General features: G+C 44.6%; 2 protein-coding genes across 2 annotated transcripts; both read right to left on the bottom strand.

Annotated features, from left to right (window-relative positions):
* Positions 1-27144: 27144 nt before the first annotated feature.
* Positions 27145-127093, bottom strand: LOC147446478 (ATP-dependent zinc metalloprotease FTSH 8, mitochondrial-like). Its single transcript, XM_086525688.1, has 8 exons — positions 126965-127093; positions 31076-31352; positions 30897-30974; positions 30636-30766; positions 29899-30342; positions 29044-29811; positions 28735-28962; positions 27145-28667 (listed from the first exon to the last, which is right to left on the bottom strand). Exons 1-8 carry the CDS (start codon positions 127004-127006, stop codon positions 27855-27857), a joined length of 2781 nt encoding a protein of 926 aa, XP_086381814.1. The 5' UTR covers positions 127007-127093; the 3' UTR covers positions 27145-27854.
* LOC147446479 (uncharacterized) lies at positions 31873-38389 on the bottom strand. The gene has a single exon (XM_086525689.1). It carries the CDS (start codon positions 35979-35981, stop codon positions 35061-35063), a length of 921 nt encoding a protein of 306 aa, XP_086381815.1. The 5' UTR covers positions 35982-38389; the 3' UTR covers positions 31873-35060.
* Positions 127094-144179: the final 17086 nt, after the last annotated feature.

The following is a 144179-nucleotide window of genomic DNA, read 5'->3' as shown; positions in this document are numbered from 1 at the left end:
CAACTCCTAGTCTGCTTGGTGTGGATTCTCTAGGTTCATAATCTCTTCTTGGTACTAACAGTGGTGTCCTATTTGCTATGCGTTCATCAAGTCGATCTCGTGTAATAGTCGGAGGGATTCCAGTGTGTAAGTGATGTAAGGAGCAATATTGCCCCTATGCGTGTTCATGGAAGCCCTAGATGTTGTTGACCCTAAAGGTTCTATTTTTGGTACTTGTTCATGTCCATAAGAATCCTCCACCTTGGTTCTCAAGGGGCTCACGGGTACAATCTCAGGTCTGGTGTGAGTAGTCATGGTTTTTACCTCTTCCGGATTTACATAGTATTGGTGAAGTGGTCCTCCAAAATATGTATATCTCTCTAACTCCTTACAATCCATTGGAGAGTACTTTCGGCCTTACTTGTCCATTATGACCACCTGAATACTACGGCCCTCCGTGTACATGTAAGCATACAAGTTTTTTCGGTCTGTCAATTCTTTGATGCGGGGATCGTCACATCTGTAATAGAGTGTTTGTTCTCCATTATTGAACTTATTAGAATCTTTAGTCATGAGGCTGTATGATCTCTTAGACAAAGTGTCAGAGAAACTCTCCTCTAAAATGGGTTCCAAAGGTGGTAGTGGTCTCTGATTCACACTTTCTTCCGTCGAGTGATTACTCCCTTGATCAAAGATGCTGGGGCTCCTCTTCTGGTACAATCTTCCTGATCGCAAATTCATGAAGAATTGATAATACAAAATCCAAACCTAGTTACCTCATTAAATAGTCTGAATCTCCCGTTTGATCTTGTTTGTTGGGTAGTATCTTCTAGTACCTGCAACCTGTCAAGAATTTTCTTGATAGCTGTGAGCACCATTCTTGTTAGTTCTTGCTTCATTTGACAAAACTTAGCTGGGTTTTTTCAGTAGCACACAATTCCCTACACATCCCCAACAATTTGGGTCCAATTTCAATTTTGAAAGAAGCACCAAGTTGCTATGGACTAGCTCTTTGTATGGTAAGTTTCTATCTTTGTTCTGACTCAGAGGTACATGAATCGCGATCCATGTTGGGAAGCCAATTGAACTTTTGTTGCTATCATCAGGTTTAACATGATTAAGAGGTCTTATGGTACCAAAATTTTTAGAAATGAACCTATGGATTGGAGGCTAAGTTGAGTTTGTCACTTTGCCTAAGCTTCTGTCAGTTCTGAGCTGTTGGATGGTTTCTTGCACCCAAATTCAACTCTGGAAGGACCACTAGACTCTCTGTGATGCCCTCTAGCTATGGTACCAGTTTGGTATCAAATTGTGTCAGCGGAACATGGATCGCGATCCATGTTCCTTTGTGTCAAAATACATTGAAATTTGTCCCACAGCTAGTCCTTGGCCTAGTGATGTTGGCTATATGGTTTTTGAATGTCTTAAAGCTTTTTGTACAAATGTCAGTTTTAGGGTTTATTTCAGTGCTTTCCCCCTTGATCTGATTTTTGCCCTCTTTTTGAAATTTTCTGATAAGGGTCCTTTGGGAGAAAGTGCTTCAATTGTTATCACTTCCCTGCTTGCCTATTATCATCTCAAAATTCCAAAAAGGTACATGGATCGCGATCCATGTTTGGCAAGATTTTGGACTGACACTTTGTGAGCTGATCACACAAGGTATGATGATGTTATTCCCCAAGTCTTTTTGGATTTGATCAATTTTTTCCAAGTGAAAAGCAAGATTATGTATCTATTTTCTGATTTTTTGCAAACAGATTTTCTGGTATTTTGACCAGATTTTTTTCACTTTTTGTCTATGGCTCCTTTTGGAAAAGTTGCTCAACTAGTAATCAGGAGTACACTAATCAAATCTTACTGTCAGATGTCTACCTAGAACATGGATCACGATCCATGTTGAGAAGCATCTATACATGAAATTTGGTTCTGTTGATTCCCTGCTTCTAGTTGATCCCAATTCTCATCCGTTTTTGAATTTGGACAAGTAAAAGTTTAGTTTTTTCTGGTTTTTTCCCTTTTTTCAAGGTTTTGCTCCGTTTACCCCAATCTTTTGATTTTTTTGATCTTTTAGCATTCTATTTCTGACCAAACTCAAGGTTCTGATGCCTAAGAACATGTTCTAAGCAAAGAAAATAGTTTTAGCACATTTTGCCAAAAAGGTACATGGATCACGATCCATGTTGGACAGAAAATTTGAAAGTTTTTAGCACAGTCTTTTTCAGCAAGTGTTTTTATCCCCTTCTTGAAAGTTTTGCTGGATTTAGTCCTGTTTTGAAGCTCTGACCATCACTTCTTCAACTTTTCAGAGTTATGGTCTTCAACACCAAAATAAGGTTTTTGACAGTTTTTCCCTCGATCCTTATGGCCCCAAATGATGGTGTAATTTGTTTCCTAACCTACTCCTATAAACTGAAATGAATCTACAAACATAATTGAACTTAACAGTACAAAAATAACAACAAGGTGGAACAACCCTTTCCAAGCATGTGAAAAATCAAAGAACGAAATACTATCTTGTACTTCACTAACAGCTTTCTTTGCTCTTAAGGAATAGCACTAGCTCACGGACTCCAGTCTCTACCAAGCACTAAACCTATATCTAGCTGCTTCACTGCCTATGTGTAAGCGGAATGGGTATCAAAAGCTTGAAGGGAGATTTTTGTTTTTGTACACTAAGTCACTCACCACCTAAGGATCGATTTCCCCGGCAGCGGTGCCAATGTTAGTGGGTCACCGTGACGGACGTCTGCAGCATAACTCTTTTGTACTAACATAATGTCATATGTAAGGAAGCGACTCGGGATGGGGCACGGAGACTTAATGAGAGTGTCAATGTCACCAAAATGAACTCAGGGGCTACTCGTTTTACGACAAAAGCAAATCAACCACTTCCTAGTTAGACAATCAGTATGCGTCCAATCTCACCACTCTAGGTCATCACGCCTTTTCCGCATCCAAACGAATCCAGAACGCCACGAAACATAAAGAGAGGTATTACAACACTTAAGGGCTCAATCCTACCAAGTTCTGTCACCATCTGGGAAGGTACATAAATCATGATTCATCACAAAAAATGTGGAAAAAACTGAAACAGAATTACTTGGAAAGGTCTTCCCTAAGCATAGAAACACTTATCCATGGTCAAAACATCAAAAAACAACCATTTTAACCTCCAAATCAATGCATTTAGCTCACAAACAATGCGTCGTGAACCACAACATAATTGGAAATGATCGCACTTAGATTGTAGAGCAAGAGACAAGGAACGCAATGTGCTATTCGGAAACGAATTCTAATTACCAGTTCAGGAGAAAAGAAGATTACAAGGTGTAGTAGTAAGAGGCCTCCACAGTGCACATTTTTAATTCTTCAATCTAATGATAAATCTCCCCTCAAAACTAAGGGTTTTGACTTTAAAAGTTAAGGGGGCTTTCCCACGACCATTCGGCCTCTTACAAGGGTGTAGACTCAGAGAAGTAAAGAGGGTATTGTCTAATTACATCATGGTTACAACTCATCCTAGGCTGAATTACATGGCTTTCTTCAAAAAAATAGAGTGTTTACAGGGTTTGGTGTGCACATGCCTGTATATGCATGTATCCACCAAACACATGGTTTTCGTATGTCTCAAGTAGGTACAGTCATATCCCCAATCTTGAACCATTTTCAGTTGTCGCATGAATGGTCTTCCTAGAATGATGTCATAGTTGTTCTTCTTGCCAAAGTCAACAATAGCAAAGGTTTTCTCATATTCAATTCCACAAGAAGTAACAACTACTTTTTCTAGCATTCATATGGGCCTTTCCCTGTGTCTGTCTGCAAGATGCAGTTTCATCCTAGTAGCCCTCATTGCTGGTTTTTTCCTTTTTTTCCAGACTTCTTTTGTTGCAATGGCAACACCCACTCCGCTATCAAGGATTTCCATGGTTTTTACACCTTGAAATTCCACAGGAAGAGTGTTCACATCTTCTCCCTCATAATACTCTATGACCTTGTTTAACGACACTGGTCTAGTGTTTAGCTGAGGCATTTCAAGCTCTCTAATCCCTTCCTCGATCTGATTCATTGGCTTTTTAAAACCAAATTTTCCTAGACATTTTTCCACATTAGCCGACATGTTTCGTTGTATTTTTCGGGTAACGTTATTCTACAGGTGATTGGGGTAGATAGAATATCTATCAGCCCTTTTGAATCTATGACCTTGTTGGGAGAGACAGTCTCTGTGATGGGATTGGAACAACCTTTGACTTGGCCTTGTACTCTCCTGTATAGGATGGTAGTGTTCTTAGTGAATGGGGTTGACTGTCCATAGACTGTAAAAATTCTTTGTCTTTCCAATACAATTCCACTTCTAAGTTCATTTGAGAATCATCCTCAAATTCCTCTATTGGTGGAAGAGACACTTCTCTTCCATCATCCGTTTGGTTTACGTGTCTACTTGCTTCATTGGCCTCTGACTTGTTTCCACAATTCATCAAGACCATCTATTTCTTTACAGTTGTCAGGTATAACTACGTGAAATCCCTCGAAAGAGTTATCCATGGTATTCAACACTATTCTTGGCTCTAATGCAGAGTCCTTGAGCTTTTGTCCGTGCTCGTGACTATAATTTGGCTCTTTTTATTCTTGGTTTGGTGGGATTACTAGTGTAGGTGGGAGAGGGATCACTTCTTCAGGTTTTCCAACTTGTGGTTCTAGTAAGGCTTGGGCTGTTTGAATCATTTTCGTTCACATTTCAAGCCTGTCCTTTTGTAGTTCCTTGTATAGATATGTCATCCACCTCTATTCTTGGGTTTGGTTGTTTTTGAGCCGTGTTTTATAGGATTTTAGGAGGGCTTCTAATGGCTCACTAACCTTCTCGACCAATATTGATCCTCCGGAACTAGCACTTCTTGGCTCACTTTCTATTGATAGTTTTTTTGGAGGTTGAGATGCCTCCATAAGAGAAGGTGCAACCATTTCCTCATCTAGTCTTATCTTCTTCTCACCTTGGGTAAGCTTCTTAGCCATGGATTTTTTCTCTCGTTCCCTACGTGCCTTCATGCTATCCTTTCTAGCTTTCCAACTATTTCATTTGCTCTTGGTTTTTTGACTAGGTGCGCTAGTCTTTGATTCACCCGTCTCTAGACTCACATCCATTTCCATTTTCTCTATCTCTAGGTTCTTAGAAGCTTCCTTTTGAGCTTGCACTCTTGTAACTACCTGAACTGGTACAACGTTTTCATTTTTTGAGCTACTGGGTAGCTGAACAATTCCTAAGACATTTGTTGTGATCTTTCTACCTAGATTTGGATTTTTTGGACAGTCGAGGATCAAGTGAATGACACCACACTCAAGACAACAAGCATTCACTTGTGTGATCTCCGTCTGAGGACATTGTTTGACCAAGTGGTTGTCACGGCTTTTGTGACACTCTATCTCTCATTGAGGAGCTTCTTCTTCCGATTCCTCTAGGCTATAAGCTGGCTCTGATCTAGCTAATCCTCTATTCACAATGAACCGCAATGTCCTTTCGTCCATCTCGTACCTTCTTTCTCTAGGTCCAAATACAAGAGGTGGGGGTTTTACCGGCCTCATCACTCCATTTTTTTCTATCATCTTCTATCGCTTTGAAGGGTAGTATCCACTTTGGTTGTTATAATACATTTGTAGCTGGTACTAGTGCTTGTTTGTTAGATGCTTCCATCATCGATGTGTATCTCATGTCTACAGGCATCCTAGCACCTGGCAGTAGAGGTTGTAGTCCTAAGACAAATTATGGTCTTGAAACTTCTACTGGTCTTGGTGCATTTCCAATAGCGTATCTAGGTGGAGTAGGTGCTATTGGAATAGGTTGTACATACTTCTCCCTAGCATATTCCATGCCATAGTAACACTCTTCTCTTGTATCATTTTTCAATTTTCTCTCAATTTTGCACCATTTAAGCTTCCTTGGATCAACATTTACAAGAGGAGCTAACCTCTTCACCATTTTGTCGATAAACTTTTCTTGATTGATAGGTGCCGTTGGTTTTGCAATGGACTCACCCGTCTCTAAATCACTGTGCTGAGAGGATAAGTCATCCTCTTGACTCTTACAATCGTTTTTTGCATATTTCTTACAGCTATCCACCAGATAAAGAGCTTCTTTGATCAATTCGTTTAGCGTCAGGCTCCTTATCATGTGCAGATCCTTTTGAAGACCTGCATGTCTCATCCCTTGGATAAAGATCAACATTAACCCTGCTTGCGTAGAAAGTTCCGCTCTTAGACACAACTTGACATCTCTCTCGAGACGTAATGGCGATTTGCGTACTGATTCACCTTCTTTTTTCTTGAATCTGTGAATTTGCAAGACCTATTGTGAGTTATGCCTTTTTGCGAGAATTCTTTGATGAATTCTTCAAACAGCTCGTCTAGAGTCTCAAAATCGCGTCTTCTCACTAAGTTGAACCATGTAGCCGCGTCATCTTCCAGATTAAGTCCAAATCCCGCAAAGTGTGTTGCAAAATCTAAAACTTCCTCTACTCTAATTACTCTTTTGAAAGCCGCTACGCGATCTCTCGGATCTTTCTCCGATATATTTCTTATTTACCCATTTCTGGATCCGGGATGGTCTAACTCGCCAATTGTCTACAAGTCTAACCATAGACTCTCCCAATCCTTCTCTCATTTCAAGTCTTCTACCATGCCTAGGATCTTCTTCGAAGGGATTAGTCATTCTGTTGGAGGTTGGTCCTTGAGAAGGCATGTCTCTCCTCTTTGTGATCACCTCATCTCTCATCATCGCTCTAGAAGGGAATCCAAGTGGCTCCCTTTTTGGAATTCTTGTGTTTAGTGGAGGTTTCTGTGGTCCTTCATTGACCAAATAACCACCTCTATAAAAGTCACATTCTATGGTTGCATCTGGGTATATCCATGGTGGCAATGTAGCTGGGCTTATGTCAAAACGTGGATAGATTGTAATTTCAGCACTTCTAACTTGGCTTGCCATACCTCTGGTCATATCTACAAAAGTATTGGTAAATTTTCTTTCCATCCTGATGATTTTAGCTTTCTTAATCTAAGGCCCACTCAATACTCTCAAGAAACTAGTTCTAGGTACCCTAAAAGTTTGGATTTAGGAAACTTGGGAAAATTCTGCTCTAAAACTTGGGATTTAGGAAATTTGGAAAGATTATGGGTCCTATCACCCGCAAGATTCTCTCTTGGCTATACCTGACTCAATTTGAAGTTGTTTATCAAAAGTTAGAGCAGTTTTGGTGAATTGCACTTGAAACAGCACTCAAAACAGTTTCAGGATCAAGGATTTTTGCTTGTATCTTGACAAAATGTGACCCAAATTTGTTGAAACTTGGTCACTAGGCTTACTTTACAGTGCTTAACCCTTCTAGAAGCTCAATGTGAGTTTTCACCTCCATACGCGTATGATGTCTATTGTGGCCAAATCAAGTGATTTTTACTCCAGAGGATATTTATCACTTAGGCAACTCTCAACAACTTCTAGAAGTCAATTTTGACATTTTTTGGGCAAGTTATGATCAATACATGCATGAATCTCTCTAGTTCTGTCTTCTGGCCTTTACAAGCTCAAATGCACTCCAAACTCAATGAAATTTTGGTTAGGAACTTCTTTTATGCTCTAGGACAGTGAGGTATACTCAAATGTCTATTTTGACCAAGATCTAGCATATGAGACATCATACGCGTATGATGTCTTTTGGCTCAGATTCCATAGATACTTTTACCCAAGGTACTCCTTGATGCATACAGCAAGAATATGTGTTCACATCAAATTTTGGATGTCAAAATTGCTCAAAATCACCACTTTTTCACCTTTACCTTCTTGTATCTACAAAAATCTCTTTTAGGTGCAAAAGTATGTGTTCAAATGAGATGAAATTTTGCAAGCAAGCTTAAAACATCATTTCCTAACCCCCTATGTGGTCAAAAGTAAAATTTGACTTTCACATCTGGCCTTGAGACATCATACACATATGATGTCTATGTGGTCAGAATTGGACAAAATTTGGTATGTAGGCTTGTCTTATGGTGCTTAACACCCTGGTAAGCTCATATTTAAATTTTGGTCTCTAAAAGTGCCCTTTAGACATCATACGCATATGATGTCTAGCTAATCAGAATGAAGTGAATTTCACTCCAGAGGTTCCTGTCTATACTGACAACTCACAACAAGTTTCAAAACTGAACTTTGACACTTTTTGAACAAGTTATGGCCAATACAAGCGTTCACTTGCCCAGATGAGTCTTATGGTCTTTGAAAGCTCAAAATTGCTTCAAATTGGATGAAATTTGGCCTATATGCTTCCTAAATGTTGTAGATCACAAGGGTGTACTCAGATGTAACTTTTGACCTCAGATTTGGCCTCTAAGACATCATACGTGTATGATGTCTATGTGCTCATATTTTAGTTATGTTTCTACCAAAGGTGCCCCTTAATGTGTACAACAAGAATATGTGCTCACAACAAATTTTGGATGTCAAAAATGCACAAAATCATCACTTTTTGCAAGGAAATCCCCGAAAGAGTAAAATCCCCTTAACTCTCAGTCGATAAGTCCAAATGATATGAAATTTGGTGGGTGTTCTCAAAACAACAAGTAGAAGATGGGCATAATGTCAAAAGTTCAGATTTCTTGTCAGAATCACCCCTCAGACGTCATACGCATATGATGTCTACCGATGATTTTTGGACAGAATTCATATACAAGCATCCCCAAGTCTCTAGCACTGGCTTTCAAGCACTTCTACCAATTTTCATACAAAAATGTGCTCAAAATCTCAAGTTTCTCTTTTTCTCGTTTCAGACACTCCGTCTTTTGTCTTTTGTGTGTCAAGAGTTGGTCAAAACTCTAGTTTCAATGTGTACTTGGGGTAAAACCCCCTTCTGAACACTCTAGTGTAGTTGGATTTTTCAAATTTGGTCTCCAGATGCCCCTTGAGACTTTATACACGTATAAAGTCTAAGTTTACATAATTATAGTTTTTCAGCACAGAATCCTTGCACATGCCTCTTATATGCTCAACATCAGTCATGCAAGATGGTTAATAGAAAGGTGTTTATTGCATTTTTTTCTCAAAAATAGACTTTTTGTGATTTCAAATGCAAACAAGCACTTTAGCATATAAATCAATGATGGATAGCTCTAGATCATAATCAGATCACTTACCTAAAGCTACTCCTACAAATCATATGGGGTTTTGCATCTATGAGTAGAAAAACGCTTCAATGCCACAACAGACTAGCAAACCCTTTTAACACCTCACAAATCACTCGACCACCAACAACTTATCTAATCTACAAATTTTAACTAAATCTACCAAGTTGGAGACCCTCGGCAAGACACACGCTTCCTGGCTATCCACTTGATCTCAGAATAACCTCTTCCAGATCCACTTAAGAAAAATGCTTTCTTTAGCCAAAACTAAAGCAAGCAACCATCACACGAGTGTTAGTAGGAATATCTACCTAAGTCCTTGTATCTCCGGCAGTGGTGCCAATGTTGCTGGAGTGAATCACACCACCCATAAACTGCATGCAACACAACCTAGATCAACATAATGTCAATCGAGGACACAGATGACACTATAGGCACATAGAGGAAATCTATTTTGCTTGTCAGGCTGAGACCATCCTACACATACAACACTCTGGAAGGCCAACTAAACCACAATCTAGAGTCTCATTGCTCTCAACTACACCGCCTACCCACATACACACAAACAAAAGAAAACCCATCAAATCAAGTCAGAATCGTTCGAAACTCAAGGAACAACATCCCCTCACTACACCTGTCCCAAAGCCTCTACACTCAAAACCCTCACTCTAGACCCATCTGCAAAAAATGCGTATAAAGACAGAGCTGGATTTTGGAAGTGCTTGAAATTGAAATCTATGAGTACCTATGCGTAGCTTATGTCGCTACAATGGTAACGACTACTTGTAGGCAAAAAACAGACATCATTAGATACACTTATGGCTGCAAATAGCTCGTAGATATGTGAGTGCATTTGCTCCCTTCCGTGAGGAATGCTTGGCATTGTCACGTAGCTCTTGCCAAGGCTATCGTGATGGTGCAGTCGAATCTCCAATGTGATGAACGAGCGGGGCATAGCATAAGGATGAAGCTCACGCTCGCTCTCTTTCTCTCTCACACATAGTAGACGGTAGCACTAAACTTTATTATGATTAATTTGTTGTTAGAAAAATAACCTAGGTACCTTATATACTAAGGCTACCTTAGGTTAACCAAAAATAGAGTTCAAGGGGTTAAATGGCTTTGTATTTACAATTTGGAAGTGTCATTGCACCCCGGCCTCTGCAACTAGATTAGCTACTTATTACAAATGATGTTTATGGCCATAACCGCAGCATTTCATAACTCTCAGAAGATAAGACTTTGGTACAGAAATTGAGTTATGTCATGTTGTTGACCCACCGTTCAACAATATGGCAAGCCACTCTAAAATCAGCAAGAACTTCATCAACATCTTCTTCTAAATTCCCAAAGAAGATTGGAATATCCTCAAAGGTATAGCGTGTCATAGTAGTCTCTTAATACTAAAACCACACAAAGGTTAGTTCCAAACAATCATTTTTTCTCATGACATGCAATTATCCACACAAGATCTTGAAAGGACTTCCAACATCACTCTTCTAAATAAAAGAGGTTACTCTTCTAAATACAAATTACTCGTTGAAATTGTAATTTAGTGCTAACAATAAATATGCACCTTTTGCCTTGCAATGAAAATACAGAGGTCATACAAATATTTGTGATTCATGCAACCTATTGTCTATGCTAAAGGCTACACATGTACAACATAAAACGACACCATACATAAAGTCCTCCTCAATGGGGGCACCAAAATTGAAGCGGTTCCGAACGGGCAACAAGAGAGGCGAACTTTAAACACCCCATAAAGCTCCCATGCTGCTCAATTGGGGCTAGGGCTACCACAAACAAGAGTAACAACAAAAAACCCATAGCCAGCAACAAGTGAAGGAGCACAACCTAGATATATAGTAAACTAGGATGCAATAGCGGAGAATCCCTGAGCAATACAAGCAAGAAGTAAGGGTACACTATCACTAAAATCAATGCTACAACCACACACACACACACACACACACACACACAGATAGATTGAATTATCATCCGCAGAGGTCAGATCTGACCCATGGGACCGAAATCAAAACATTATAAAGGGGTTCTTCTAAACGAGAGGATCATGAGATAAATCTCAGTCAAGGACTGAGGGTCCAAAGAGGTGTCAAAAAGAAAAGCTAAAATGAACAAAACTAAGAAGGGGAAGGTGAGACAAGAACCAGCTTGGGAGTTTGAAACTCCTGAATAATGGCTTTACCTCCTCAATAGACTGTCCATTTCCCTATTGTGCGTGCTTCTTGCATCTTCTGGAGTTCTGCCTTCTTTTGTTTAAGTTGGGAGGATGTGAGATCTTTTGCAAACCAAATTTTAGTTTTCTTGAGAATCCTTGATTGCTCAAGGAGTTTGATTCGATCAACCTTGGTCTTGAAAGTGAGGATTGCCTGATTGGTGCGATGCTCATGTGTAAGAGAGGTGATTGTTGCTGGATCCCATTGTACTAGGTGGGTTATACCTTGGATATGGGAAAAACACTCATGAAACTTGAGATCCCCCTCCCCTTTCCAGTCACTTGGGAGCATGCCGATGTAGACATGGAGGGAGATGTCCTCTTGTTGTTTTTGCTTGCGTAGCATAGATGACACACGGTCTTCGACCTTGCAAAATATTACCTCTGTGCAAGGATTTAGCTTCAATTTTAATGATTGACGAGGGTGAATAAACAGTTTGGACGAGAGTCAAGAGACACAATTAAGCTTGATGATGTTGCAATCTACACATTATCTTAGGGTTATGGGAACCCTCTCACCATAAAAAAATGGTGAAGAGGATGAGAGAAAACCATGGAAGTTGCAGGTTTGAGTGAGGAATAGAGAGAAATGAGTGTGTGTGTGTGTGTGTGTGTGTGTGTGTGTGTGTGTGTGTGTGTGTGTGTGTGTGTGTGTGTGTGTGTGTGTGGAAGTAGGAAAGGAGGTGAGAGAAGACTATAGGTTACTTGTGAGAAACGTGGGCAGACTGGGGTCTACCAAAAAAATATTATCTCACCGAAGGTAGTCCAAAAAGTTATCAAAATTATTGAGGTGATTATTCAGCTCTTGATCCACATTTTGTCTTTTATTCACGGCTTCAAATTTGGAGTGGAGATAAATATAAAAAATCCCACCAAAATGCCTATTTTTCTTCACAAAAAAAGTCTTCAATGGCTCCCCTTTTCTTGAATTTTCCAAAGGTCCAAAGGTGAGCCCCTCCTTTCATGAGATCATGACCTAATAGATTCTTAGGGGTTTGAAAATATGTGTGGCTATGGATTATGCATAATATAATATATGGATATGCTGGAAAAAAACAGTTTAGTATATATAAACAATTCATGGAATTTAGAATAGTGTTAGCTATATATATATATGAAAATACATGAAATCAAATGAGGAGGTCCCTCATTTGTTTTTGTTGAATGTATCTTCATTTACAAGAGGTAAGAAAGAATACTTGTAGGAAATAGGAATTTAGTGAAAGGCAATGACTGATGGTGAAAGGTTTTTTTTTTAGGTTTTTTCTTGGAGTGGATTCACAAAAAAAATAGGAGAAGCTTGCATGAAATGACTTTTTATAGAATACATAGTAAGAAAGATCATGGTAATGGTGAGTAAATGTACATAGCATACTTACGCAAACAACACACTTAGATAAAAATATTTAAATAAGTACCAAAAGAATTATCATAGAAATTCTCTATATTTAGACCCTATATACAATGAAATATTTACACACAAATGGGTCATAATATATTTTTATTTTTCATTTATTTATTTATTTGACTCAACTAGCCCAGTGACTAATTAACTGAGGGTTTTAAGACGGTATGGGGAAAGTCCACTAACTCACACACACCTATGTACAATGAAATGGTAGGGATAGCCATAGTGTTTGGGTGATTTTTCTTGGGTCAAGTGGCTCACTATGGAAAATACGGAGCCGAAAAACAGTTATCATTGCTTTGGCAATTCAAAACCTTAGTTACCACTCCTCTTAGCCTTTGAAAATTGGTACTTAAGTATGTACACCCACGGCTCAAATTGATTAATTATAGAGAGTAGTGGAGTGGGTCTAATATTGCAGAGTTGCTTAGGGCTAGCTCCTTTCGGACTTCTTATGGCTCAATAATGGTAGATCCATAGGCAAGTCTGAAAAGACCCCATTATTAAGTCCAAGGCTCCCGAGGTGTGCACCATATTGCACATAGTGGGCTCAACAAAACCGATAATAGATCCCAGTCCCACTTACCTAATATAATTAACAAAATCAACCATTTATAGTCTATGTAAGGACCTCTCTTATTAAGCAAGAAAAGAGAAACCAAATGCTTTGATACCAATGTAATGGAAATGGCCTATTAACTTTGAGAGTAGCTGAAATTAGAGAAAGTACTTTTGTGGAGTTACTTTGAGAGCATAGCGGGTGAACTTAGTTGATGGTAGCAACAAAAACATAGCATTTAGTTAACTTGGCATGAACAATACTTTTGCAAGAGAGAGATTTTAGAGAACATGACATAGTTGAGAATCGGATTTATGTGGAGCCCGGTCCCCCCTCCAATAGGAATTTGTATTATAGTTTCTCCCATCAAGAGAGACTTTTTATAATACTATCTTTGTGTGTCTTGTGACCTAGGTGATGCAATGAAGATGGAAAGCTTTATGCATCACGAGCATAGCATAAACTTTGTGGAAAGCATTAACTATCCCAAGCCTCAGTCCCAAGACCTCAAACACCTTTGAAGGTGGAGAGAGCTAGCAGGGAATGAGGATAGGGAGGAGGAGGAAGAAACATTTCATAGGAGAAAGAACTAGTTTCTCACTTATCATCACTCTTCTTGATATCATACATAATAGCATAGTAATGAAGATGGAGAAGATGGAAAACTTAAGCATTGAAGCATGGCTCTTGACTGGATTTGTGTTCCATAGCCAAGAGTGTTGGTGAGGGTTCTCTACTTGCTTGGAGAAGGAGATGGAGCTCTTGCACTTTGCACTTCACACAATGAGAGAGTGTGTGAGTGTGTGTGGGAGAGTATACCCCCCAAGCATGCCCCTAGCTTCCTTGGTCTACCCCCCCCCTTGTAGCTCAAGCTTCAAGCTCATTATATCCCTGCAAAACTCGCCAATCACATGCAGGATGCCTTACAAGCAACAAGGGTAGTCTTGGGACAAGTGTCCCCCTTTGCCCTTTGAGAGAGAGGACTTGATAAATGCAAAATCAATTAATTAATTCTACTAAATTATCATTGGACCCCTTGGGTGGCCAACCAATAGGTTTTAGGTACACTGTGAGGGCCACATGAGGAGGAACTTGACAAGTGTCCTAAATGGTTTCTTTGCACCAATCTTACCTTGTGTGAGGGTGTGTGTGTTCTCTCTCTAACCCCCCTCTTGTAGGGCTTGCCCCCTCCTTGTAGGGATAAACTTTGACTTTTGCACACCTTACCTCAAGCATCTTAGTCAACAAGCATGACAAAGAATCTCAAGCTTGGGTGGTGTTCCCACAAGAACCTCAAGATCTCTAGTCAACAAGCACAACAAGCACCTCAAGCATCTTGGTCATCAAGCACGACAAGCACCTCAAGCACCTTAGTCATCAAGCACGACAAGCACCTTAGGCTTGGGCCGGGTTCCCACCTGAAGCTCAGCCCTAGCTTATCTAAGTTCAAGGACTTTTTAACACTAAACTTTGTGAAAGGTCTTTAATGAAGCTAGCCCTAAGTTCTTTAAGCTCCATTAGCTAGCCTTGCCCTCTGATAGACCACCTCTCATTTGGACCCCTTTACCATTAGCCCCATGGTGACATAGATCTGTAAGCACATGTGAATAGTCTAACCCTTGTTCCCATTAATTCTCCCACATTAAATGATCAATTTAATATGAGAAAATCATTGGGTTGGTTCGATATTAGATTTTATGACAACAAGACTCTGTTGTTCTTGCTTGTAACATTGGCGATTACACCTTCAAAGCTTTGAGAGATCAATAACTCCAAAGTAAAGTTGGCAATGAAAGCTATTGTTTTTTTCTCATGCTTAATTATGCTACCATCTCTTGTCTCTTCTTCATTTAGGATCCTTTTCAAATGTTTCTATACTATCATACTCTTATTTACTTAAATCTAGTTGGAATCAACTCATATCATACCTATACTATGATAATTTCTCTACATTACACACTATGGAGTAATGATGGACTTATTGCTTAATTCCACAACCTCTTTTGTATGACCATATGTTCAAATTGTTGTCATGTAATCTAGATTCTTGCAAAATTAACTAATATTTTTCAAAATTTCTGGTTTAACTAAAGGTATGGAAGTGCAGCAAGAAATTGACGTAAGCTAAGCTGGCACTTGCGAAGAAGAGGCTGTGTCTTGCTTTTCTTGAGGTGTCTCTAGCTCTACCTGAGTGGGCTTTAGTGGTGAGCATAGCCCCAAAAAGGACCCATGTTAATGAGACACACTTTGATCAGGTTGCCACCAGTTACGAAGCTCATAAGGGAAGAAGAATTGCAATGAAAGATGTGCCATCAAACTCGCCAAGCACCCTTCCCCTATAGATAGGGCTAGGAAACCAATCTAATGGCTTAGATTTGAATTAACTTATGATGAGATTCTGTCCATTGGAATTGAATCTATCTTGACTATGTTCCTTTTTTCAAATTTCAACAATTAGGGCCTAGTTACATGTCAGGTATTGTCTAATTGCCGAGTGGTTATAGTGACAGGGTGGAGACCACACAGACAGAGCGATGAAGACAGGAACATGCCCCATGCACAATGGACTAAGGGTGGGAGTGGCTAGTATGTTAGGGTAGGGACATGAAGATTCTTTTAAAGGAAAAAATGTGAGAGAGATTCTTTAGGTTCTTTACTTGAGTGTTGATACCAAACATTGCCAAAGAGCTTTGATACCAAGGTAATGTGTAGGTTGTAGCGGAAGTAATTGATGGTGAATGCTAAGGATGAGTCCTAAGTGCATACTCAAGGTTTCTTTACTAAATAATAGAGCTCCTTTTACTTCATGAGAGATGTGCGAAGACTAGAGAGAGAAGAGAGAATGATGCTATTAATGAAAGTTTTGTGAGTGATCGAGGAGAGAGAGAGAGGAGAAGACTAACACCATATGGGGTCCCAACCCCTCTAAGGGTGCTCCTCTTTGTTGCCAGATAGGTATTTTCTTTAGATTTCACAAATGTTGATACAATGGTCCTAGACGATGAGATGTTGAAGGGATCTTTTGCACAAAAGGATGAAATTGCTTGTGCAATCAACTTGTAGTGGAAACAGAGGCTGAAATGAGCCCTAATGAAAAATTTGAACAGACCAAGCTCAAGAAGCTTTAATGACGCTTACCAAAGCTCAATGAAGTCTCAGAAAGGGAGCAAGCATGTTCTGGCAATGATGGCGACTAAGCCCTGGAGGACGCAACCTTCTCTAATAACAATTGTTGGAAATATAATTGCAAGGAAATACACATAGCTCGGAGAAGATGAAGGAAGCTCAAGGCACACAACAGAGAGTGTATTACTTACTGTGCAATGGAAAGATGAGTTAGCCCTAGAGTGATGGGTGTATTTACAACAGGAAGCCAATATATGCGAAGAGGATTGTAGATCATGCACGAAGAGGACACAAGCAACAAAGGACATGTTTCTATCAAGTGCTAAAATACCTCTTTATGATGGTGCACAATACTCGGTGCTCCAATAATCATTGGAAGTTCTCAACTTGCAAGAAAAATTTTGTTGGAGCAATGCTAGTGTAGATGCACTCCTCAAGTAGGTTCTATTTCAACTTTTTGTTTTTTTCACTATCTTCTTAGTTGCACTATGGATTTGTATTGATTATGTGTTTGTAAATTGATAGGCAAAATGATTCCTAGAGATCATCACATGCCTTCAGATAATCAATGAGCGAGATCATATGTCTTCAGATTGTCAACGAGCGAGATCATATGTCACTACACTTGGCATGGAGTATGAGTGCATCCATGCATGCATCAATGATTGTATAATTTATTGCAAACAAACATGTACATGTCACTTTCCTATCCCATGTGCGAGGAACCACACTACAAGACCGGGATGATCAGGGTTCACTTACCCCATAAGGTATTGATGAATTTTCTAGTTATTCCTCAGATTCAACACATGTTTAAAAGAAGGTCTACATTGGAACTTCTCACATGGCACGCCAACCACCTCTCAAATGATGGACTTATGTGTATCCCTATTGATTCACCTGCATGGAGGTACCTCAGAGGTACATCAAGACTCAGTGGCTAGAGTATATGCTAGAGCCTCAGTACTTGAGGCTTGGGTGGGCAAGTGACAATGTCAATCCCTTTGGCACCAAGTTTACATCATGGAGCAATTGGCCAGTTGTGATCATCAACTACAATATTCCACCATGGGAAACAACCGAAAAGAAAAATATACTTCTTTTTTTGCTTATTCCAAGGAAGTACAAAGTGGTGAATATTGATGTGTACCTCTAGCCCTCATCAAGGAGCTAGAGGAGTGAGGGATATCGTTATGTGGACTATGCACTATTATTCTAACCTTCGAGAGATTTTTGGTACGTTTTTTTAATTCTTATTGCTCTTCATTATTCAAATTCTTAAGCTTTTCTCTAATGATATGAGTGCAGTGTTGTCCACATCACGCCACAATGCTTGTCCTACTTGCGGGCAATTATTAGTGATGGAGCGGCAAGATGCTTTGCACAAGGTAATCTATCCAAACAACCATTGTCTCCTATCCCAAATTCATAGCAAATACAAGGCTCCAACAAATGGAAAGACCCCTCTAAAGTGCTCAATGGAAGATTGGGCAAGCATTTGGGAAGAGCACCGGTAGTTGTCCACCCCCATCTACTCCACCAAAAAGTATGTCACGATACTCTATATTTATAAGGCTTCCATATTGGAAGGACTTAAAAATTCATCAACACCTCTAGGATCTCATGCACATATTCAAGAATGTTGCTCACTTTCTTTGGGACCACATTAGAGGCAAAAGGGACTCATTGGTCATGAGGGAGGATTTGAGGGTGTTGAAACGTCTCCTCACATCCACCACTCCATGTCGAGGCCCCAATGGAAAGATTGTGCTTCATAAAACCCCATGGACTATAACCAAAGATGAGATTGATCAAGTGAAAGATTTCATTGTCTCTATTTGCATACCAATAGGATACATGAGATCACTAAAGAGAGACTTCACAAAGGCAAAGAAAGGTGAAAGCGTTCAATTGTATTAGTTGAAGTCTTACGATTGGCACAAGATATTATAGATCATTCTTAAATACTGAATTACCTCATTTAGTTTAAATACTGAATTTTATATATGATATAAAAAATTTGAGGCTTAATCTTTTGATATTGTAGTTCATTTTGCCTATAAGTATGTGCACATGCGGGGACAAGAAAGTGAGGGAATCTATTTCAGCTTCGACAAGTTAGGAACGTACAATATATCTCTATTTCACTAAATCATTATATATACGTTAAATTCTCAACATGCACTTAGTGCACTCGTGTGTTATCTTGTAGATTTGTAGGCTCCAAAGAAATTGAAATAGATACCATCTCTATTGCTCAAATGCTTCACTTGCCATGAAAATATTGTGTGCTATTAAGTATGCATTTCCTTGATCCATTCTTATTAGTCAAGCCTACCTCCTAGTTTATGTAGTTGAGGAGATAGCTATATGTGGAGTAGTGTATGCACAGTGAGATGTTCTTTTAGAGAGGTTTTTAAAACCTCTCAAAGATTTTGTTCGACTATAGACCTAGCCAAAGGCATGCATGGTTGAAGGATGGATTGTGCAAGAGGCATTTATATATATTTCATTGTATCTAGCTTCTATTTATCATGTCTTGCATGTGGTCCAATGAGGAGGATGCAAGGATGACTTCACACTTGCCAAGTGGAAAGGGAAAATAAATTAACTTAGACATGGATCTATGCTAGGTGGTCAACAATTTTTGCATCCTCAATGCAAAGGTTTTGACCAAGTGGATAGACTTGTGAACAATGGAAAATGCAACATGTTTGCAAGAGAGAAAGCATGTAAGCAAGCTCAATGGAGATAGGAGGGCACCCCTGGTTTCTTGGCACCTTGCATGTAAGCAACATTTTTGCATCCTCAATGCAAAGGTTATGACCAAGTGGATAGACTTGTGAACAATGGCAAATACAACATGTTTGCAAGAGAGAAAGCATGTAATCAAGCTCATGGACATAGGAAGGCACCCCTGATTCCTTGGCACCTTGCATGTTTTCCATATCTCGTTAATCCCGAGTGGATCCATGAGAGAATGACCAAAGCAAAGGCACACAGAGAGGAGTATGAGCCAAAGATAGAGTACTCATATGCCTACTAAACTATATTTTAGTTTTTACTAGATTTTATTTTTGTAATTGATTGTATACTTTTTTGCCTCTATAGTGTCTTTTCTTTAACTCCATGTGGTCAAAGGGTTGACACTTTTCTTTAACTCCATGTGGTCAAAGGGTTGACACTTTTGTATGCACCACATTGACGAGCGTAAAACCACCATGGATTGCACATGATGGAAAGCTTTGACACTAATAATGATGAGGCCAGGTATTATGTGACTATTTAAAGGATACTAAAGATCAATTTTAGAACCTTTCATAACTACATCTTCGAGTGCAAGTGGTTTGTGAATTTGTCTAGACGGTATGAGAATGGAATTTATATGGTGGACTCTAGTGTGCATCAAACAAAAAAGTATGACAACTTAGTTTTTCCATGCAATTGTGAGCAAGTGAGTGATACTCAAATTTACCTTTATTTGTTTGTACCATAATACCAATGTGACTCACTTTGAGCTTCTATTCTACAAGTCATCTATATCCCATCAATCCACCAACCAAAATTTCAGCTTGTAGTTCCAATAACACTTTGAGGAGGAACCATTTTTGCCTCTAATGAATGAGAGACCATATTTGACCCTCTCCCACCTACTACTCTAGATAAGGAGGAGGAGGAGGAGGAGGAGGAGAGAGAGAGAGAGAGAGAGAGAGAGAGAGAGAGATTAATGAAATCCCCTACCAATCTTAGCAAGGAGGATGATTGTCATGATGATGATGAGATGGAAGATGACATATTTGAAGATGATGAATCCAACACATCTACAAACGATGATTCAATTTCTCTCTTTGTTAATTAAAGAGCATTGGATTTAGATCTAGATGATGCCGCTTGTAGAGATCTTGAAAATGATTCATAAACATCTTGCATGATGATGATGAGATGAAAGATGACATATTTGAAGATGATGAAGCCAACACATCTACAAATGACGATTCAATTTTTGTTTTTGTTGATTTAGGGGCCATGGATTTAGATCTAGATTATGCCACTTGTAGAGATCTTTTTAAAAATGATTTATGATTCATAAATATTTCATTCTATGAGAAGTTTTTACCGTCTCTCTCTCTCTCTCTCTCTCTCTCTCTCTCTCTCTCTCTCTCTCTCTCTCTCTCTCTCTCTAATTTTATCAAGCATGCTAACTTATGTTAATCAGGTGTGTGTGATTAATTTAATGATTAAATATCTATCATTTTTTTGTCCAATTTTCTACAAAAAATATCAAACACTCTAGAAAAAATGTTGGTAAAAAAGAAAGAAGTGCTCAAATTTAATATTTATCTCCAAGCGTTGCATGGTAACGCTAGAGGTAATAACAGCGGGTATAAACTCTCTCTTTCTCTCTCACTCACACATCTACCTTCACACATTTTTCTTTGTTGTTGTTTGAAGAGTTATGTCTACAAGTAAAGTCATTGTTTTGTATTGTGTATAGTGAGAGAGTGCTCCCACTATTGTAGAGTGTTTTAATTGAACAAGAGCTCCCATATTGTGCGCCTTGCTCAACGTCTCTTCACAGTAAGAGAGCTCGCTACCATCAATAAATAAAGCCTTTCAAAATATGCATTGAATGCAAGGATACAGTTGCTCAAGTAAAATGTGTGTGGTGTTTGGGAAAAGAGTGTGAACTTCTTTTGTTCTGTGCAGGGTTGTCCACATTGGACCACAATGTCCTACTTGCTGGCCATCATTGGTGATGGGGCGGCCAGATTCCTTGGGCAAGATAATCTATCCAAGAAACCATAATTTCTTGGATCACTACCATTTTCTTTGTCCATTTTTTATAAAAAATATCATGCTCTATAAGTTTTCTTATGTAAAATAGAAAGAAATACCTAACTTTGAATATTCTAGCGCCAAAGTGAGAGGCGATAATGGTAGAGGTAATCATAGCACAAATTTATGTGGTAATATCTGTGGTAACAAGCACTGCAATATATGCGATAATCGTTTTTTTTTTTTTTTAATCCATCCTGGCCCCTTTTGTCCTCTTTGGCCACCCCATTTTGGACTCTCCCACTACAAAACGCGGTAAATGGCCGTAGTGAAATTTGAGAAAATTTTACAGTGTTTTTCCAAATTCTTTTATAAAACAAAAGAAATTTCTCTCAGATTCACACTGCATCATGATTGTCATGGTTTTTTATCAAAGGAAGGTAGAATTTGAGCGACTTGGGAATATGCTAGGTAGGTTGATCATTTTTGAAGGTTGATGAGCCTTCTCCACTTATTTTGGCTTGTTAATGTGTAAAAATATCAAGATTGCAACAGCATACAATGTCTGGATGGCTACAAAGGTACAATCAAAAACTCGTGTGCAAGAGTTACAAACATCTCAATGAAATCAAACCTCATATTGTTCCATGTAGCACCATAAGGCTAGTCTATGATATGGCAATCCCTATGAGAAATTCAACACATACTAATTGAGCTCCACCCAAATTCATATTGAGATCCATGTCCCTAAATTTTTTCAAACCACCAAAGAACAAATCAATATGCAACAAGTTATTACCAAAAAAAAATGAGATGCTTATCAATTACAAAGTGATGAAGCGAAGGTTTGAAAGATGCATTTGAGAGTTAAACTCACTTATTGTGGTTGTCTATGTTATCTTTTACTCAATTGGGATGTCATGATGATATTTGTCCCTAAATACTAGAAATCATAAGGAGTACACAACGGTTGATGCCAAAAATTTACCATTAAAAAAAAAAACTAAATGTGTAGGAAAAGCCTCAAAATATCTTGCTCCACCTAGAGCATGCCCTTGTCGAGTCAAGACTCAGTGTGTGTTTTTGTGTCTATGCATCTATTTAAAGATCCCTACTCAACACATTATTAGGAGTCATGGTAAGACTCCCCCTTGTCTATCATCTCACTCCTCCTTTTTGATGGGGTAAAGCCCCATGTGGCCGGTTAGGCCAAGCACCCGTCCACTATACTTATTCATTATGTACATAATAGAATAAGGGGGCTCACATATTGAGAGTGAGTTTTAGCCCCTACAAACACAAGTCTCCTCTCTTCTCCATTGTTGCATACACGCTCCCGCTTGCGCACTTCAACCGGTATCAGAGCTCATAGCGATCGTGGAGAGCATGACAACTTTGTAGAGGAGATTGTGGTGAGGCTGTGAAATTTTCAGCATTGTTTTGCAATAGAGTAATAGGTGAATTTTTAGCTTGATTCTTGTAGTTTGTATCGGAAACGCCGTGGTCTACAACTTTCCAGTTGAAAGTTTTTCCAAATTCACCACTAATTTTGTTGTATGTTTGGCAGACTGCCTGCACATCTAGGTACACGGCTGCAAATTTTTATAGATCTATTTTGACCTATAAAAACAACCAATTCAAGCCCATTCATGCGATTTCCAATCGATCTTTTGAGATCTACAACTTTGCAGAAGAAAGTTTCTGCAAATTCTAAACGGTTTGAGAGATATGGACTGACTGATTCAACTGTAGGGTGTTCAAAAAGTTGATGATTATGTATGCCAATTATGGTGATTTGCTACATCTGGAGAGCTCAGATTGAGCTTTGTCATTCTCTTTTTTTGCGCATTGATTTTTTTCTCTTAGTGAAGAAAGTGTGGGTTGAGATTTCAAGAAATTTATGCGCATATGTTGAGAACACTTTGTGGATGTATGCAATCTTGTGGACTCTCAGGATTCAAGAGTGGATTGATGTGCATTGAATTATGCAATTAAGCAGACTTTGAGAGTGTGGAGCACGGATTTGCAGATAGTTTTGCAAGCATTTTTTACATGATTGTGAGTTGAATTTTCAGCTGATTTGGATGCTCATTTGATTCACATTTAATGCATGCTTGATGATCCTTTCTATTGCCATGTGGATGCTTATAACGTGTGCTTTTTGGTGGATAATATTCTTTGCCTTGCTATGGCATATGTGGGCTTATTTTCGGCTATTTTGAGCATCAATTTGTGCCACATTTTGGCTCATTTACATCCAGGTTCTTGCCAATAATTGCCATTTACATCCAGGATTACAGCCATGATTCTGCCATTCATGGATATGCTGACGTGTGTGAGTTGGAGCTAGGCATTTATCTTTCCATACAGAGTTCATGACAGACATATGCTCTTGGTGCGCATGTGACATGCGATGGACACAAGGATAGATTCGAGAGATCGGAGTTCGGGTGTTAGGATGATTTTCATGAGTGGAGTTCTGAGCCAGATTTGACTGAGATGGTCAGATTCGCAGAGATTGTCAAGATTGCATCAGCATTTGGGACTCTCATGTACGAAATATTGATGTTGAGACCCGAGATTGCATTTGCGGTAGGTGTATTTGCAATGGGAGCAGTCAATCGTGCATTGGCTGATGTTGGCAATGAGCATATGGGCACTTTGCAGCGTATGGTGAGATATCTGATGGATGTGTGCGGCTTTGGTGACGAGTATGTGGTCGATAAATCTATACTTCCTCTACAATTAGAGTTGGATAGCCAGTGGGTGTTGGCTGAGGTCATAATTTTGATGGCTTTGTATAGGTTTTCTACGGTTTTCTTTTTGTGTTCTCCCTCACGGTCACATTGGCCTTTACGTGGGAGGTGGTTGGGGTAAATCCCCATGTGGCCAGTTAGGCCAAGCGTCCGTCCACTACAGTTATTCATTATGTACTTAACAGTATAAGGGGGCTCACATATTGAGAGTGAGTCTTAGTTCCTGCAAACACAAGTCTCCTCTTCTCCATTGCTGCAACGCACTCACACACGCTCTCGCTCGCGCACTTCACTCTTCACTTCTCTATGCTGATATCCCAGTTTAATGTCACTCATTGTGAACCTAGGCATCACTAGGATACTCATTGTTGAGTGGAGACTCAGTGTGTGTTTCTGTGTTTGTGCATCTATTTAAAGATCCCTACTTAACATATGATCCCTACTACTCCGCATCCACTTTGATCAATCAATACCTCAACTCTTGGTCTTCATATCCTCCCAATCAGTTAAAGACCCCTATAAATATGCCCCACTAATCCAATTTTTGGGGTCTCTAATCCTGTATTCTTGATACTTGTATAGAGAGATAAGAGAATTCATTGCAGGGCTTTCTGCTAGTTGTACTTTTAGATAATCTTTAGAGAGCTCTGAAATGTGAATTTTGTATCTAGAACTTATTCTGAATCTGAATCTGGATACATCTTTAGTTGTCTAATTTCATGTTTATAATTTAAGGTCTTTTATTTCAATTCAATTCCTTTGTTCATCTAGTTGGATGTGTCATCTGAATTCTTAAACTATCATCTGGTCATTTGAAGTGTGAAGTCCTCATTTGGTCATCTGAGCCTGAACTCATTTAGCACTCTGATTCTAACTCTAGAACGGTTGTCAGAGCCATCCAAATCATTCCATTTTGTCAATCATGGTGGTGAGCTCAATCTCTTGACAGGAACGAATCTCCCAAACAATTAAATTTCATAGCAATCAATTATTCACAATGCTTGTACGATGCTCAACATGAAAAAGGAGAGTTTCCATAGCGTTTACCAAAAATTAGTACCACCTCAGTACAATGGTAGAGGAATCAAAACAAGGGTATGATGATGACCAGCAGCACTCACATGGTGAGGAACCTGAAGGAAACACAAGTATCGAATGTAGGCGCATTACCACATACAACATTCATAAAGAGCTAGATTACGCTGTCAATCACATGGTTCCCACCATTCATCAGATTTGAAAAAATCCAGAGATCGTATTGACGTCAATTCTAGAGCCCAAAAAAAATTTAGGTGACTAAATTTTTAGACAAAACTTGGTCAGTCATATGTCGGGTAACTGATAGTAACTCCGCCAGGTAGCTGGAAGCCTTCGAGATAATCACTAAGAGATAACTTGTCGTCCAAAGCATCTTTGAGTGTGTACAAGTTAGATGTTATGTATCTATCTCGGAGTTAAAGGTTTTCCTAGAATTATTAATCATAAACTCACACTAGAAGTGTGTACAAGATAGATGTTTTGTATCTATCCGGAACATAAGATTTTTCTTTTGGATGGAGAGAGAGAGAGAGAGAGAGAGAGAGAGAGAGAGAGAGAGAGAGAGAGAGAGAGAGAGATGTTCATCTTGCCCGCATTTCCTATTTAGGAACTCTTTGGCTAGCTTGCTTCGGGTTCTCACTATATTATTGTACTCAAAGCTATTAGGACTTAATGGGACTTGATGCATCGAAATTAGGATTCAAATTGCCTTTTGTGTTTCAAACATTGGAGGCCTATCTCTAAAATCTTAGCAATTTAATTGCATGTTGCTTAGTGACACTTTGTTCATCTTGAAGAAGGTGAACTACATCTCAAACAATAGTTGTAATTATTTATTTGGACACACTTCAAGAAGACATATGATGGCTTAGTTGGAGTGAGTAAAAGCTTCTTATCATTTAAGTTTTGGCCTTTTGGGGGGATCAATGGTCTTAGGATATCATCTATGGTTTAGTAGAGGTCATCTACTTCTCATCTTTATTGGTAAATCATGGAAGCTTGTGTTTTGAATTTCGCTTTGGAAATTTGTAGAATGTTCCTAGCAAAGTGTTCGCTATTCGCCTCTCATCGTATAGCAATGTTTTGATCCTCTAGGTACATAGATTTTTTAATACAATTGTTCAAACATATTAAAGAAACTTATTTCTAGCACATGCTTGGGATAATTAGGCATTGGTCAGGAGAACTAAAGTTGCCCAAAGCATTTGCTCGCATTGCATATCAGACTCTAGTCAAAGAAAAGAAAAGACTTGGACTACTATTCTCCTTTTTCATGCTTGGGACTATCAGATTCCCTTTCAAGGTTTATATATTTCTTCAACTAGTTATGGTTGGAACCTATACACATCCATATTATCAAAGGCCTTCAGATGGCTCTCTACGTCTCTTGTCAAACTTCTTAAAAATATAGTTGCCATCATTTTTAACATACAATGGCTTGCCACTTGCGGTGCTTCATCTCCAAGCTACAGATAACTCCCCATAGCCTTTGTTGTTTGCAAATAGTTGGCATAATTGAATTAAGACCTTATGGTCAATTGCCAAATCCTTTCAAGAGTCGAAAATAACCTCAACCTTAGCTCTTTCATGAGCACATTAGCTCAACCGCTCTTTCAATTTTTACATAAAAGATATGGATTTCACTTGAGGGCAATGCCGAAGAAAAATATTTATTTTCTTGTTTTCAAAAAAGAGCATACATCACTGTGGCCATGCGTTTGGGGAGGCCAGAAATAACCTCAACTTCCCTCTTTCATGAACAAGTTAGACAATTACAATCAAACTTTAGCATGAAATCCATTCAACAAGAAAGCTACATGCTCCAACGGTCCAAGCACAGGTTGTCAAACAGAGGCATAGAGATATAATGATTCTCGAGGGAAATGGAACTGGCCTAAGAGGAATGGCTAGTGCATTAACAGGTTTTGATACATATATTACTGGAGCTGCTTTTATAGAAACATGCGAGACTTGAGCCTGTCCTTGGCTCTACACAATACATTTGCAAGTTGATAACCAAGTAAGTCAGGAATACATGTCCTGTTTGGGCTTAAAAATACAAGAGCAGCAGCAACTGAAAGATTAATAAAGTAGTCACATCAGGGACAGGCAAATGAAGGCTGCATGTTTATTAACATTGTTTGTTCACAATCTCAAATGAATATTTCTCCTCAAGACTTTACTTACAGATTAACAAAGGACAGTGTGATATGCTGTATGATCGACGCAAGCAAATCATAGAGTAGTTAAAGCTTCACATTACCCTCTTTGGATGAATATTCAAGAAATTATGTAGTCCATTGAGCCACAACGCATTGGCCTCCAAACAGCCACAAGAATGGAGGATGTCTGTCCCTTTCTGTTGATCGTTCACTAGTTTGAATGACCTTCAGTTTCGGCGGTAAACCTCAGGTCTCTAGGCTTTGCTTATTCATAAACCAGTGTAGCATATGCCTCCTTGTAATCATCTTCATGATCGAAAATACTGCCTTTGAGGGCAATAATGCTCAGTTTCTAGACGAGCAACTGCCCCCTCACTGTACAAATGTATTCAAGATCTTCAAACATTGGTATATCCCCTAAACACGAAGGCCAGAGGAAGCTCCAAAAACTCGCAAGAAGGGTTCGGCCATTGGGCCGTGTATTCCGATACGGAAGCTCCATCACTGTAAACAATAGAATGGAGTCCTGTACTTGCCGAATGTAAAACTGAGGCAAGCGAGAAACTTCATGCAAATTGGTTGCGACTCCCATGGTCGAATGTGAGACAAAGTTACCCACAAAAGAACATTCTCATGAAGAACAACACAACCATCAAGGGACTGCACGCCTTCCTTCATTTGCTTTTAATTGCGCACCATCATTCTCTTGCTTCCTATCTTCCTGTTGTAACCCAGCTTCTTCTGCTTCACCTCCTTTATTTTGATCTGTGTCACATTCTTCCTGCTGCGACCCAGCCATGTTACCTTCTTCAAGCGAACTACTAGTCTCTATACCATCTTCTTTATGCGACAACCCAGACTCTTCATCACGTTCTTTATCACCTTCTGTTTCAACTTCACCATCTTCTTTATGCAACAATCCAGCCTCTTTATCACCTTCTTTACCAGCTTCTGCTTCAACTTTACCATCCTCTTTAAGCAACAAACCCACCTCTTTATCACCTTCTGTTTCAACTTCATTATCTTCTCTGTGCGAAAACCCAGCCTCCTTACCAGCTTCTGTGTCATCTTCCTTGTGCTGGAACCCAAGTTTGTACTTGTCATAGTTAGTTAACTCTTTACTTTTGAATGGTCTCTCACCTAGAATTTTCTTCAAGTCATCCTGGTGAAGAACCTCCCTCTTCAAAAGCTCTTGTGCAAGCTGTTCTATGCCATCCCTATGCTTCCTCACAAGCTCTTTAGTACGTTCATACGCTGTTGTAACCCATTCGCGGACTTCCAAGTCAATAACCTCTGCTGTAGCCTCACTGTAAGGCTTACTCCATGCAAAGGAGCCATCCCGTTGAGGAAAAGAAAGAAGACCCACTTTCTCGCTGAATCCATACACAGCAACTTGCTGGTATGTCACACTGGTGACTTTTTCAAGATCATTTTGTGCTCCAGTTGAGATTCGTCCGACCAATACCTAGCATAAACCACAATTTCACCTTAACTTAAGAACAAGAACATTGAAATACAGAATACCCTCTTACCTCTTCTGATGCACGGCCCCCAAGCATCATACACGTCATGTCCAGCAGTTGCTCTTTGGTGAACAAGAGGTTCTCGTTTGTGACATATTGAGCAAATCCAAGAGCCGCAGTACCTCGGGGTACTATCGTAACTTTCAACAATGGCTCTGCATGCTCCAAGAACCAACTGACCACTGCATGCCCTGCCTCATGATATGCAACTGTTCTCCTTTCTTCCTTGCTTATGACCTGAGAAAGAAAAATTCCTTGGAACAACCAACCAACCAGAGTATTAAAAACTCAAACCTTACTGTGGAGAGAGATGATAACCTTATTCTTCTTTTCAAGGCCACCAATAATCCTATCGATGGCAGCTTCAAAATGTTTCATGCATATTTGTGTTTGCTCGTCCCGAGCAGCAAAGAGTGCTGCCTCATTACATGCATTGGCAATGTCAGCCCCTGCAAAACCTGGCGTAAGAGCAGCCAGACGCTCGGAATAATAGGTTGCCACTTTGTCGAGTTTCAACTTCTGCAAGTACACACGAAAAATCTGCTCTCGTCCCTTTATATCAGGTATATCTATAGATATTTGTCTGTCAAATCTTCCAGGCCTAAGCAGTGCTTTGTCCAAAACATCTGGCCTATTCGTACCTGCAAGCACGACCACTCCAGCACTAGTAGCAAACCCATCCATTTCAACCAGAAGCTGGTTCAATGTGCTCTCTCGTTCCTCATATCCACCGGAAGATTGGCGGCGGCCCCTAGCTCGGCCAATAGTGTCAATCTCATCAATGAAGATGATGCTAGGAGCACATTGCCGTGCCTGTGCAAAAAGATCTCGGACCCTAGATGGACCAACACCAACAAACATCTCTATAAACTCAGCACCACTGATAGACAAGAAAGGCACACCAGCTTCGCCTGCAGTGGCCTTGGCAAGAAGAGTTTTCCCAGTGCCTGGAGGCCCCACTAAGAGTGCTCCTTTTGGAATCTTGGCACCAAGCTCTTTATACTTTTTGGGACACTTCAAGAAGTGCACGAACTCCATTATTTCTTGCTTTGCTTCATCACATCCTGCAACATCTTTGAAAAACACCTTGAAATTCCAAAAGAGATAAATTAGCTACTCAAAACCCCAGTGAAACTGGTCTGGCTCGAAAGGGCTAGTGACAACTCAGCTTACCTTATTCTTAGAGTCCTTGTTCAGTACTGTCACGTGTGCTTTGCCCATACTAAATAGTCCTGAACCACCCCTTCCCTGACCAATGCCAAGGCCACTTTGCAACCGGCGACTGATATACAGATAGCCTAAGAATATTATAATAGTAGGAGAAAAACGCCAGAGCTCTTGCATCCAGCTTAGTTCTTTCACATAAAGAACTGGAATGTAATTATGTGGATCAATTCCCAGAGCTTCCTGAGCTTCCTCCAGCTTGCGCTCAAAAGAATCGACACTTCCAATCTGAAAGGAGTATTGCGGTTGATCGGTAGGAACTGTGGCCGAAGATCCTGCCCCAAATGAAGGCTGCTCATTCAGGTACACGTTTGCGACCTTTTTATTCACAACTACAACTCGTTTAACCAACCCAGGCTCGAGACACTTGTTCTTGAATTCTTGAAAGCTGATCTGCATTTTCAGAAGGTGAATGGGATTCTGAGCAAAAAGGGCACACAGCATCTAACAAACTAAATTAGACCTCATTTACAAACCATGGGCAAGCCACATGCAAATGTATATGATAAGAGAACAATATATTTTCACACCCTCAAAAGACAGGCAGAACTAAAGATGAGAGAAGAATTATGCCTATGAGTTTGTCTCACACAGTTCCTACAGAACTACAGCAATTAAAGTGAAAGAGAGACAAAATTATCGGCATGACTGTCCCATGCATGTGATATAAGTATATTATGTATTACCTCTTGTGCACCGCTTCCAAAAAAAGAAAAGAGAAAATACATTGCAGTGCCACCAGCAATAAGTCCAATGAGAGAAAACCACGGATTTATTGTGATTGTGTAAACTTTTTGACCTTCAGAATTGGACCCATCTGCAAAAACAAATGCGCACAGAGGAGCTGTAAAAATATGCTACCTATTAATCTGAGTAAGCAGAAACATCACTTCTGTTGTGTTGTTGATATTGCTTGGCAAGGTAAATCTTTGAAAACAGAAGTTTACCTGTCTTTGCCTCTTCTTTCTTTCCTCTCCGTCCTTTCGGGAGTTTAGTCCCTTTTCTTGGGTAAAACTTTTCGAATCCTGAAATGTACAGTTAGAACAAGCACAAAACTGTGCAATTAGCTTGAAATGCATGTGTTAATTAGACTAAAGAGGATGAAACTCTCCAAAATAAGATTCACCGCTTTTTGTTCGAGTCTCATTTGAACAAAATCTGTACTGTGCTGGAACACGAAGTAGAGGGGTACGCATGTTCTCCCAAACCGCTGTGACCTTGGAAAGAATATTGGTGCGGGATGAATTTGTGGGAACTGTGCGTATGCCACTCTTCTTGATTGGTTCCTGAATGATTCTATACAGCCTTGATGAAGTATATCGTGGAAGCAGAGCAGTGGCGATTGAAGCACCTACCAAGTGTCCACCTTGTACATTCGATACCCATCCTTCAGCCGTACCTTTCTGGTTGAAATGCCAAATTCTAGTGTCAAATGCAGGACCGTAATTCTATTGTTAAATTGGCTATTTTGTAAGTGATTTCCATTTATTGAAATTAGCATGCTCACATGTGATTAATGCTCTATGATTTGGAAATTCCATATGCGAGAGGATACAAAGAGGTTTAATATTTTCAGGACTAACAACGCAAGATTACACGCAAGCACAGATACCTAGATTGATTTCTAGAAAGATTGTTCTTCTCGAGGTTGAGAAGGCGAAATTGGGTTAACAGATTCTCGGATAAGGAAACTTCCGATCTGTTGGAAAGACGTGAATGGCGGGTTGTTTACGTGACTCGTAAGATTGATAATTAGTGAAAGATATCCTTGAGGACATAGAGAAAAGACATGAATTTCTTCTAAAGGAGTTTAGTACCCTATCTACTTTCAAACCGGTAAGGTAAGTATTGAATTAATTAATTTTTGTTTAATTGAATTTTTAAGTTCTCTCCTAAAAAAGGAACAACTCAGCTCACCATTGATCAAGGTTCGGAATTTTTACCGGTATCTCCCCAGGCAATTCAGTTGGACCTCTACACTTGAGGACAACAGTTTATAAGTGAGAAGGATGTTGCTAACTTAGCTTTATCTGACAGAAATATAATTCTAACTGAATTATTGGATTTATGAGTAAGATTAATTCTAAATAAATTATTGGAATAAGTGGGAGGGTTTTTCTCACTCAAGACATCCAAGTACAGAAATTTTTAGTGCATCATTCAAAGTAATGATAAGAGCATTCTGAACGCGAATATATGTAATGCCACCAGGAATGAGTACTTCTGATACGTCACATCGGATGGGTGACGGGGAGCATCGGGAAGAAGTATTCGACCGTCGAGGAACGGACACCTCTGATGCGTCGTAAGATGGGTGACATAGAGCATCGCGAAGGAGAATGTGCCGTAAGTTCGGTGAGAAAGGACTAGGTGATAGATATTCCTGATGCATCACATGGTAGGTGACGGGGGCATCGAAAAGAAAATATTCCTTAGTAAGAAGAAAATTCCAAATTGTGTTAGAATTCTGCACAAGAATGAGCAAGCACTTGAATGAAGATGGATTCAGAGGAAACTTGAGGAATAACAGACACTTTCTGAGACAGCGGGTTGCTTTTTGGAAAAGCAGACGCTTTTCCGTGAAAAGGTCTATGTTAGCATGGCATATGTGCATGAGACTGCATCCAGGGACACCTAGGTTGTGATTGTGTAAGCATTGTTTTTTTCACCTTATAAGGTTTTATTGCCGTTTTCTTAATAGGTTCAAATCATTTTTTTAATAGGCCAGCCGCCCACTGAATAAGTGGGCAGGCAGCCTTTGAAAAAAAACATAAAAAAACCAAGCACCCCCCTTTCTTGCAGCCCAGATCCCTCTCTCTCTTCTCGCTGATGTGCAAGCGATCCCTCTCTCCCTCTCTTTGGCGCTCCTCCTCCTCGGCTATTCCTGCCGGCATTACCGCCTCTATTCCCACCGGCTGCTAGGAGATATAAAGGTGAGCTCTCTCCCTCTCTCAGACACAAAAAAATGCTACAGCTAGAGCAGGGAGGAGGCTGCTGCAGATTTCCAGCCACAAAGGTGATGCCATCGATGATACCCATGGCTGCCGCCAGAGTACTAGATGTCTCCAAGACCATGTAAGCGGGTAAACATCACAAAGAAATGCCTATTGTATCAGGGCTACAGTGTCACTAGCACAGGACAAGCATTTAGTTGCAGTTGGGCTGGAGTTCACACTAGACGGACTCTCGCCTGGGTAGTGACACGTAGCAAGTGATATGGATGGTGGTCTAGTGGACACCGTGGCCAGATCACCACAACCTCAGTTTGAAAATAGGCTTAGCTGGATATCCGTTGGTGACTCTTTAGGAGATACATTTGTGTGGTTGGTTCTAGTCATCGGACACACTATCATCATCTACATCTACTTCATATGGTTGAGGTCTGGCGTCTCAAAATTGAGTCCATGCGTTGCACGTCGGCACCATCCTTGCACATTTGAGCCTCGACGCCGCCATTGTACCCATGAGTTGTAGGCGTTGAGCTGTGTGTACTGCCATGCCAGAGTCTGTACTGGTTCATTTGAGTTAGTCAAGCCCCATGCAGGTTCTACTGTCGAATCACTGTGTTTGCCTTGTCATTCATTGTTTTCAGTGTTTTCATTCTGATTAGAGTGAGATTTCACACACATTGCACTAAGCACCCACTGTAGAGAGCACGACACATTATCCCCGCTACAGGTGCTCTCATTTTTGGCACGCCCGGTGGGACCTCACCTGAAGTCTTACTCCGTCGAAAGTCGAGTCAAGGAGCTACCTGGTTTAAGCTCTCCCGTACTAGTATGTTGGTTTCGACTTCTTGTACTACTCTGTTGGTTTCCACCGGTATGGGCCTGCTTCAGCTTGGTCTCGTCTAGTTTTCCTTCGACCTGCTTGTCTAGTCTCTTGTCTTGGTCTAGTCGTCTCTCATCCAAGTCTAGCCAGGTGGTCTAGTCACTCACCTTGGTCTAGAGGAGTCTGGACTAGTGTTCAGTAAGTTAAAGGTCTTCGTGCCCAAAGCTTGGGTGGGCTTCTGGTTACTGCATGACACATACAAGGCAGTCAAAAGAGCGACAAAGCCCACTACTAAGTCCTCTAAAGTCCTTCGTGCCAAGTAGATGTCACATGACACATCCAACCCTATGTGTCCGCGGACAATCTACTTCATAACAAGGGTTCCGTTAGTCCAGTCAGTCTAGATTAGAAGTGTTCTGGCACTTTTGTGAGTCTGTTCGCAGATCGTGCATGCCCAGGCACTTAGTGTAGATGCATATCCTCTGGTTGCACACAGCATGATCATAAGCATTCCCATCAGAATCCTTCAGGGGAATTTTCCAGTGCATTAAACCTATTTTTCCTATTTTTGACATTTTTCACTTATTAATTTAAGTGGCTTTTATTGGAAAGTAGGTAGGGCAAATTGTTTGTATATAAGCAAACCTAGGCTCATAGTTTTTTCATGTGGCAACCATGTGTCTCACTCGGGCGGATATGGAAGCCCGTTATAAGCCCGATTCAAACCCCCCGAAGATTCCATTTGTGAAATACCATACGGCACTAAAAAATTAGTGTGTGTATATATATATTATAACAAATAGCAATTAAATTTAAAACACTAGACTCTAGAGAGCAGCCCAAAGCCACATAATGCATTAAAACATCATAGAAAATGTAGAATCTAGCTAAATCAAGGAGTCGGGAGCCCAGAAACAGATCAAGATCTCTGATCAATAGATACATCAATGAATCATGATCATACTAGAGGCTACAGCAAAGCAGGAGATGGCAAAATATGGAGCCTCCAAAACCAACAAGACTGTATATTGAGTACTCCAAAATTCACATGATAAAACATAAATAGAGCCTAGAGGGTGGAGTCCAGCCGCTCGATGCTAAATAGTGAATCCAAAACATAAGTAGAGCTAAGAGGAGTCAGGACAAAGGCTAGAGCAAAATGATGAGCTCTAACTCTCAGCAAAGGCCACCTCCTCATCATCATCCTCATCATCACCCTCATCATCCTCATCCTCATCCCAAGCCTCATCCTCAGCAACGGAGCATGAAGTCCCAATATCACTGGGCATGCTAATCGAAAGAGACTCCATAACATCATCAGTGCTCTGTGCAATAGCATCCTAAATCTCCTGCAACTCAAGCAAGCGCTCCTCATCCTTCTCTTTGTTAAGCATCTCCAATGTCACCTCCATTCTCTCATAGCCACACTCTTTGATCTTGCATAAGAGCCTCAAGTTGGTGTGTAAGTAGACAAGCTTCTCGGTATGAGCAGGAAGTAGCCTATTTCTTCTCTTGGTGTGAATGAGAGAGAAGGTGCTCCAATTTCTCTCACATGGAGAGGCACATGTCCCTTGAGAAAGCACCTTAAGTGCACGAGTCTGCAATGTGGGCGTGCAAGCCCCAAAAGTCTCCCACCATTTTACACCCTCTTGCATTCTCTTTGGATCCTTTGCAATAGGATGAGCAAATGACTTTCTTTCAGTGAGGAAAGTGTCCAACTCATCAATGAGGGTACCCTGCATGGTCAAATCATACCTGTCCAAAAATGTCATCCACCCATCATGAACCTCACTATCATTGAATTGCCCTCTTCCTCGCCATATAGGATGCAACAAGTATCCCACAGCATGCAATGGTGTGTGCATCATATTCCATCTATCAACGCATAGGTCCTTGATCTCTTGCATCCTTGCCGCATCAATACCTTCCATGTTTTGAATTTGCTCAACCATGCGATCCGTAAGCTCATACACAAGCCCCATGGTGGCTCCTTCCCTATCAGCCAAACGAAGTATCTTCAAGATGGGAGCACAAATCTTCAAAATCAACTTGGCCTCTTGCCAAAAGGATGCATTAAACACAATGTCCGAGACCACTATGGCCTTTGCAGTCCTGGATGCCTTCATTTTCACAAATTTTGCATCAATCATAAGCCTGCGCACACCTTGCATACATCTCTCATCCACAAGACTAGCCAACATGATGAAGTAGTAGGCAAATCGAGTGGCCGATGGCTTCAACAATTCCTTCTTGCTAAGCATTCGAAACAATGCCAAGACAGTGGACTTCCTTGTGACAAATGTGACAACCTTTGTTGCATCTTCAAGAATTTTTGCAATCCAAGGGAGCTTCCCAATATCCTCAAACAAGAGGTCCAAGCAATGGCATGCACATCTCCTGAAAAAAATGTGTTTCTATTTCTCTTCCACCATTTGCCCGGCCCCAACACAATTAGTTGCATTGTCCATGCATACCTGCACAACATTGGAGGGTCCTACCCCAATAATCACATCCTTAAGCTGCTTGAAAATAAATTATGATGTCTTTGTCTCCCCAGATGTGTCCACATATTTCAAAAACACAGAACCTTGTATAGAGCATGCAAGAAAGTTAATGATAGACCTGCGTCTAGTGTCAGACCATCCATCACATACAATTGAGCATCCATGCTTTTCCCATTTCTCGCGCACACCCATGATCTCATGACCAATGCATTTGACCTCATCATTTAACTTTGTGGTGCGCAAAGCATTGTATGTGGGAGGCACATAAGATGGACCAACTTGTCCAATTGCCTTGACCATTTCCAAAAAAGAAAGGACTCCGCACTTTCCATTCAGGAATGTCCTTTGCATAAAAAAACCTGCGCAAGGCTTGATCTGCTTGCTTGCGTGCTTGCAAGCTAAATGCACTTGCCAAAGCCCCTTGTGCAACCTTCCTCTTCTTGCTCGAGGACCCCATATTTGATTTGGAAGCCGAAGTCCCAGTGGCACTTACATGAACACTCCCTGATGCATGTGTACTCATTGAGCCTGAGGCACCTCCTTGAGATAGAGAGACATTACCTCCCAAATCATCCACCAAGGCATCTACAAATGCATTTGGGTCCTTCCCATCATTCTGTACATCTACATGCAATCTTGTGACCACCTCTTTGACGTCCTATGGCACACTATCACATGGGCCTACACCATAGCCAGAGAGGGAGAATAAATGTGCACGAATGCGAGAGGGACCGCCGTCCCAAGTATACCCACAATACTTGCATTTACATGTAAATTTCCCTTTCTGTTGAGGCTTCAATTGTTCTACATACTGCCATTCGGGACGCTTCACTCGGCCCATCTGGATTCTACAAACTTGCAAGGTGCACACTGCAAACCTTGACAAAGTGGAGGCCTCACGAGTCAAGACTCAACAGCAGCCCACGGCCCAGGGGTAACGGAGGGCGTAGGTGAAGAATCAGCCGTGCGCGGGAGACTGTGTGGGTAGGGCTCTTGGCCCGCAGTCGCGACTCTCAAGACTCAATTGAGTCTCTGTGCGTAGAAACGGCAGCGCTGCAGTTTTTAAAAAACTCGTGCAGAGAGGTTTTGAGGCACATTTGACAATTTGGGGGAAATTTTGCCAGCTCGTCTCAGAAAGTGAGAAAGTTATTCGCACTTAGAATCTCAGAAAGTTATTTGCAACTCATAAGTGATCTTTAATGAATCAAAGATGCACATACAACTTGGGGAAGAGGTTGAGTCGATGTTAATCTTGAAATGTTCATGACATGCCTCTTCTACTAGTTGGATAGAGGTTTCACTATCAGGAAATCAATGTTGCAATCTGAAATGCTACAATCTTTCCACTTCTTCTTTACCCAAATCTACCAAAAAACCTCAAATCTCAAGTTCTACATAAGCCTAAATTGCATCTTCAACCTCAGAATTTATGCACACAACTTTGAGCACCTATCATACCTTCAAAAGTGCATCAAACTTGCACATGCACAAATTAGAAAACCTGAAATTTCTTATATATAGCCAGTCTAAGCTGAATATTAGAAAAATGTTAAGGAATTTGCAAAAACTTTCTCCTGCAAAGTTGTAAATCACTTCAAAATGAAGTGGTACCATGGACAAAATTTTCATATCTGCAATCTATAAGGAGAAAATTGATTTGCAAGGGAGTGTTGTTGTGCACACATAGTTTTTAGGGCACCTTCACCTACACACTATCTTCCACACTCTCTTTTGAGTTTCCAAAAGAGCATACATCACTCTCAATTGAGTTCACAGTCTCCCATTGCATTCTCACAAAGCTTCCAAGATTTCTTTATCTCTCCACCACCAAGAGAAAGCAAGTTATTGCCTCAAAGCTCTTCACATTTCCATGCTCCCTGCCATCAACATGCACTTTGATACCAGTTGAACAGTGTGTGAGTGTGGTTCATATGTGGAGAGGGAGAAGGAGAGAGAGAAAGAGAGAACACATAGAGTGGATGGAGAAACCTCTCAGTAGAAGTATACAAGAGTGCTCCTTATTGCTTGTATATTTATGATGAATAAGGTGAATCAGTGGGTGGCTGGATAGAGTGCCAAGTCTGAGGTAAGGCACAACGCCTTTACCCCAAAATTTGGAAGCACATGCAAACCCTCTTTTATAAGTCCTTTGGTTTCACTAGAGCCTTAGGAATGTTCCCTAGCACTCTTTTTAGCTTATCTCCTCCTTTTGAAATAATAAACCTTTTCTCGTAGAAAATAGCTATATGCTACACTCTGCTTTCTAACTCATTTAATCAATCAACTCCCACTCTTTTCCCTAAATGGCCAATTTAAGGTATGAGAGATGCCTTTTTTATCAGTCAAAACCTGAAGCCGCTCTCTGTTGTAGGCAGGCCTTTGTCATGCTGAGCCACCATTGGCTATGAACAACAATGTGTGCTCGTTCAAACTATATCTACCTTCTCCTATAGCATGAGCTATTGTTTTTTATCCAACATTTCCAATCATGCTCCAAGGTTCTGGTGCTTTTGGCTCTTTGGGTGGATAATATGCTGGACTAGCCACATATCCACTTGGCTCTTTGTAATATGTAGGCACAGGCACTAAGGCTTGCTCCTCCAATTCCTCTATACTAGCTGCATACCTAATGCCCACCGGTCTTGCTCCTGGCAGAGGTGCTTGTTGCCCCAAAACTGGTTGTGGATGTTCGACCCCTACTGTTCCTGGCAAATTTCCTATTGTATACCTAGGCATTGGTTGTCACCAGCGTGTGACTACTATCTATCCTTTTTGTTGATTTCTTTCTTATTATCTATTTACTTTCACTTTTTGGAAACACCCCTCGGGAAATCTAACTGCCCTGCATTGCATAGCTAGTGTGGAACTGTCCAGAGGGAGTCCAGGCCTGAGGGCAAGAGAGCACTAAGGTTGGACAAGGACTATGGTTAGCCAAGTGGGGTCATTGACTAGCCAAAGTTGAATCCTTTGCTACAGAGGCTACATTTCAGTTATGGATGTGGCCGCAGTGTACAAAGAGGGTCGGATGACCTAGAAAGATACAATGGCAGCATCTCCTAAAATTTAGGGAACTGCTATTTTGGGACCTGAAAATGTGTTGGCGTCATTACCTCCGGAATGACAAAGGGAACATTTTCTTACTCTGCCGTGAAGTCAACTGGGCAACCGGTTGGGATATTTTTAGGCGGCAACCCCGAAACGGGAAAATGCTTGTAAATGTGCCAAGTGGCACATTCTGGTGCACTTGCCTCATGCAACAAGAAGTGGCGCTGAATTTGAAGAGGAGAGAGCCTCATTTTCAGTTTTGTCACAGGTTAAGAGCTATGGAGTGCTTGCTTTCCCTCTTATGCACAGTGCGGTGCCAGGAGTGATGCCCTGCACGCTACGCACTGCCCTCTCTCTCCCCTTTGGCAGTATGTTATGCCCCTCTAGTGGGCTCTTCATTTGACCAATGTACAGTTGTGTGGGTTCATGCGCGATTGCTGAGGCAAGAGCCTCTTGCACAGGTACTGGATTAGCTAGCGGCTAATCCCCCCGCAGGTACAGGTGAATTCGGAGAGGTTTCACGCCAGAAATCTCGTCCGATTCAAAGGGCAAGTAGCCCTACAGGTGCGGGAGCTCGAGGACTTGCTAGGGATGCGACCGGCACGCGAAACGGAGCCCGAGACAGTAAATTACAGCCTGCTGTGTATTTTTGCAGGTTTAGGGTTTTGGCCCTAAACGGACCCTAATACCCCCAGGAGGTTCGGGGACGCAAGGGGACCGCTGTACAGGTGATCTAGCGCATTTTCAGGGCTGAAAATGCGCATTTTCAGGGCTGAAAACAGAGAATTCAGCGTGCTGCAGATTCTCGCCAGGTTTTGCAAAGTGCCCGTATGCGTCGGGAAAGTCAGTCAATGCGTGGGAATACTGACTGTGAAGGGTTCTAGTACAGTTATGCTGTCGAAATCGGGCTGGAACAGTGGAAATTCAGCCGAGTTTGTGTGGGGCAGCTTGTAGGGAACCACAGCGTTTATTCCCTCTTTTGAACAATAAAGAAATACCGAAAGGGGCGCCTAAGTTAGGGGCCAATCTGGTGTCTGTCTACTCATACAGGTGCAATCTAGCAGCCTGTATCCCTCTCCCCTTTGTTGTGTCTTGAAAGTACAGGTATAATAGACGACTAATAATGGGTGAAAGCTAAATCAAGGTTTAAAGTAAAGTCTACCGCCCTTTTTGGATTGAACAGGCCGGTTACATTGGTGGTAATTGAGGAGGCACTACCTAGGCTGGTGGGGCATACTGTCGCTCTCTCACATATCCCTTGTTGTACTAACACTCTTATGTCCCATGATTAGTCCATTTTTTCTGGACGGCACACCACTAGGGTTGCTTAGTTTGGGACTTAGCAAATGGGCTGATCCTTTTGAGAACTTCTTCAATAAGTTTTTGCTGACTTACAACTACTTCTCTCTTTTGTGCTAATTTTGTGCACTTTGATCCACTTTGCTGTGATGACGAATCATCATTTAAATCCTTATAGTCAACTTCCTTGTAATCAACACAGTTTTCTAGATATAGAGCTTCTTTGGTCAACTCATTCAATGTTGTGCTCCTCTTCACATGTAGACCCGCATTCCTCAGTCCTTTGGCATTTTCAGCATCGCCTAGCCTCAAATATCAGCGTTTTTGCCAACTTAAGGACAGCGTTTTTCAGCCAAAGGAATCAGCCCCAAACCAGCATTTTTGGTTTTCAGCAAATTTCAGCCCTTAGACACCGCAGATCAAGTCCCAAACCTCGCAAATCTCACCTTCCCGCAGCAGTTCCTCGCCACACGGTGGGATCCACCGAAGTTTGTAGTTTCAGCCCGGAAACCGCAGATTTCAGCATCTGGGTTTTCAGCGTGTCGTGGTCGTACCGTTGTCATCGACATCGTCATCGACATACAGTCAGAATTCAGCAGAACGCAGATTTCAACATCTGCGTTTTCAGCGTGTCGTCGACGTACCGTCATCATCGACATCGTTATCGACATAGAGTCAGAATTCAGCAGATAAAGATTTGCAGATTTCAGCCCTTAGCATTTTCAGATTTCAGCCCGTCTCGTCGTCGTCCTCATCGTCGTCGACATCGTCGGCAAGTCCAAGCATTGTAGATATTTGAGCAATCATAAGTAGACCGCTCTCGCCATAGAGAGTGGGGCCTTCGGAGGAGGGGTTTACGTCTCTGGTGTCGTATTCTCTTCTCTCTCTATCTCTCAGTCTCACACACTCTCATGCACAGTGTCCATTCACTTTGTTAGTGATCATTGCACTCTCTCATTAAGAACGGAAGGCTCTCCCTTCCCTAAGAACAAAAAGAACCTTGAGCACATTACGGGGCACTCATCTTGAGCAACGATCAAACATTCATTCCGCTGCACCTTACATTGGTATCAGAGCTTTGGCAGTGTTCTGTATCACTCAAGAAACGAACAACAAGAATCACAAGAATTTTTTTTGCTTGTTGCGGTCACACGAACCCATGTTCACTAGGGCGTGTCGATTCCTAATGGTGTTTTTGAAAAGTGACAGGAATCCCAAGAAAGAAGGGCTTGTCCAACCTCCTCTCGTGTCTCTTTTCACTCATTGAGAGCAAACCATGCACTTAGCGGCCGTCCAATCGACGTAAGGTGGGAAAAAGCAACCTTGGTGTGAGCGCAAGGCCGCCAAGGGGTGCGCTCGCAGAAAAGAGCAAAACTCGGGTGAAGAGAAGATCCTTCTCAAACACAGATTGTAAGCAAAAGAAGACCCTCAAGAACCTCAAGACCTCAAGACCTCAAGACCCTCAAGAACCCAAGAACCCAAGACCCGCAAGAACCCAAGTTCCTCGTGAACTTAAGAACCAAAGATCATAGTGCATGGTCATCACCCGAAGCGGAATGAATACTTCGCATACAGGTGATGAGCATGAGAGAGGTGACGAAGAATTTTTCCCACCGGGAGGTTTTTCTGACCCTCCCCCTTCTCCATCTACGCCACGAGTTGTACCAAATCCTATGGAGGCGATGGTCAAGTCGATGTTGGACATGATGGCAAAACAACAAGAAGCGAATCGAGTTGCGTTGGCACAACAACAAGAAGCGACTCGCATTGCGCTGGCACAACAAGAAGCGACTCGCATTGCTTTGGAACGTGAGCGCGATGCACGAAAAGAAAGAAAAGCACAAAGAAAGAAGGAAGCCGAAGCAATACGAGCGGCCTTGGAGGCCGATCGTGAGGTTCAAAGAGACCTACGCACTCAAGAATTGGTTCGACAAGTTCTTGCCTCGAAGTCTGAACCAACCAAAAATGTTGGTAGTTCCTCAAGTGTGCCGGGATGCGGACTCCAACAACCCAGTCACAGAGAAGTTGACTTTCAGTAAGTATGATGGTAAGATGGATGCTACGGTTATTCATTCTTGGTTGCATCAATTTAATGCTTATTTTGCGACAACTAAGTGGACAGGGAATAGCAAGGTTTTGACGGCAGCTATGTACCTTGCCGGTGATGCCATCAATTTGTACCACGCATCGCAAGAGGCACAGTTAGCCGCACACCTAAAGGAAGCCGACGAATTCACGTCCCTTTCCTTCAATTGCGCTGATTTCCAAGACAAGCCCAAGGCGCGGTTTATGCCACCTCAGTACCTCGCACGATTGAAGGACGATTGGCGCGCTTTCAAGCCAAATGGTATGCTAGTGATGTCTTTCTCTACTCGTGTTTTGCAGCTAGGTACCCAATTACGCAAGTCGGATGAGGAGCGCAAGGAGGCATTCCTTTATGGATTGGACGAGTATATCAAGTACGCTGTCGAGATGCTCGATCCTATCGATCTCAACAAGGCGGTAGCGATTGCTCTCGCACAGGAGATGAAGCACAACAAGGGAAAGCCTAAGGAGAACAAGACTTCCACAAGTACCTCTCAGACTTCTCAGAACGGTAAGAACGGTAACTCTTCTAACCAATCTTCCAACAGTCTCTCAGAAAAGAACTCTCAAAATGAACCTAAGGGTAAGGCTAACACAATTGTTAAACCTAAGCTTACTCCACAAGGAATTTTAAGAGGATACATCACATCGGAAGAGCAAAGCACTTATTCTAAGGAAGGTCGTTGTTTTCATTGTCACATTAAAGGTCACATAAAAAGAACATGTCCTAAGCTTGACTCTAATGAATCTAAAGAATCCACATAACCCACTTCCTCTATCAATGCAATCAATGACAACACGAGTGTGCCCCAAGTTTCGCCTGACCCTCCCATTGATGAGTCTCTCATTAAATGTTATGGTCATATGACGGGGCAACGTTTTGTCATATTGTTTGACCCAGGCAGTATGCATGATGTGATCAGTCCCTCTCTTGTTGAGAGAGCCTGGCTAGAGGATAGACAGAAATCTCCTCTCGAGGTCTCCGGCTTCGCTTCCGGTATGGACTCTCATCACGAAAGAGTATCTTGATGTGTTGTTTACAGTTCAACAAGTTGCTTTCCGTAGAAAATTTTTTGTCTCTCCTCTCTCAAGATGTGATATCATTTTGGGCATTCGATGGTTTCGTGAGCATAACCCTCTCATTGATTGGCCGGAAAATACGTTCACTTTCAATGCCAAAAGTGACTCTCACATTGTCATTCGTGGAGAGCAAGTTGTTCATTCTCCCTCTCTCATTGCTAATGTGCAGGCAAAGATTGAACGGATTCAGGAGAAGGAGACTCTCTCAGTCTCTTCTTCTCCAAAGCATGACACACAGGATTTGCATGATAATGATCAGCATGATGATTTGGATGACACTCACAAGCATCATGATTTGCATAAAGATAATGTGATTGTTCACAAGGATGATGTATTATGACATTTTCTCTAGCGAAGCTAACCTCATTGCAGATTCGATCACTCACGAAGAACCGATCTTGGCTCTCGAGCCTAGGTCCAAGGAACCCTCACAAGAAGTATTATGTGTTTGCATGATTAGTCAGCACGCATTGTACGAGTGTTTCATTCGTGAGCTTTTCCTGTATTTTCGTCAGCGTCTTTATGTGATCCCTTTTTCTAGGCATGACATATTGTGCATTGAGCACGTTTCACTCATTAATGAGCACGAATGTATGCGGATTTTTCATCAAAAGCTGAAAAGTATGCATTCAAGGAAGTCACATTCCATGTCTCTTCCTTGGCACGACACAGATGTAGAAAGAGCACATGAAAGTATGAGCACCAAGCATGGGCATTTCCGTTGTGAATTGCCATAGTTGATTACTTTAGATCAAAAGAGAAAGATTCGATCTCATTGTTTGCGTGTGTGTGGTGAACGGTTTGGTACTCCGTCTCTTTGTTCATCTACATTGCATGCACAGTCTGTGAGGAAGACAAGATTTTTTCCACTCACTTTACATGGAATAGGTATGTTCATGGTTTTGTGTTGGAAATGGTTTCAGGAATTTTCAGCCATGGAGATTCTTGAAGAAGAAAGAGCATGACTCTCGACGAATTTGAAGCATTGAAGGAGCCACAAAATACTCTGTGTCGCTTTCGGTGCGGCCCAAAGAAACAAGCGTTGCAAACCTTTATGAAGTTCAAGTATTGCACGACCCACGCATCAGAGTGGGCCGACGAAGAGTCCCTTCCAGGATTTTGGATGCTATTGGCGATCTCCCTCGACGCCATACGGTTCGGTACCAATACCTCACTTTGAAAAGGAGGGGATGTCACGTGACACATCCAACCCTATGTGTCCGTGGACAAGCTACTTCATAACAAGGGTTCCATCAATCCAGTACTCTAGATTAGAAGTGTTCTGGCACTTTTGTGAGTCTGTTCGCAGACCGTGCATGCCCAGGCACTTAGTGTAGATGCATATCCTTTGGTTGCACACAGCATGATCATAAGCATTCCCATCAGAATCCTTCAGGGGAATTTTCCAGTGCATTAAACCTATTTTCCCTATTTTTGACATTTTTCACTTATTAATTTAAGTGACTTTGGTTGGAAAGTAGGTAGGGCAAATTGAGTAAGTTTCTATATAAGCAAATCTAGGCTAGCACTAATTGGCAGAAGAGCAAGGAGAACACAGGCGGCAGGTTCCCCCTCTCTCTCAGCAAGATCCCCCCCCCCTTGGTGGCGTTTTCCCTCCAAGCAAGACACCCCAACCCCTAGCGTTTTCATCAAGAAGCCTCATCGCCATAAGTCCCCCTCTGTTGGCGTTTTCCATCAAGGTATTCATCGCCACAGATGCCAATGCCTGGCCTTTTCAACAATAGCAACATCGCCCCCTTCCCTTGGCGTTTTTCAGCAGGATCCTCACAGCCCATGATCGCTCACATCCCCGGCATTTTCAGCATCGCCTAGCCTCAGAATATCAGCGTTTTTGCCAACTTAAGGACAGCGTTTTTCAGCCAGCAGGAATCAGCCCCAAACCAGCGTTTTTGGTTTTCAGCAAATTTCAGCCCTTAGACACCGCAGATCAAGTCCCAAACCTCGCAGATCTCACCTTCCCGCAGCAGTTCCTCGCCGCACGGTGGGATCCATCGAAGTTTGCAGTTTCAGCCCGGAAAACGCAGATTTCAGCATCTGCGTTTTCAGCGCGTCGTCGTCGTACCATTGTCATCGACATAGAGTCAAAATTCAGCAGATAAAGATTTGCAGCTTTCAGCCCTTAGCATTTTCATATTTCAGCCCGTCTCGTCGTCGTCCTCATCGTCGTCGACATCGTCGGCAAGTCCAAGCATTGTAGAGATTTGAGCAATCATAAGTAGACCGCTCTCGCCATAGAGAGTGGGGCCTTTGGAGGAGGGTTTTACAACGTCTCTTGTGTCGTATTCTCTTCTCTCTCTATCTCTCAGTCTCACACACTCTCATGCACAGTGTCCATTCACTTTGTTAGTGATCATTGCACTGTCTCATTAAGAACGGAAGGCTCTCCCTTCCCTAAGAACAAAAAGGAACCTTGAGCACATTACGGAGCACTCATCTTGAGCAAAGTTCAGACATTCATTTCGCTGCACCTTACAGTAGAAGTCCAACAGCCCCATTACCCCTACCTTCCCAAGCGGCTACCTCCATTCCCTCTACACCTCCCCGGTCCCCTTCCCCACTAAAGTTCTCGCCCACTGTGTTACAACAAGCTCTTGAGAAACACGCTCCTACATGACGGCCATGGAGGAGCTCACAAACGTTTTGGCTAAGGTGAACATCAAGTTTCCAACTTTCAAAGGTCGACAACCATGCAAGGAGATTTGTTTCCCTCTGCAGGGGTCGTGGCCTCAACTGAGAAGACGCCTACCTAGTACTCTTTCCATCCACCTTGGATGGCTTACTAGATAAATGGTACAGTCAGTTTGTAGAAAACCACTTTACGACTTGGGCCACATTACGACAATAGCTCTGCGAAGCTTTCAGACCAAGGGACTTCCAAGAGAAGGTTCTCGATGAGTTGGCAAACTTGATGCTCCAGCCAAATGAGACTTTTGCATAACTCATGACAAGAACCAAGTCTCTAGTGGCTAAGCTTCCTCAGCAACAACCAAGTGAATTTATGGTTAAGAAGTGGGTGGAGAAGGCTCTTCCCAAAACTTCTCAGATTCAAAAACTCCGAGAGAGTCTCCAAGCTGACGCCACTCTGGAGCAATTTGTCGCGGCTGCTACTGAGCTAGGAAGTTATTCACCAACTCCCCTCAGGTGACCACGTCAGTATTTTTGGAAAGTCCTTGTGATCCTTTGATTTCTTTACGCAAGGAACTCGAAGCCCTAAAGTTACAACGAGCTCTTCAAGAGGAGAGATCATTTTCTCTTCAATAGGAGAAGCGTCCTCATCAAGAGGTGTGAGAGTGCGCGTGTACGGAAGCGTGAGAGAGAGAGAGAGAGAGAGAGAGAGAGAGAGAGAGATGGTGAAGAGGGGGCGATCAGCCCCCCATGACTACCATGAGCAGAAGACCCAATACACAATAACCAGATAGAGTGGAAGTGGGTACCCCCCTGCCCCCATAAATAGGTGCTCAACGGGAGGTGGGGCAAAGCCTGGAAAATTCCCCCATGACCGAACAAGAAATAAATGAAATATGAGAGAGCCCGAACAAAGTGGGCGGCCGGACAATGCAACCTAGATGCATATGCAAAGGGTGGCCAGCTCGGAGGCACACTAGCCGTACATGCATGCCCTAGATCTGTGTGAAGCAGCAGAGTGGTGTAAATCTAACACCCCCTCTCAACACCTGATGTTGAACAAATTGTATGAAGCCAAAGATGTGAGGCAAATGATGAAGATGTTTGTTGCAATGTCCACTGAAGGACAACACTCTGGCGAACTCCGCAAGTGTAGCAACAGTCTGGGGTGTCCTGATCGCCAAGAAATCTCCATGGTACAGTGCCGTCACGATCAGTGTAGCAAACTATTGTACTCCGCCAATACAGGGTAAAGATACTGCGTGAAGGTCCAGAACTGAGTGTGAAAACAACTCCTTGTCGAAAAAAGAAGTGCCAATAGACCTGCAAGTGTCCTGCCCAAAAGGATTTGTGGTGTCTGTAGTCAAACCGTCTGGAGAAAATGGGAAACCCCAAGAATCGTCATGAGAATGACCAGAAGCCTGTCAATGCATGAACCTGTAACCAGTGTGGCCAAGTGGCTAAGCTGTGTAAAACTCCAAGAAGGCCAGATGTAGCAATCTGCGTCGTAAACGTTCTTCGAAACAAGGAAAGCCAAACTAAGCAGTCTGCACTGTAGAAGCTACCATAAGCTGCAGCGGTCACCGAGAGACCGCACTAAACACAACCAGATGGTGTCTTGTCAATAGGTAGGGTAATCCAAGATGAGGGGAAAGCCAGACTCAATAGTTTGTGCTGTGAAGAGCCTTTGGGAAGAGGTGTGGTCAAACCAAGTTGTCTGCACCGTAATCATCCTGCGCTGTAAATTGAAGTGGCCAGACTAAGATGTCTGCGTCGCCTTGCTTGTATCTCCTGCCTCCAATCCTCCGGTGTCAACCAAAACAGAATCCGTGCCAACAACGCCACCAAAGGACAACTCGGTGTGGCTCTCAATGTGAATAAGCAGGGAGTGGCCTACTGCTCAGGTTGGGGGCAAGTCTGCTGGAAGGTTACCGAGGGTGAGTGTAACCAACTCTGAAGGTAGCAATCCAAATGATCAGGAGTGTAGAAGAGCAACTGCACTACCATCCAAGCCAAGCTCCGGGTGACTCCGGATGTGGTCGCGTAATGATGCCTAATCTCCCGCATCTTGTGGGTAAACTCTCCAGGACAGTCCAAAGCACTGAAGTCCCACTCCAATTTGTAGATCCAAGCAATGAACCTGTCCAAGAAGAGATCCAAGATCCTCTCCCTAAGTCCATGTAGATGCTCCTTTGTAAGCAAGTGATCTAATGTGTCAAGGTCAAGTGATAAGCGTCTTTCCACCCAAGATGGTGGTGTCTTCTCTGGGAATGTTGTGATCCCATGCGCCAAGAGCATGGCCATATCTCAAGTGAACTTCTCTGATGAGTACATAGGTGTGTCCATAGCAAACCACAAGTCCTACTACCTTCTCTGGAGTGCACAACCGCCGAATGATGGCTATAATGAATGGATCTCCCAAGGATCGTACGCCCGTTGATGATCAAGCCGATGCGGAAGATACCGTGTGCTGCAACAGTCATAGAGATACCGCATGGACTATGAGAGTGAGCAACGGAGAGGGTGTGAGCCACGCGCACCAAAAACGCTGAGAGAGAGAGAGAGAGAGAGAGAGAGAGAGAGAGAGAGAGAGAGAGAGAGAGCGCATAAGTGCTCTGCATATGATGCTCTCAATACATAATCTGAATGACTACAAGACCCTAAGCATTCTATTTATAAAATCTTATGTAGGGGCAAAATGTGTAACTCTTGCAAAAAACATGAAAGCCCAAAAATGGCTAAAATGTGTGCACCCAGCCAGGCTCAGAAAATGACCGGCCCATGCAATCTACATGATGTGCAATGGGTGGCCAACCCGGGACAATCACTAGCCGTACAAAATGGCGAAGCAACGGTGGTGTAACTCTTTAACACCCCCTCTCAGCACTATATGCTAAGACAACACAGATGAGTCGAAGGTGAGAAGCCAAAGTCCGGTGAGGTACAACCTTCGTGAAGATGTCTGCTGCATTGTCCGCTGTAGGGAAATACTCCAAATGAAGATCTCAAGCCAAAACCCGCTCCCGAACATAGAGATATTGCACCTCAATGTGCTTTGTCCGAGCGTGAAAGATAGGTTTCTTGGCAATAGCAATGCAACTCTGATTGTCGCACAAAAGACGAGTAGTAGCAATTTGGGGAAAACACAACTCTCCTAGTAATCTCCGTAGCCATATGGCCTCACAAGCAACATAGCAAGCTTCTTTGTACTCCGCCTCTGTGGAAATAGCGCAACGGTGGGTTGTCGCTTACTGCTCCATGAAATGGGTCCCAGGTTGTCACAAGCGGGAGCGCATAGCAGTATAGGATATACTCGGATAAATAGAATTTATCACTTAATACTGAAGCCAAAGGATATAGAGAGAAATAGATAGAGAGAGAGAGAGAGAGAGAGAGAGAGAGAGAGTGAGAAGATCGACACAGTACTCAGGACCAGAAGATGGGCTCGTCCCCCCCCCCCCCCCCCGAATAGTATCTTTATTACTGAGGAGAAGTCTATACCAGCACTTGAACCAAACGTATTACCACGTTTCGTTCTATAATAAAACTTGATGGTTTCCGAAAGCCTCGGCTTCCTATTCCTAGGGCAAAACCCTATTCCAAGGAACTTCCATTCCTTATTCCAAATCCTCGAGAACCAAGGTTCTCGCCCTTGGATCTCACCTTCCAGACTCAGGACATGGCATCCCTGCAACTCTTTTCCCGACTCTGTTCCCAGAGTCCTCTTCTTGTAGAACAACTCTACTTTCCCGGACACGGAGTCCTTACTTGGGAATCCCCATTTCCGGATCTCAACTCGAGAGACCACCTCTCTTCGATCTGTGGATCTCCTTCCCAAACTTGGGTACAAAACCCTTGGGCTGATCTGGCTCTAATTCCTCATAGCGATTTTCTCCTGCAGAGGCTCATGCCTTCCTCTGCTCCTACTCCCTCACTAAGAGGAAGGTCACCTGCAATCAAATACTCGAGTTCATAACCTGAAAATCGTTACCTTCAAGGTCTCGACGCTCGAAATGCAACTCGGTGCTCAAAAAGCAATTCCCCAGAAGAGATCTCTACATAGAAAATTCTCTCTTCGAATCCTACACACAAAAGAGGTGTGTTCTTGGGTTCCTTCTCGTGAATCAGCCCCGTCCATGACATTTATGGGCTGAAAATAGAGAAAAACAGCAGCTTGTCGCGATGGAAACACACTCCGTAGGCACTTCTTCGCGAGGGAACTCGCACGCTGGGTCCTGACAACATTTGGTACACTTGGGGCAGCCATAGGCATCACCGGCAACGTCTTCTTTGTGGATGAAATCTGCAACAGCATCTTCTCCTTGCAAAAACTGGTCTTCCCCTTGGGACAGGGCGTGTGATGCTTTTATAGCTCCTTGGCCATGCCAAAGATAGCAGAGCACTACTGCCCGCGTAGAGATCGCGGTTTTTTTTTTTTTTTTTTTTGGGCGTTGTTCTGCGAGAGAGAGAGAGAGAGAGAGAGAGAGAGAGAGAGAGAGAGAGAGAGAGAGAGAGAATGCTGGTTGATCTGTTGCCTTATTTATTACATGGCTGCCCACTTATTAAGTGGGCGGCCGATGTATTTTGAAACTAGTATGAATCTGCCCAAAAACTCAATAAAACCTTATAAGTTAAAAACATTGCTTACACAGCACTTCCCAAGCGTCCGTGGATGCAATCCCAAGTACAATTATAATGCAAACATAGACTTCCTCACGAGAAAGCATCTGCTTTCCCAAAAAGCAATCATGCTTTCCAAGAAAGCATCCGTATTTCCTTAAAGTTTCCTCTGAACCCATCTTCATTCAAGTGCTTGCTTTTCCTTGTGCACAATTCTAACACGGTTCGGAATTTTCTCTCAACTATGGATATTCCCTTTCCGATGCACCCGTCACCACCTTGTGACACATCAGGAATACCCATCACCTACTCCTTTCCTACCGAACTTACCGTACAATCTCCTTTGTGATGCTCTCTGTCACCCATCCTATGACGCATCAGAGATGTCCGTTCTCGGATGGTTGACGCATCATAAGTGTAACAGACTTGGACACTCCAAGTCAAGAATTTACCGCGACAGCACAAATAACCACTTCAAAACAGTTCACAGTTTACAATTGATTCGACACTGGCCCGGCGGAGTTCCATGCCTAGAGATATTGGCCCCATAGACTGGCGCCGCTTTCGGTATTTCTTTTTGTATCAATCTGTGTTCAAAGTACAAGAGTGCGGGCAGGCGCTCACACTCAGACTCTACGTCCAGATGCTCTGAGTTGTGAGAGGCCTACCTGCTTATTTATAGATTACAAGGGATGCCAAAAGCAGAGCCCAAAAGCTGAAAATCAAAAGCTTTGATAAATAAAGCCCTCATAAAATAAAGCAGAGGCTCTTTCTCTCTCTCTCTTATGCTTTTATAAAATAAAGCAAAAGAGTTTCTTTCCCTCTCTCTGAACCCCCTTGCGTAGAATAAAGTAACAAAGGGCTCTCTCTCTCTCATCCATTGCGTAGCTTTTGCGTAGACCAAAAGCTAGACGTCCGTACACTATTTCCACAAATGGCACTGCAAAACGCGGGGGCTGTTGTACACCCATGCCACGTCAACACTCCACCGAGACCGACCACGTCAGCCTTTTCCCCGGGATTGTCCATGCCAAGAAGAAGGTGTGTGCGTGTGTACTGGGCAGCCACGTCACCAGTTTGTGACAAGTATCCGTTCCTGGTGGCCTTACAGATATTCCCTTTCATAGTGCTCCCGTCCTCACTTTGAATAACGCACTAGAAATATCTGTACTCGGATGTCTCCAGTGAAAAAAACCCTCTCACTTGAAATTTCAATAATTCATTTAGAATTATTTTTCCTTGGTGTTCCAAGCGAGAAAACCCTCTCACTTATAAATCCAATAATTCATTTAGAATTATTTTTATGTCAGATAAAGCCAATTTAGCAACACGAGCCGAGTGTGAAAACTACTCCTGTAGTAGAGCGCCGAGTATCTGGATTTCCTACCTAATTTGAATTGCACCAACCAAGTAAGGTGCAACCCTTGGAGCGACCATAGAACACACCACGGTCCAAGGTGCCGCTGATGTACCACAAAGTACGTTGGGCACACTGCCAATGTCACTGACGAGGTCAGATCTTGAAGGAACCGAGGACAGAAACTGTGTAACAAATGTTTGGTCGGGAATATGTCAGCCATACGAGGCAGCATTCTTGTACTGCTCCAAGTCAATCCGTGGGGATGGATCGTGAAGCGAACTGTTCTCTCCGGGCTCAAGAGGAGAGTCAATCGGTATGCAACTTGTCATCTGGAATCTCTCCAGGATAGCCTTCGCATACTTCCAATGCTGTCTAGTGTCTGAAAGATCTCAAATCCAAGAAAATAGTAAAGAAGCCCAAGATCAGTATCTTGAAACGTGTCTCCATAGCTTTCATGATCAACTTCATCCTGCTAGTCCATGAGCTTGTGAAAATGAGATCGTCCAATAGACAATCACTATCGCAACCAAAGAGTCATCAGAGACAACATAACAATTGGAATCTGATGAGATACGCCGTAACCCCAGCTTCACGAGAAACTGGTCAAGTATGAGGTATCACTATCGTCCCAGCCTGCTTCAGTCTATACAATGCTTTCCATAACTGATAGACCCAAACCTCCTTGTCTGGTATACAAAACCCAGGAGGTTGCTCCACATAAACTTCTTTATCCAAATCTCCATTCAGAAATGCACTTTTGACATCCATCTAAAAGATAGGCCAACCAAAGTTGGCTGCAAGAGCAAACACTGTGTGTATGGTAGTCATGCAAGCGGTGGGAGCAAAGGTCTCGTCAAAGTCCACGCCTGGTCACTGTGTGAAACACCGAGCAACAAGTCTCGCCTTGTGTTTGTCGAGGGAACCATTGGCCTTGTACTATGTCTTGAAAATCCATTTCGTAGAAACCACCTTCCGATAGTTGGGCCTGGGAACCAAAGTCGAGGTTTTATTCCGCTCAATAGCGTCCACCTCTGTCTGCATGGCACGCTTCCAGTAATCATGCTGGAGTGCTTCCTACACCAAGGAAGGCTCAACTGGTGAAGCCTGAATTTGGGACATGACTGCAAAGTCCACGAACTCTGCGCCATCATAAACTTGCCGCTGCTTGAGGCGTCCAGAACGTCGAGGCTGGCCAAGGTCTTGCGATGCTGGTAACTTCGTGACTCCAGAGGAAGAAACCGTAGAGTAGAGCCCACCAAGTACTAACTTCTTCTTGCGAGGTGGGACCGCCTCCATCGAAGGAGAACCATCATCCACATCAGAATCGGAATCTGACATGGCATGATTGGGTGAAGTAACTGGCTACGATGTAGAGGGTACAAGAACAGGAACAAGGATAGGGGTAGGATCAGGTGTACGAGGTGGACGAGGAGGAGGTAGGGAAGGTACAAGCTTGGATGCTGCCCCCTCTGCAGGTGTGCCGAAAAGCTCCATGAAAGTCACATCACGGCTAACTGTGGTGGTCTTGGCGTCATCATCATAAAGCCGATATCCATCAGACTCTTGTGAATAGCCCAAGAAGATGAACTTCTTCGCCTTGAAGTCTTAACTTTTGTCGCTTCTCCTTTAGCACATGGACAAAGGCCGAACACCCAAAAACTCAAAAGTGTGAGACCGAGGGCTTGCGCCCGTAGTAAGCCTGATAAGGAGTCATGTCCTTCAAAGCATAGGTAGGAGAATGGTTCTGGATGTAAACCCCATGTTGCACGCCTCTGCCCAGTAAACCCAGGGCAAAGAAGCATGCGCAAGCATCGCACGAGCCATCTCCATGATAGTCCGTTTCTTCCGCTCAGCAACTCCTTTCTGGGAAGGAGTGTAAGGAGTAGTCAGCTGGCGTTGGATGCTCTCTGACTTGCACCACTGTACAACAGCCCCTTCTGTCTGAGCGAATACATTTGACGTGCAAGCCCTTCTCCTTTTCAACCATCGTCTTCCAATTTTGAATGAAACTGAAAGCCTCCGACTTGAGCTTAAAGAACGAAGTCCAAGTGTACCTGCTGAAATCATCCACAAGCACAAGCAAAAACTGTGAGCAAGAAAATGAAGAAGTGCTCATCGGGCCACATAGATCAATGAGAATCAGTGCGAGTGGTGCCGAAGCTCTATTGGATGCCTGCTTCGGAAAGGCAACCCTGTGTCGCTTGCCCATCTGGCAAGCCTTGCATACGCTTGATCAAGAACATATCGTTGGTAAACCCTCCACCATAGAGGTCCTAGCATCCTATTGAAGTTGCTAATAGCATAGATGTCCAAATCATGCATTCCATAGAGAAGTAGACTACGTGGTCCTAGACAAAAGAGCAGTGAGGCGGTCTAGAGAACCATCGCGCTCACCGCGTACAAGGATAGTACCTGTCGTAGAACCAGAAATGGTGATTGTGCCACTCCCAAAGTGTATGTTAGCTCCCTGAGAGTCCAAACTCGACACAGAGAGGAGGTTGAAGGCCATGTCCGAAACGTAGAGCGCCTCCGCTAAACTCAACTTCGGGTCTGAGGTAGAACGAAAGAGGGTAATCTGGTATGTGCTAGACACTGGAATCTCATGTTGTCACCCGTAGTGACGGTCTGCCCGTGAGTCTCCCTGGGAGAGCTAAACCAAGACTGTTGCGGAGTCATGTGAGTGGTGGCTCCATTATCAACAACCCAAGTACCTGACTGCGATGTAGCAAGACCGTGGTCCAACATCGCGACAAGAGCGGTCCCCCCCGTCTACTGAGAGGCTTCAGCTGCAGTCGAGACTGTTTGTTTCTCCCTATTGGCCTCGTCTCGCTTCTTCTTTCTGCATTCTGATTCTCTGTGCCCTTTCTTGTGGCAGTGGTAACATTTGACGTCCTTCTTCTTCTTCTTACCTTTACCTTTCTTGTTACCTCCTTGAGCTCCTTCTGCATCAACAACACCTCCGGCTCGAAATGCGGAGTGCCCCTCAGTCCGTCCAAGGGAAGGGAGAATCTCGTCCCAGGTGGGAAAAGAGGTACGTCCGGATGTGAGCAAACTCTGAGTAGGGATCAAAGCGTGGGGGAAACTTGAATAGTAAGAGGCCAGCCATGCGTGCCAGCAGAGACAAGTCGTCCCAAAGTTCCCGCATGCGGCGGGTCAACCCATTGAGTGAGTTAAAATCCTTGAATTGGGGGTTGTACAACTCCCGTTCAAGTGTGATTTGTCTGGCAAACGAGGTCTTGTTGCTAATTGGACTATTTTCTAATTTTTAATGATTAATTTCTTTCTCTAAGATATTTTATTGTGTACACTAAGAACTGTTAAAAGATTCTAGCTACAGGAAGTGCCATCAAGAACGGACAACTCTGATGTGTCATTTGATGGGTGACGGTAAACATCGCGAAGGAGTTTCCGTAAGTTCGGTGGAAAGGGCCGGGTTACGAGTGCCCCTGATGCGTCACATGATAGGTGACGGGTGCATCAGAAAGGGGGCATTCCGTAGGCTGAGGAGGAAATCCGAACTGAGTAAGAAAATACGCGTAAGAACGCAAGCACAAGAATAAAGATGGGTTCAATGAAGCTTTTTACGAAAAGATGGAACATTCGCGGGTGGGCAGATGTTTTCCCGCGAGGAGTCTGTGTCTGCATTGCATCTGTGCCGCGTTCTACACCCGGGGACGCCTGGAATGTGTTCGTGTAGCATCGTTTTCACTAATTGAGTGAGTTTTTAAAGTTTGAACAGGTTCACACTTTATTTTATACAGTGGCCGGTCACTTTTAAGTGACCAGCCCTCTTATAATAAAATAAAGCAAGGCTCTTCTAAAAAAGCCTACGTTAAAAAAAAAAACTCAGCGCTAATAAGCTACGCAGGGCTGTACGGCAACAGCGTTCTCTCTCTCTCCTCTCTCTAGGGCGCCAATTCTTGCTTTTTGGGGTCGCTATTCCCACCGGGTGCCAAGGCCTATAAGAGAGGCAGGTAGCGTTCAGTTTTGCAGGAGGGATCGCAACAATCCAGAAGTGCAAGCGCTGGAGAATCTGGTAGCAAGTGCCGGCGACGGATTTCGCGAGAGTTCGTGTGCCGACAAAGTGCAGAAGTCGCTTTCTCGAGCGAGGAGCAACAGGTATAATTTGACGTTTACACCTCGCGAGTATTGCTTTGTTTGGTTGTTTTGCAGGAATCCTCCCTCATGGGAAGTACGACCTTTGCGTCTAGGTCCCTCTCAAGAAGTACAGCTTCACACCTAAGTCCCTTACAGGAAAGTACGGCTTCACGCCCAAGCCCTTTTACGGGAAAGAACGACCTTCGGGTCTAATATTACTGAACAGAGGGGTTTCCTCGGGTTCTCGTGCTTGTATATGAATTCTCCCTGAATAAAGAATACTCTTGACGCGGGGGGGGGGAGGGGGACCAGCCCATCTTCTGGTCCCCAATATTGTGTCGATCTTCTCCCTTCTCTCACATTTGCAAAGTATTTTATTTTTCAGATTTCTAAGTGCTCGTGTACGCTCCCGTTTTGTGACAGTGGTATCAGAGCTTGGACTCCTCTCTTTCTCTGCAAAGAAGGACAATTCCAGGAAGAACGGGAAGAACCATGTCGAACCAAGGGAAAAGCGTTGAAGAGGAGCTTCAACAAGTGCGAGCTCAGCTTGCGGATTTGCAACAAATCTTACTACTGCCAGATGTCCAAAAGCTCTTGGGCGGAATGAAGAGAACGAATGGAACCGATGTAGCCGGGCATCCAGACCACACTGTTGGCGTGAGACCACAGGAGGAAAGAGAAGAAGAACGTGCCGAGGTGCACAAAGGATCTTCGGATCGGAATGAACGGCCTACTCCAAGGAAAGGCCAGGAAAAAGCGCTCTCTTTGCTAGACGAGAGCAAGGACATCTCTATCTCATCTCCATCTTACTCTCTTGATTATACTTCTACTTCTCGATCGTCTCGTGAGAAGAAGGAAGCCGTTACTACTACTACCCTACATCAACCCAAAGATAAGCCTCGATTCATGAAGCATGGTCGCAAGTCTCAACATCCCATGAGAGTCTTTAAATCGGGCGACAAGGACATCAAGTTCGAAACCTACAACGGACGGAGAGATATCTCCAAAGCATTGTCCTTCATCAGACAATTTGAAGTCGCCTTTACCAATGGGCACTTCACAGAAAGATCCAAATTGCGCCATGTGGGGATGCACCTCAAGGAAACGGCAAGTAATTGGTGGTTAGCCAAGATTCTGGAAGGTTCTCAGGCCAGAACTTGGGAGAGATTCAAATCTGAATTTTATGAACAGTTTCTTCCGCCTGACTTCGAGTAGGACATACCGAAGGAATGGGACTGGCTCGCCCAGAAGGAACATGAGAGAGTCACGACCTATGTGGACAAGTATTGGTCGGTTCTTCTGAGGTCACTCCCTTCATGAAGATTGCCGACGAGGAAAAGAAACGAAAGTTCGAAGCGGGTCTCCAACCGCAGCTTCGAAAGAGTATGAAAGTGTATTCGCATGACACTCTTCAGAGGATGATGGAGTCAGCGATCATTGCTAAGGATTTGCACTCAACTGGGACGCCCAGAAAAATGGAGCATAGCATTTACCGTGCAAGACAAAGAGGGGTCTACGATGACCAAGGGGGCCAAGGAAGAAAACGTCCTCCATCTAGGGACCATGATCATTCTAAGAAGCCAGAGGGCAATGGCAAGCGAACTAAGTATCTCTCTCCTACTCAACTCCAAACCTTCAGAGAGGAAGGAAGATGCTTCTACTGTGGAGAGAAAGGACATATGAAGCCGGATTGCCCTCTAAAGCAGCAACGGCAAGAACAAGCCTCTACGAGGCAAGATAAAGCAAGGAAGGAACCCGCTCCACCAAGCTCGAACTCAATTCCAGATATTCAAGGAAACACAGCAACGGAGAAAGGGAAGCATCAGCTTCTGAAGGGCTGGGAATCTCTGAACAACCAACGAGTACTGATTCTTTATGATCCAGGATCCACGAATAACTTCATCTCCCTGGATACTGCGGAACGTTTGTGCCTCACACCGGCTCAGCTTGGCACACCGGTTACATCCGGATCGGCATTCGAGGGGTTGACAACCAACGCAACTCCCGTGCAAGGACAGCTCAATCTTCGGATTGGCGAGTACAAGGACCGCGAATCATTTTTGATGGCACCCATCGAGGAATGTGATATCATCTTGGGTATGCCATGGCACTTCCACATGACACCTGTCCCCGATTATGTGGAAAAGACCCTCACTTTTGATAATGGGGGTAAGAAAATAAAGATTCATGCTCATGTAGGAGATTGGCAGTTCCCAATTGTAAGTCATATCTCCATTAAGAAAGAAATGAAGAAGTGTGTTTCTGCTTACTTGATTTTTGCACGTGAGAAGGATAAAACTAGTGGGGATTCACTCTCTAGTCTGGAAATTAAGCGTTTTCAATTTATTGAAAAGTACAAAGATTGTTTCACGGAAACACTCCCTGATGAACTACCTCCGGTACACCCGGAAGATCACCGCATAGATCTCATGCCGGGAAGCTCGCCTCCCAATCAACCCCCTTATCGGGTGAGTCTAGCTCAACAAGAGGAAATTTTGAAGCAAGTCAACGAGCTTCTAGAGAAAGGGTTAGTACGGCCAAGAGCTTCACCCTACTGCTCTCCAGTTCTACTGGTGCAGAAGAAAGATGGCACGTTTCGAATGTGCATAGACTATAGGGCTTTAAACAAGATCACGGTCCAGAATCGCTTTCCGATCCCCCGGATTGATGATATACTTGATAAGTTGCAGGGTGCAAGTGTCTTTAGTCGCATAGACTTAAAGAGTGGGTATCACCAGATACGGATCGCCCCTGAGGATGTCCATAAGACTACTTTCCGCACAACCTTTGGACTATATGAATTTTTGGTAATGCCTTTTGGCTTGACCAATGCTCTTGCGACGTTCAATCGCATGATGGACCGCATTTTCAGCCCGTATCAATCTTTTAAGTTTTACGGGAGTATTCTTTGACGACATACTCATCTTCTCTAAGTTAGAAGAGGAACATCGGAAGCCCTTGGACCTAGTGTTTCAAGAATTGCGAAAGCATGAGTTGCATGTGAATGCAAAGAAGAGCGAGTTCTTTCTCTTAGAGATACACTATCTCGGCCATATAGTCTCTCACAATCAAGTGAGTATGGATCCTGTCAAGATCCGAGTGGTAGAAGATTGGCCTATTCCCACTACAGTACATGATGTACGTAGCTTCTTGGGATTATGTTCGTATTATCGAAGGTTTGTTCGAGGATTTGCCCATGTAGCAGGACCACTTCATGATTTGACAAAGAAGAAGATTCCTTTCTTGGGGATCGAGACAACAAGGAGCTTTTGATCGGCTCAAGCACTTGCTAAGCTATGGACCTATTCTGATAGTGCCTGACTTAAGGAAACCATTTGAGGTTCACTGCGATGCTTCAGGCGATTGCATCGGAGCAGTGCTAAACCAAGAAGGCCATGCAGTGGCCTACGAAAGCAGACGGCTTAAGGATGCAGAGTTGCATGCATCAATCTACAAAAAGGAACTCACGGCTATGATTCACGCCTTATCCAACTGGAAGCACTATCTTCTAGCAGCGGATTTTGTGATCAACACTGATCACCAGAGTTTGCGGTATTTTCTTACGCAAAGGAAACTATCTGAGAAGCAGATGAGATGGGCAAACTTTTTGTCTATGTTTCACTTCCAGATCCTTCACACGGCTGGGAGTAAGAATGTGGTCGCGGACGCATTGTCTAGGCGGCCAAGGGTGAATGCTATCACTTCGGTGTATCACCAAGAATTAGAAGTACTACCGGATTTGTATCCGAATGATCCAGACTTCTCCACCGTTTGGGGAAAGCTACATCGTGGAGAGAATGAGTTTCCCTATTCCATTCGGGACGGTTATCTCTACCACCATCAAGCCATATATGTGGCGGAACAATTAAGAAAGAAGATCATGGATGAAGCACACGCTTCGCCTTATGCGGGTCATCGGGGTATTCTCCCTACGACCTTAGCAATGGAAAGATATTTCTTTTGGCCTAGCCTTAAAGCAGACATTGATAAGTATGTCAGGGAATGCTTGGTTTGCCAAAAAGTGAAGTATGATCGGCATAAGACGCCTGGGTTACTACAACCATTGCCTGTGCCTAATGAACCTTGGGAAAGTATTGCCATGGACTTCATCATGGACCTCCCTAGAACTCAGACTGGAAATGACGCGATCTAGACCATTGTGGACAAGTTTAGCAAGCAAGCACACTTTATACCAGTCAAGAAAACGATCAAAGCAGATCATATGGCTAGGGTCCTTCTGGCACAGATCTTTAAGCATCATGGAATGCCTAAGTCTATTGTGAGTGATCGAGATCCTCGCATGACAGGAAATTTTTGGCGTGCCTTGATGGATACTCTTGGTACGAAGTTGAATTTTTCATCTGCCTACCATCCTCAAACAGACGAGCAAAGTGAGATAGCCAATTCCACAGTATTGGATATGTTAAAAGCTTATGTATCAGACCGGCAATCTGACTGGGAGAAATATTTGCCTCTTGTCGAGTATGCGTATAACAATACGATACACTCATCGACGAGGAAAGCACCTTTTGAGCTTCTCTATGGTAAGCCTTTGCTTCCACCGATCCTTTTCACTGAGGATAAGATCTTTGCAGCAGATGAATTTGTTCGGGATTTGGACACAGCCTACGGGCAAGTTAGGAGAGCTATTCTACGCTCTCAGGAAAAGCATATGAAAGCTGCAGACAAGCACATGAGGAATCTAGACTTAACAGTCGAACAGTTAGTCTTACTCAAGTTTGAGAAGGCAAGACTTAAGAAACAAGCGTCTCATAAGGGGAAGGTGGTAAAACTTTCTACCCGTTATTATGGGCCGTTTAAGATCACTGAGCAAGTGAATGATGTCACCTTCCGATTAGAGCTACCGCCTAATTGGAGGATCCATAATGCTTTCCATGTCAGTTTACTCCGGCCGTATGTGGGACCGCCTCCGAGCCAGCCTAGTACTGAGGAACCTCCTGAGGTTGAGGAAACAGAAGAAATACTCCAACCGGAGCAGATAGTAAGTCATCAGGAGCGGCCTCTCAAGTCCGGAAAAATAACACGGAAGTATTTGGTTAAGTTTAAGAACTATTCGAATCTAGATGCTCAGTGGATGACGCAGGAGGAATTAGCAGCTTATCCCGAGATACTGGAGGTATATGTCCAAGCACTACAGTTGAGGTCAACTATTTAGAAGCCAGAGGGATGTTGCTAATTGGACTATTTTCTAATTTTTAATGATGAATTTCTTTCTCTAGGATATTTTATTGTGTACACTAAGAACTGTTAAAAGATTGTAGCTACAAGAAGTGCCATCAAGAACGGACAACTCTGATGTGTCATTTGATGGGTGACGGTAAACATCGCGAAGGAGTTTCCGTAAGTTCGGTGCAAAGGGCCGGGTTACGAGTGCCCCTGATGCGTCACATGATGGGTGACAGGTGCATCAAAAAGGGGGCATTCCGTAGGCTAAGGAGGAAATCCGAACGGAGTAAGAAAATACGCGTAAGAACGCAAGCACATGAATAAAGATGGGTTCAATGAAGCTTTTTACGAAAAGCAGGAACATTCGCGGATGGGCAGATGTTTTCCCGCGAGGAGTCTGTGTCTGCATTGCATCTGTGCCGTGTTCTGCACCTGGGGACGCCTGGAACGTGTTCGAGTAGCATTGTTCACTAACTGAGTGAGTTTTTAAAGTTTGAACAAGTTTATTTTATAAAGTGGCCGGTCACTTTTAAGTGACCAGCCCTCTTATAATAAAATAAAGCAAGGCTCTTCTAAAAAAGCCTACGTTAAAAAAAAAACTCAGCGCTAATAAGCTACGCAGGGCCTGTACGGCAGCAATGTTCTCTCTCTCTCCTCTCTCTAGGGCACCAGTTCTTGCTTTTTGGGGTCGCTATTCCCGCCGGGTGCCAAGGCCTATAAGAGAGGCAGGTAGCGTTCAGTTTTGAAGGAGGGATCGCAACAATCCAGAAGTGCAAGCGCTGGAGAATCTGGTAGCAAGTGCCGACGACGGATTTCGCGAGAGTTTGTGTGCCGACGGAGTGCAGAAGTCGCTTTCTCGAGCGAGGAGCAACAGGTATAATTTGACGTTTACACCTCGCGAGTATTGCTTTGTGTGGTTGTTTTGCAGGAATCCTCCCTCACGGGAAGTCCCTCGCGAGAAGTACGACCTTTGCGTCTAGGTCCCTCTCGAGAAGTACGGCTTCACACCTAAGTCCCTTTTACGGAAAAGAACGACCTTCGGGTCTAAGATTACAAAACGGAGGGGTTTCCTCGGGTTCTCGTGCTTGTATATGAATTCTCCCTGAATAAAGAATACTCTTGACGGGGGGGGGGGGGGGGGGGGGGGGGGGACCAGCCCATCTTCTGGTCCCCAATACTGTGTCGATCTTCTCCCTTCTCTCACATTTGCAAAGTATTTTATTTTTCAGATTTCTAAGTGCTCGTGTACGCTCCCGTTTTGTGACAGGTCTCCTCAAACTGGTCAAGAATCCGTCTCCACAATGGATGTGCATGCTTCTCTTTGGAAACTTCCTTCGTGATGGGGTCCGAGAGGTTTATCATAAGAAAGGTGAAGACTCGTATGTCCCGATCCACCCACTCATCGATCTGGGCTTGAGTGGCGGTGGGAGGGAAAGGCTGAGTATCCAAATGGGTGAAATCATCCAACCATTCCCAGAGTCGATGGTAGGCAATGATTGTGCGGACTCGTGTCCTCCACACAAAATAGTTGTGTAAATCCAACTTCTTCTCCTTAGCAAACTGGGTGAGGGCATAATTGTTGGATGTAGGGTTGGCAAATGCGGACGTAGTCGCAGAAGTGGAAGTGGTCCTCGTCGCGGAAGACATAGTGGCCCCCTTCTGAGACTGTTGTTGTTGTCCCTTCTTGGTCGGAGTCACCATGTCGCATGCTCAAAGAGTAGTCCCAGAGGTAGAACGATAAGATCGCAAGTCGCCGACGATGGTACTGTCTCCAATGCTGTAGCAGTCCAAAATAACCACTCCGACAACCACCGGATGTGTCCTGACGTGCAAGGGAGTGATCAACCGCACAATAGGTAAAAATTCAGCGTGCTGTTTGCCCTAAAAACGTTGCAAAGGGTGCTGAAAATGCTGCTGTAATAGAAATTTCAGCGTGCATGTACGCCACCAATCGGCACGAGAGCGTTGCAGAGTGTCAGAGGAGGGGGTTCTCACACTTCTCAGCCGTCGAGGGGCTGAAAACAGAGAAAAAACAGCACGTAATGAGTACCAAAATGGTGCCGATTGGGTGTAGATACCTGTCCAAGGTGTAGATCTGCAAGTGCCTCACAAAGGAGACTCGTCAAGCTAGCGTAGGCCGCTTTCTCTGGTGCACAAGGGCAGCGTTTTGCAAAAAATGCACCAAAAACGCCAGCAAGTCAAAAACACAAATCTGCCTGCAAAAAACCCAAGGCTGATCTGGGGCAGATCTGGTGCGATCTCTGGCTAGGAGGGTAGCGCCTGCAGTGAAGATGCAAATCGTGGCCGACAAATGCAAAAACGCTAGGCTGAAATTTTTGCAGGTTCTGCAATGGAATGGTGCAGTTCTGCTACCACTTGGCATAGGAGGTGAGATCGCTGCAGATTCACCACAACTTGGCGACTCATACCATGTGAGAGTGAGCAACGGAGAGGGTGTGAGCCACGCGCGCCGAAAATGTTGGGGGAAGAGAGAGAGAGAGAGAGAGAGAGAGAGAGAGACAGAGAGAACACAAGTGCTCTACAAATGATGCTCTCAATACACAATCTGAATGACTACAAGACCCTAAGCATTCTATTTATAGAATCTTAGGTTGTAGTAGGGCAAAATATGTAGCTGGTGCAAAAAACATAAAAGCCCAAAAATGGCTAAAAATGTGTGCACCCAGCCAGGTTCAAAAAGAGACCGGCTGGACACGTGTTGAAGTGTCCGCGCATGCAATCTACATGATGTGAGATGGGTGGAAAAATCGGAACAATCACTAGCCGTGCAAAATGGCGAAGCAACGGTGGTGTAACTCTAACATGGACCACCACCAGACGGTGTCCTGGCAGGAAGTAACTTCATCCTCTGTGCAAAAAACTCAAGCCAAGAGGCTGCTATCCTCCCAAAAATATAATTGCGAGGTGATGAAAACGCTTCTGTCCAGCGAATTTCAGCGTGCTCATACGCTCCCGGCAGGGTCCGGCGCGGTGCAGAGGGTATGGGGATGGTGGTGAATCAAAGCCACTGCCCCCGATGGGCTGTAAACAGAGAAAACATCAGGGGTATATGGCGGAAATCTGTAGGAAATGGGGAGGATACGGGCAGGCAAGGCACCGGATGCCAAGCCGGGTCAAAGGCAAGATCTGTGGGTGTGGCCCAGCAATTGAGCGTTACCCCTCAATACTGAAAACGCTGATGCTCCCAAAAACACAGATGGGCTGCAAAAACGTAATTGGAAAAGGGGCATTTCCAGCCAGGAAAAGGGTCCCAGACCGTAGCGCTAGAAGGGAAAACAGCAGATCTGATGATTTCCAGCAAAAACGCAGATGACGAAAGCATTCCTTCGCGATGGAAGCTGTCCAAGACATGGCGCCACCCCCTCTTGCAGACAAATTTGCACAAATGCTGCTGTTGATGAAAATGCTGGCTGGTCGGATCTTCTTGGGAGAGAACCTGATGTTGATGTAGCGCCACATCAATGGAGAGCCTGAAGCTCTGATACCATGTGAGAGTGTGTGTGTGCGGAAGAGAGAGAGAGAGAGAGAGAGAGAGAGAGAGAGAGAGAGAGAGAGAGAGAGAGAGAGGTGGTGTGGCACCTCGTTGGACCCTATTAGTGCAAGTTGGTAATTGAATGCGGCAGAATGCCTTGGTCCATGTGTGCTACAATAGCATTGATGGCCACCAACAAGTTAACAACTGCAGATCATGAAAGATTCATCGACCGTCCATGTGGTGAAGAGAGGGCGATCAGCCCCCCATGACTCAATACACAATAATGGAAGTGGGTACCCCCCTGCCCCCATAAATAGGTTCCCAAGGGGAGGTAGGGCAAAGCCTGGAAAAAGCCCTCACGACCCAACAAGAAATAAATGAAATATGAGGGTGCCCCGACAAAGTGGACGGTCGGCCCAGAAGTGGACGGCCGGACAATGCAGCCTAAATGCATATGCAAGGGGTGGCTAGCCCCGAGGGCACACTAGTCGTACATGCAAGCCCTAGACCTGTGTGAAGTAGCAGTGGTGTAAATCTAACAAGAGGCTTTGGATCAGATCAAGCGCCAGCTAGAAGAGCTTCGAACTCAGCATGAGTCTAAGGCTGTGTCCTAGTGTAGCTCATGCCGCTCGCCAGGGCACCCTCCACATGAATATCCCCTTCGGGCTTATTGCCACTTCTATGAAAAGTCTGGACATGAGGACAAGGATTGCTACTACCTCAAGGGATTGCGACAAATATAGCGAAGTCTTGGTCCTACTCTTCAACAAGGGTCAGCACCTGCATCCAACATGGTTTCCCCCTACGGCCATCCAAACCACATGCCTCCTTTGCTGACAAACCATCCTATGCAAGGTATGCCGAGAACTTTTCCATCTCAGAGCTTTTATCATGCAAATGCTCCCTCAGCCCCCAAAGCTTCTACACCTCCACCTCCACTTTCATGCACCACGAGCAAGGACCGCCTCACCCTTGGACTCGCCCATCCAATCGCCCCGTTTTGTGCTATAGATGCAAGGAATATGGACATTACCAAAACAAATGCCCCCTGCCAAAAGGGTCCCCTCCTTGCCGTCATTGCCCTGAAGCTAAGGATCACTACAGCAAGGATTGTCCCAAACTTCACGCATCCACGTCGTCGAACCCAAGTCAAAGCCAAAATGAATTTACCTTTCCCAAGATCAATCTGATAGCAGTGTGAGCTGGATGGAAACACACACAACGCCTCTATAATCACCCGACACACACTCCTGGGATGATACACACACACACACACACTATGGGGCACCACTCGGCTTACACAACCTACCTAGCCGAGACAGGGAACACGCCAATGAAGTGAGAGGAGAGAGACTATTCATTTGCCCACTCAACACAGAGGCGCGCACACACACACACACACACAAAAAAAAAAACTGAGCTCAAAAGAGGAAGATTTCTGATGATTAGATACAATTGAGCTTGGGCCAACACCAATGGGGCAAATAGCTCACACAATATGGATGAAATATGCCAAATACAACAACAAATTGGAGCAGAGACTTCGCTCACAGGAGAAACTTACACAGCCAAAACAGCAAGAAAAAGTGAGGAATTTCAACCTCCGATGAGCAGTTTATAACCAAAATAGGCTGCAAAAACTGAGTTGCAGTTGTTCCTCCTCTTCTCTCCACGTTTTGCTGGTCTTTTTCTCAGGTTTTTCAGTGTCCACACTTCACTTTATCCATTGGGCACCTTTGGCCTTTTGATTGACCTCAAACGGACCCCGAACTGACCCCGAACAAGCCAAAAATTAGCCACGTAGTGCATTTTTGTCACCTTTTTGCATCATCCGCACACCTGGCACTCAACTTTTTCCAATAATGCATCCCGCAATCACATGAAGTGGCCCCCAAATACAATTCTCATGATGACCTTTTTGCATAATTATCACAAGAAAACACCCACATTGTGTCCTCGCTTACCACGTGCAAGTATTGATCCCATTCGACCTCCTGACGCCACTAGATGTCACTTGACGCACCCGCTTACCTCATGGCGTCGGCCCGATGATAGCTTTCTCGAGAAGTTTTACGCGCCACAAACTCCTCGTTATTGTAGAAAAAACACACTGATACTGGTGACAATGAAAATCGATGCACTATGTACACGTTGTCCTACCTGTACACATGTGGACCCCACGTAACCACCTAGCTCTGAAAAATGGGCAATCCTTTATTTTATGCACCATGCATGTGTATGTACATATGCACAATCACTTCTTCCAAAAAAACTCCTAACATAATTTGCTCATCCCCTAGCCTGCTAGATCATTGGTTTGCATCAGCCCTTCCATCACTTCATAAGGCCCTTCACTTTCATCTTCAATCTCATTTGCAAATGCAACTAAACCAAACTCCTGGGTTTCTTTGTCCATCAAAAGAAATGCAACATCAACATCCCCATCACTGCTGGTAGTACTATCAATGTCCTCATCAGTCTCACTGTGGAATAGTCTTCATCACTAGACTCATCCTCATCTTCATAAAGCTCTTCCAATACTTTCCTTGTGTCCACATTATATAGCTTCTTGGCACTTGTCTCTCCATAGAGGCTAATCGTACCACGTCACCAATTTTGAACAGCTTCCACTGCACATAACCATGGTCTGCCCACTATAATAGGATATGCTCCCAGCCCCGCTGGCATCACATGAAAATCAACCACCGCCTTTGCATCATACGCCTCCACTTCTAAGCTCTTTACAACACCCAAACATTTTACTTTTTAATGGTTTGCTAATCTAAACCGGAAGCCTGACACCCGAGTCACTGTAAGACCCATCTTCTCAACGCATGAGTATGTTATGACACATATTTGGGCTCCCCCATCAACATAACCTTGTCCCAGATTTTTTCTTTTATGCCACACATCTACTATTGGACAAATGTCTGGTAGCTCATCCATCGCCAACACCTTCACTGAACCTCTCTCTGGTTCTTTCTCCAATGGGTTAACTATCATCTCTATGAGCTGCCCAAAAGTAACATCTACTTTCCTGCTTGTCAAATCCTCCTTCAAGTCATAGCTTAATTGCCCATCCCCTAGTGGACAATATGAAACATGAAACTTACGACAAGCCTTTCTTTTCCTCTTGGTCTTGACATCCTCATCTTCATGGCTCTTTCCCTTCTTCTTGCCAAGACCTGGGACACTTCGTCCTTCCTTATCCTATGTGGTCCTCTTCTCAATAGGCATCACTAATGTATCCTCCAGCTTTGCTGCCTTCTCCAAGGTGACCACACTTATCACTTTTATCTTTCCCTTTTCCTCTTGGGTTAATCCATTGGTTTCTTCTTCTCCCTTAATTTCAATGTCATAATCATTTGACCTAGTTAGCACTTGCCTTGGCAATGGATACATGTCTCCCACCATCCTTGGTGGCTTATCACATTGCTGGCTGATGTGGCCCAACTCTCCGCAATTATAACACGTGGGCGTCTGCCTCCAGAACCTACCTTTGCTTTGTCCAACACCATTCCAGGGTTTTTCTTCACCTCCTGACTGATTTGCAAACCTCCCCCGACCTCGATTATTTCCCACATTACCTAGCATGTTTAGGCTAAGATTCTTCAATAAATCTACCACTTGCCTCATGTCTAGCCTTAGCCCATCATCTTGCACTGCTGTAGTGACCATTGCTGGCATAACCTGAGGAGTAACAGAAACTACTGGTTCATGATGAAGCCCTAGCATGCGACCTTGCAAAGAATCCATAGGCTAAAATTCATATCTCATGGGCAAAGACTCTACTCCTAGCTGACTCATTCTTCTCAGCTTCCACTCTTTGTTCCTCGCTACCTCTAGTGCATCTTCATATGTCCTAGGCTTCTTAAGCTCCACTCTCCAACGTATATTCTCCCAAAGACCAGCCAAGAACCTGTCCTTCTTCATCATGTCAGGCGGGGGTACCTGTGGTGCTAAGGCCTTGCACATTCGCTCCCATGCCAATGAAAACTTACGTATGTACGCATCTACTGGCTCACCTTCCTTTTGCACCAAAGCCTGTACTTCTTGCCACACTTTGTCAAGATCTTCTATCTTCATAAACTCCACTTCCAATCCATGTCGTAGATTGTCCCAACTCAACCTTACAGGTGGATCAGCCACACGCAACTCCTCTTCAAATGCTTTAGACCAAACTCGTGCATCACTCTTCAAACAAATTTGGAGAAGGCGTAACATCTGCGTAGGGTCATGAATCTGGTTGCTAATGCAGGCAACCTCCATCTTTTCCAAAAATTCTTCCACATCTTCATCACTTCTTCCATGAAACTCCGGATAAGAGAAAGCCATGGCTACCCAAGTTATAATGCTTTGAGAACCCCTTCGAACACACGTGCAAGAACCCAAAACTTTTGACTAACTCAATTCCCAGAAACTTCAATAGAGCTCAACTTCAGAAAAGGACAAACACATGCACATCAAATGAGTTTTCATAGTTAATCATCGGAATGACAACAGGCAAAGGACATTCCAGGATCTCTCTCAATCTTCTTGGCCCAAACATAAAGACTATGCGATGCTGGAAAAAGATCTTCCTGGACACATGAACATTAATCTGGATTCTTTGAGTTAAATGAAAAGGAGTGAACTGAGGGCCATTTTGATCATCCATTAAAGCCAACCATGAAGCTCCCAAAAAGGCACACCTGACTTATCATGTCAGGTGGGGGTACTTATGGTGCTAAGGCCTTGCACATCCTCTCTCAGGCCATTGAAAACTTACGTATGTACGCATCTACTGGCTCACCTTCCCTTTGCACCAAACTTTGTACTTCTTGCCACACTTTGTGAGGATCTTTCGTCTTCACAAACTCGACTTCCAATCCATGCCTTAGATTGTCCCAACTTAATCTCACAGGTGGATTCGCCGCACGCAACTCCTCTTCAAATGCTTTAGACCAAACTCGTGCATCACTCTTCAAACAGACTTGGAGAAGACGTAACATCTCTGTAGGATCGTGAATCTAATTGCTAATGCAGGCAACCTCCATCTTTTCCAAAAAGTCTTCCACATCTTCATCACTTCTTCCATGAAATTCCGGATAAGAGAAAGCCATGGCTACCCAAGTTTTAACGCGTTGAGAACCCCTTCTAACACAGGTGCAAGAACCCAACTTTGTACTGACGCAATTCCCAGAAACTCCAATGGAACTCATCTTTAGATAAGGACAAACACATGCACATCAAATGAGTTTTCATAGTTAATCATCGGAATTACAACAGGCAAAGGCCATTCCAGTATCTCTCTTAATCTTCTTGGTCCGAATATAAAAACTATGCGTTGCTAGAAAAAAATCTTCCTGGACACATGAACATTTATCTGGATTCCTTGTGTTAAATTAAAAGGAGTGAATTGAGGTCCGTTTTGATCATCCATTAAAGCCAACCATGCAGCTCCCAAGAAGGCACACCTGACTATCTTCTGATTTTGCCAGAATTTCAACAGCATGACAACATAAATGGCTCAAAAGACCAAAAAACCAACCATCACAACTTGGAAAAATTTTGGTAGAGTTTCCCCAGAAGTAGAGCAGTAAGAACCCAAAATATAGACTGTATATGTATGCATAATCTGCCAACAATAGAACCCGAGCATCAAGTAGGAATCACTAGTACATAGCCTATGGCAAGGTCACGAAAAGGGTGCTCCAGCCACCTGTATCACCGAAAAGATCTCACATTTGAGAATCCCCCAGCTCAATAAAACCTCACGCTATTGACCCTCTCACGAAAGCTTATGCAAATCTCGTATAGTCAAGTCTCAAAAATGACTATCTTCCAAACCAAGTCTCAGAAATGGTTGGGACTGCCAAATAAAACCAAGTATGGCTCCACAAAGACGTACAATGGCACTATCCACAAGTGGCGTATAATATAAAACAATGCGCTCAAACAGGCGCCAAATGATGCATACCCACGACAACTGCAAGTGACTCCCACTTGCGGTATATCACTCTACTCCAGCTACCTGTACCTGTGTGAATCACCTGTACCTGTACCTATAACCTGTAACCTCTAATCTATAATTCCGAATCCCGAATCCCGAAGCTGAAGGTACTCAAAGAAGCTCCTCCGTGGAGACACCAAAAGAATGGCAGGATGGAAACACACACAATGCCTCTATAATCACCCGACAGACACTCTTGGGATGATACACACACACTCTATGAAGCACCACTCTGCTTACACAACCCACCTGGCCGAGACAGGGAACACACCAATGAAGTGAGAGGAGAGAGAGTATTCATTTGCCCACTCAACACAGAGGCGCACACACACACCCGAAAAACACAGCTCAAAAGAGAAAGATATCTGATGATTAGATACAAGTGAGCTTGGGCCAACACCAATGGGGCAAATAGCTCACACAATATGGATGAAATATGCCAAATACAATCACAAATTGGAGCAGAGACTTCGCTCACAGGAGAAACTTACACAGCCAAAATAGCAGGAAAAAGTGAGGAATTTGGCAAAATGGACAGCGCCATTGCATCCGGAGCGGCCGAAAATTTCAGTCTATAATATCAAAGTGCTCAAATTCGACCTCGGATGAGCAGTTTATGACCAAAATAGCCTCCAAAACAACAAAAACTGAGTTGCGGCTGTTCCTCCTCTTCTCTCCACGTTTTGGTGGTCTTTTTCTCAGGTTTTTCAGTGTCCACACTTCACTTTATCCATTGGACACCTTTGGCCTTTTGATTGACCTCAAATGAACCCCAAACTGACCCCGAACGGTCCAAAAAATGGTCACATAGTGCATTTTTGTCACCTTTTTGCATCATCCGCACACCTGGCACTCAACTTTTTCCAATAATGCATCCCGCAATCACATGAAGTGGCCCCCAAACACAGTTCTCATGATGACCTTTTTGTATAATTATCACAAGAAAACACCCACGTTGTGTCCTCGCTTGCCACGTGCAAGTATTGACCCCATTCGACCTCCTGACGCCACTAGATGTCACTTGACACACCTGCTTACCTCATGGCATCGGCCCGCTGATAGCTTCCTCGAGAAGTTTTACGCACCACAAACTCCTCATTATTGTAGAAAAAACACATTGATACTGGTGACGATGAAAATCGATGCACTATGTACATGCTATCCTACCTGTACACATGTGGGCCCCACGTAACCACCTGGCTCTGGAAAATGGGCAATCCTTTATTTGATGCACCATGCATGTGTATGTACATATGCACAATCACTTCTTCCAAAAAACTCCTAACAGCAATTAGCACCATCCCTTAGCCGCCACCTTCTACCCATGTGGTTGCCCCTCAAGACAAGCTGCAGTTGGTAGAGAAGCCCACAGGTGTCCTCAATCGGACCTAGAGGGCAGCTCTCGGTCTCAGCATTCCAACAAGTTCCACTATTACACCCACTATCCCACCAATAGATACCTCGCTTCCAGCTATCGACAAGCCATCCCTTAGAGGAAAGCCATGATCAATCCCCTAGCGCCAAGCGAGGATCCTCGTCTCTACTCTCCGATATTGATGAAGCTTTCTTGGAAGCAGTTGCCGACTTACAGCAAATCAAGATACCAGAGAAACCATTAGAGGAAAAAGAAAAGCTTACACTAGAGACTATCCTAAAGAACACCTTTCAGGCTTCAGCAAGTATCCCTTTACAATATGCTTAAGCAAGTATCCCTTTACAATATGCTTAAGCTCGATGAGAATCTTCGAAGTGACACCCTGGCACTCATTCAATCTCTATACCTTGGTGCAAGGTCTAGTGGCGGACACCTCCCTATGTAGCCCTCAGAGTCATACATGATCCCTACCCTGCTGCTCCCCTCACTGATTACAGGAGTCCTCGTCTAACTGTCTCTGTTCTAGAACGCTAATCCCCAGGTGTGATTGTGGATGGTGGATCATGCATAAATCTGATGCCTGAGTTTACTATGTTGGAATTGGGTCTCCAGCCTACTAGGCCTGCACCATTTACAGTGACTTTACCAGAGGACTGTCTACCCCTTGGGTATAGTAGAGAAGGCTTCAACAAGTATCCCTTTACGATATGCTTAAGCTCGATGCGAATCTTCGAAGTGATACCCTGGCACTCATTCAATATCTATACCTTGGTGCAAGGTCTAGTGGCGGACACCTCCCTATGTAGCCCTCAGAGTCATACATGATCCCTACCCTGCTGCTCCCCTCACTAATTACAGGAGTCCTCATCTAAATGTCTTTGTTCTAGGACGCTAATTCTCAAGTGTGATTGTGGACAGTGGATCAGGCATAAATCTGATGCTTGAGTTTACTATGCTGGAATTGAGTCTCCAGCCTACTAGGCCTGCACCGTTTACAGTGACTTTGGTTGACCAGAGGACTGTCTACTCCTTGGGTATAGTAGACAAGGTACCTCTACAGGTACAAGACTTCTCATTTACCTTGGATTTTATTGTGGTCCGACTTCCGCAGGTTGAGGGAGGCTTCCCACTGCTCATTGGTAGACCACAGCTACGACACACGAAAGCACTTCATGACTGGGGAAAGGACGCAATGTGGTTACGCAACCCTGGCTCCCCTATGCAACCTATTCGTCTTGCAAGGGGAATGGACCCAGTAGTGCATCATAGTTCTCTGTCACTGGAGTCCACTCCTGATTTGGAGCAGCCTAGTCTACCTGATGGGCCTGACGAAGATTTACTGGAGTGGGTGGAAGCTACCAAGTCTATGCCTTGTTATGTGACCTCCATTCAATCATTGCCTGAGGATACAACCTCTCCCCATGTTCCTACAATAGCTGACACCGGTGTGCCACCTAAGCCAACAGCAGGAGTGGAGGTCACACAGACAGAGGCTGACCCCTCAGATGCTCCCTTAATGGAAGCCTTTCGACTTGGCGAGAGGAAAAGAATCTCCTTTACAAGAGTTCACCGACACCACAAACTTCACCTCAGCCTCCTCAGTGTCTGACTCTCTCACCAAGCCAAAGCTCCTCTCTGTATATCACAAGACGGGCACCACGTGCCAATAGGAAAGAACGGACTGAACAGACTTTTAGCACTTCAATAGCAACTGAATTGAGGAGAGAGAGAGAGAGAGAGACGACACGCAACACGGAGTGGCGGAATTCCACCCCAAAGAGTATTGGCCCCAAACCTCGACGCCCCTTTCGGTATTTCTTTATATTGCATCATCACAGTACAAGCCGGTACTCCAAACTCTACACCTTCTCCAAGAAGCATGCCAGAGAATGAGCCCTAACCTCATATTTAAAGGCCCTTGGCTTAGAAAGCAGGTACAGCGAAAAGCCTTCAAAACTCAAAAGCTTCTAGTCCAAAAAGCTGCCAGCACGTTTTGCAGAATTTCGTACAACTGCCACATCAGCAGTCAGTGCAAAACACAGTGCGTCTGTACAGCTGGCACGTCATCAGTTTTGTGTGAGTGTGTGTGGGTCCTGCTTTATTTTACTTCCTTTATGTCACTGGGGCCCCATTGGACGGGGTCCCCATAAGTTGGTAGGACTTTTTCTTATGTACTTGTTCTTCTTAGGGTTTAGGCCCCTCGACCGGCATCTACAAGTTGGCTCCATTCTTCAGGCCTTTGACACGTCAACAATTTCTGACACTTCCCTTCGACGAGCTTCCAAAAGGATGGTTACAAGAAGAATATGTTGTCCTTATCTATATTGCCGTTCTAGTAATCATCTTCAACCTACAGCGCTTTGGAACTGAGAAGGTGGCGTTCTTCTTTTCCCTTTGTGTCCTTGTCTCGTTTTTCTTTATTGACAACATTGGCATATTCAACATCTTCAAGCCTGATGTGGCCATCTTTCGGGCATTCAATCCCTATTGGATAGTCAAGTATTTTCAAAGAAATCGGAAGCACAGATGGATATCACTAGGTGGCATTGTTTTTGATATCACAAGAGGCTACCTGTGGCTTTTGCTTTTGCTTTTGCTGGTCACCAGCCATTATGTGACACTCCCCCCTCTCCACCCCCTCACACTCCCTCGCCCCTACCCCTTCCCTCTCTCCTCGCCTATATCCACCAACTCTCGTCCCTCACCAACCCCCTCGCCTCTACCCACCCTCCCTCTCCCTCTCACCCCTACTCACCTCACCTCGCCCCTACCCACCCCCTCTCGTCCCTCACCACCTCTCTCCTTGCCCCTACCCACCCCCTCTCGTCCCTCACCACCTCTCTCCTTGCCCCTACCCACCCCCTCCCGTCCCTCACCACCCCTCTCCTCGTCCCTACCCTCACCCCCTCGCCCCTACCCACCCCCTAGACCCTATCCACCCCCTCATCCCTCTCTAACCCCTCCTCCCTCTCTACCCCCTCGTCCCTATCTACCCTCCCTCGCCTGCTAGTTTCAATATCTCTGCTAATTTCAATGGTCTATGCTAGTTTCAGTGTTTTCTCTAGTTTTAGTGTTCTCTCTCACGGGGGCGACGAGTGGTCTTGTGGCGGGCAACCTGTAGCAGGGCTACAGTGTCACTGGCACAAGACAAGCAGTTAGTTGCAGTTGGGTTGGAGTTCACACTGGACAGACTCTTGCTTGGGCAATGACACGTGGCAAGTGATATGGATGGTGGTCTAGTGGACACCGTGGCCAGATCACCACCTCCTCAGGTTGGAGATAGGCTTAGCTGGATTGGAATATCTGCTAGCCGTTGGTGACTCTTTAGGAGATACACATGTGTAGTTGATTCGAGTCGTCAAACACACTATCATCATCTACATCTACTTCGTATGGTTGAGGTCTGGCGTCTCAGTCTTGAGTCCATGCATTGCACATCGGCAGTATCCTTGCACAGTTGAGCCTCGACACCCCCATTGTAACCATGAGTTCTGGACGTGGAGTTGTGTGTGCTACCATGCCAGAGTCTGTACTGGTTCATTTGAGTCAGTGGAGTCCCATGTTGTCCATGTTCTACTGTCGAGTCACTGTGTTTGTCACGTGACACATCCAACCCTATGTGTCCGTGGACAAGCTACAGCATGACCAGGGTTCAGTTCAGTCAAGCCAGTCTAGAATAGGAAGTGATCTAGCACTTTTGTGGGTCTGTTCGCAGACCGTGCATGTCCAGACACTTAGATTAGATGCATATCCACTGGTTGCACACAGCATGATCATCAGATTACAGTCAGGAGCATTTTTACAGTACATAGACCTATTTTCCCTATTTTTGACATTTTTCACTTATTATTTTTAAGTGACTTTTGTTGGGAACTAGGTAGGGCAATTTTGCTAAGGTATATATAAGCAAACCAAAGCTAGCACTATCTGGCAGAAGAAGAAGGAGAGCATTTTTACAGTACATAGACCTATTTTCCCTATTTTTGACATTTTTCACTTATTATTTTTAAGTGACTTTTGTTGGGAACTAGGTAGGGCAATTTTGCTAAGGTATATATAAGCAAACCAAAGCTAGCACTATCTGGCAGAAGAAGAAGGAGAGCATCAGTGTTTACAGCAGCCAGCCATTAGCGTTTGTAAACCACAGCAGTTGGCGTTTTTCAAGCAGTTCAACCAGTGTTTTTTCAGCCAGCCACATAGCGCTTTGCATCAGCAGATTCAGCAATAGAAGAACCCCCAGATAGCCCTAGCGTTTTTGCATTTACCCGCAAATCTGCCAGCGTTGTCTGAATTCAGTATACAGCCTCTACGAACAGACCCGAACCCGCGACAGATCCTCGCCGTGAGAGCTTGTCGTGGCCGGACTTGCAGTGATCAGTTTTCAGCCATTACGACAGCCATTCATTTCAGATTTCAGCCTAGTCTCGTCGTCGTCGTCCACCCTGTCAACATCGACATAGCCATTAGACTTGCATCAGCATCATTGTATCAGATTGTGCAATCAATAGTAGACCACTCTCGCCATCGAGAGTGGGGCCCTTGGAGGAGGGTTTGACAACATCTCCGGTGTCGTATTCTCTTCTCTCTCTATGTCTCAGTCTCATGCACCTTCACGCACAGTGTCCATGCACTTTGTTTGTGTCCATTGCACTCTCGCATTAAAGAACGGAAGGCTCTCCCTTCCCTAAGAACAAGGAACCTTGAGCACATATTGGAGCACTCATCTTGAGCAAAGTTCAACATTCACTTCCGCTGCATCTAACAGTGTTTGCCCTGTTATTCATTGTTTCAGTGTTTTCATTCTGATTGGAGTGAGATTTCACACACATTGCACTAAGGAGCACCCATTGTAGAGAGCACGACACATTATCCCCGCTACACCTACGGTTATCATTTCCATCGCGACAAGCTGCTGTTTTTCTTTGTTTTCAGCCCATAAACTTCATCGACGGGCTCAATCACGAGAAGGAACCCAAGAACACACCTCTTCCGTATGTAGGATTGGAAGAGAAGGTCCGTTGCGAAGAGATCTCTTGCAGAAAGTTGCTTTTCAAGAACCGAGTTGCGTTCCGAGTGTCGAGACTTCAAAGGTAACATTTTTCATGTTTTGCTCTGAGGTGTTGTTTGCAGGAATACTTCCTCTCCGCGAGGAGTGGGAGCACAAGGCATGAGCTTTTGCGAGAGAAAAAGCGCTCTGAGGAACTAGAGCAAGATCAGCCCAAGGGTTTCGTACCCGGAATTTGGGGAGTAGATCCATGGATCTGAGAGCACTAGATTCTTGAGTTGGGATCAGGGAGTTGATTTCTGAGGAAGGACTTCACGTCTAGGAAGGCAAATTTATTGCTAGGATTTCTACGAAAGACGACTCTGGGAATAGAGTCGGAAAAGAGTTGTAAGGATGGCATGCACTAAGTCTGGAACGTGAGATCCAAGGGTAAAACCCTTGGTTATCGAGAATTCAAAATAAGGAACGGAAGTCCCTCTTGTCCTAGGAATAGGAAGCTGAGGCTTTCAAGTACCATCGAGTCTGATTCTAGAACGAATGTGGTAATTCGTTCGATTCAAGTGCTTGTAAAGACTTCTCTCCAATAAATAGATGCTTTTTATTGGGGGGACTAGTCCATCATCTGGTCCCAAGTATTGCATCGATCTTCTCTTTCTTTCTCTCTATTTCTCTTTATAAATATTGGCTTGAGTATCAAGTGATAAATTCTTTTTATCCGAGTATATTTATATTGTTGTGCGCTCCCGTTTGTGACACTCACAAATGACACGTACTCTCTAAAACTCATGTCCATCATCGTATTGAACGTTCCGCAAGCCATCATGAAAACTCGTACAAATGTCTTGAACACGATCTTGTATACATCTCCAAGAGCGATCCTAATCTGATGATAGCCACTTTTCGTGCTGATTCTACTAAAACATGTAGAACCTTGTAGCCTGTCCAAATATTCATTGATCCTAGGTATTGGAAATGTGATCTTGATGGTGATTTTGCTGAGAGGTCTATAGTCAATGCACATTCTCCAAAATCCATCTTTCTCTAATACCAACAACACTGGTGAACAATAGGGTGTGATGCATTGGGTTGAATTAGACCCTTTTCTAGAAGCTCTTTCACTTGATTCATAATTTCCTCCTCCTAGGCTCTACTAACTCGATAAGGTACCTCGTTCGGTGGCGTGCTACCGCGAATCAAATCAATGGTGTGATCTTCAGGTCATTGAGGAGGTAACTCTCCCTGTAAGCCTTCAGAGAAACAATCGGCTTAAGCATGCAAAAAAATCTTGTCGTTCCTTCTCAAGGATAGACAAATGTGATGTGTTTTTGTCATTTAACTCATTCAAGTAGATCGAGTAAACAGACAGACTGGATTTCATTAATTTCAAAATGGTCCAAGCTGATATAAGTCGAACGAACTCGCCCTTTAATTTTACATCAAGAGCTATTTCTCTATCCTTCTCATTCTTCAATGTGGCTTTTCGCTCCCTTTAGTACCACCACAGCGCCATTCTTATGGAACCAAGGGATTCCCAAAAGGAAGTCACACCTTCCAAAGGCATGATGTAGAAGTCCTCGTGCCCTATATACCCTTGGCAGTGCAACCGAAGTTTGGCTATGACAAGTGTAATGGCAACATCCAATCCTCATGCCGCTAGAACTGCCTCGACCAGTGGTCCCATTTCTTCTTGCATGATTCCAAGTAGAGCCGCCAATTCAATCGAGATGAAGTTGGCCTTGGCCCCTCTGTCAAAGAAGATGAGAGCTTCTTGAACTCGTACTTTGCCCCATGCCCTGCAGACCTCCGTACTTTCGTCCATTTGTTATGGGTCGGTTCCCATAAAATCTAGTACCAACCCTACTTTTGTCTTGCCTTTCTTTGTTCGCTCCTCCGCAGCTTTGGAACTCTTTGGGTTTTCCTGTGTCTGATCATTAGACGCTTTGTTGGGACACTTGGCAAACACATGCCCTTGTTCGTCGCATCCGTAACATTTGCCCTCTTTGTAATACTTGGCGTGCTGCTCCGCTGAAAATCGATGGCCTGAACATTTCTTTTTATGTGGCTTTCCCTTTTTCCTGTTACCGTTGTTCGGTTATTGTCCAGTCTTGACTGCCACAAGTCTATATATAGGCTAAGTGAGAGAGCCTGCATGCATTGCAAACCCCTGTTTGGCATGTCCCATTAGCCGTTGCATGGACTCGGACTTCTTCTGCAAACAATAACTCCATATCTCTTTAGGGTGTCCACAGCAGATCCGCTCAACTTGTTGCTTGAAGGTAATTTTCTTAAAGGAAGAGACAGATAGAAAAGTATCCCAAACATCTTGGTCGAATTCCTGAGTAAGCCAAGAAGAGGTGGAAACTCGCTTAAGCTGCAACCACTTCGTCGGTGCTTCCCTCCAGAACGGTAGGGTAGACCACCATGTATGGGCATTCCCATTGAGATAAGACGCCGCTCTTTGTACCTTAAAAGTGCCTTTTAAGGCCCTCCCGAAAAAGCGACGTCAACTGCTGGATAAAAGTGAGCGCTCTATGGGTATCCTTAAAGCCTGAAAACGTAGCAAACTTTAAAGCTTGCCCACCCTTCTTGAATTCCTTGGCCTTCTTGGCCTTGTCCTCAAGGTAGCCATACTAGAAGGCTTCATATAGATACTTTCTCTTCGTTGCGTGCATCGGCTCATTCAAATCTGAACTCTCAGAGGACGAGGTGTCCTCATCCCAACTGTCAAAATGTTTTCGAGATTTCTTGCGGGATCTGCTCTTCTTTGCCGCCTCTTGCCTTTGTTATTTCTTTGAGACTTTTTCCACTTCCTCTTCATCCTGCCTTTGTCACTAGAGTAAGAGGAAGAACTCTCCAAGCTGTTAGAAGAAGACGATGATGAATTCGGATCATCTTCAAACCTAACATGTTTCTTTCGCTTACTGACATTTACACGTTTCAGAGCTTCATTTACAAACAGATGGGCCACTTGGCGAAGGCCTGTCCTCGTAGGAGATCTCGACCCGCGTCGCATGCTCAGTCCCCCAAGGCTGAACATGCACAACAGAGGTACCCAGGGCACACACGCTAGCACCTCGTCAAAGGCAAGTGACCAGTCAGATGATAGCTGGCAACAGGTGCACGGCCGTCGTCGATAGGGAAGGGCTCGCCACACCGCCCCCCTGGTGGCCGCCCTCCTACAGCCCAAGAGCATTGGATTCCGACAAGGAACCGTTTTGGCCCTTTGCAGCAGATTTTCATGAGGAGCCTCCCTCCACCTCGGCTTCACCGCCACCAGCCCATCCCCCTCCTCCGCCCATACACTCTTTTGTCCTGCCCTACCTCCCCCTCCAGGCTCCACCTCCTCCCCCCCCCCCCCCCCCCCCCCCCCGCTTCCGCCCTCCCCCGATGGGCCCTCAACTCCATCACCCGACCCATCCGGCACTCCTCCGCCAACACACACTCATCTGCAGCTCGACGCTCTCTTGGTCACTACGAGCCGGATGGCTCGAGAGGACAGTCCTACTTGAGGATGCCACTTCTAGTACAGGTCTCTCCTTTTGTGTCAGTCCCCCATGTTTTGACATTTGCCGGCTGTGGGATTTCTTTGACTACAACTTCTTCACCCGACTCCTCGACGACCCATCTTCCAACCTCGAGGCAAGTTTCCAAGTACACGTTTTCTTTCTAGCCGCCACAGGCACCAAGGCTTTGGATATAGCGGTAGCCTTTTCCTTTCTGTTGTGTGGCAGGGATCACAAAGTGGACTTTGCACACAGTCTTTGACTCGCTTCAGGTTCAGGCTATAGAGTTCTGACACCACATAGGGGACTGGGGATGAGAGATTTGATACAGACACTGTGGCCACTAACCAAGTTCAACATGATGCAACCGGATACAGACACATTGTGATTCACTTCTTTGCCAACACTCAAAGTGCCTAGGGGTGACAGATTTGATACAGACACTGTGGCCACTAACCAAGTTCAACATGATGCAGCCGGATACACACATTGTGATTCACTTCTTTGCCAACACTCAAAGTGCCCCTTGCTATGTATATGTACATGAGGATTCTTGGAAAGAGGATGTAGCCCTACGCATTGTACGCTCTGCTTGGCCCGGGTCGAGGGATACGTGAAGTTGCTTAGGTGGACAAGGAATTTTTCGACTATCCGATTTTGCTAATCTCATAAAAGGAGGCCATGCAGCTCGGTACCCGTACCTCACCTTAAGCGGAGAGTATGTCACATGCACACGGCTCTATGTGCCACGTAGACCTAGTTCATCGACTTCCAGAGCCAGTTTTCCACTTCTAGAATTCTAAGAGGATTAGTACCCGCAATTTTGTGAGCCTGTTCGCAGGACATTTTTGTCCAGACGAGTCCATTAGAATAGGTTTTCTAGTTTTGGAACACTTGCATAAACGGTTTGTACACGTATTTTGACAGGATATTATTACACTACAATGGGCATGACGTGCATATAGTTCTAGGTTAGAGGAATCCAACATGCCATTCCCTACGTCAATCGGATTCTTGGATAGGCAGATGTGCGTCAGTTTCACCCAGAACCTACCATTCCCTGCATCAATTGGATTCTTGGGTGGGAAGATGTGTGACAGTATCAACCAAAACCTGACCCCCTAGCCAAACTTATTAATAAATCTTTTTTTTTTTTTTGTAGGAATTTGACAGAGGTTTTGCCCTACCTAAGCCCAAAGAGATTAATGAAACCAAATCCTTGCCTATAAAGGGAGCCAAGTAGCCCATCATTGGGACCACTTGTAGATAGCGCCAGACTCAAAAGCTCCAACGTTTTTGTAGACCCCAACAAGCGCTAGCATTTTGCAAATTCCAACCTTGCGATCTCAGTTTTTAGCCTAGCGCCATCTCTCCCAGCAGCAGATCAGCCAATGTTTTCAGTTTCAGCCCACTTTCTCGCCGAAGTGTGCACGATTTGCTAATGCTAGCCCTCACGGATGCGGTCCAGCCTTCGGCAGCCCATTGAGCCTCTCCTTGGCCATTCCCTCCCCGGCATCGAGTGCTCCCATTGTTGTCCATCATCCGCATCATCGATATCCACGTTTTCAGCCCTTCATTCATCTCACATCAGGAGTGCAATTCAGCCCCAGATCTACCCCTTGACGGCCATCCGCAATCCCACATCAAGAACGATCCAAAGGTGCATCAAATAAGCCTCGGAGATGCCTCGTCTTGAGTTACCACAGCGACATTCACCATTCAAGTCTCTAAACCCTAATCCCAATCTACGAGTTTGCTCACGCGATGAGGGCGCATGGGTGTGCGCGTTCCTTATCACCCTCATGACAAGCTGGAACAAGCTAAAACTCTCCCTTCGCCCTCTGACACACCCCGTCTCTGCTCACCAACTGCCCCAGCGCGTCAGTCGTCCATCCGTCAACCTACGAGCTGTGCTACAGCAAGCGCCACAAGCCACAGAGCTTGTTGTTTCCTCCTCCTCGCTCGCTCGACAACCTAGTCTACCTCCTCATGCGCTCGACCCAGTACCCGAGATGGCATTCAAAAAACCTATTAAGGTTGAGCGAGGGCTTGTTCCCATGCCAACACACAATCGCCCAGCCGGCAACTTCAGCATTGAACAGAGCATCGGCTCCGAGTACACCCTTCTCCGGCCCCATCATCTCGGCTGGCAGAAAATCCTTCCCATCAGTGTTGCGTAACCCAAAGAAACCACCCGATGTACGGGCCTTGGATTGGGATGCCCTCAAAGCACAAATTGAGGCGTTACAAGAGGAGAACCTCCTTCTTCGACAACGCCTAGATACAATTGAAGCACGTCTCACAAACCTGGAGCAGAAGCACTACACCACTGAAGGAGAGATGGAGGCAAAGACCTTAAACACCGTCCAAGCGCAGGTTCAAGAGATCACCGCAAGTCTTCCATCCCAAATCAAAACTCATGTTAGCAAGGAGATTCACGAGTTCAAACGCCGAGATGTTGCATCCATCAACCTGCGGATTGGAGGTGAAACAAACGGGGAGAGAGAATCTCCCGGCTACACAGACTGCCTACAGATATGCGTTGGACGAACCACCCGACCATATCCACCATCCGGCAGCTCCCCCGTGCTGGGGCCAACGTCCGCGGACGTAGGCGTGCACCTATAAGACCGAGCGTCCCATACCACCCGGCCTCACCTCCTCGAGGTGACCTCGCGCACTCCTAGCCTCGCGGGCTAACAACTGGCACTCTGCCAGTGAGGGTCGATAACTGCAAATGAGGCCTTGGCCTCCCTTTTATAATAATGGCCGGCCACACTGGCCGGGTTCACACTACGTCCGTCCGAACACTGGACGCCCATCCCGACGGCATCTGGGCTAGATCCCCTCTCCTGTGAGCGAGACATAACATACTTCCCCCCTTAAGAACCATTGATGTCCTCATCAATGAAGTGGGGATACTGAGCCTTCAAAGCTCTAACAGGTTCCCAAGTAGCAAACCTTTCAGATTGACCCTTCCATTTAATTAAGTACTCGTCATAAGCCTTTTGACGTGAATGACGAGTACGATGATCTAAAATTGCTTCTGGTTCTCCAGGAATATACTTAGTTTGCATATCTTGCCATACATTTTCCTCGATAGGGACAACAACGTTGGCCTCGCCCAATTTCACTTTAAGGCGGCTGACTCGAAACACTGGATGTACACTAACATCCGAAGGAAGAGCCAGTTTGTAGGCAACTTGGCCAATTTTCTTTGTGATCAAGAACGGACCACAATATCTATTTGAAAGCTTATAATGCTTTCCCGTTCGCATTGTCTTGGAATCCTTAGGTATCTTCAGATAGACCCATTGTCCCACATCTAGAGTCCTTGGAGATCTCTTTTGATTAGTATAAGTAGTGACTCGGTCACGAGCCATTCTTATACTATCCTTAGCCAATTCGAGCATTTCTTGCATGTCATACAGGAATTCACGAGCTTGGCGTTCCTTGACTTTCTCTAAGACAATAGCAATTGGGGATTTAGGCTCAAATCCATACATCAGCATGAATGGGCTAAATCCAGTAGTAGAATGCTTGCTACTATTATAGGCAAACTCTAATTGTGGAAGATACCTTTCCCAGTCAGACTGCCTATGAGAGACATAGGCTCTCAACATGTCCTCTAACGTCTGATTCATCCTCTCAGTTTGTCCGTCGGACTCAGGATGGTCAAAAGACGACACACTCAACTTCGTCTGAAGGTGAGAAAAGACATCTTGCCAAAATCGGCCAGTGAACTTAGTATCTCGATCACTGACGATATCCTCTGGCAGACCATACAGCTTATAAAGCTGATCGACAAATAAAACCGCCAACTCATGGCTTTTTACTGTCGACTTCGTTGGTATAAATTTCGCCATTTTTGTGAGTCTATCAACCACAACCCAAATAGCGTCATTGCCCCAACTAGTATTTGGCAAACCAATGATAAAGTCCCTGGAAATACTTTGCCACTTGGCATCTGGGATTTCCAAGGAGTGTAGCAGGCCAACTTTCCTAAGGCGCTCTGCCTTATTGACCTGACACTGAGCGCATCTTTTCACATAGCTCTCTATGTAAGAGCGCATTCTTGGCCAATAGAAATATCGGTTGACCAAAGCCAAAGTTCTTTGGATACCTGGGTGCCCAACGCTAGGAACATCGTGGCAGTCGCACAAAATCCTTTGTCGAATCTCATCAATTTCCGGCACGCAGACTTTACCATTTCTAAACAATAGTCCACCTCTTATAATATTGTCGTTGTCTCATCTCTCCAGCACGACTCACTTGGGTCTCCGGACCACACAAGCTTGTATGCGAGTCATGCCCCGCTTCGACCTCGTTCCATCTCTTGCCAAAATGGCCATCGGAACGACATAGCCCTCGGAGAGAGAGAGAGAAATCCGTCGAGATTTCAGCCATAGACAGGGCATTAACCTCAGGAATCCAGCTGAGCGCATCGGCAACTCAATTGCTGGATCCTTTTCTATAACGGATCTCAGAGTCAAACTCTTGCATAAGCTCAACCCCTCTAGCCTTCCGGCCTCTGAGATCACCCCGATCACAGATATAGCGCAAGGAGTGATGATCTGTCCATGCAACAAACGTAGAGCCATACAAGTAGTGCCACCATTTCCTCAGGGCGTGGACTACAGCATAAAGCTCCTTTTCGTACAATGGATAACGCATTTCAACGTCGAAAAGCTTCTTACTTTCAAACGCAACAGGACGTCCATCCTGGTATAACGCCGCACCAATAGCATAATCACTAGCATTTGTTTCAACCACAAACGGTTTGCTAGGATCCACAATGTGCAATATTGGCGCAGTAGTCACCAAGTGCTTTAGTGTCCGAAAGCTCTCGTCGAGACGCTCATTCCAGACAACAAGGGGATTACCTTTACGATGAGGACCCGAAGTCTTCGTCCCTTTCACCCCTCCTTTTAAAAGTTGCGTAAGCGGAGCAGCAACTTTAGAGTAATCCTTGATAAACTTGCGAAAGAATCCAGTAAAGCCTAGAAAGGACTTTACTTGGCGTACATTCTTCAGAATAGGCCAAGTTGGCACTTTATCCAATTTTTCAGGGTCAACGCGAATTCCATCGCAAGTAATGATGTGACCCAAGTACAGAAGCTCTTTCTTAAAGAATTCACACTTAGAAGCCTTAGCGTAAAGCTTCTCAGTTCTCAGTACTTCGAGAACAATGTGTATGTGTGCTAAGTGCTCAGACAAACTTCGGCTGTAGATCATGATATCACCGAGAAATACAACAACGAAGTTGCCTAAAAATGGTCTCGGCAGATCATTCATCATCTGCTGAAACGTAGCTGGAGCATTGGTCAAACCAAAAGGCAAGACCAAAAACTCGTAGTGACCATAACGCGTATGGAAGCCTGTCTTAGGAATATCTTCCAGTTTGATCCGTATCTGATGATAGCCTGATCGTAGGTCTATCTTCGTAAAATACAACACTCCATGGAGCCGATCTATCAGATCGTCCATGCGTGGGAGCGGGTACTTGTTCTTCACAGTGAGCTTGTTCAACCCTTTGTAATTGATGCACAAGCGCATAGTGTTATCCTTCTTTCGAGAGAGTAACACTGGCGCCCCCCACGAGGACTTACTTGGTCGAACAAAACCCCTATCGAGATAATCTTTCAGCTGCCACTGAATCTCGTCCTCTTCGGTTTTACTAAACCGATAGGGTTGCTTTGAGAAGGGTTGGCTACTAGCCACCAACTCAATGCCATGATCTACTCCTCTCGAAGGCGGCAAGCCAGGAGGTAGATCATCAGGAAAAACATCCTCGAAATCAGTCATGATTTCTCGGATAAGGTTGGATTCATCGGAATCCCCAAGTTCAACAAAAGAACACGAAATATTTTTACGAAATTCAGTGAGAGAAGTACCAAGCACTAATGAATCAAACCAAGCAGATGGTACACATTGATAAAAGTCAACATCAGAAGACTTTATTTCTTTACACATTTCCAAAGCATTAACAACTGGTATTGCAAAACCATTATTTACAGACTTCTGATTACAAAGCGACACAGATATATGAGGTATGTTCTACTTAACAAAAACAAGAGAATGATGTACATACTACATAGTCTATATACAATGAGTCTTGTTTATCATAAAACCATGGAATCCCTTAAATAACATATGCTCTGTCCAGGCGCATAATGTGGAAATCCAGGTTCTCTTTGTAATCAGCCAGCTCCAGCGACAAGTCTGGAACCATCCGATTCCATACATCCGTATCCACGCCACGAGCCATCTTCACGCGATACTCATGGTCATTGTCCCGTGTCCGCAAGCTCAGTTTCTGCACCAATTTTGCATCCACAAAATTGTGTGAGCTTCCATTATCAAGGAGTACAGTCACATCGTGACCATTGATCTTCCCAGGGAAACGGAGAAGATCATGCTTACCAAACACTTTGGTGCTAAAAGTACAGTTAGTGCATGAACTGTGCGCTAAATGATGGATTTCAACTTGAACAATATCAGAGTTACCTGAGATCTCGTGAATCTAAATCGAAGGACGACCTTGCGGTTTCTGTGTCTTCTTCTTCTTGGGGCAATCCTTGATTTGGTGACCCGTCTGGCCACATCCGAAGCAAGCCCCCTTCTTCACTGCATCAGCAACTGAAGCATTTCTGGCTTTCTTCTCCTCTTGAGAAGATCTCGGCGGTGATTTGGACTTATGCTGGAATTGGGGTCGCTTCCTCGAAACAACCTCACCGGATTGATGGTCTGCAATTCTTTTCTTCTCATAATTCGCTCCATTTATTAAATGGAACGTCCTGGCCTTTGCCACTGCATCCTCGACATCAGTCGGGGCTTTATCATTAATTAAGGCCCAACGGTAATCCTCATGCAATCCCAATAGATACATGTGCACAGCGTGCGTAGAATCCACCTTGCAGAAGGTGAGCGCCTCTTTGAAAGCTATCGTATACTTATCAAAAGACAGAGTTTTCATCAAAAGACTCTGCAGTTTGGCATAAGCTTTCAAAGGGTCCATTTTAGCGAAATCCCTCTTGAATTTTACACAAAAATCAGCCCACGTCGTAGGCTTCTCTGTCATGTCGCGCCACCAGGTAAGCGCCTTACTGCGCAAATAGAGAGGAATCGTCTGAATGCTCCGTTCATCATGCTCCCCATGGAGATCAAAGTATGTGCCAATTATTTATGGCCAGTTCCATACACTCCTTCTCTTCCCCTGAGAAATTTGTAGTTTTGTACGGAATCGTGGCAGTCGAACCACCCTGTGAACGTCCAAAAGCAGCAATCTGCATCCGCAATTGCCGGAGATGGGTTTCGCCCTAGGAAATACGCATAGTCGTCGATTGAGCCATATTTTCGAGAGTAGAGAGTCGAGAACTAAGCCCCTGCACGACCCCTTCGAGAGAGGCCAAGCGAAGGTTCGTCTGAACATTCGCGTTTTCCAGAGCCGTGACACGCTGATCGAAACTCTGGAAAGTACTTGTAATCCATGTGTAGAGAGCATGCGTGAATGGAATTTGGATGTTACCTGACGCGTCATCACGCTGCATATCGGAGTTGGAGAAGTCCATGGCAAAGTGCGTGAAAAACTGGAATTTTCACACAAAACCGGGCCTTTACTGCACTTTCGGTCGCGAAAAGTTGAAGTTCGAGAAGCTCCACGCGTCGGCGTGAGCGTCTGAGCGCGAGCAGGTGATAGCGGGAGTACGGGAGCGCGAGCAGGTGAGAGAGAAGAGTGGCAGGAGAGGAGCAGGGAGCTCAAAAAGTGAGGCTCTGTCTGCAACTCTGTGAGTGAACTTTAATAAATGACAGGTTTCATACCTTTTTTAAAAACCCAAAGTATCCTGAGCACCCTTAAATAAAAAAAGGTCACTTGATTAAATAAACCCAGCCTAAGTGACACAACGTTAAAAAAAAAGAAACCTGTAGCGTGGATTAACTTGCGAAGGCAGCGTTGGCCAATTGATACCACGTGGAGAGAGAGAATCAGCGCGCGTGGAATTAGAGGAGGGAAGAGATCGCTTGCGCATGCGTGTGCCCAGCACGGGACCTTCGCACGACACGTTGGTTCCACTCCGGATCCCACGTTGGTTGCTCCCTCCACGTCAGAAAGACCAACAATGTCTCCCTCTCTCTTCCTACACCGAACACCCTGCTCAGCAAGTACTCTCTCTGTAACCGGCCTGTACAACGTAGAGGGCGGTACTATTTCAATTACCTGTTAACTTTACACAAAGCACGGAGAAGGAAAGAGAACACAGTTGCGTCCAACGACTAGAATGTCACTGCGCACACGAGACCGACACCCTGTAGGCCCCAAAGACTGGCGCCCCTTTTGGTATTTCTTTATTCAAATTAAAGTAGACGATCCAACCACTTCGCACAAGCTTTCACAAAGCTGTCCAAACCTGGCGAGGGCTGAAAACGCAGGTTTTCGACCTGATTTTGGCAGCATAACGACGCAAAAACCCTTGTAGGTCAAAAGCACCTATCTAGGACGGATTCCCTTGCTATCTGGAAGCTTTCTGGTGAGCTGTCACAGAATTTCAGCGGGCTGTAATTCCCTGTTTTTCACTGCCAGTTGCCCAAAAACCTGTACACGCATCCCAAGGCTCTCACGAGGCTCCCCCGAGGTTCCCTTGCAGTTTAGGTGCGAAACCCTAAACCTGCAGAAAAACACAGCAAGCTGTAATTCGCTGTTTCGGATCGTTTTTAGCGGAGCAAACACGCCTACGCGTGTCCCAAGGGCTCCCGCACGCAATGGGACAGTTCCCCTGTGAATTGGACGAGTTTTCACGCGAGAAAACTCTCCGAACTCACAATCTTTCGCGATGGAACTGTGCGTACCTGTGGGGGATTAGCAATTAGCTAATCCGGTTCCTGTTCAGAAGGCTCTTGCCTTGGCAAACGCGCATAAACCCCCAGAACTGTACATGTTCATCTGAGTAGCCCATCTAGTGGGGCATTACCATATGTGCCAAAGGGGAGAGAGAGATGCACGAGAGCAAATCATCGCGCTACATGAGACAGAGGAGAAGGCAAGCTTTCCATTAAAGCTGTAGACCTGCACCCACTACTCACACACACACTGTAGCTCACTTAGAGTAAAATTCAGCCTCCTCTCTCAAATTGGGCGCCCCCTCTTGCTGATGGAAGTGGAAAAATTCACCAGGAGCCACCATGTGTCCAGTTTGCCCCTTTTGAGTTAATTCTCTAGTTCCCACTGACTTATAAAGTTAAAAGTGACTTTCCGAGTGGCCCAGACTTCATTTGGCGCACACAGGCTTCCATACTCATCAGAATTCAGTGCTAACTGGCACGACCAGTCCCAGACTGACCGACCCAGACTCCCGCTGTGAGAAACCTATTTGGCCGCAGCCGTTTCACACTAGCCATGCAATGTCCACTTGCAGGGTTCCGGGGAAAACAAGTAAAAATAAAATAAATAAAAATATCTAGTACTTATTTACAGAAGGCAACAGGAAAAATACACCTCCTGGTGACACTCTCTCTCTCTCTCTCTCTCTCTCTCTCTCTCTCTCTCTCTCTCTCTCTCTCTCTCTCTCTCTCTCTGTGTGTGTGTGTGTGTGTGTGTGTGTGTGCGCGCGCACGCACGCGCGCGCACAGAGGAGGAGAGAGTTACAGAGAAAGACTAATGAGCTGCGGTATGCTGAATTTAGTCTAAATTCAGCAATTTAATAAGAAATTTACTGATTTTTCAGCTAAACCAATAAAAAAAACTCGAATTCTCAGCACTTCCAACTGCTAATATGCTGATTTTTACCAAAAATCAGCAGCCAAGGATTAATTTTCACCTGTAAACATGCCCATGAGAAGAAAACAGTCAATTAAACGGTTGTTTCATCAAAACCTGCATGAAATAGTGATTATCCGACTGTAACCAGTCCATAGGTGTGCACACAGTCCTTCGTGTAGCCAAGCCGGCTTTGATACCATGAAACAAACGGGGAGAGAGGGACCGCCTACAGATACGCGTCGGACGAACAACCCGACCATAGCCACCATCCGGTAGCTCCCCCGTGCTGGGGCCACCGTCCGAGGACGTAGGCGTGGACCTGTAAGACCGAGCGTCCCATACCACCCGGCCTCACCTCCGCGAGGTCACCTCCTCGAGGTGACCTCGCGCACTCCTAGCCTCGCGGGCTAACCACTGGCACTCTGCCAATGGGGGTCGATAATTGCAAATGAGGCCTTGGCCTCCCTTTTATAATAATGGCCGGCCACACTGGCCGGGTTCACACTACGTCCGCCCGGACAACGGACGCCCATCCCGACGGCATCTGGGCTAGATCCCCTCCTGTGAGCGGGACATAACAGGAGGACTACCTCAAGAGTGGTACACAGCAAGTAATTTTCACGCTTCAGTACGTCAGCTTGCTAGATTAAAGCCAACAGTCAAGTGGGATACAGTGCTCGACACATCACAGATTCAGTCCATAGCCTCACATGTCACCAAAAATGGTGGCTCTCAGGGAATCATAACATTCAAGTCCAAAGTAGCCCATGATACTATGTTGTACCAATCAAAGAATCTCAAGGACACCGAGTTTTGGTTTGCGGAGGACTTGACTCCTTTGCAACTCTGATGTAAGAGAGGAGCTTACCAAGGTCCGTGAAGTCAGAGCAGTTGGGAAATGGGTAGTCTACCGTGGAGGACGTGCAATCATTGAGGACTTTCAGTCTACCAAGACAGTCCCTAATGATACCACAATTAGTAGTTTCTCTTCTGTTTGTAAAATGGAGTTAAGACACTGTCACTAAGTCCGTCTAGGAGACAGCTAGTGGTAAGACCTCTCCATCGTAGGTTGTGGACACTGCCCTCTCCCACGAGAAGAGGAGGCATTTTCCACCCTCCTCTTCTAGAGAGGAAAACGATTTTGTATGCATCTTTGGTCCCATGGGTCATATGTGACCTCAGTGGACAATAATAAATCTCTCTCTCTCTCTCTCTCTCTCTCTCTCTCTCTCTCTCTCTCTCTCTCTCTCTCTCTCTCTCTCTCTCTCTCCTGCGTGCGCCACTGCTGCTGCCCCCTGCGCGCGCCATTGCTGCTGCTGTTTCACCCGTTGTGGCTGACCTGCTGCGACTGCACGCTGCCAAGGCTGTAGCACTTGCCGCTGCCTCACTGTTGCAGCATTACCAAGTGCACCAGGCCCGCTGCCCCCAATCTCTCACACACGGATACATACCCACACACACACTACACACATACACGCATACACACACGTACTCCCTCTCTTCCCCTTCTCCCCTCTTCTTCACAATATGAAGAGAGGGTAGTTACGAAGACAACCATGTCTTCCCCCATCATCAAGACGCCGGCATCGACAATGAAGACAACCTTCATGCTCACGAACAAGAGGCTTGCACAATTGGAGAAGGACATGAAAGAATGGCGGATGGAGAGAGAGATATGGGAGGAGGAGAAAGCCACCTTCATCAAGCTATGGAACGAAGAGAAGGAGGACATGAGAGCGGAAATCCAAAATCTCAAAGAGGAGAAGGAGAGAAGGGAACGGGAGAACGAGAAGGAGAGGGAGAGATGGAGGAAAGAGCAAGAAGAGATGAAGGCACAAATCGATCTCCTTCATGCTTCCATCACATCCCTCACCCCCGAGGAAGGCGAAATTAAACAGGAGGCTAAGGAAGCCCTCAAGGAGGAGATCACCAAAGCCCTCACCGCAAGCATTGAGGACAAATTAAAGGCCACCAAAGAAGGATGGGTCGAAGTGGTCAAAAAGAACATCAAGAAGGTAGCAAGAGAGGAAGCCCAAAAAGATGAGGTACTCATCGTACACACAACCATCGAGGAGGAGAAGATGCGACAAGCTCGCCGTCTCAATGTGCGAGTGACCGGCATCAAAGAAGAAGAAGGGTCTACACCCGAGAGCGATGGGAAAGCTTTATGCAAGAAAGTGGGATACAAGGAAGAAGAGATCCCTTTCTCCAAAGTTTGGAGAGCCGGCAAAGATTCAAAGAAGAGAGCTCTCATCCTCCAATTCGCCTCCGAGGAGTCTCGAACTTCTTTCCTCCGAAAGAGGGTCATCTTGAGAGGGCTAGAAGGCCCCCCGATTTATCTTGATGACGACCTCACAAAGATGCAACAAGATCACCGTCGCGCGTGCATGCCTAGAGTCCACCAAGCCCGCAAAGAAGGGAAGAAGGCAGTATATCGAGATGGTAGGGTTATCATTGATGGCAAGACCATCGCATAGGGACTCGCGGCCTGTGGGACACACGAGGAGATTCATGTCACGGTTTGGAATTGCAATGGAGACCTATGGACACACCCAGAGAGACTTGAGGAGGTGATGAGAGGTCGAGACATCATTCTACTTACAGAGACACACGAGAGCCCAGAGAGAGGGTTACCACGGATACATGGATTCCAGTGGGAGTCTCTACATCGGGGATGTATGCGCCAGCACACCACTCGCGGCTCAGGAGGAGTGGCCATACTCTTTAGACAGGGGCTTCACAGCAGACTACAGATTGTTGCCCGGGACCCACAGGCCCGCTACATGTGGATTCGCCTCGAGCTCTCACGAGACAGGATCGTCTACATTGCCCTTTGCTACTTTGCTCCCACAGGCTCCAGATTCGCCCCTATTGAGCAGGAGTCACCGTACGCATGCCTCACGGAGGAGATTATGGAGTACTCCACACTGGGTGAAGTCTTCCTTATGGGAGACTTCAATGCTCGTACGCGCAGTGAGCAGTGTGAGGCATATGACCACGAGGACCCAGAGGCACTACACACTCTAGATGAAGAGGCTACTATGAGAGATACAGCAGACAGAGCTCCAGTCACAGCCTACGGACGACATCTACTTCGACTTGGCTCCCAGCACCGTCTCGTTATTTATAACGGGATGGTCTAGTGGCCCACCTCAGGGGGCCTGACTTGTATGCCACATGGAGTTGCAGAGGGAGGGGGGAGTACAGTCGACTATATTCTGGGACCCAGGGAGGCTACACACCTTATCACATCCTTCACCATTCCACCCATACCCATCGGAGCCGACCACACATACCTCTCTTTCTCCATCACCGGAGATACCATCCCACACAGCTCCACAGCACACACTCCACACACCACCATCCATTTCACACATGAGCTAGCCTCTCTTTACTCGGCCGAGGTCGAGCATGGCCTATGCCTCCTCCACCCATCCACACCACTCTCAGTTCTCACATCACATATCTCTTCCGTTCTCCACACTTCAGCTATTAGCTCTTTTCCACACACCACTCACACAGGACGCACTCCCCCCCCCGGGACTATGCCTCAGAACTGCTGGTATGATGATGAATGCAGAGAGCTATACCGACGCCTCCGTGCACGGCGAGCCTTAGGAGAGATCACAGAGAGAGAGGCCAGACGGCATATGAAGACGCTAACACGCCAAAAGCGGCGAGCATTCGAAGAGGCACAGGAGCTTGAGCTATACCGCCTATTCATGAGCATGGATAGCGCGACGGCATGGCGCACCCTGCGCGAGCCACGTCCGACTATAGCTATTGAGGATCCACAGATATGGCATGATTATGCAGAGCGACTTTACGAGGTGCCAGGGCAGCCTCCTATCCCACAGCCACACGAGCCACGCCCCACGTGCTCCTCCTTCTTTACAGCAGAGATGGTAGAGAGGGCAATACGCCGCATGCAGCACAGACGATCAGCTGACCATACTGGATTACAGAGTGAGCACATCATTTATGCGGCCTCCACTATAGCCCCGTTGATTGCACATGTCTTCAACCGGGCTATAGGGGAGGGCTTCCCAGAGGAGTGGACACAGCACACCATAGTGCCTATCCACAAATCTGGCGACACCCTGGACCCAGGGAACTACAGGACTATCATGATTGGCCACACGATGGCCAAGCTATATGGAGCAGTACTTAAGGCACAGCTCAGCTGCTACGCAGAGATCGAGGGTTTACGAGCTCCAGGCCAGGCAGGTTTCCGACGAGCTTTCTCCACCACTGATCACATCTTCGTTCTGCGCTGCCTCATTGATGGGGCAAAGGCGCGGAAGAAGAAGCTTTACTGCTGCTTTGTGGATTTCCGCAAGGCCTTTGACACAGTCCCACGCGAGAGACTCTTCCAGCGCCTTCACAGCATTGGGGTACCAGCAGAGATGATTTGGGCCATAGATGCTCTCTACGAGAAGGTGACGGGTCGAGTTCGTTGCCCAGGCGGTTTTTCAGAGACCATTGCTAGCACCATTGGCGTTAAGCAAGGATGCCCACTCTCCCCGACACTCTTTGGGCTCTACATCGACGAGATCTCCGACTACATACTGCGAGCAGGAGGAGAGGGGAGCGACTTGGCAGGTACTCCGGTCCACATCATGTTATATGCTGATGATATTGTGTTGATTTCAGAGTCACCCGAGGGCTTGCAACGCCATCTTGAGGCCTTGGACGAATTCAGCACACACAGGGGGTTGACTGTGAACCTTGGTAAAACCAAGGTTATGATCTTTCACACATCCAGTGCAGTGAGGAGCGTTGCCACCTTCACAGCAGCAGGAGGACAGGTTGATGTAGTCACCTCCTATGTCTACCTTAGCATCACATTCACCAGCCTACCAGGACCCTTCACTATGAGGTAGGCTGCTGCTGACAGGCTCACCCGAGGATATGCAACTCTGGCCATGCTAGAGCGGAGATGCCACCAGGCACACTTTCAGGAACCCCGCACGAAGGGGTGGCTTTTCGACACCTTAGTCACCCCGGCCTTGATGTACTCGGCGGCAGTATGGGCACCAAGATTGACAGCTGACCAGTGGACACAGCTTGAGAGGCCACAGGTATGTATGATCTCACGCTTGCTCCGCAGCAAGAAGACAGTGCCACATGACATTATTAGAGCCGAGCTCGCCACACCACCTATGGTGGTAGAGGCAATATTCCAGACAGTCTGCTTCATCCAGAGGATGAGAGAGCTACCTCCTCACAGACTTACTCGTAGAGCGTTTGAGGCAGCTATACAGCTATCAGAGAGTGGGCATGAGAGAGCATGGTACTCACAGGTCAGAGCATGGTTTGAGGGACACGGTCTTGACATGGAGAGCCTACCACCATTCTAGTACGACCCCCACTCACCATATGTTCACCTCTCTCGCAGTGAGAGGAACTTGGTATTGAGACAGGATCTGTGGCAGCTATACACTAGGAGAGTCTGGGAGTCACCTGGCTTGGGGACGAGGATGTCAGATTACAGAGACCAGTTTCTCACCATATTGTCTGGGGGGTTCATACAGAGACCACGCTACATGGACACATACATGCCACATAGCTCACGGGTGGCGATTGGTCAGCTGAGAGTGGCTTCACACAGGTTAGAGATTGAGATCGGGAGACATACTGGTGTTCCCAGGGAGGAGCGAGTCTGCAGAGCCTGCACAGAGGAGGTGGAGAGTGAGGAGCACTTTGTATGTAGATGCGGAGCATACACTGATATCAGAGGCAGGTATGAGGCCTTATTCAGAGGACAGCCCACTCTCCGAGAGATCATGGACTCTCGAGATCAGAGACAGCTCGGACGGTTCTTACTAGAGATACAGAGCCATCGGGACACACTACTACAGCCACACACAGCTACACAGACAGAGGGGAGACAGTCGCAGCTCACAGACTTCTTTCAGAGGATTGCCGCCCCTCCCTCACCAGACACTCAGAGGGGAGTGACACTCCCACAGGCGGAGGTGAGCCAAGCTAGACGACGACCGCGAGTCACAGGCTACAGGGGCGCGAGCTCCCACCACCGACAGATCGAGGAGATCCGAGCCCGGGAGCGCCGTGCCACTGAGGAGCGAGTGGCCCAGATGAGGGCCGACCCGACAGCTTTCATCCGGGTAGCCTTGGCACCAGACCCGCCCATGTACCACATCTTACATCCCCCCATTAGTACAGGATGGAGCTAGATAGCTTGATGCATTCTCATGATTGTACTACCTTGAGCATATAGACATGCATATACCCCTAGAGATAGAGCTCCATCCCTCCTCAGATACCCCACTACCTACTTTCAGTTCAGTTTTGTATCAGTTTTGTTTCATTTGTCTTTCCGATAGACGGATGACATACACACCATGTACATTTGATTTGTCTCATAGGCCGATTTCGGCCTGACATAGACGTTAAAAATCTTTCTTTCTTTCTTTCTTTTCTCTCTCTCTCTCTCTCTTTTTTTTTTGGAAAAAGTCGAGGCTGTATATTACTGAGTACAATATAATCCCCAGCGGATGCCAAAATAGCCTATCACATGGGGTGTACAAGCTGAATGTACGGAGGAGAGCCACTATAGTGACAACTCGACTAGAACAATCTCATGGTGGTCGGTGTGACGAGTGGAGGAGAAACCACCGAGGAGGGGCATAATGCCACGTAATCTGGCCACCTGTAAGTGTGAAGAAGAGTGGGGATCGTGCCCAACGCCGAAGGAAGGCAAATCGACGAGCCTCGGCTGCTCGAGATGTACCAAAGGAAGAATCCCACTGCCAAATCAGGGTGTGAATGATGTCCAGCGAAATGGCAGTGAGGATATACTGAGGAGCCGCACTTAGAATGTGGAGACAACGAGCTCTCCAAACATTCCATAGTGTAATACTAGTGATGACTGAAAAAACTTCATCACGTGTCTGAGAATCCCCCTGCCAAGCAATTTGTGGTAGCATAGCCAAAGTCCCTCGCCGATAACCAGCCGAGGTAAGCATAAAGGCTGGATCTGTGTCTGAGCCCCGTAGAAAAGATGGGGGCCAGGCATCGGCATCAACCATGAGACAGATCCCCAAGTAAGAAATCCATGTTGAACACCTGCTCTGCTAAGTAGAAAGCAAACTGCAAGCCACACTACATGGGAAGCTGAGCATGCCCAAAGACAGTGTGCAGGTGACTCAAGTAGTCGCAAAGGACAGTGAGTACATAACAGATCATGACCCATAGTAGCTAGCCAAGTCCCAACTGGAAGTCCCACATGTGCAATCATCCACATGAAAAAAGAAATACGACGAGCCGCATGTAAATCCCAGATGGCGGACCAAAACTGCTGCAGATAGGCATGGAAGAGGCCTGAATGTAACCAGAAACGCATGCGAGTGGGCTGCTCGGGCTGCTGTCTCATCAATGCTAACCGTCCAATCCTGACAGTGTACTCAAAGAAGGATACAGGTGCGCCGGTGGGGTCAGAGTGAGGCCAATGCCACTCTCCTGGGTCCCAATAAAGATGAGATAGGGCACGACCCTCCCACACCCAGAGCCTCCAAAGTGCAGCATCAACGAAAGCGAAACAGGGGTCAACACAACGACGCTTCTCGCGGGAGCCAACTACTCTGATGGCCTCCCATCGAGCTCCGGGAAGGACAAGGTGCAGAGAGGTGGCATCATATGTCAATCTAGCATGAATCCCCTGAGACTGGTCAGTATCAACTGTGAATAGCATGGTGTCTAAACGAACTAATAAGAGAGTGCTCTGAGCAAAGAGGCCTTCCCAGCCACAATGGGGAGGCATCTGAACCGTGCCTCTCATGACTGCATCCCGCTGTGAAGGAACGGTGGAATCAATCTCAAGCAGTCTGTCTGTCACCCCGCGACCAATGTCATAATGTTCTGCCACAAAATCAGCATCCAACATCCGTGTCTCATGAAACAACCGCATAGAGGGAGCAGGGCCAGGCAGCCCAATCAATGTGAGTCCTCTCTCCAAGCTGACGGGGTGGATCAACCGAAGAATCAAGAATTGCAGCATTCCAAATGAGAGGCTGGCGCTCCATCTCCTCACGACGTGATGGAGGTGAGCGTATGATAGCCCGTCGCATGGAAACCCAAATCTGAAGGAGCGATCGGATGAAGGGTGAGAGGGAGGCGGTGGACAAGGGGGCATCAGTACAGACAAAACGATACCCTGTCTGCCAAGTATAACCATCTCTAGTGCCGAGTCGTTGAGTCACTGCACAAAGAGCGGCCTGAAGAAGCATCTTCCAAGGTTCTTGTCCGGGAAAAAGACCCCGAACAATAAGCTTGGTAAGAAGGGCGCGGCTCTGTAACTCTAGATCAATAATGCCAAGGCCTCCCTCTGACCTAGGACGAATAATCGTGGACCAGCGAACTCGAGCACGGGTATCAGTAGTCCCATCCGTGCCACTCCATAAAAAGTTCCGCACTAGGCAGCGGAGCAGAGCTATCACACCAGAATGTAACATCCAACAAGAAATAAATACCATATTGTGGCCAGAATGACCTGGTTGGCGACCAATGCACGGCCAGCCAACGATAGATGACGTGAAGACCAATGGCATAGCTTCCTGCGAATAGACTGTAGTACGGGTGCAAACTGCTGCTGTGAGGTAACATCGAATCCAACCTGAAAGCCCAGATATCTGCATGTCTGACCCGGTCACAGCCATGTGAAACCATCAGCTACCCCCCAAGTAGGTATGTCATCACTGCCAACCAGTAACCCATAGGATTTATGCCAGTTAATGCGTGCACCACTGGCAATGCAAAAAACCTCTAGGGCCTCCCGCATGGCATCAAGAGCAACTAGCAAATAGCGTAACATGAGCATAGTGTCATCAAGAAACTCTTGATCGATAAGGTCTGGAGCTGTAGGTATTGGCCTGGTCAAGCCACAAAATGCATGACTCTGAGCACGAAGAAAGTCAGACATAGTCTCTCCTACAAACAGATACAGATATGCTGCAAGAGGACATCCCTGACGGACAGATCGAGAAAGCTCAAAACTGCAACTGACACAGCCACCAATAGTAATAGCACTGTTGGCAGTCCTGTAGAGAGAGGAAATGCCTGCGATCCATCTCGAAGGGAAACCCATCCTCGCTAAAGTTCCTTCAAGAAAGTCCCACTCAACACGATTGTATGCTTTCTCGAAGTCAAGGATGAAAAAAGCGAGAGGCTCAAAAGATGATCTAGCCCCCTCTACTGCCTCATAAAAAGTGAAGATATTATCCAGGATGCATCGATCCATGACAAAGCCTGTCTGAGAAGTATGAATAATATCTAGTAAGAACGGCTGCAAGGGATGGCTGATCATTAACGCTAATATCTTATAGACCGAAGGGAGTAGGGTAATAGGTCTCCACTTCGGAGCTGAGTGGTGTCACCCCCCTTCGAAATAAGAGATATGAAACCTGAACAAAGATCCGGATGCATATATCCTGATGCAAAGATGTCCTGACAACCGCGAAGCAGTGGTATATGCAATACATCCCAATATGTCAAAAAGAAAGCTCTAGTGAGGCCATCCTCTCCTGGACAGGAGGATGGATAAAGGCTCTCTGTAGCAGCATGGAGCTCTGCAAGTGTGAAGGGTGCCAACAAGATCTCTGCCATAGTGTCTGTACAACGATGTCGCGTGTGATGCCAGATCTGCTCACGCGCAAGTAAAACTTCAGTAGTGCATACATCAGCAGTGACCAATGTCTCAAAATAATCTGCAGACATATCAAGTATAACATCAGGATGCATATGTAGTGTCCCCTGAGCATCGCACAAAGTCCGAAGGGTGGTGCCAGGAGGGCGCTCTTTATGCGCAGCGAAGAAGTCTTTATTCATTCGATCAGCTTTAGCTATCCAATGAGATACTGAAGCATGATGAGTGAACTCAGACCTAGCCTCCTGTACGCGACGAATCTCCTCTGTGAGCTTTGTCTGTCTAGCAGCGAGATATGCATCCTGAGGCCACTCCTCAAGCAAGCGCTGAGTGGAACCAAGAGGGATGTGAAGATCAGACTCGTGTACTCTCAACTGACGATGAATAATAGCGGTTTGATCATGGCAGTAAATACTAGACTGAGTACTGCAATGAGCAAGAAACTCTCCAGGGGGTCCACAATAAGAAGCATCCGTGGACCATAAGTCACGAACCTGCTACTGCAATACTGGAGTGGTGAGAACACTGTCAGGGATGCGGCAACCTCGTCTCTGTGCAGAGGATCTAGTGAAGGAGATAAACAATGAGATGGGTAAATGATCTGAGAGGCTGGTCCCTCTCCATATAGTAGTGAATCCGCCTAGAGCTGCTGCCCAAGGGCCAATGTAAAAACGATCAAGTGGCTCTAATAATCTCCCCTGCGGTCTCTGAAACCCCCAAGAGTAATTAAGTGTAGCAGGGTGGTGACCAAAAGAGGGTATGTGCCAAGCGTCAACACCTTGAATAGCTAGCAGAAATGGATCCCAAGCTGGCTGCTCATCTTGAGAGATGGATGATAAAATTGGAGGTGTGATGGCTCGCCAATCAGAGTCGCTCTCAACGTTGTTGAAGTCACCTCCAACAACCCAAGAGTCTACAGCAGGTAGAACAGCAACCAAAGAGGACCAGAATGTAGCCCTCTCCCGAGGAGTAGTGGGTGCATAGACCGACATAAAACCAATGATAGATTCCCGAATCCGAATAGAAACATAAACTGCTCTGCCAGCGACAAGGGTGCCATGCTACTGAACTGAGGCCAAGTAACGTGGTCCCACTGAGATGCATACACCGCAACTCTGTCAATGAAGGCCCAGAGCAGGCTCTCAAAAAGTGCGGACGCTCGAGGGCATGAGATTGCCAAAGGGAGTGGCAATCTTATGCTCCTGTACTAGCAATATATCCACAGTGCCCACTACATGAGCGTGTAAATCTCTGCGAAGTAAAAGCTTACGGGAACCTTTTACCCGAGAAGTCTGTAAACCATTAGCATTCCAGAAACTACATGTAAATCCATAGACTGCATGAAAGAGTTTGAATAGCATCTGACTAACTGCGCATCTTCTTGGAGGCAACTGGGCCATCCAAGGGGTGAGCTTCAGGCGGTAGAAAAGCTACCCGCAAGCCTTCTCTAAGATATGGTGTCTCATTGCACCAACTGCGGACCTCAGCTTGTTTACATTGCATTACCGATGCTGCAGCTTTGACACCCCAAATGCGCATAGACATAGGAAGCACCACATCTGAGGATACATGAATGACCATAGGCAATGAATAGCAAGCATAAACATCACTCCACTCCATAGCACCAATACATGAAGGGTAGTGAGGGGACAAAACATCAGGAGCGGAAGTAGACAACCATAAATGAAGCTGAGCCATAGTCTGTGCGTGCACAAAATGTAGAACTTGATCCTCGTACCATTCCTGAGCAGCGTGGAAAAGAAGGAAAAAGGAATGGGTAGGCTGAGAGCGATTGCCTATTAAAGAGGGAACACAACCTGTCTTGTGATGCATAAGATAGAGCTGTACCCGCAATGGCCCTTCTGAGTCACCGCACATCTCAGCCCGATGAGTGCCCCAGGAAAGAGGACAAGAGCTGAGAAAACTCCGTGAGACGTAAGTATGAGCTGCTCAGGGAGGGGGAGGACCAGAAGGCGGAGGGGGGAGAGTAAGGGCGAGAGGAAGAGGAGGAGAAGGGAGAGGTAGTAGCGGTGAATGATCCATCTGCATGGGAACAGGGACCTCGGGAAGAGGGGAAGGAGCGGGTGGGGGAACTGCAGGTGAAGGAGGAGCAGGTAGCAGAGGCCAGTGCAGTCCACGCGACAGACAAGTGGTGATGGAGCGTCGTGAGGAGCACTCGCGACCGGCAAAGCCGCTATGAAGAATAGGCGAGACTAGCAAATGATAAAAGCAAGACCCAAAGTGAAGCTTGGACTCTCTCTCTCTCTCTCTCTCTCTCTCTCTCTCTCTCTCTCTCTCTCTCTCTCTCTCTCTCTCTCGTAGGCAGATGCGCGCAGGCCACAGTTAGGGTTTCGCACAGTTAGAGTAACTCTCTCTCTCTCTCTCTCTCTCTCTCTCTCTCTCTCTCTCTCTCTCTCTCTCTCTCTCAGGCAGTAGGCAGATGCGTGCAGGCCACAGTTAGGGGAAAGTCACACACACACACACACACACAAGCTCCCTTTACACAAAGGGAATGAGGGACACATGTGAGCTCCCTAGCCCAGATGCCCACAAGGTGTACCCAATTCCTATTGGATGGCCTTGGAGGTGGACCAATGAGAATTAGGCTAGAGTAAATCTAGTTTAATTAATTTAAAAACACTTAATAAAAGAACCAATGAGAATTAAGTCCTCTAGAAGACTATTGGACAGTCTCCCAAGTGGTCCAATGAGCATTCAGCAGCCCAATGGCTTGCATGATTCCTATTGACCAGGAGGCAAAGGGGTCCAATGAGAGTTTAGTTGAATTATTAAATTACCTTAAGCTCTCACAAAAGGGGAAAGGGGGACACATGTCAGAAGGCTATCACTTATGCTGCTTAATTGTCATTGGCTAACTCTAGGGAGGTCCAATGGGAGGACAGCAAGAGCAAATAGCAAGGGAGCTCGCCCAAGGGAGAGAGGGGGCTGATTTTTGCAAGGCATTATCACACACACACTCACACAATCTCATGTGAAGTAAAGAAGACTCTCTCTCCTTCTCAAGCTTTAATGGAAAGCTTACCACCTACTCCAAGCTTGTGAGAAGGGAGGCCTACACCAACAACTCTTGGCTTTGTGATGCAAATCCAACCAAGAGCCAAGCTTCAATGCATGCTCATCTCCTCTACCATGCTAATTACTAAGCTAAGCTATGCTAATATGAGTGATTATGTGAGGAGATGTACATCTTTCTCGTAAGATACTCCTTCTCCCTCTCAATCTACTCTCATACCCTGCTAGCTCTCACCATCTTCGAAGGTGTGTGAGGTCTTGGGTCTGAGAACGGGGATAATTAATGTTGTGTTTGCTAAGTGTTTTGCTTAGTGCATGAAGCTTTCATCTTCATTGCACTAGCTAGTCTTGAAGGAACACAAAGAATTGTATTGTACAATGTCTCTCTTGATGGGAGAAACCATAATACAAAGCCTTTTGGAGGGGGGACCGGCTCCATGCAAATCCGGTCCTCAACTGTTGTCAATAGCTTAATTTCTCTCTCTTTTGAAAGTATTGTTCATGCTATCTAACTAGGTGTTATGCTTTTTGTTGCTCTCTCCACCCAAGCACTCTTGTAATTCCCATCAGGAATCTATTCTAATGAAATGCCCACTATGTTCATGTTAATTTCCGCTACAAACAAGTTTTTAGGCCATTAAATGTTACATTGGTTAGTCAACACACATACGATATGTGCCGTCTTTCTTTTGCACTAATAGCACAGGTGAGCAAAATGGAGATGAGCTAGGCCTAACCATGCCCTTCTTAACTAACTCATGCACTTGCCGCATAATCTCCTCTTGTTGAGCTTGAGAAACTCTGTAAGGAGGTTTGTTAGACGGTGAACTTCCTGGAAGAAGTTCAATCGCATGGTCATCATTACCTCGTTTAGGAGGTAGCTCACAAGGGATGTCGTCAATAAAAACATCTTGAAACCCCTTGAGAAAATTGGATAACTCTAATTCCTTTTGGTTGCTTTTATTTTCTTTTGTTAAAGCATTAGGTTCATTTTGAGAATCTTTAACAAAAATCATGTACACGGAAATAGAGCACTTTATTGACTTGTTGAAAGCTGGTGTATGTACAATGAAGATAGTGTTACCCATTTCCTTAGCATCTATATACATGTCTTTTTCCCTGAACTTAAAGAAGATTCTCCTTTCAGGAAATTTAACATTGGCAGTCAGGCGGTCAAACCATGGTGCCCCTAGGATTACATCCTCATGCTTGAGAGGAGAGATAAAGAAGTCCTCTTTGTCCACATAGCCTTGGACATGAAGCCTCAATTTCCCGATTAAGGGAGTGACTGAAGCTTCTTGCCCCTTGAAGGCACTGTCTGCGGGTAGGACATCTCCCATCTCGTAGGCTTGTATGCCTAGCTTGGTGGCCAACTCTATAGATATAAACTTGTGAGTAGAACCAGGGTCAAAGAGAATAAAAGCATCATGTTCTCTTACCTTTCCCCAAGCATGGCATAGAGGAGATCCTTTGTGGTGAGTTTTGTGAGTCTCTTCCTCTTGGATTTCAACCAAGGAAGCTCTAGGAGTATCTTGGCGGTTGTTCCTTTGGGGACAAGCGCGGTACGCATGCCCTTGTTCGCCGCACTTGAAACGCCGGTTATCCTTGCGATAACGCTCAAGCTCTTCAGGAGAGAGTTTGTTTTTACCTTTGTAAACTCCCTTCTCTTTAGCTTTGTTGGAGTTGCCCTTAGGAGACTATTGGACATTGTCCTTCCCCTTAGGCTCGTTGGAACCCTTGTTTTCCGTGGGCTTATTATTTCTTTTAGTCCCCGTTTGGAAATTGATTCGAGAGGCCACCATAGTATGGTGTATTACCGCCGATATGGTACGTGGCCTTTGGGAGTTGACATACTCTGCCATTTCTTCGGTTAAGCCCGCACAAAATTGTTGCTTTTCCTCTCCAAAATCCAACTTTTTGAAGACAGTGGCTTTGAGTTGTAGGTCCCAAAACTTGTCTACATATTTGTGGATGGATTCATAGGGAGAGAGCTTTAAGCTTCGCCATTCGGTGAGTACTTTGTCTTTTGCATCGGTGGCAAAAAACTGCTTCATAATGGAAGCTCTTAAAGCTTTCCATGTTCGTGGAGCTTCACCGTTGGCTCGTAGGCTAGACCACCATTGCCTGGCGGACTTTTGAAAGTGCATAGCTACATGCCGTAGCTTAGAGGACTGCGTGAAGCCCTCATCTCCAAACGCCGCATCGAACTGTTGGATAAAGGCCAAGACTTTGTCCGTAGCACCAAAGGTGCCATCATAGGTAAGGAAAGAGATGCTCTTCCCTCCCTCTTTGAATTTCTTCAGCTTGAACGACCTCTTCCATGCGGCATAGGATTTCCTATGGCATCTTCTTTTTGATGGTTCAAAGGTTACACCATCACTTTCTTCAGAAGGTGAAGAATTTGAAGAAGGTGGAGAAAAGCGTGACCTCTTTCTCGCCTTTTTCTTGTCTTGATCTTCGTCATCTTCACCATCACTTTCATAAGAGGAAGAGGATGAAGAAGATGGATAAGAGGATGTCCTCTTTCTCGCCTTTTTCTTCTTTTGCTTTTTATCATCCCTCTTTGAATTATGGTGTGGAGAAGAGTGTGATGGTCTTCTCCGCTTTGGTGGTGATGGAGAGCGTTTAGCCCGCCGTCTTCGTGGAGCCATCTCCGCCGAGGTGGCGGGAGACTCACTTCTTTCTCGTTCCTTCGGTGGAGGCTCTTGAGTTCTCCTTTGGGAAGGAGATACATCATCAAGAAGTAAATTCTTGAGCCCTTCGTATGGATTCTCTTCTTCTTCCCGAATCGGAGAGAGACCTCTTTTGGGAGTCTCACAAGGAGGCTTCCTTGATGTTCTCTCGTCATGGTGATGAGGTTGGAGAATCCCGTGAGCACGGAGCTGCCGTTGCACTTCACTTTGGAGAGATAGATTGCCCATGGCTTGTTGAAGCCTAAACAAGATAGTTAACAAGCATCGGAGCATCATTAGTAGCTTGCTCATTAGCAAAATCAAAGTTATCAACATTAATTTCACTCTCTTTACTATTGTCAGCCATTCTAACAACTTTTAAGTGTAAACTTTCAAGTGCATGAGTTAGTTGAGAAGGGCATGGTTAGGCCTAGCTCATCTCCATTTTGCTCACCTGTGCTATTAGTGCAAAAGAAAGACGGCACATATCGTATGTGTATCGACTAACCAATGTAACATTTAATGGCCTAAAAACTTGTGTGTAGCGGAAATTAACATGAACATAGTGGGCATTTCATTAGAATAGATTCCTGATGGGAATTACAAGAGTGCTTGGGTGGAGAGAGCAACAAAAAGCATAACACCTAGTTAGATAGCATGAACAATAATTTCAAAAGAGAGAGAAATTAAGCTATTGACAACAGTTGAGGACCGGATTTGCATGGAGCCGGTCCCCCCTCCAAAAGGCTTTGTATTATGGTTTCTCCCATCAAGAGAGACATTGTACAATACAATTCTGTGTTCCTTCAAGACTAGCTAGTGCAATGAAGATGAAAGCTTCATGCACTAAGCAAAACACTTAGCAAACACAACATTAATTATCCCCGTTCTCAGACCCAAGACCTCACACACCTTCGAAGATGGTGAGAGCTAGCAGGGTATGAGAGTAGATTGAGAGGGAGAAGGAGTATCTTACGAGAAAGATGTACATCTCCTCACATAATCACTCATATTAGCATAGCTTAGCTTAGTAATTAGCATGGTAGAGGAGATGAGCATGCATTGAAGCTTGGCTCTTGGTTGGAATTGCATCACAAAGCCAAGAGTTGTTGGTGTAGGCCTCCCTTCTCACAAGCTTGGAGTAGGTGGTAAGCTTTCCATTAAAGCTTGAGAAGGAGAGAGAGTCTTCTTTACTTCACATGAGATTGTGTGAGTGTGTGTGTGATAATGCCTTGCAAAAATCAGTCCCCTCTCTCCCTTGGGCGAGCTCCCTTGCTATTTGCTCTTGCTGTCCTCCCATTGGACCTCCCTAGAGCTAGCCAATGACAATTAAGCAGCATAAGTGATAGCCTTCTGACATGTGTCCCCCTTTCCCCTTTTGTGAGAGCTTAAGGTAATTTAATAATTCAACTAAACTCTCATTGGACCCCTTTGCCTCCTGGTCAATAGGAATCATGCAAGCCATTGGGCTACTGAATGCTCATTGGACCACTTAGGAGACTGTCCAATAGTCTTCTAGAGGACTTAATTCTCATTGGTTCTTTTATTAAGTGTTTTTAAATTAATTAAACTAGATTTACTCTAGCCTAATTCTCATTGGTCCACCTCCAAGGCCATCCAATAGGAATTGGGTACACCTTGTGGGCATCTGGGCTAGGGAGCTCACATGTGTCCCTCATTCCCTTTGTGTAAAGGGAGCTTGTGTGTGTGTGTGACTTTCTCTCTCATCCCCTACTCCCAAGGCTCGCCCCCTCCTATGTAGGGATTTGTAAAGACTTTTTGGGTCACACACAAAGCATCCAATTCCCCTAGGGTTGACCTTTGGACACAACCTTTGAATTTTGGAACCTTAGCATTTTGAAAGTCTTAATGGGCTGAACCTTAGGGTCTTTTTAGCCCATTGTTGCACATGGCTCTTTTGCAGATGGCCCCCCCTTTGGATCCCTATTTTTCCTCCTTTGGATCCCTACTGTGGCCGGTCTACTAGCTTAACCAATATTCTAGCTTTTTCTCCCCTGGCACTTCCCCATATTAAATGATCAGTTTAACATGAGAAAATCATTTAGGAGAATTAGATATTGATTATTATGACAGTTTCTCTGTGTTATAAAGTCTAAAGTAAAGTTTCGGGCGAGAGCCTACGTCTATCGCCCCACGGGCCAGTTTCATGGTTCCGTCGCCGAGACAGAATCGCGTTTTCCTTCAGAAGTGAGCCTCGGTTGGTTTGCGGCGAAGACACAAAGTACAAGAATGCGGGATTACACTATGGCTGACAAAAAGAAAGGCATCATGGAAGATTCCTCTTCACAGAACAGGCAAGCAATTCCTACAATGTCTGAGGTTGGCAAAAGTTCACGGCCACGTCTGTCTCTACCTCTTGTTGATGTGAATGCTCCACCAGTGCAGGACTTTATGATTGGGCAACTTGAAGATGATGCATTCAGGACTCAATTGGTTGCCGCTGTGAATGTGTTTTCTCGACTGGTGCAAAACCATGGTTTATGGAGTTTTTGCAAGCACTACCAATGACAGTATTCAAGCCAACTCACACAGCCAGTAGAGCCCGATGAGGCTCAAGCCCAGGTACTTCATGCGTCCCAACAAGATAGGGAGCACTTGCACGTTGCGGAGTCAGGGGCTCTAAGACAGGTTCCTCTAGTCCATGAACACCTAGGTGGTTAGGACATCAATTCCACAGGTTTGGCCAATTTAGCCCGCCACCTTTTAGAGTCCACATGTTGCATTAAATGGACAAGGAACCAGTTTCCAGGCAATGCATCACGTTTTTCCACCACCCACGGTACATCCTAGGTATTTCGGGGGTGGATCAGTGTTTCAAAGCATGGCTGGTTATGCGCCTGAAAACCAGCAATATATGCGAGGAACGGTGTTTGGGGGTATGCAAGGCATGATGCCAAACCCCATTTATAGTAATATCGGCATGCAACAAGGCTTTCAGAGCAATCAGGGCCAGTTTGGGGTGCCACAGGGCAATTTTGGCATGGCTTGTGTTCTGGACAACAGCTAGATATGGGACTTACGATGCAAAATGTCAATGGCCAAGGAATGCCGATGATCCCTACTACAGTGCCCATGTTGCAGACAATTTCTTACGACAATTTGGGGGCACTCGAAAAGCCGAAAGATTACAAAGAAGGTGGTGCAGCTATAAAGTTTAGCACTTTCAACGGCTTTGAGGATAAGGCAAAGGCTCTTACTTTCCTCCAACAATTTGATACAACTTATGCAGGAGGGAATTTTACAGAGGCCTCTAAGGTCAAGAGAGCTGCCACTTTGTTGAAAGACAATGCGCTTACATGGTGGATGACATTGTTGATGCAAGGCCAGGCACCCGCCACATGGGTATACTTCAAGCAAATGGTTGCATCTGCGTGGCTGTCAAATGAATTTGAAGCCGATGTCATGACAGATTGGCACGAGCTTACTGCGGCTACTTGCAAGAGCCTACAGGCGTACAATTGGAGGTTTTGTAAATCATTGCTTTCAGTGACCTCCTACAGGTTTGTGCCTCTGACAGAGCAGAATGAGAAGTATTGTTCTGGGCTACTGTACAAAGAACAGAGTGGCTACTCACTCAGCTAATGGAAGTTGCCAACATTGGTCTTGCCTTGTTGAAGGGAGAGGACAATGGGTTTCCGGGCAACATGAAAGGAGAGCAGCAAAAGAAAAATTCAGCAAAGAAGCCCTTTGTGAAAACGGTCACAAAGGGTCACAGGGGTCAGAAAAGCCTAAAGGTCAACAAGGACAAGGACTCAGCCGGGACTTCTCAAGCACAGGCAAAGAAACAGAAAAGGAAGCCTTTTGTGCGTAAGTCGCTCGAGGAAAAGAAAGCCATGATGGCTGAGAATAAGTGCTTTATATGTGAGAAGCCTGGTCACTTTGCAGCCGACTTGGATGATAAAGAGGACAAGAAAGGAAAGAAGCCCAAACCCACGGCAGGTTTAGTGCCAGATATGGTGGGTGACCGGCCAAGTACAGATGCCAGCGAGTTATGCAGAGCATGGGGTAAAGTCAGAGATCAGACGGCACTCATCTTTTTTGATCCAGGTACCAAAGCAAACTTTATCTCACCAGAGTTAGCTATGAAGCTAGGCATCAGAGCTGAAGAGATGGGGTACACGACAGAGGCACGGTTGGCATGTCCTGGCTACTCAGAATGTGTTACTTCTATTATTGGACAACAGCGTTTGCATATTTAGTCGTATGTGGACACTGAGGAGTTCTATATCATGCCATTGGAAGGGTGTGATGCGCTACTGGGAATCCCATGGATGTTCAGAGTACATAGTATGCTGGATGTCTTCGGCAAAACGATCACCCTTCACCATAAGGGCAAAACTCATGTTTTGGATGTAAAGCTCAAAGGGGAGTCTGTCCCTATTGTGTCTGCTTCGGCTATCACTTCTGTAATTAAAAAACATATTTCTGCGTACTTGATTTCTGTACTTGATGTTTCAGATAATTGTTAGTCAAATTTATCTATGTTAGATAAAGAAAGGCCAGCATTTTTGCGAGATTTTGATGATTGTTTTTCTGATTCATTACCGTCACAATTGCCGTCGGAGAGGCCTGAGGACCATACGATAGATTTGGTGCCAGGGTGTAGCCCACCAAACAAACCTCCCTACACGGTTAGTGCGGCTCAATAGAAAGAGATTATGGGTCAGGTTGAGAAGCTTTCAGAGAAGGGGTTGATTCAGCCTAGTTCTTCACCTTTTTGCTCCCCATTGCTTTTAGTGCAGAAGAAGGATGGCTCTTGGCGCATGTGTATTGATTACCCTGCGTTGAATAAGAATACCATCAAGAACAGGTTTCCTATCCCAAGGATTGATGATATTCTTGACATTTTAGAGGATGCTGCAATTTTCAGCAAGATAAATTCGTATAAGGCCAGAGGATGTGCACAAGACTGCGTTTAGGATGACATTTTGGTCTCTATGAGTTTTTAGTGATGCCATTTGGTCTTACAAATGCTCCTGCTACATTCAATAGGATAATGGACCGGATTTTTCGCTCGCATCAAAAATTTGTTGGCACATTCTTTGATGACATGATAGTCTATTCGAAGAATGAAGAGGAGCATAGGCGTCACTTGATCATTATATACCTTCATAAGTTCAGAATAGTCTGAACTCACAAATTACAAGAGGGAATAAAGTACTCATAAAACTATAAAAGCAAGGGACTCAAAAACAAAAACAAAAACAAACAAACAAACTAACTAAATCACTTTGTTTGCTACAAAACAAAATTAGATAAAACAAAACATTATTAACTTAAAAATGTTTTTAGAAAAGGAATGCGTATTGTGCGAGCATGCCGATTGCCAAAAGGTCAAGTTTGACAGGCAAAAGGCACCAGGGTTATTACAACCACTGCTAATTCCGGATAAGCCATGGGAAAGTATTGCTATGGATTTTATCTTTGATCTTCCAAGAACGCCGACAGGGAATGATGGTATACAAACCATTATTTGCAGGTTCAGCAAGCAGGCCCATTTTATTATGTCAAGAAGAAGATAAAATCTAACCAGATGGCACAGTTGTTCATGTACAATGTGTTTAAGTACCATAGTATGCCACAATCGATTGTCAGTGATCGTGATCCTCGCATGACAAGTTTGTTTTGAAGAGGATTGTTTGAAAACATGGGCACTACGCTCAAGTTCTCGTCTTTATTTCATCCATAAACTGATGGACAATCAGAAGAGGCTAATTCTATTGTCTTGGTTTTGTTGAATGCTATGTGTCACATAATAAGGGCAAGTGGGAACAATATTTGCCTATGCTCGAGTATGCGTACAACAATACGATGCATTCGTCCACAGGCAAGGCGCCTTTTGAGATTGTTGAAGGTGGCAAAAAGGTTCCTCCCATTTTACATACAAAGGACAAGATCTTTGAGGCAAATCGATATATTGAAAACATGGATGAAATGTATAAGAACATCAAAGAAGACTCAGGCAAAACAGAAAGGGACTGCTGATTGTCACCGTCGTGAATTGTTGTTTTCACCTGGTGATTGGGTACTACTACGGTTTGAAAAGGCAAGGTTAAAGAAGATGAAGGGCAAGGAAAGGTTATTTCCGAAGCTCACCATGCGTTACTATGGGCCTTTTCAAGTGCTTGATAAGATCGGCGATGTTGCTTATAGGTTGAAACTGCCTGACACTTGGAAGATTCATAATCCGTTTCACCTGAGTCTTCTAAGACCTTTCATGGGTGATATGTCAGAAGATGTGCCAAAGGAGGATCAACCAGAAGTCGATGAACTTGATGAGATCTTGGTATCTGAGTAGATTTTGGCACATAAGGAAAGAAAAGTTAAGGGACAGGTTGCAAGAGGCTATTTGGTGAAGTTCAAGAACTATCCACCTATGGATGCAAAGTGGATGGAAGAGCATGAACTGTCAGAGTCACCAATTGTAATGCAGCTTTACCTTGAGGCCTTTGGGTTACAACCTACGTATGCCCCAACCCAACGTGTTCAAAGGAGGGTTAATGATGGAGCTAGCACATCAAATGTACATGCAGAGTCAGTGCAATAGAAGTATGCATTGCTCTTCAAATGTTAAAGGTATTATGCTCACTTCTATCATAGATGAAAATGACAAAAGTATGAAGGTCTCATTAAGTCATTTGTATCTATGTGTTATCACCTTTCTTGCGGGTACATACGATGCTAAAAGCGTGCTAACATACAAGATCATCAATGGCATGTATATATGGCATGCAATCGAGAACGTTTGCAATTTCAAGAGGAGGGTATGTCACGAGGACGTGGCAACTGCAAACCTTAGTTGTTGGTTTCTTTCCTTGATTTTTGTTTAATTTTTGGGACATTCTTTTTGAAGTTGCAAATGGCCAGATCTTGTATGGCCATTGTGTAACGGCCGACGACCAAGAGTTTCACCCGCAAACGGAAAGGCCTTGTCGCCACGAGTTGGTCGGGCCGACTGGCACTGGAATCCCAGCAGTAAAAGTATGTCTATGCTCTACTCAAAGTTTGAAGAGAAGATCACCCAATAACTGGGCTACATTGCATTTTTGGATGTGATCCCAGTGGTGATAGATGGTCAAATGACCAGTTGAAGTGCCATGGAAGCATCGCCTAAAATTTAGGGAATTGCTATTTTGGGCCATAAAAAATATGATCGCGTCATTAGCTCCGGAATAACAAAAGAAACATTTTATTACTCTGCCGCTAAGTCAACTACGCAACCAGTTAAGATATTTTTAGACCGAAGGTGCAAAACGGGAAAACCATGCATGAGTGCCATTTGGCACATTTTTGGGCACTTTCCAACTTGAGCGAGAGAGAAGCCTTGAAATTAAACGTGGAACTGCATGTTCAGTTGTATGGTGGATTGTTGCAGGTACCAAAGCTACTGTGTGCTTGCCTACCCTCTATGTACCGTAAAGTGCAAGAACTGAAGCCTTGCACAGCATTCATTGCTCTCTCTCCCCTCCCCGTGCAGTTATGTGATGTACACTTGTGTAGGTTCATGCGCGATTACCGAGGCAAGAGCCTCTTGCACAGGTACTGGATTAGCTAGTTGCTAATCCCCCGCAGGCACAAGTGAATTCGGAGAGGGCAAGTAGCCCTGCAGGTGCGGGAGCTTGAGGACCTGCTACGGATGCGACCGGCTCGCGAAACGGAGCCCAAAACAGGGAAATACAGCCTGCTGTGTATTTTTGCAGGTTTAGGGTTTCGGCCCTAAACGGTCCCTAATACCCCCAGGAAGTCCGGGGATGCGAGGGGACCGCTGTGCGAGTGATCTGACGCATTTTCAGGGCAGAAAACAGAGAATTCAGCGTGCTACAAATTCTCGCCAGGTTTTGCAGCAAAGTGTCCGTATGCGTCAGGAAAGTCACTTTTTGCGTGGGGATACTGTCTGTGAAGCGCCCTAGCACGGTTATGCTGCCGAAACCGGGCCAAAACAGGTCACTTTCAGCCTGGATTATGCGGGGCAGCTTGTAGGAAATCACCAGTTTTGTTCCCTTAGTGAATACAAAAAGGAAATACCGAAAGGGGTGCCAGTCTTTGGGGCCAACCGATGTCGGCGTCTTCTTGGTAGCGCTCTAGCTTCCAAGCCGTGTGTGTTTGAAGTATCAATTCCCATTACAAGTTTCTATTTGCAAAGTTTCTCTCTGTCCTAAAATCTAAAGTAAAGTTTCGGGTGAAAGCCTACGTCTACCACCCTACGGGCCGATTTCATCAAACCTATCAACAGAGGACGAGGTCTCCTCCTCTGACCTACTAGCTGGCTTTCTGTGCCTACCAAACTTTTTCAAGAATCTGCTTTTCTGGCTTTTTCTCCACTTCTTCTGCTTTTCTCATCCTCTCTGACACTATAGGAAGACAAACTAGCCGAACTCTCTGAAAACGAAAATTTGGGGCCATCCTCGAAACAAACACGCTTCTTGGATCTGCTTACCGCCTCGAAAATCGATTTCCGGGCTAAATAACTAGGAAAAATCCATTGATTTCCGCTTCTTCCGAGATTGCTTTAAGCTTTTCACATCAACTCGTTTGTCTTCTTTTCAAGAGCTTCGTCAAACTCTTTCTACGAGTACAGTTCTGCTTTTCTGCACTCGGCTCTACTTTCTGTTTTATAACGGCCTTGACAAGAAGATGGATGGCCTCTCGCCATCTAGAATGAACCTCGTCAAGCGGGTAATTCTTCATATGATTCACATATTTCGGGTCTTTGGAGTACTTGACTAATCTTTTCATATATATGTCAACCTGCAATTGACGTTTGTACTCTGCTCTGTCGACATTCTCTGCCGAGAATTTGTCAAACTCTCTGTTGGTTTCTTTTGTTTCCACGTTGGGACTCAAATTTTCTATATCTCCCAGACGACCAACAGTCAAAGGGGTGTAGACTCTGTCGAATTCTCCACAAGCACCAAGAATCGGATCCTCCAAGGAAGAAGAATCGTTCCAAGCTTGGACACTCCATGCGAGAAATCAATAGCAACACACGAATAAAATCTACAAATAATTGAACTTGACTAGAGAGAGAGAGAGAGAGAGAGAGAGAGGAGAGGAGAATCGACACAGAATGACGGAGTTCCGTTCCCAGATGCACTGGCCGCAAAGACTGGCGCCCCCTTCGATATTTCTTTATTATTGCTTTGCAAAGGTACAACTCCTCGAAGGTCCAACTCTCCCAAGACTCTTTATCCAGATGCACTCTGACAATTATAAACGTAAAAGGGATGACTGAAAGCAGAGCCCCAAAAGTAGCTCTTGCACCCAAAAGCATCTATTGCCAAAAGCATGCGCAAAATTGTCGATTCTGCAGCCAATGCAAATCGCGGAATTTTGTACAACAATGCCACGTTACATTTCAGCACACACAAGGTAAGATACATAAGACACATGCATAAACAAGCAAACAGCACGAAAAAACAAATAAAGTGCAAGCAACAAACACACAAGCAGGTAACAAACAAGACAAACAAAAAAAACAACTTGCGTAACATGCGTAGTACGAAAAGCGCCATTTCTTCCCTAAAGAAACGCACTTGACAGTTTCTTATCATTCCGCTTCCGGAGAGACGCTTCATTTTTATGCACTTGCATTTCTATGTAGGCAGACTCTGCACTCTCTACGAACTACTCTCACAACAAGGTTTAACAAGTACTTAAGAGTAACTCTTGTGGCTTCTTTACACACTATTTGTGGCTTGTGGGCACTTTGAGTAGCTTTGTGTATGATTATAAGTCCTATAATAGTTTGTACACTAAGTTAATTTTTTAATTAAAAGAAATGTCGTTTCTTGACAATCTCTACTTCTATCGAAACTTCAAAACTCCGATTGTTCCATTTCCGTTTCAAGTGGTGATTATGGTAACATGAAAGCAGCAGACAAATGAAACCGCCGTAAAGTTGCCGTAGCGAATCAGGGAGAGAGGGGAGGCTGGTGGAAGGGTGCTCCACGACGTAGGCCGTGGAAGCATAAGGCAGGGGGAGGCTCGTACACTATGGGAGCGAGTTGCAAACGAGTGGTAGTGAAGAGATGCACGCGCCCGCTCGCAAAAGGAGGGGCGTCCCCCATAGATTCGGTAACAAAATCTTTTTCATTGCGTCTCTCTCTCTGTCACAAACTGCTGACGTGTCAAAGCCTTGAAGAATGGAGCCAACTTGCACATGCTGGCCGAGGGGCCTAAACCCTAAGAAGAACAAGTAACAGAAGAATAAGTCCTACCAACTTACGCGGACCCCGTTCGATGGGGCCCCAATGACATAAAGGAAGTAAAATAAAGCAGGACCCACACACACACGCAAAACTAATGACGTGGCAGCTGTACGGAATTTCGCAAAACACGTTGGCTGACGCTCCGTGTTTTGCGTTGACTGTTGACGTGGCAGCTGTACGAAATTCCGCAAAACGCGCTGGCAGCTTTTTGGCATTGCTTTTGGACCAGAAGCTTTTGAATTTTGAAGGCTTTTCACTGTAACTGCTTTTCAGTCCAAGGGCCTTTAAATATGGGGTTAGGGCTCATTCTCTGGCATGCTTCCTGGAGAAGGTGCACAGTCTGGAGTACCGGCTTGTACTGTGTTGATGGCATATAAAGAAATACTGAAAGGGGCGCCAAGCTTTGGGGCCAATACTCTCTGGGGTGGAATTCCACCACTCCGTGTCACGTGTCTCCCAGTTCAGTTGTTCTTGAAGTGCTAAAAGTTTGTTCAGTCTGTTCTTTTCTATTGGCACATGGTGCCCGTCTTGTGACAGTGGTATCAGAGCATCAGACGTGTGCTTTTCTAAAAAAAACACCGGTCCTACAAAAGAGCAGACAAAGCTATTAGAATTTTTACTTGAAGTATCTTCAGGTCCCGACCCCGGGCTTATTAGCCAGTCCCACCCTTACTTCATCGCGCATCGGACGCGCTTCCGTCCTCATCGCTTTGTCTTGCAGGGCATAAGCCATAAAGAATCCAATACATAGAATTCATAGATTCAGCAGAATATTTCCAGTTTCTGCTCAACAAGCTTCACGACATTCTTTCGCAGCATACCAGCAGAATCTTCCGATGCTGCAAAGTTTTCAGCAATTTTTGAACTACATGTTACCCCCCTCTGACGCCCCAGGTGGTACCTTCTCCTCCGGCAGCAGAAAGTACGAGAGCTTCCAACCGGCAACCTTCTCAACCGTCTGTTCCGATGGGCGGAGTCTTCAAGAATATGGTGCAGCAATCTGACCCAGATCCAGTGCAACAGCCTCTGGCACCGCCATTGCCACCACCTCAACCACTGCCGCCACCAGGCTACAATGGTTGGAGCCCATATGGATACCCTTATTATCCATACCCGGGATATGCGCCTATGTAAGGTGCAGCGGAATGAATGTTGTATTTTCTCAAGATTAATGATCTTTATTGCTCAAGGTTCCTTTTAGTTCTTAGGGAAAGAGAGAGCTTTCTGTCTTGTAGAGTGTTGTGGTCACGAACAAAGTGAGTGGATATTGTGCGTGCAAGTGAATGAGATTGAGAGAAGGAGAGAGAAGAGATACGACACCCGAGAGGTTGTAAAACCCTCCTCCGAAGGCCCCACTCTCGTTGGCGAGAGTGGTCTACTTTGATTGCACAAAGGTGTACAATGCGTATGCAATGGACTGATGCAATGAGACTATGCCGATGACGACGACGGTGATGACGACGGCGACTTCGTGGCTGAAAACTGGGATCTTCTATGGCTGAATTTGTGGACTGTTTTCGGGGCTGGAAATGACTGTTTTCTTGCGGTGTTTATGGCTGAAAATGATCGGCTATGTCGGGGGTCTTGCTGAGAATGAAAACGCTGATGCTGCTGCTCTTTAGGCTGCTTTTTTGGGTAGATTGGCACCTGCTGAAAACGCTGAAAGACTGCTGGCTATGGCTGCGTATATGGCTGCAAACCTGCTGCACAAACACACCATAGGCTGCATTTTCAAGGGCCTGAAACTGAAGGCAAATCGCTGAGTATGCTGAGGGTCTGAAATTTCAAAACGCTAAGGCTTTGGGGCTGAATTGTTTGAGTCAAAACGCTGGATCTTACTGATGATGCTAGAGACCAAAACGCTAATGCTTCTTCTGCTGCAGAGGGGTAAAAACGCCAAGGGTGGGAACTTGTAGACGATGCTTCTGTGAAGAAAACGCCAGGTATGGGAGATAGATGGCGATGGATCTTGATGCTGAGGGGAGTACTGCTGAGAAGTTGCCTGTTGAGCGGGAAGCTCCTGCTACCTCTTCTGCCAGAAAGTGCTAACTTGGGTTTGCTTATATATTAACTTAGCAAAATTGCCCTACCTACTATTGTTGGAAAGTCACTTAAAAATAATAAGTGAAAATACCAATAAATAGGAAAATAGGCTAAATGCACTAGAAAATTCCCCTAACTGATGCTAATGGATTCTGATGGGAATTCGGATGATCATGTTGTGTGCAACCGGAGGATATGCATCTATGCTAAGTGATTGGGCATGCACGGTCTACGAATAGACTCACAAAAGTGCCAGATCACTGCTAATCTAGACTTGACTTGACTGACGGGAACCCTGCTATGGTGTAGCTTGTCCACGAACACATAGGGTTGGGATGTGTCACGTGACATCTCCTCCTTTTCAAAGTGAGGTACTAGTACCGAACTGTATGGCGTCGAGGGAGATCGCCAACAGCATCCGGAATCCTGGAAGGGACTCTTCGCCGACCCACTCTGTTGTGTGGGTCGAGCGGTACTTGAACTTCATAAAGGTCTGCAACGCTTGCTTCTTTGGGCCGCGCCGAAAGCGACACAAAGTCTTGAGAATCTCCTTTGATGCTTCAACTTCGTCGAGTATCCTGCTTCTTTCGTCTTCAAGAATCTCCATGGCTGAAAATTCATGAAACCATCTCCAACACAAAACCATGAACATACCCATTCCATGTAAAGTGAAGGAAAAAAATATTGTCTTCTCTAAAGACTGTGTATGCAATGTAGATGAACATATAGACGGACTGACAACCCGTTCATCAAACACATGCAAACAATGAGATCGAATCTTTTCTGTTTGATCAAAATCAATCAAAGGTGGCAAATCACAATGGAAATGCCCATGCTTGGTGCTCATATTATCATGTGATCTTTCGGAAACTGTGTCATGCCAAGGAAGAGACATGGAATGCGACTTCCTGACATACAAACTTTTCAACTTTTCATGAACAATTCGCATACATTCGTGCTCATCCATGAGAGAAACGTGCTCAACATACAATATGTCATGCCTAGTAAAAGGGATCACGAATGAAACACTCGAACAATGCGTGCGTATCAATCATGCGAACACATAATACTTCCTGTAATGATTCTCTGGACCAAGGCTCGAAAGCCAAGATCGCTTCTTCTTGAATGATCGAATCGTCTTGTGGGGGTTCTTTGGACCTCGACTCGAAAGCCAAGATCGATTCTTGGTGATTGATCAAATCTGCAACGAGGTTAGCTTCGCTAGAAAAAGCATTCCACTAATACCTCATCTTGGTGAACAATCACATCTTCTTCATGCAAGTCATCATGCTTGTCTTTGTCATCCAAATCACCATGCAAATCATAGTCAATCAAATCATCATGCTTTTCATAACCATGCAAATTCTGTGTGTCATGCTGTGGAGAAAAAGAGATTGAAAGAGTCTCCTTATCTCGAATCCTTTCAACCTTGTCCTGCATATTAGCAATGAGAGATGGAGAAGGAGAAGTATCCACTCCATGAAAAACAGTAGGAGAATCACTTTTGGCATTGAGAGTTAAAGTGTTAGCCTCAAAATCAATGAAAGCGTTAGTCTCACGAAACCATCGAATGCCCAAAATCATATCACATCCAGAGAGAGGAGAAACAACAAATCTTCTAGTGAAAGCAGTCTGTTGAATTGCAAACAACACATCAAGGCACTCCTCCGTGATGAGAGCGTCCATAGGAGATCTCGGACTAACTTCGAGGCGGGCTCTTTCAACAAGAGAGGAACTGATCACATCATGCATACTACCTGGGGTCAAACAATATGACAAAACGGTGCCCCGACGTACGACCATAACATTTAATGAGAGAATCATCAATGGGAGGGTCCTGAGAAACTTTGGGCACAATAGTGTTATCATTCATTGCATTGATAGATGTAGTGGGTGTTGTGGGTTCTTTAGATTCATTCGATTCAAGCTTAGGACATGTTCGTTTTATGTGACCCTTAATGTGACAATGAAAACAACGACCTTAAAATAAGTGCTTTGTTCTTCCGACGTGATGTATCCTCCTACAATTCCTTCTGCTACCTTTTCATCTGGAGTAAGCTTAGGTTTAGCAATTGTGTTAGCCTTACCCTTAGATTCATTGGAAGAATTCTTTGATGAGATACTGTTGGTAGATTGGTTAGAAGAGTTATCATTCTTACCGTTCTTATCGTTTTGAGGAGTCTGCGAGGTACTTGTGGAAGTCTTGTTCTCCCTAGGCTTTCCCTTGTTGAGCTTCATCTCCTATGCGAGAGCAATTGCTACCGCCTTGTTGAGATCGATGGGATCGAATACCTCGACATCGTACTTGATATACTCGTCCAATCCAAAGAGAAAAGCCTCTTTGCGTTCATCATCCGACATGCGTAATTGGGTACCTAGCTGCAAAACACGATTAGAAAAAGACATAACCGGCATACCATTTTGCTTAAGAGCGCGCCAATCGTGCGAGGTACTAAGGTGGCATAAACGCGCCTTGAGCTTGTCTTGGAAATCAGCCCAACTAAAAGAGAGGGACGTGAAATCGTCGGCGGCCTCTAGGTGCGCGGCTAGCTGTGCCTCTTGCCATGCGTGGTACCAATTGATGGCATCACCGACAAGGTACATAGCTGCCGTCAAAACTTTGTTATTTCCTATCTTCTTAGTTGTCGCAAAATAAGCATTAAATTGATGCAACCAAGAATGAATAACTGTAGCATCCATCTTACCGTCATACTTACTAAAAGTCAACTTTTCTGTGACTGGATGGTTAGAATCAACGTCGTGGCTTGCGCCACATGACGAATTCCCACGATCTTTGGGTGGTTCGGTCTTCGAGGCTAGGATGTGGGAAGTAAATTCTTGATGACCAATCTCCCTTTGAGCCTCTCGTTCATCGCGCTCGAGTTCGAAAGCAAGTCGATCTTCTTGTTTTGCGGCAAGAGCAAGACGATTTGCTTCTTGTCTATCCATCATGGCCATCATCTGCTTGACCACTTGCCTCCATAGGGTTTGGCGTAGATGGCGAAGGGGGAGGGTTGAAGAAATCATCTTCGGGTAAGAAATCATCCCCGGGTGGGGACGAGTCTTCGTCGCCTCTCTCATGCTCATCACCTGTATGCGAAGTATCCATTCCGCTTCGAGTGACGACCATGCACTATAATCTTGGGGTCTTAAGCTCGCGAGGAACTTGGGTTCTTGAGGTTCTTGAGGTCCTTGATTCGTGAGAATCGTGGGTTCTTGAGGTTCTTGAGGTTTGAGGGTCTTGGGTTCTTGGGGTTCTTGAGGTTTTCTTTCGCTTGCAAATCTCTTTAATAAGGATCTTCTCTTCACCCGAGTTCTACTCTTTTCTGCGGGCGCACCCCTTGGCGGCCTTGCGCTCACTCCAAGGTTGCTTTTTTCCACCTCACGTCAATTGGCCGGCCATTAAGTGCACGGTCCGCTCTCAATGAGTGAAAAGAGACACAAGGGGAGGCTGGACAAGCCCTTCTTTCTTGGGATTCCTGTCACTCTTCAACAAAACACGATTAGGAATCGCCGCGGCCAAGTAAACTTGGGTTCGTACAAGCAAAAAAAATTCTTGTGGTTCTTGTGGTTCTTTCCTTGAGTAATGCAGAACACTTTCAAAGCTCTGATACCAATGTAAGGTGCACTGGAATGAATGTTGTATTTTCTCAAGATTAGTGATCTTTATTGCTCAAGGTTCCTTTTAGTTCTTAGGGAAAGAGAGAGCTTTCCGTCTTGTAGAGTGCTGTGGTCACGAACAAAGTGAGTGGATATTGTGCATGCAAGTGAATGAGACTGAGAGAAGGAGAGAGAAGAGATACGACACCCAAGAGGTTGTAAAACCCTCCTCCGAAGGCCCCACTCTCATCGGCGAGAGTGGTCTACTTTGATTGCACAAAGGTGTACAATGCATATGCAATGGACTGATGCAATGGGACTATGCCGATGACGACGACGGTGATGACGACGGCGACTTCGTGGCTGAAAACTGGGATCTTCTATGGCTGAATTTGTGGACTGTTTTCGGGGCTGGAAATGACTGTTTTCTTGCGGTGTTTATGGCTGAAAATGATCGGCTATGTCGGGGGTCTTGCTAAGAATGAAAACGCTGATGCTGCTGCTCTTTAGGATGCTTTTTTGGGTAGATTGGTACCTGCTGAAAACGCTGAAAGACTGCTGGCTATGGCTGCGTTTATGGCTGCAAACCTGCTGCACAAACAGACCATAGGCTGTGTTTTCAAGGGCCTGAAACTGAAGGCAAATCGCTGAGTATGCTGAGGGTCTGAAATTCCAAAACGCTAAGGCTTTGGGGCTGAATTGTCTGAGTCAAAACGCTGGATCTTACTGATGATGCTAGAGACCAAAACGCTAATGCTTGGGCTACTGCACAGGGGTAAAAACGCCAAGGGTGGGAACTTGTAGACGATGCTTCTGTGAAGAAAACGCCAGGTATGGGAGATGGATGGCGACGGATCTTGATGCTGAGGGGGATACTGCTGAGAAGTTGCATGTTGAGCGGGAAGCTCCTGCTGCCTCTTCTGCCAGAAAGTGTTAACTTGGGTTTGCTTATATATTAACTTAGCAAAATTGCCCTACCTACTTTTGTTGGAAAGTCACTTAAAAATAATAAGTGAAAATACCAATAAATAGGAAAATAGGCTAAATGCACTGGAAAATTCCCCTAACTGATGCTAATGGATTCTGAAGGGAATTCCGATGATCATGTTGTGTGCAACCGGAGGATATGCATCTATGTTAAGTGACTGGGTATGCACAGTCTACGAATAGACTCACAAAAGTGCCAGATCACTGCTAATCTAGACTTGACTTGACTGACGGGAACCCTGCTATGGTGTAGCTTGTCCACGGACACATAGGGTTGGGATGTGTCACGTAACAGCTTAACCAAGCCAAAGATTTCAAAGATGGCGACACGACAATCAAATTTTTCACTTTTTCCGAGGTAAAAGATTGCAAGAAAGCATTGCAGTTCCTACAGCAATTCGACAATATCTATGCTTTGGGAAACTATACAAAAGAATCCAAGATTTCTCGAGCAACGCGATTTCTTAAAGATAATGCTATGCAATGGTGAAGTTCAATAGCGACACAACCGCGTGCTCCAAGGACCTGGCAAGCTTTCAAGACAGTTTTTGCACGTAGTTGCATGACTTCGATCTTTGAAGTCCGGATTTTGGCAAAGTGGGGCAACTTGACAATGCTTGCCACCGAAACCATGGACGACTATAACCAAAGGTTTCTCGACGTGTACCTTCCGGTGTCTTTCTTTGAGTTCATCTCCTTGGAGAACCAATGCGAGCGGTACACCATTGGACTACCATCACCATTGCAGGAATATTCTCTCCAAGCAAGTCTCTACCATGCAAGAGCTTATGGACCATGCCGCGGTCGGCTACAAGCTCATGAAAGGAAAGTTGGAGTTTACCACAGAAGAACCTCCGGCCACTAACCACAACTCTCGACAACAACGAACAAATTCTCAGGAATCCCGTGAAAACCAACCTCAACGGCCTCGTCTGACACAACGTCAACAAGACACCTTGTTACAAGAAGGCCGATGCTTCGAATGTTTCCAAACAGGGCATACGTTCAATACATGTCCTGAGCGAGCCTCGACGTCCTCAGTGCAGCCTTCTGCTCCCACGTCACACAGATCCCCGGGGCCACCTCCGGCCAAGAAGGCTAGACCTGCTATTGGACTAGTACTCGATATTTATGGTATACACCTCGAGAGTTTTAATGAATTATGTAGAGCTTATGGAAAAGTCAACGCCTTGAAAGCCCTTATTTTCTTTGACCTCGGAGCTATGGAGAACTTCCACTATCCAGAATTCTTGAAGCAGATGCACTTTGATTACGATACACAGGGTGGAGAAATTGAAGTTGAGCTAGCCACGGGGCAAACTCAGAAAGTGGTACCGCTCATTGGTGCACTTCCAGTGACTATACACGATTATCATGGAAAAGCCGATTTCCACATTATGAAGTTGGGCAATTGCAACGTTCTCTTGGGCATGCCCTGGCACGACAAGAATGATGCAACTCTCTTAAGTCCAGAACCAAACCACCACCGTGATGCAGAAGGGCAAGCAAGTTGTCCTCAAAGTTCGGTTGTCCAAACAAAGCCCTGAATAACCTCTCTAGTTGTTTTCTAGTTAGATACTTTTGAACATTGTTTAAGAAAGTACTGTTTGAAATTTGTTTGAAATGGATGCTATCTGTTTTAAATTGTCTTGGTGTCGATTTAATTTGTTTGACTCTGGTTTTAAATACTGGTTTCAATGATTGGTGATTTTACGAGAAGTGAGAAATATTGTTTTGGTATTGTTTGAACGTCGGAACGACGCAGGCCGATGCCTGGGGAGCGTTTCGTTGTATGTTTGAAAACCTCCGAACGACGCAGGCCAATGCCTGGGGAGTGTTTGGTTGTATGCTAGAAAACCTCCGAATGACGCAGGCCGATGCCTGGGGAGTGTTTGGTTCTATGCTTGAACCTCCAAGTGATGCAGACTGCGGTTTGGGGAGCGTTTGGTTGTACAATCTTCTGAGCTCATGGCTCGAACCTTTTTAGGTTATTTGCGGGGGGAGTGACGAGGTACTCATTGAGTAGCTTCATACCGCAGACCATTTGTCTCGGGAGAGTGCTCAGCGGCGCTGTTTGTTGTGTCTTGTAACATGCATATGTAAGCATTTGTGTTGCATTGTGATGTGCCAACTACTGAATTTTCCTATTTGGATGAGATTACCTTGGGTATGTAATTTTAGTGCATCAAAACACCCGTGGAAGATCAGTGCGGTCTGGGTGTGATGGCTAATTTTACTACGCAAGAATATCAAGAGTTTTGATCTGGACGAAAGGAGAAGCCAACTCCTTGATCAAAAGAGCCGAAAAGAGAAGCTACCTCCTTAACAAAAAGAGCAAACTGATTGTCCCTTGGAATGTCCCTCGGAAAAAAAAATTCAGCTAACTTGAGTTTTTTTGCAGATATGTTGTAATTGCGAACGATTACTTTCTTTCAAGAAGGGGAGATGTCACAAACTATTGACGTGTCAAAGCCCTAAAGAATGGAGCCAACTTGTAGATGCCTGCCGAGGGGCCTAAACCCTAAGAAGAACAAGTACCAGAAGAAGAAGTCCTACCAACTTTTGGGGACCCCGTCCGATGGGGCCCCAGTGACATAAAGGAAGTAAAATAAAGCAAGACCCACACACACACTCGCGCAAAACTGATGACGTGGTAGTTGTACGGACGCTCTGCGTTTTGCGCTGACTACTGACGTGGTAGTTGTATGGTATACCGCAAAACATGCAGACAGCTTTTTGGCATTGCTTTCGGACCAGAAGCTTTTGAGTTTTGAAGGCTTTTCATTGTAACTGCTTTTCAGGCCAAGGGCCTTTAGATACGAGGTTAGGGCTCATTCTCTAGCATGCTTCCTAGAGAAGGTGCAAAGTCTGGAGTACCGGCTTGTACTGTGTTGATGCAATACAAAGAAATACCGAAAGGGGCGCCAAGGTATTGGGCCAATACTCTCTGGGCTGGAATTCCGCCACTCCGTGTCGCTTGTCGTCTCTCTCTCAGTTCAGTTGTTCTTGAAGTGCTAAAAGTCTGTTCAGTCTATTCTTTTCTATTGACACGTGGTGCCCGTCTCTCTCTCTCTCTCTCTCTCTCTCTCTCTCTCTCTCTCTCTCTCTCTCTCTCTCTCTCTCTCTCTCTCTCGCTCTCTCTCTCTCTCTCTCTCTCTCTCTCACACACACACACACACACACACAAAAGTGTGGTAGATTGGTTATGCCATTTCCCTCTTGAATAAGAGGTCTTGAGTTCAACTCTCCTCGTCGGATAGATCTTTAAGGTCTCTTGGGATAGTTTCCTACGACCGTAAAACAATCTTCTTCTTCTTCTTCTTCTTCTTCTTCTACTATTTCATTTTGGCCTTTTGAAGACGTTAATATAACATTTCATTTCATCTCTCTCTCTCTCTCTCTCTCTCTCTCTCTCTCTCTCTCTCTCTCTCTCTCTCTCTCTCTCTCTCTCTCTCTCTCAAGGGATCTCTCTTTGTGCGATAAGAATTCTTGAAACAAGCTACAAGCCACGCATCGATAGTGCGAAGGCAAAGGCAAGATGTCTAAATTTAATGATTAATATGTAATTTGGATATGATGACCCATAATAGTACATAGTGGACCTTAGTTTCAGCATTTGGACGTTTAAAACTGAACCGGAAATCCATTGCCACAGCAAATGCTCTCTCAACCTGATTGACTCCAGTAAAGCACAGTAAAATGCTTTCGACGCATCCCTTCAGGGAATCAATATATCATTTGCTCCATTAACATTTTGAGCTTACAGTCTGACATCCAAGCTAGTACTGAAACTGTATGTATGGCTTAAAATAACTGCATTCTACCTATCTAATCCTCGTCAAGATCTCTCCACCTATGGTCCAGCAGCTCATGACACGTCATGTCCCAGCATGCAGCACACACGTGTCTGTGTGTGTGTTGCGGGGGGGGGGGGGGGGGGGGGGGGGTTTGTTGCGGTACTCACAAGGGAATAGCAGAGAGATCGGAGCATCCGGCGCCTGGACATAGCTGCTTCCTGCAAACCCCTCAACGCGAAAACTGATACGTAAACGCAGTTAAATTTTATCGTCGCCCGCTTATTAAGAGGGCAGTGTTTTAGGGGTGTTTGGTACAAAGGTTGGCATATCTATACTATATATTAAGCCGATAGACATTCAGGGGGCCACGTGGCGCAGTTTACCTCATCCGGTAGTGTGGCTCTGTAGCTGATCCGGTAACGTTGAGGACAGTGCACGCTATAGAGAGAGGCGCGGCCGAAGGCCGCCGGCCACACTAGTAATATTTTACAGAGGATAAAATTCCCAAAGGTATATATGCTTAGGTTTGCAAGTTGTTTATCTATAATATAATATAGTATAATGGAAAAGTGCATCAATGCGTGTTGACATATCCGGCCTTTGGCTTGGACGAGGTGAGAGAGAGAGAGAGAGAAGAGAATTTGAATTGTGTCAACATTTCCCTCACTCGGTGCCCATTCCCCTTTTCTCTCTCAGAGCGTACACTATACGCTTTACAATTTTGAGAATTTAGAGTTGTTGGCTATTGTCAAGAAGTTTGCTAGCTTTAATTTGAAACTACTGTGGTGATAATTTAATGATAAGCGAGATCACGCTTACTAGCTTGCAGATGGGGCGGGGCCATGGGCAAGAGCGTAGAACAAAGTGGTTGGTAGGTGGAGCGAAGGAGCTCATAGTTTGACAAGGAATTGTTGAGAACCCTGAGATGGATAGGGAGCTAGGGAACTCAACCCTTGGACGTGACACGCATGTGTGTGAGAGAGGCAACTAATGTAGTCTTAAGCATCACAGGTCATCTTGGGTTACAAGAGAAGCCGGACTCCATCGACCATAGCCAAGGAAAGTCAAATCGGAATGGAGCATGAGATGAGCGAAATGAGGAGGAGCGCAATTCTAGGCACCTCATGGGTGTGTGGGAGGATGTTAATGGGGCACAAGCTGAGGTTGTTAAGTACTGGAGTAGGCTGAACTAGCGAATAAGGGTTGTCAAGTGCATGGGTTGTGTAGGAAATGTAGCAACTCAAGGTGAGCATGTGCATGCGAGTGGTAGTGAGGTGTTGGCAAGGACAAGGACAACAGTGGCAGTAGCTCGGTGGAAGGAGGCGAGGATCTCCTACAACTGGGGCAGGTTTTGAAGCCTGGACACTTGAGGCATGACCATCCTCCTATGGTTGCTAACTCCCCATTCTTCTCTCTAGGGCAGCTAGTGGCTGTTGAAGACATCATGGGGAGATCAATGGGTGGGTAGCTCAACAAGGAGGTTTCAAGCATAGGGGAGTGGTTCGTAGAGACGCTGAGTGAATAGTGTTACCATATACAAGGAGTTTTTTTCCCCCGTGCATTGTATATACACCCATCATTCTAGGGCTAACTTATATTTCCATTGCACACTAAGTAATGCACTCTCTGTTGGGTGCCTTGAGCTTCCTTCTTCTTCTCCAAGCTGTGTGTATTTTCCTGCAACCCTAATTCCAACAATTGGTATCAGAGCAAGTTACGTCCTCCCTGGCTTAGTCGCCAACATCTCCAGCACACGCCTTCTCACTTTCTCTGATTTTTGTGAGATTTGGCGAGCGTTTGCAGATTTCAGATTTGTGCTCATTTCGGCCTCCGTTCCACTATATGCAGTACTGCACAAGCTATTTCGTCATTTTGTGCAAAATTTTTGTCAGTGCCATTTTTTGCATAAGAGGTCCATTATAGTCTTCTACGGTTTGCGCTATATAGCATGTGTTGGTCCTGCTTCGTTTCTCCTCTTTTTGGGTTGTTTTCACATCAAGTGCACGCATTCTCCATGGCCGACAACAACACAGATGTGTTCAAGATGTTTGTTGCTGAGGACATATTGGATGGGGACAATTACCCTATGTGGGCTTAAATGATGCAACATGTTCTTGTGTCAAAGGGTGTCTAGAATATTGTGCAGGGCATTGATGTACGTCTTGGTTCTGAGGATGTAGGCGATGTTGAGGATGTTGTAGGTCTTGCTGTAAGGATTTCTATTGTTAGAGTTGTTTTGCCTACGACAGAACAAGCTCATTGGGATGTAAAAGATGCGCAGGCTCATGCATTGATTGCATTGTCTGTGAAGCGCACCATTACTCCTCACATTCGTTCAATGAAATCTGCAAAACAGGCTTGGGATATTCTAGCTGGTCTTTATGCAAGTCGCAATGAGGCCAAAATTTCATTGTTGCGTAAAGAGCTAGAATCAAAGATTATGCATGAGGAAGATGATATGGACACTTTCCTTGCTGGTGTCAAGGATATCAATGAGAAACTTATTTCTGCAGGTGAAGTCATTTCAAACAGTTCCCTTGTGCAGATTGTTCTAGATGCCTTGCGAGATTCTTACTAGACTTTTGCTAGTACTTGGGGACTTATGACCCAAGAGTCGCTTTCCAAAAAAAACAGGACTAGACAGCGTGCAGTTGAACATGCCTTTATTGCTGCTCAAAGAAAAGGTGGTAACAGCAATGCAGCCACTGCTCAAAGAAAAGGTGGTAACAGCAATGCGAGTGGAAAATCACATGTTCCTAATGCTTCTGCTGGCAGCAATTCGTCTAGAAATTATGGTGATAAGGGCAAAAAGAAGATGTGTTGCCATTGTTGTAAAGCTAATGATCACTCGATCAAGCAGTGTCCTAAGTTGAAGGCCAAAGACATTAAGAAGAAAGAGGGTGGTTCCACTGCAAATGCTGGATCCACTACAAATGTAGTTATTGTTGAGTCTTCTGTGAAAGGAGACTGTGATGCTGATGTTGATGCAGAATGGAATTTTAGTGCAAAGTGTGCCTATAATCCTGTTGTCCATGATGCATGCAGCAAGGCACTTGCTGCGAGATTCACATGTGTGGTATTTTGACAATGGTGCTACAAAGCACATTACCTCACATCGTGATTTTTTCACCTCACATGAGTCTGTCACTCACGGGAATTCACTTACTTGTGCCAGCAATGCCTCTTATCAGGTTCAAGGAGTTGGAAAGATTGTGCTTACTGCTGCAAATGGCAATTCTTTCACACTTGTTAATGCACTTTATGTACTTGGGATCAAGAAGAATCTTTTGTTTGTATCTACACTTGCTAGACTTGTTCTTGTAGTCAAATTTGTGGATGACAGATGTACAGTACATGATCTCAGTTTTGGTGATGAAATTGTTGCATCTGGCATTTTATGTCATGGGCTGTATAATCTCACTTTGTATGACAAGTGTGGGCAAAATTTTGCAAATGCAGTTGTGGCATGTACGTTTTGGTCATCTGAATTTTGCCAATTTTTTGCGTTTTCCAAAATCTGATATGGTTGCTTCTTTGCCACCTCTTGAAGCACGTCTCAAACATGTTCGTGAAGGCTGTATTTTGGGTAAGATGCAATGTTCGAAGTTTCCAAAGGATGGTTCAGTTAGGGCCACATGCAGGTTGCAACTTGTGCATAGTGATGTTTGTGGGCACATGCAAACTCGATCCTTGGGCAATTACCTTTACTTCGTGACTTTCATTGATGATTACTCTAGGCATGCATGGATATTTCTGCTTAAAGCGAAGTCCAAAGTATTTATGTGCTTCCAACAATTTCTGCCTATGGCTAAAAATGTCTCGAAATGTACTATGGGCACCCTCCATTCCGATCGAGGGGGGGAGTATATGTCTCATGAATTTAATGCATTTTTGGATGGTCGTGGGATAAAACACCAAACAGTGCCTTATACGCCTCAGCAAAATGGTGTTGCTAGGAAAAACAAGTCACTTATGGAAATGGCACAATGTATGGTCAAAAGTCAAGTTTTGCCGCATTCTTTTTGGCTTGAGGCCATCATGTGTGCCACTTATGTACTAAACAAGTGTCCTACAAAATCTTTGCAGTCTATTACTCCATATGAAGCATGGCATGATAGAAAACCTTCTATTGAGCACATGCGTGTTTTTGGATGTTTGGCATATGCTTTGGTGCCACAAACACATTGCAAAAAATTGGATGATAAGGCTGTCAAACGTATTTTTGTTGGTTACAGTGCTAAAAGCAAAGGTTACAGTTTGTATCATCCACAAACAAAGCGTATCTTGGTCTCACAGGATGTTGTGTTTGTGGAAGAATCTGTTCAACCCTTGATGTCATGTACTAGAGACAAAAATGTCAGCTCACATGACAATTATGACACTTTGTTGCCTCTTTTCAGTGGTGGAAGTACCAATGTAAATTCCAATGAGGCAAATGTACAGCCTATGGGGGTTTCTGAAAATGTTGCAGATCAGCCTATTATTAATGCAGATGTACTTGATGAGGAAAGGGCTGAGAACGATCAGGCTAAGGTATGCCTAAATGGCTAGTGCACACTTTGCGTGATAGTAAATTGGATGCACCTTTGTCTAGTCATACTCATTCAGGTTCTCGCCATGCATCTTATGCATCAGATTGTTATGCTTTGGTTGTGTCTAGCTCACGTGATGTTAGAGGAACCTCTATCTTTTGATAAAGCAAAGAATTCAAAAAATTGGATCGCTGCCATGCAATCATAATATGATGCACTTATAGAAAATGACACATGGACTTTATGTGATTTGCCAAAAAGGCAATTCGTACAAAGTGGGTTTACAAGTTGAAACGCAAGCCGGATGGTGAGACTGATCGCTATAAGGCTCGACTTGTTGCAAAGGGTCATGCACAACGAAAAGGCAAAGATTATGAAGAGAATTTTTCTCCCACTTGTCGTATGACTACCGTGCATTTTCTATGTGCATTGGCAACTCATTTTGCTTGGGATGTACATCAGTCAGACATTGTTACCGCTTTCTTGAATGGTGACATATTTGAGGAAGTTTATGTAATGCAGCCTCGCGGTTTTGTTAAAAAAGGACAAGAGGATAACGTGTGAAAATGTAAGAAAGCTTTGTATGTGTGGAAGCAATCTCCTCATGCTTGGTATGAGAAGGCTGACACTCATTTGGTCAAACGAGGCTTTTGTAACAGTCCAACAGAAAGAACATTGTATGTAAAGTGTGAGGATCATGTACTTCTCATTGTGGTTCTTTACGTGGATGATTTGTTGATCACTAGACCAAATGAGAGACATATTGCTGAATTTAAGGCTGATTTGAATGCTACTTTCAAGATGCAAGATTTGGGGCTGTTGCATCATTACTGGGGTATACAATTTAAGCAGTGTGATGGTGGTATTGCCTTGTGTCAGAAAAGTTACATAGAGGCATTGCTATGTGAGTTTGGACTTGAGGATTGCAAACCTATTGCCACTCCCATGGATACAGGTTAGAAATTGAGTCTTCGTGATGTTGGTGATCCTGCAGATGTCACCCTTTACCAAGTTGATGCCTCGTTTATGTATGCAACACGAGGTCGGATATTCAGTTTGCAGTCTCACAGGTCAGTAGATTTATGAATAGCCCAAGGTCTAAGAATTGGCAGGTTGTCAAGAGGATTTTCCGCTACTTGAGTGGCACTTTACATCTTGGCTTGTTTTATCCCAAGGGGGGATCATTGCCGCCAGACTTACATGCTTTTTTGGACTCAGATTGGGCTGGTAGTTTTGACACGTGAGTGTCCACAAGTGGTTTTTGTTTCATGCTTAGTAGTTCATGTATATCATGGTTGAGCAAGAAGCAACCTATTGTGGCCACTTCGAGTTGTTAGGCTGAGTACAGGGCAGTCTTCACAGCTACGATTGAGTGTGTATGGCTCAGATGCCTTATGGTTGATTTGGGTGTTGGACAGTACATTGCCAACACTATCTACGCTGACAGTCAAAACGCATTGGCAGTTGCAAGGAACCCAGATTTTATGCTCGCACAAAGCACATTGAGGTGCATTACCACTATGTTAGGGAGAGGCTCTCAGCATGAGAGATCAGCTTGGCTTATGTGCCAACACAGAACAACCTTGCAGATCTTTCCACAAAGGCATTGTCTCGTGAGAAGTTTGAAGTTTTTCACAAAGCTTTGGGCTTTCTCCCCTTTGTGGACTGATCATGTCCTCACGGCATGGCACTTCCCTTTACTCTATGTGCCAGCTCTCGTTCACCGCATCACTCCAGGGGGGATTTGTTACCATATACATGTGGTAGTGATGTGTGTGAACACACTTAGGACCGCCGGGGCATTTTTTCCCTCACTAGGAGGTTTTTTCCCCTGTGCATTGTATATACGCCCATCATTCTAGGGCTAACTTGTCTTTCCATTGCACACTAAGTAATACACTCTCTGTTGTGTGCCTTGAGCTTCCTTCGTCTTCTCCAAGCCGTGTGTGTTTTCTTGCAACCCTAATTCCAACAAATAGGTCATAGAACAAGTAATACACATGCCTTTAGCAGCCATAGAAATCACGCAAGCTACACAACTCTGTGTGTGTGTGTGTGTGTGTGTGCGCGCGAGGGCAGCACTATGGGGTCACATTAAGCCTCAACCTCACCCTCTCTCACAAAGCAAAATCGCGCTGAGACGGCCCTCATCTCCAAGCAGCTCTGTGTCTTCAAGCAACATACTGCAACTCCGCGTTTACCAGGGCTGAGAGCATGTGGGTCTAGCAGATGCATAGGCAGCTCCCCGCGCTTGACATTATCCCCAGCCCTACATCTCATCTCGTCATTTGTACTTTGTGGTTTATCCTCCAAGGAGGATTTTACCTTAAAAGGAAAGAGAGAGCCACCAAACGAGCCGTGCCCAAAAGAGAGATAGAGAGAGAGAGAGAGGGGGTCTGCCATCTAAGATGTGCGATGTCAACACGCGTTGCAGAAGGTGCAAGTGATACACGCGAGTAGAAGGTGGAGATGGCTACATTGCACCACCTTTAATGTGTGGTGTGTGTGTGTGTGTGCGTGCACTCTGTAGCCTGGAGCATCATGAGGTCCGCCATCTAAGTTGTGCAACGTCATCATGGATTGTAGAACATATGTGTGTGTGTGTGTGTGTGTGTGTGTGTGTGTGTGTTTGTGTGTGCACATTAGTAGCCTGGCCTCTCCAATTGTCCTTAGAGTGCCACTTTTTAACCAAAAGACTTATCCCATGGAATGAATGGATCTTGGAGGAGTTGGGGTTCATGTCAATTGGTCGGACGTGGGTTACTAACTCTCTTATTATTTACATATAAAAAAAAGAATAAGGAGTGTGAGTAGATAACTTGCACTATGCTCCACCCACTTTGTGCTCTCCATCCTCACACAACCGGGCACACAACACTGCACTCACACATCCACTCACGTACAGTTTTCAATTGGTGTCAGAATAGTAGGCGAGAGCATTTGCATTTGCTCCACGCATGCTCGGTGAGCTAAGGCTCAAGCCTTAGGAGCAAGGATAAGTGAATCTCTGTAGGATTTATATTGGATAGAAGCTTTTGGATTAAGCTTTAGAGCTCTGGGGAAATCTTAATCTAAAAGCTTTTGGATTAAGCTTTGGAGCTTTGGGGAAATCTTAACCACTAAGGTTTCACCAGCATAGAACTAAGGTTCAACAAAGGCTCCAAGGTGCATACACATTTGCAAAACGGGCAAACAAGGAGACCTTTGTAGATCCGAGCATTGTTTTAGATTTGAAAAAACAGGGCAAGTGGAGTGTAGAATTGCAGACAAGTAGAGCTTGGCAAAATGATTTAAAGCAAAGCAAGTAGTGCCATTGAAATAAAAAGCAATTGTAGCATTGAAGTGAGCCTTGAAAGAACACATCATTAGCGCTGAAATTTCTCAGCAAAATTAACACAAAGCTTGGAGGAAAGCAGGGAGCATTAGAGAGCTTGGAAACAATTGCGTGCAGACAGTGAGTTGAAACAAGTGATGCATGAAGCAAAGGGGGGTTTTCTCAAGGAATTGTCCAATTGAAGGGGGAGAGAGAGAGAGAGAGAGAGAGAGTAGAATCTCTCTCTACAAGTGAGCAGACATAGAGAGACGAAAAGAGAGTAGACACACACTTCTCTTGAGCATCGGCATCCCAACATCCTCATTGTCCATGACCTTATATGGGTTACCTTTGACACATATGACTATGACCTTTGGATTCTCACAAACATGCTTCGTTAGGCTCCTACTGGTTTGCATACACACACACACACACACACACACACACACACACACACACTCTTAGACATCTTAGAGAGCAAGACGAGGAGAGAACTTGTCGATAGTGAGAAGCAAGGAGAGTATACTCTAAGCGCAACGGTATTGAGAGAGATGCTATTCTCGAGCATAATGCTTGGAAGCAAAAATTTGGCACCAACACTATAGGTGGAGTCTCACTTGCCATTAGGAGCAATTTTGATGCCCCCTAGCTTCCAGAATCGATTTCTGCTAATTTCTCTGATTTTTAATGATGAAAATTCGAAATATCTGCAATTTCTAGAACTTTAGGATAAAAAAGTCTTTAGCAATAATAATTACTAAAACCATCCAATTTAACTTAACTAATTAAATTCCTAGTGTAACCTTTCAGAGCCCGTAACTTTTCTAGATTTTATCGAAATCTGATTCTGAAAAATTCTAACCATAGTAAAGCTCTTGTTACGGTTCCAAAAATACCAATATCAGTCATAGTTGGATCATTCTACAGTGTTTTCTCAATAACCAAGTTAAATTGAACAGGCTTTGTACAATTTCTAAGGTTTCAAAAACTGGAAACCTTACAATGTTGCACCTCATGTGAAAACTGCCCGAAAAGAGGAGAAACAAAGTGGGAACAACACGTGTTGTATAGCACAAACCGTAGAAGACTGTACGAGATCTGTTATGCAGAAAACGACACTGACAAAAAATTTGCACAAAATGATAAAATAGCATGTGTAGAGAACGGAGGCCGAAATGAGCCCGAATAAAAATTTTGAGAAAGTGAGCAGTCTGATTCGGGCTCATTTTGGCCTCCGTTTCCACTACATTCAAACATTGGAGAAAGTGAGCAAGCGTGGGCTAGGATCTGCTCTAGCGACTAATCCCGGGAGGACGCAACCTGCTCTAATACCAATTGTTGGAATTAGGGTTGCAAGAAAACACACATGGCTTGGAGAAGACGAAGGAAGACCAAGGCACACAATAGAGAGTATATAACTTAGTGTGCAATGGAAAGATAAGATAGCCCTAGAGTGATGGGCCTATATACAATTGACGGGCGAGAAAACCTCCTAGTGGGGGGAAAAATGCCCCAACAATCCTAAGTGTGTTCACACACATCACTACCACATGTATATGGTAACAATTGGCCCTTGCCAAGCTTGACCAATCACATGCTATGGTCATTTCAAGCAATGTGGGTAGAATTTGGACAAGTGTCCCTTCTTTCCCCCTTTGAGAGAGAGAGAGAGAGCTTAATTAATTAATTACATGCATCTAAACTCTCATCCGACCTCCCTAAAGGCCATTCAATAAGATTCAGGCACACCATGAAGGCAGCATGGGTAGGGTCTTGACATGTGTCCTTATTGGCTCTTTGGTCTTGGGCTTGCCTTGAGTGCACATGTGTGTGTGTGTGTGTGTGTGTGTTCTCTCTCATGCCCCTAGCTTTAGGGCTCGCCCCCTCCTTTGTAGGGATCCCTTTTGACTTGTATACCATGAAGACCTTGGTCATCAAGCATGACAAGCACCTCAAGCATCTTAGTCATCTAGCACGACAAGCACATCAAGCACCTTAGTCAACTCAACCACGACAAGCACATCAAGCACCTCAAGCATAGGCCTAGCTTGCCTAAGTTCTAAAGTACATAAATGTCTTAGTTCTAAGGACTTTTAACACTAACCTTTGGAGGTCTTTAATAAAGCTAACACTGAGGTCTTTTAAGCTCCATTACCTGATCACTGCTCTTTGATAGACCATCTCCCTTTTGGACCCTTCATGAGATGTAGCCTGTAACATTTAATGGCCTAAAATCTTTTGTGTAGCGGAATTTAGCATGAACATAGTGGGCATTTCATTAGAGTTGATTCCTAATGAGAATTACAAGAGTGCTTGGGTGGAGAGAGCAACAAAAAGCATAACACCTAGTTAGATAGCATCGACAATACTTTCAAAAGAGAGAGCAATTAAGCTATTGACAACAGTTGAGGACCGGATTTGCATGGAGCCGGTCCCCCCTCCAAAAGGCTTTGTATTATGGTTTCTCCCATCAAGAGAGACATTGTACAATACAATTCTTTGTGTTCCTTCAAGACTAGTTAGTGCAATGAAGATGGAAGCTTCATACACCAAGCAAAACACTTAATCAAACACAACTTGAATTATCCCCGTTCTCAGACCCAAGACCTCACACACCTTCGAAGATGGTGAGAGCTAGCAGGGTATGAGAGTAGATTGAGAGGAAAAAGAAGTATCTTACGAGAAAGAAGTACATCTCCTCACATAATCACTCATATTAGCATAGCTTAGCTTAGTAATTAGCTTGGTAGAGAAGATGAGCATGCATTGAAGCTTGGCTCTTGGTTGGATTTGCATCCACATGCCAAGAGAGTGTTGATGTAGGCTTCTATCTCACAAGCTTGGAGTAGGTGATGAGCTCTCCATTAAAGCTTGGGAGGAGATAGAGTATTTTCCCTTCACACATGGTCAAGTGTGAGAGTGTGTGTGTCAATGCCAAGCAAAAATCAGCCCCCCCCCTCTCTTGGGCGAGCCCTAGCTGCTAAGTAAGTCTGGCTTTTGCCTCATTGGACCTCCCCAGGTCAAGCCAATAGGGATTAAGCAGCATAAGTGATAGCCTTCTGACATGTGTCCCCCTTTCCCCTTTTGTGAGAGCTTTAGGTAATTAAATAATTAAACTAAACTCTCATTGGACCCCTTTGCCTCCTGGCCAATAGGAATCAGGCAAGCCATGGGGCTCCTGAATGCTCATTGGACCCCTTGGGAGACTGCCCAATAGTCTTCTAGGACACTTAATTCTTATTGGTTTCTTTTATTAAATGTTTTTAAATTAATTAAACTAGATTTACTCTAGCTTAATTCTCATTGGTCCACTTCAAGGGTCTTCCAATAGGAATTGGGCACACCTTGTGGGCATCTGGCCTAGGGAGCTGACATGTGTCCCTCATTCCCTTTGTGTAAAGGGAGCCTGTGTGTGTGTGTGTGGCTTTCTCTCTCATCCCCTAGCTTTGGGGCTCGCCCCCTCCCATGTAGGGATATGCAAAGACTTTTAGGGCACACACTAAGCATCCAATTTTCCCTAGGGTTGACCTTTGGACACAACCTTTGAATTTTGGAACCTTAGCATTTTGGAAGTCTTAATGGGCTGAACCTTAGGGTCTTTTTGGCCCATTGTTTCACATGGCTCTTTTGCAGATGGCCCCCCCTTTGGATCCCTACTGTGGCTGGTCTGCTAACTTAACCAATATTCTAGCTTTTTCTCCCTTGGCACTTCCCCACATTAAATGATCAGTTTAATATGAGAAAATCATTTAGGAGAATTAGATATTGATTATTATGACATTACCTCTCTCTTGAAATCATAGTCGTCCTCGACTATGGTGTAGAGAAGATAAAGCATACGCATGAGTCCTTTTCTTAGCGGGTAGAGGATCCCTATGTTACCCTACGACATCATTCCATAATGGATGACTAGTTCATTTGGCGCTTGAGAGCCTGAGGCTGCCGCAAGCATGTCTGCACATTAGTCCTATCAGTCTTCCATAGTAGAGTGACAAGCTCTACTTGGTGTTTGGGAGACGTCGTCTCCGCAAACTTGATCTAAGCATGCATACTACTTCATTTTTGTGCACAAATAAAGAAAAAGGGAGTCTTATAAGACAAAAATTTTTGTTCATTTTTAACATTTTGTACATTTGCTTACTCTTGGGAAGCATTGTAAGTATTGACAAGGTTTAGGTTATCCTTTAATTGTATGCCTTGCATCCATCTAGCATCTTCAAAAGGATAATTCTTAAACTTAATAAGATATCGTCTGATAGTCTTACCGCCTCTTAATACCTTGTCTTCATGTCGGAGAATGGACTCGGGCTGCAGCACCTCCTCGTGGTCCTCGATCTCCGGTGGGTCTTCAATAGTTGGTTCTTGAGGTGGCTCTCCTTTGTAAGGCTTTAAGAGGCTCACATGAAAAGCATTGTGTATGAGCCAATGATTGGGCAACTTAAGTTGATAGGCCATCTCATTGATTGGCCTAAGAATCTGGAAGGGACCATAGTACCTTTTTGCTAGTTTAGCATAGTACTTTTGGTGGCCCGTAGGATTCTTGCCCGTAGTGTGCCTTAATCGAGCCTTGGGAAACTTTAACAAGACCCAATCGTTTTCTTTAAAGGCTTGGGCTCTTCTGTGCTTGTCAACAGCAGCCTTTTGCCTTTGCTGTGAGATAGAGATAGCATCCTTAATCTTTTGGAAAGATTCTTGTAGGTCTCGGCTATACTCATCTGCAGCGAAGATCTTCCCATGTACCTTAAGTAGCAAGGGACTTTTTGATCTTCCCTCAATTACCTCGAAAGGTGCTTTTCCTGTAGAAGTATGTACAGTGTTATTGTAAGCATACTCTACTAAGGGTAAGTACTTCTCCCATTGGGATCTTTGATCTACTTCCGTTACATAGGCTTTTAGTAGATCGAGAATAGTTAGGTTAGCTATTTCACTTTGGCCATCAGTTTGTGGATGATAGGCCGAAGAGAAGTTTAGCCTTGTTCCTAAATTCTCAAAGAGACCCTTCCAGAAATTACTGGTCATTCTAGGATCTCTATCTGACACTATGGACATTGGCAAGCCATGGTACTTGAAAATTTGTGAAATGAAGAGGGTTGCCATTTGATGAGCTTTGATAGTCTTTTTGACAGGTATAAAATGAGCTTGTTTACTGAACCTGTCTACTATCGTCCATATTCCCGTATTCCCATGGATAGACTTAGGCAATCCAAAGATAAAATCCATGGATATGCTCTCCCACGGTGAATTAGGGATTGGCAAGGGTTGAAGCAATCCAAGTTGCTTCCCTCTATCAAATTTTGTCTTTTGACATACCACACATTTGGAAACATACTCATGTATGTTCACTTTCATGGTAGGCCAATAGAAATATGTTTCAATTCCCTTTAGGGTAGACTGAATCCCTCTATGCCCCGCATATGGGGGAGCATGAGATTCATACATTACTTTCTCACGTAGTGAGTTAGTAACGCATAGTCTATTGCCATAGAGAAGATAACCATCTTGTAAAGTAAATGGTTCTTCTTTCTTCCCTAATGCAAGGGCTGAAATCACATCTCTAAAATCGGGATCAATAGCATACTCATCTATCATTAAAGATAGATCATTGTGAGTTGCTATGGAAACCGCATTCACTCTCGGTCGTCTTGAGAGTGCATCGGCTACTTGATTATGCTTGCCAGCAATGTGAGTAATATGAAAATGAAATTGCGAAAGGAAATTTGCCCACCTCATTTGTTTGTCGGAGAGCTTGGTCTGCGTCATGAAGTACTTAAGACTTTGGTGATCCGTTCGCAGAATGAAAGGAGTCCCCAATAAATAGTGCTTCCATGAGTCTAGGGCATGTAGAACTGCAAGGAGTTCTTTTTCGTATATGCCTAGAGCTTGCTCAACAGGGTCGAGCCTTCGACTCTCATAGCCTATGGCGTGCCCTTCTTGGAGCAGAACAGCCCCAAGGCAATCACCACAAGCATCACATTGGACCTCAAATGGTTTTGAGAGATCCGGTAGTGTAAGCACAGGTTGAGAGATAAGCTTTTCTTTAAGCTTTTCGAAAGCATTGTTCTCCTTAGCAGACCACGTATACCTAACATTTTTCTTTGTTAGGTCATGTAATGGTCCCGCAATTTGTGAGAACTTTTCTATGAAGCGTCTATAGTATGCACACATACCTATAAAGCTTCTTAGTTCATGAAGATTCCTTGGTTTAGGCCATCCTTTTATTACCTCTAACTTGGATGGATCCATTTGGATTCCATCTTGAGAGATAATGTGACCTAAATATTGAATCTCTTGCAAAAAAATTCACTTTTCTTTCGATTAACATAAAGTTTATTCTCTCTTAAAACTTGAAATATTACCTGGAGGTGTTGCTTGTGTTCCTCTAATGAATTAGAGTAGATGATAATATCATCAAAGAACACTCCAGTGAAGGTTCGATGAGGTCTGAACAGCTTCTCCATCAAGCGGTTAAATGTGGCTGGTGCATTAGTCAAGCCAAAAGGCATGACAATGTATTCGTAAAGACCAAATGTAGTACGAAATGCGGTCTTTACAATGTCTTGATCAACTATCCTTATTTGATGATAGCCACTTTTTAGGTCAATCCTACTGAAGTAGGTCGATCCTTGTAGCTTATCAAATAGGTCTTCTACCCGTGGAACGGGAAACCTATTCTTGATAGTGATCCTATTTAGTGCTCTATAGTCGACACACATACGATATGTGCCGTCTTTCTTTTGCACTAATAGCACAGGTGAGCAAAATGGAGATGAGCTAGGCCTAACCATGCCCTTCTCAATTAACTCATGCACTTGCCGCATAATCTCCTCTTGTTGAGCTTGAGAAACTCTATAAGGAGGTTTGTTAGGCGGTGAACTTCCTGGAAGAAGTTCAATTGCATGGTCGTCATTACCTCGTTTAGGAGGTAGCTCACAAGGGATGTCGTCAATAAAGACATCTTGAAACCCCTTGAGAAAATTGGATAACTCTAATTCCTTTTGGTTGCTTTTATTTTCTTTTGCTAAAGCATTAGGTTCATTTTGAGAATCTTTAACAAAAATCATGTACACGGAAATAGAGCTCTTTATTGACTTGTTGAAAGCTGGTGTATGTACAATGGGGATGGTGTTACCCATCTCCCTAGCATCTATATACATGTCCTTTTCCCTGAACTTAAAGGAGATTCTCCTTTCAGGAAATTTAACATGGGCAGCCAGACGGTCAAACCATGGTGCCCCTAGGATTACATCCTCATGCTTGAGAGGAGAGATAAAGAAGTCCTCTTTGTCCACATAGCCTTGGACATGAAGCCTCAATTTCCCGATTAAGGGAGTGACTGAAGCTTCTTGCCCCTTGAAGGCACTGTCTGCGGGTAGGATATCTCCCATCTCGTAGGATTGTATGCCTAGCTTGGTGGCTAACTCCATAGATATAAAATTGTGAGTAGAACCAGGGTCAAAGAGAATAAAAGCATCATGTTCTCTTACCTTTCCCCAAGCATGGCATAGAGGAGATCCTTTGTGGTGAGTTTGGTGAATCTCCTCCTCTTGGATTTCAACCAAAGAAGCTCTAGGAGGATCTTGGCGGTTGTTCTTTTGGGGACAAGCGCGGTACGCATGCCCTTGTTCGCCGCACTTGAAACACCGGTTATCTTTACGATAACGCTCAAGCTCTTCAGGAGAGAGTTTATTCTTTCCTTTGTAAACTCCCTTCTCTTTAGCTTTGTTGGAATTGCCCTTAGGAGACTTTTGGACATTGTCCTTCCCCTTAGGCTCATTGGAACCCTTGTTTTCTGGGGGCTTATTATTTCTTTTACCCCCCGTTTGGAAATTGATTCGCGAGGCCACCATAGTATGGTGTATTACCGCCGATATGGTACGTGGCCTTTGGGAGTTGACATCCTCCGCCATTTCTTCGGTTAAGCCCGCACAAAATTGTTGCTTTTGCTCTCCAAAATCCAACTTTTTGAAGACAGTGGCTTTGAGTTGTAGGTCCCAAAACTTGTCTACATATTTGTGGATGGATTCATTGGGAGAGAGCTTTAAGCTTCGCCATTCGGTGAGTACTTTGTCTTTGGCATCGGTGGCCAAAAACTGCTTCATAATGGAAGCTCTTAAAGCCTTCCATGTTCGTGGAGCTTCACCGTTGGCTCGTAGGCTAGACCACCATTGTCTGGCGGACTTTTGAAAGTGCATAGCTACATGGCGTAGCTTAGAGGACTCCGTGAAGCCCTCATCTCCAAACGCCGCATCGAATTGCTGGATAAAGGCCAAAACTTTGTCTGTAGCACCGAAGGTGCCATCATAGGTAAGGAAAGAGATGCTCTTCCCTCCCTCTTTGAATTTCTTCAGCTTGGATGACCTCTTCCATGCGGCATAGGATTTTCTATGGCCTCTTCTTTTTGATGGTTCAAAAGTTGCACCATCACTTTCTTCAGAAGATGAAGAATTTGAAGAAGGTGGAGAAGAGGGTGACCTCTTTCTCGCCTTTTTCTTGTCTTGATCTTTGTCGTCTTCACCATAGCTTTCATAAGAGGAAGAGGATGAAGAAGATGGAGAAGAGGGTGTCCTCTTTCTCGCCTTTTTCTTCTCTTGCTTTTTATCATCCCTCTTTGAATTATGGCGTGGAGAAGAGTGTGATGGTCTTCTCCGCTTTGGTGGTGATGGAGAGCGTTTAGCCCGCCGTCTTCGTGGAGCCATCTCCGCCGAGGTGGCGGGAGACTCGCTTCTTTCTCGTTCCTTCGGTGGAGGCTCTTGAGTTCTCCTTTGGGAAGGAGATGCATCATCAAGAAGTAAGTTCTTGAGCCCTTCATATGGATTCTCTTCTTCTTCCCGAATCGGAGAGAGACCTCTTTTGGTAGTCTCACAAGGAGGCTTCCTAGGTGTTCTCTCGTCATGGTGATGAGCTTGGAGAATCCCGTGAGCACGGAGCTGCCGTTGCACTTCACTTTGGAGAGATGGATTGCCCATGGCTTGTTGAAGCCTAGAAACAAGATAATTAACAAGCATTGAAGCATCATTAGTAGCTTGCTCATGAGCAAAATCAAAGTTATCAACATTAATTTCACTCTCTTTAATATTGTCAGCCATTCTAACAACTTTTAGGTGTAAACTTTTTAGGTGTACTTTGGCACTTCAAGCCCTAGTTGCTACTCCTCTTTACCCCTTTAGAAAAAGCACTCAAGCTACTGTACCCGCGGCTCGAATACCATTAATTGCAAGGAATAGAAGAGAGGGTCTTTCGACACCAAAACAGCACCGGCTCCTGTCAAGCTTCTAATAGCTCAATAGTGGTTAAGCCGTAGGCAAGCCCCGTAGGACTCCACTATTAAGACCATAGCTCTCGACGGTGATGCCCCGTTAACTGCACAAAGGCAGGCGCACTGCAAGGCTGAAAAATCCCTATTCTACTTACTCACAGGCAATTAATAATACCAACCATTTGTAGCTAGCTTGAGGACCTCCCTTCTTGAGCAAGAAAAGAGAAACCTTGAGCTCTGATACCAATGTAACATTTAATGGCCTAAAATCTTTTGTGTAG

Source organism: Adiantum capillus-veneris, chromosome 12, assembly GCF_014529385.1.
Source record: "Adiantum capillus-veneris isolate H3 chromosome 12, ASM1452938v2, whole genome shotgun sequence".
Taxonomy (NCBI): Eukaryota; Viridiplantae; Streptophyta; class Polypodiopsida; order Polypodiales; family Pteridaceae; genus Adiantum; species Adiantum capillus-veneris.
Note: the sequence above shows the minus strand (reverse complement) of the source record. Positions and strands in the feature narration are given on the sequence as shown.

Excerpts from the sequence above, each read along its gene's own strand:
- LOC147446479 (XM_086525689.1), bottom strand. The coding sequence starts at position 35,981 with ATGCTTAGCAAGAAGGAATTGTTGAAGCCATCGGCCACTCGATTTGCC.
- LOC147446478 (XM_086525688.1), bottom strand. The coding sequence starts at position 127,006 with ATGTCCAGGCGCCGGATGCTCCGATCTCTCTGCTATTCCCTT. Across the intron at positions 31,353-126,964 it reads GATCTCTCTGCTATTCCCTT|AAAGGTACGGCTGAAGGATG; the intron begins GTGAGTACCGCA and ends CATTTCAACCAG. Across the intron at positions 29,812-29,898 it reads ACAAGGACTCTAAGAATAAG|GTGTTTTTCAAAGATGTTGC; the intron begins GTAAGCTGAGTT and ends TGGAATTTCAAG.